Here is a 144,179-nt window from a genome sequence, read left to right as displayed (position 1 = left end):
ATGGAAAAAGGAATTGATGGAGCTAGGAAAGGTTCAGAAAATGATTACGGGAAACTAAATCAACTCACTTATAAAGGCAGGCAACATCACTGGGCCTTTTTAACTTAAAGTGCATGACATATGACTACAGAAGCATGTGTGCTGTTGAAAGACCATGTGGTTGAATTTTTGTCCCCCTTTTTCACAATTATATTACAACTCAGGGATAAACCATTTAACAATAAGTCAGAGAGATTTGGGATATCCTTCCATAACACAAAGTCAAATTAAGGAATTCATGACTATGAAATGGCCACTATGAAATGACCATGTGGTTTTAAAAGAAGATTAATCCAGATTAATTAAGTGCTAGTGTTGATGGTTTTTTTAATACCTCCAGAAACACAAATATGTTCCTTGAAATTGTCCAATATTCAACAGGTCACCTGTGGAGCTGCATAAAACACTGATCCTCTAAGCCTTTGAACTAGTCTAGCAAAGCTCTGTTTATTACAGTCATATTTTAAAAGTATAGAAATAATGCTATAGATGTGCTAATTTCAACAGCTCAGCAGTGGCACCTCTATGATTGGAATTATAAATAACTTGCTTAGCAGCAGGTGGCAATTTCATTGGGAAGGCTCAAAGGATTTTTAAATCCAGATTCATCATTTTTCCCACTGAATACATTTTGCACTGCTTCTGCCAGCTTTGTGATGTTGGCATTTTGTGCCAGTTCAAAGTTTACTTCTATAATATATATTATAAATTATGTTGATGATTGTTGTTTGGTGCAACATGGTTCCTACAGCTAGATCATTGTACATTGGGATGTCTTACCCTCCCTTGTTCTGAAAGAAGGACTTAAAGAGCCAAGGTAGCGCAGTGGTTAGAGTGCTGTACTGCAGCCACTTCAGCTGACTGTTATCTGCAGTTTGGCTGTTCAAATCTCACCGGCTCAGGGTTGACTCAGCCTTCCATCCTTCCGAGGTGGGTAAAATGAGGACCCGGATTGTTGTTGGGGGCAATATGCTGACTCTGTAAACCGCTTAGAGAGGGCTGAAAGCCCTATGAAGCGGTATATAAGTCTAACTGCTATTGCTATTGCTATTGCTATTAAAGATTCCAATGGGGCTTTCTGTGGTAACAAATGGCTTCCTTCTCATTTCAGTTCTGCTTTGCTTTAAAGAAGGCATATGTTCTCTAAAAAGAAGAAGCCAAGTAATCCATTACTTACCATTGATGGGTTCTTGAAAGCTTGCTGCTCCTCTTCAGCTCAGACCTCAGAGGGTATAGAATTCAATGACACAAATTCAACAATCCACCTCATGAAATGATACGCTTTATTTATAATATCCCACTATAGAATACCCTAGCTCCGGGATGGCGAACCTATGGCACACGTACCAACGCGAGGCGCTGCCTGTCAGCTGGCCAGCACACATGTGTGCACTAGCCAGCTTTTTAAAGCCATTTTTCGCCCTTCCCAGGCTCCAGAGGCTTTATAGGAACCTGGGGAGGGCGGAAACAGCCTCCCCCCTCCAGGAAACCCTATGGAGGCTTCAGGGAAGCCTCCAGAGTGCAAAAATATGGTCCTATGGGTAAACCAGAAGTTCTGCAATGGACTTCCGGTTTGCTTGTAGGGCCGATTTAAGCCCTCTGGAGCCTTCAGGGACTTTCTGGAGGCTTCCCTGAAGGCTCCAGAGGACTAAAAATGACCCTATGAGCAAACCAGAAGTCACTTCAGGGGCCTCCTTCAAGGGCCTCCAGAAGGCCCCTAAAGGCTCCGGAGGGCTTAAACCAGCCCTACAAGCAAACTGGAAGTCCATTCCTGAACTTCCGGTTTGCCCATAGGGCTGGTTTTCTGCACTCTGGAGGCTTCAGGGCAGCTCCTGAAACCTCTGGAGGGCCTCCGGGGGGCAGGGGAGGCTTTTTTCACCCTTCCCAGGCTCCTATAAAGTCTCTGGAGCCTAGGGAAGGTGAAATAAACATGCAAAAAATGGGGTCGAGCACCTGTCATGCACGCATGCACAATGGGGGATCACACATTGCATTATGGGTATGGCACGCCTGCGCCTGACCCCCCTGCGCTCCCACACTTATGGCACGCAAGCCAAAAAAGGTTCACCATCGTTGCCCTAGCTCTTCTATAGAAAATCAATATATTGGATTTAGAATTAAGGTCTTTTTTCTATAACAAAGCCATAAATGCATGCCGTTCACTCAAGGATGGAGTAGTTTGATGATGCTGTGGGAGAAGATAGTTTCATTCCAACTTTGGAATGACAATACAAGGATACACACTGCTTTCTGTGATTGATGGTACTTGTCCTATATAAGTATGACACACATAGACATAGACAGACATAGACACAGACTGAGTGGGACGGTGATAACACCACTTTCACCCCATTCAGAATGCTCTGTCTGTACTATACAAAAAGATCCTTACTGTATGTTTAATATATTATTTCATTGCTTCAAGTTCCATTGTACATTATGTGACTATAGAACCCACAAGTGGTTTTTTACTCCCATTGTAATTATTCTAGTCACTTCTAGACAAGATAGGAAGTACACAAATATAATATGTAAGTAAGGAAATAAATTCTATATTAATTATTCCCAACTTGGTATCCTCTAGATGTTTTGGTTTATTTCCAGAATTTTTCAATTAACTCTACCAATTCTGAATGGGAAATGTGGGAAAGGAGGCCATGAGGTTAGAAAAGGCTGTTTTAGATTGAAATGAGACAACTCGCCATAGCCTATTCCAGTGTTTCTCAACCTTGGCAACTTGAAGATGTCCGGACTTCAACTCCCAGAATTCCCCAGCCAGCATTCGCTGGCTGGGGAATTCTGGGAGTTGAAGTCCGGACATCTTCAAGTTGCCAAGGTTGAGAAACACTGGCCTATTCACTGTGGCCAACTAACTACAACCAACTCACCATGGGACAACTTGCTGTGGCCAACCTGCCATGGAACAACTTGCTACGGTATTCACTTAGTTCCTTTTATTATTGTTAAAATGAAAAATATTTTTATCTCTTGTATCAAAGGAAATTATCCTGATGACTATCAGCTTTTGTAATGCTTTGATGAATAATAAAAGGAACTAATTCTGCATTGAATTGTCCTATGGTGACTTGGCCATGGCAAGTTGGCCATGGCAAGTTGGCCATGGTGAGTTCACCATGTTGAGCTGGATGTGGCAAATTGTCCTACACCTGTTTTAAATATAAGACCACTGAAATCACAACTTCCTTACTTGTTGGCTACATGTTTTTCTAAAAACTCTTAACAATAAAATGCTGTTTCATTAGAGGGCATATTCAGCAGACTAGAAACCAGGAGACTATGAATTCTAGTCCCATCTTAGACATGAAAGCCATCAGTTTGCCCCCTTGCATTATTTATAAAAATAATAAAATAGAATTTATTGGCCAAGTGTGATTTGACACACAAGGAATTTGTGTTCAGTGAATAAATGTGGGATAAAAAATGAATACATAACTCAATAACATAACAAAAACTCATATCATAAAACTGCTTCATAGGAGGTAGGATAGAAACAACTTCTTGGTCATGTGCCATGTCATCTATCAGCTTGGTGCATAAGACTGAACTACCCACATTAGAAATATATGGCTACTGAGCTAAGGAAGCACAAAGATAGCATGCTTATTATTTTTATAATAATAATACTTAAAAATCTGCAAGTCCCTTTGTTCCAATTCATGCATCACAATATTCTGGGGAAGAAAAGTGGTGTTTAAGCTACATAAAACATACAGTATCTCAATATTTGGCACACTTGGCCCAATAAAAAAGACACAAATACATTGCTTTTGCTTGAGAAACTCAGAACTATAAGACGGGCCATAAATGGATGACAAGAATAAATGCTCTTTTACTAATGGGTGTCGATATGCCATAAATGTTGGGATGTTCAAAATCATATTATCTTTAAAATCTGCAATAATCTCTACCATTCTGTTTCTGGCACATATATCTGTACAAAAGCAGTCATACACCTCTCATCTATAAAAATTAATCTCTTCTTGTACTTTACTATCTTCGGTCTCAAATAATATTATCCATATAAAAGCAGAGTTAAATCTCTGTTGCATGCACAATTGGTTTAACAGTGCACTGAGTCCCCCATTCAAAGGCATAGACAATAGATTGTGTTAACTATTTTCTTTACTGCAGTATCCCCAGTTGTTTCTTGATACCAGTTTGCTCCATAAATCCTTGTTTCTTTCTCAGAACTGAAGTTCAGAAATCAGTTTCTTCTTTGGGAGTTGAGGTATCATGGATAGTCAGTTAGTGAAAGAATCACATTACCAAAGAAGTCACAGAAAATGCTTAAAAATCCAAGCCTACAAACTCTCACCTTTCCATCTTGTAATAGATGCCAGGTAGAAAGCTTTTAAACAGCTATACTAAGACCTCCATCTACATGATTGATATAGTCTTCCGTTAATGGAAAAGCTATCACTCCTTTTATGCAATCTAAAGATTGTTAGGTAATTGCATGGCAAAGGCAGCTATAAATGTGTTGCAAAAGATCCTATGGGAATCAAATTCTTAAAATATCTGAAAGAGAAATAATTGATATGATTTTCAACATTGCTTCATGTTTATAACTGAGGCAGAAATATAAAGCTTATGTTTCTGATCTGACAGAAGGGCCATAGTATTCCTTCTCTTCTCTCAAATAGGAAATTATATTCCATAACTGTGGACAGAAACATTGTCATCTTCCTGATTGGTACAGTCTCCTCCCACATTTTTTTTCTACTAGAACATTTGGACTGAATTGGTTGACAATAGAAATGTTTTAAACTCTTTTTACTACACAGGACTAAGGAGGGGAAGTAGCTAGAAAGAAAAAAGGTGTTTCTTAATATCTTTTTTTTTTTTTACTATATCTTCCACATGACCTTTGCTTCCTTATCTTTGTTTCCATTTCCTGTGCTTGGCAGTGTAACTGTCTTTCTGTTAAAGCATTCTTTTGTTAGAAGAGCTGCACATTTATGCTGCGTTGAATCTAGAGTGAGCTTTTGCACATTGCAGCTGACAGATGTAGTTACCCACTCTGAATCTATTTAAATTATATCTGAACCAAATGGCTCACGATGAGTAAATGCAGAACATGTGATTGGCCCTGCTGAGAAGTTAATAGGCCTCCTTCATGGAGGCCAAAGGAAGAAGGAAGGAAGGAAGGAAGGAAGGAAGGAAGGAAGGAAGGAAGGAAGGAAGGAAGGAAGGAAGGAAGGAAGGACCATTATGACCAGCATTATGACTATCATAATTACAAAAGTGAGATTAGTTGAATTGGCTTTCCTATGAGCAGGAGGGAGCCACCCATTTTTGGTGCTAAAATGTTACTAAACACCCTCTAAAATGATTGCGTATTCACACATGTTCTGCACTAGTGCATTGCAAGACTTTAAATTTCTTTTGTATGAGGGGTGTGTGGAAAACAAAGAACTAGCTATATAAATGATATAAAGGACAAGAAAACAGTAATGCAGCAAAAGCGACAAGAGCTGAGTTTTAACTTATCCATTTTAATCAAGTGTTTAAAATCTGCATGTCCCCAATGTCTTCCTCATAAATGAATTGCCAAGAATAAAACATAATCCTCAGATTGCACAGAGCACTATCTGATACCTTACCTTTTAGCTGAGACTGACAGCCAGAATAATCAATGTGAAACAGTCAAAAATAGAGGAAATTAGAAACAGAAATTGTAACATTTGCCTTAACCTTACATTGAGAGGGTCCAAGACCTATGGAGGGGTTGGACAACTTTATTTTCTTCCTTATTTCTTTTTTGTTAATCTCAAATGATTTCCATCCCATTTATAAAGCAATTTGAGAAATAGAGTAATATTTTCTTTTTTTAAAAAAAATATATTTTATTGGTTATGGGCAATTTTTTCTTCCATGACCTTTTTTTCCAGATAATTATGTCCCCTTGAAATAAAAGTTAACAGTACATTTACTCTAACATTAAAAATGGAAAGGAAGCTTCATTCTGTATTTAATGAAGTGTGCAGTTTTCACAAAGAATGACAAACTAAGTGTAGACTAAATGTGGCTTGAAAATACTGTGTGACATTAGGAATAAGTAATTGTATGTGGCATATAATTAAATAATGTGATATAGACCACTTAATTAATATGAAACATGTAACTCTATTCAATTTATAAAATTTATGATAATAACAATCCAAAAACCCAAAGACATCCAAATAAAAGTAGAATGATTACTACAACAAAAAAGATCAATAGTGATAGGTGCCTTGGGTATAATCCCAAACCATCTTGTGCACCATTTGAACACCATTGGCATTGACAAAATTACCACTAGTGAATTGCAAAAGCTTTACTTGTAACAGCTTATATCTTGTGATATCTTGTGATATCTTGTATCTTTAGTAACATCAAATGACAAATCAGCCCATTCCAGGTCCTTGAGAAGGACTCAATAACTGGATAAAAATATCTCATTAAATCTAGTTGACTATGTGATCGATGATGATGATGATGATGATGATGATGATGATGATGATGCAGCGAAAATGAAGCCTACAAATACTAAGGCATTCTGCAGGTGGATAACATCAAGCATGGAGAAGTAAAAACTATTGTCAGGGGAGAATACACCAACAGAGTTAGGAAAATTTTGAAATCTAAATTGAATGGTGGAAATACAATCAAGGCCATAAATACCTGGGCAATACCAGTTATAGATACACAGCTGGAATAGTTAACTGGACACAAGCTGATTTGGACCTTTTGGACTGAAAAACCAGGAAACTAATGACAATGCACTACAGTTTACATCCAGGTGGTGTTACTGATAGAATATACCTGCCCCGAAAATTAGGTGGCAGAGGATTATTACAAGTGAAGCAAATAGTTGAATAAGAAAAACATGCACTGGCTGATCATTTAAAAGAAAGTCAAGAACATCTATTAATTGAAGTAAAGAACAAAAATCTATTGAAGGTCCAACAGACTAAACAAGAATACAGAAAAGATGTGATAAAATCAAGAATGGAGAGTTGGCAGAACAAAGCATTGCATGGCAATTTCTCGAAAAAATAAAAGATAAAGTGGACAGTGAAAAAACTTGGTTATGGTTAAAAGCAGGTTCATTAAAGAAAGAAACAGAGTCACTAATCCTGGCTCCGCAAGAACAAGCTATCCGCACAAATGCCATTAAGGCCAAAATTGAAAAATCCTCTGATGATGCCAAATGCAGACTTTGCAAAGAAGCTGATGAAACTGTTGATCACATCCTCAGCTGCTGTAAAAAAAATCACGCAGACTGATTATAAATTGCGGCACAATTCAGTAGCACAAATGATCCATTGGAATTTGTGCAAAAATTATAATATTAAAACAGCAACAAACTGGTGGGAACATCAGCCTGAAAAAGTCACCGAAAATCAGATGGTCAAGATCTTGTGGGATTTTTGCATACAAACGGACAAAATACTGGCGCATAAGACACCAGACATCACACTGGTTGAGAAAAATAAGGTTACAATCATAGACATTGCAATACCAGGTGATAGCAGGGTTGCCGAGAAGGAACAAGAAAAAATCGCGAAATACCAGGACTTAAAAATCGAAATTCAACTATTATGGCATAAACCAGTAGTGGTAATTCCAGTCGTAATTGGCACACTGGGTGCTATTCCAAAAGCACCGGAATTACATTTAAAACAGTGAAAAATTGATAAAATCACCATCAGTCAAATGCAAAAAGCCGCACTGCTTGGATCTGCACGCATATTACGAAAATATGTTACGACGCCCTAGGCCCCAGGGTGGGGCCTGACTAGTAGCCAATGCCAAATCTGGAGAAACAACTTGCCGCTGTGATACAATTGTATAATAATAATAGATATGAATTTGTTCATTCATACTAAATATTTCATATGATTATATTATATGATATATTAATATATAGTCATTTTGGATTTTAATTAATTTTACATTCACTACCAATGGAAATTAAATTATGTTTAGCTTTTGTTTAAGTTTAACCCAGCAACTACATGCTATTCACATGTTCAGTTTACCCCTTGTCCTGGACAAAGGGATATGCCCTTTGATAAAATAATTCCATCTCCATACATCAAAAATTCTTTTTTCTGCACAAGAAGCAGACTAATTTGTTTCATTAAGATGCCTTTCCTTGTTGGCTTCACTATTATAGCTTAACTGTTGCATTTACAGGCAGATGTTTTTTATGAGTATATGTGAATACGGAGCAAAAGAGTATGTGGATGGATGGGTGTGAATAGAGGCACTGGTCCTTTTGGTCTTGTCCATGATCAGAGGCCCTTGTGCATTCATGATAAAGAGTGGCCGATTAAATGAAAACCGTTCACTGACTAAGAATGAAATAAATTCATAACAAAATACATTACAAAATAAAATGAGTAAGTACTGATTTTGTGTATCAATGAAATGCAAATATTTTAGCTTTCTCTGATAGAAAAAAAGAATTCTTGTACACATTAAAGATGTGTTTACAATGTTCAAACAAAGGAGAGTATTTTATGCTTTTCCACTTTCTTCTATTTTATATCAACACCTCTATTCCAAAAATGTATTTGCTTTTAAAAATAATAAATAACAGGTATATGTTGTTCTCATCATTTTTTAATTAAGGTTGATGTTGAAAATAGTTTTAATTAAAATACTACCAACTGTAAGAACAAAATAACAAAACAAAACTAAAACAGACCGGACCCCCCAAAAAATGTGCTTGAATTCTTGAAAAGTGAGCCTAATTTTATTTCTTTATTTTTAGTTATATTTATACAAATTTCTCCATTTTCTAGACTTACGTTATATGAAAAATATAATGTCATTTCAAAATTATTATAATAGAAAATTTGGGGGAAGGCTGGAAAATGATGATGTGAATAGAATGACTTTAAAATGACCATAATGCTCCAAATTTCATTCTTGCCACCTTGTTTAAAAAAATGAAACATTGAATAACAATATCAGCATCTATTACTGCAAATAGAGGTAGATTTCGCCTTCCTGTGTGTATCCTGATTTTTTAACCATCATCCATAACTGAAAATTCAATATAGTTCTTGATCTTGTGAGAAATTCTCAATGCTGAGAATATAGTCAAGAAGTTCATATGTATCTTCAACACACAGTAATCAGTCTAGAGTTCCATTAACAAGTATGCTGATTTCAGATTTTAAAGGTCACAATCCAAACCATACTGATGGGACTCAATTTTTTTATTACCAGTTCAGTGGGTGTGGCTTAGCTTGGTGGGCATGGCTTGGTAGGCATGGCAGGGGAAGGATACTCTTCACCGCCATGAGGTAAAAAGATGTAGAGACTCTAGAAAGAATGCAGAGAAGAGCAACAAAGATGATTAGGAGACTGGAGACTAAAACATATGAAGAACGGTTGCAGGAACTGGGTATGTCTAGTTTAATAAAAAGAAGGACTAGGGGAGACATGATAGCAGTGTTTCAATATCTCAGGGTTTGCACAAATAAGAGGGAGTCAAGCTATTCTCCAAGACACCTGAGAGTAGAACAAGAAGCAATGGGTGGAAACTAATCAAGGAGAGAAGCAACTTAGAACTGAGGAGAAATTTCCTGACAGTTAGAAAAATTAATCAGTGGAACAGCTTGCCTCCAGAAGTTGTGAATGCCCCAACACTGGAAGTCTTTAAGAAGATGTTGGATAGACATCTGTCTGTAATGGTACAGAGTTTCCTGCCTAGGCAGAGGGTTGGACTAGAAGACCTCCAAGGTCCTTCCAACTCTGCTATTGTATTGTATTGTATCTCCATTCCCACTCCACTTCAAGGAAAGGTTTCTGCAAAATTCCCATTTCCTTCTGATCAGCTGGTACTCAGGAGGCAAAGAATAAATGGGGTGGGGCCAGTCAGAGGTAGTATTTACCGGTTCTCCGAACTACTCAAAATTTCCATTATTAGTTCTCCAGAACTGTCAGAACATGCTGAATACCACCTCTGGTTAGAACACAATCTGAACCAGTGGTAGATTCCTATCGGTTTGGACCGGTTCAGCCAAACCGGCAGTGGTTGGCGGCCTGGACCGCTGGAACCGGAAGCGAGCCTGGTCTGCCATCTCCCCAAACCGGTTCTCCGCCATCTTGGTTTTTTGCTTCTGTGCATGCACAGAACAATTTTTATTGTACTGCGCATGCGTGTGTAGTGTGCATCAAGCATGCAGAGCACTTCAAGCATGTGCGCGAGCACAAAGTGTTCACAATCGAACAGGCAGTAGTGACTGCTGGAACCCACCACTGATTGGAACCTTACAAATCTCATAATGTTCAAGAGTAAGGTTATTGCAGCCAATTCTTATTTAATATCATCTGAGGTATCCAGTATTCATAGTTCTTTTTTTTGTTTGTAGTATTAACCTCATTTTAAAAACCCATGGAATTTTATGTTACTTAAGATGACCCTTCATTGGCATACAAAAACAGGACTTAAACTATTCCAGGTTTCATCTAAATAACTACTGCCAGTTTCATCAACATATTTCCTCTTCCTGTTGAAAGAGTAGTGGCTTACAAGTCAGAGTTAACTTCTCTTTATTTTCAATCATTTTATAATTTTAGAATGAACAGCAATAACATTTGAACCAAGAATATTAAATAATATTAAAATGCCCGAAAGTCACTGAGGTGAATCAAACCAATTTCTCAATTGTGAAACAAAACAAAAGCAAAGTCCTCAGGGCTGAGTTAATCCACTATAATAGCACTTTGTTTATTTAGGAAAACAGTCTAACCCTTTCTTTTTAAAGTAAGATTGTCCCATTTTATAAACTTTTCTTGAACAGAAATTATAACCACAACTGAATAGTTTCAAGTATAGAAATATAGAACTGATTTTAGAATAGAAAAGGAAGGAGCAAATGACGAAGGAAGGATTTTCAGAAACTCCCCTTAAGTTTAGATTGGTCCTCAACCTGCTGATTCTTCAGAGGTTTCTTAAGACACGGACTTTTCCTTAGCATGAGGATTAAAAATGAATCATAGGGCTGTTCCTTGGTTGGAACTGCCTCCTTGGATGTTGTTAATGTTGTATATATAAAGTCATGGTACTGCTTTGAAATATTGAAAGCTGCCTAGTGCCTTTACTGTGAGGTGGTTGGTTATATGCATACTAAATAAGTAATAATAATTAAGTAAACAATAAACCTCACCTTGATTCTGCTGGGTTTCAAGATCCTGTATTCTGTCCTATGACAATGGAGCACTTACCTGTCATGCCTTTTTCTTAACCTGACCTATCATGAAGAGCTGTTGTTTCCATGATCCACTGTATATACAGTATATATATCGTGGCACTGATTTATAGCAGATATTGAAAAATCATCCTGGTATTAAAAAGAAGCCTGAACAGAGATTTCATAATAAAGTTTAAAATGAAACAAAATTCTCAACTTTCTCATTCCAACAGTAACTGAAGCTGTGATAAATGCTTGGTGATAAAATCCAAAATGTAGAAAATTCAATCCACTTATCCCAACAAGTAATTTCATATATTCCAAAGGCATTCTGTTCAGTCTAATTTCTCCCTAAACCACTGGGGGGAAAAACATCTAATTTGGAACTGCATTGCTTTTACATGAATGCTAAAGCCATTTTCCTCCAGTTTACAAATTATTCTTCTCTTTTGCAGTGTTGTTATTATAAAAGGATAAAATGTCTGCTTCCTTGAGCTACTTAGATGGAAGTGGACTATTAGTATCATAAACAAATAAGTATTTATTAGATAGGCATCACCTCGTATGTACATATTGTTTGTCCTTGTATTACTTTTCCTTTTGACACAACTTTCAACATTCGTGTTATATTTTAGACAATTTTCCTGAATGTGTCATGATGCTTACTAACTTGGTGATTTTATTCACTAAGGATGACAGACAGCAAGAATAGAATAGGATAGGATAGGATAGGATAGGATAGGATAGAATAGAATAGAATAGAATAACAGAGTTGGGCAGGACCTTGGAGGTCTTCTAGTCCACCTCCCTGCCTAGGCAGGAAACACTGTACCATTTCAGACAAATGGTTATCCAACATCTTCTTAAAAACTTCCAGTGTTGAAGCATTCACAACTTCTGAAAGCAAGTTGTTCCACTGATTAATTGTTCCAACTGTCAGGAAATTTCTCCTTAGTTCTAAATTGCTTCTCTAAGAGGGCCCAATGATTATTTCCATTGAACCACAGCTGAGACTGGTTGGTAAATCATAGATTTTATGCGAAAGGAATCTGTAATAGGTCTATTGTTGTTTACAACCCTATTTGAATATATAGTAGTAACGTGGGAGGGGGATATTATTTCCACCTATCCTATCTTTACTTTCCTAGAAAAAAGGTAAAATATCTGTTTTACACATATCCTTTTTGCTATTTCACTTATCCATTTCATCCCTGAAATGGATATAGCTCCCAAGTGCTGAATTTTTTTTTTACATAGCAGCAAGCTTGGTCTTTTAGCATACTCTGTAAATGATATCCTGACTGTTTATTACATGAATGAAAACTAAGCCTCACTGAGCCCGCCTGACAAACTGTTCAGGTTTTCTAACAGCAGGGCACCATTTTCAAAATGTTTGCCCCTTTCCTCTTTGCTTCCCACCTCCCCCCTCCCATGTGTAATATGCATATGCAAGACAGCATCAGAGTCATAAACAGAACTGAAGCTGTTTATGCCAGTCAATAGACTCACAGCAGGATATAAATCCTCATATTGCGACTACTCTAGGGAGATACACAGAGAAAGGTCATCAGCTTCCATAGGCATCAGGTTTGCTTTTCAGCTGATTTCCTGAGTTGTTGTGAACACTTTCTTGCTAAGGCTTGCGTTCAGTTGGTTCCCTCAGGGAAAAGGAAAGGGGAAATACAACCAATCTTCCATGCTGCTCTCAAGGTCAGCCCGTTTTATTCAGTGGATTATTCAGGAACTTATTCTCAGATCAGCCTATTCAGCGTAGTTGTATGTCAGCAAATACACTGGGATTTCTGCTCCTGGTGTGAAAACAATGTTTCTGTCAGTATGGGAAATGTCTTAAAATAAAAGGAAAGTATATAATTAGCAACAATTCCTGTGGCTCCAGAAAATGGTGATGATGTTATTGATGGTGTTGGCAATGGTATCTATTTCAGCGAAGAAAAAAAAATCTGTTCATCTTTGAGGTTAGAATGTAACAGACCTACTAGTTTAGACCCACATTTTCTCTAGTCTTAACATTCCGTTCCCACAGTAGCCAATCAGAAGCCATTGTGGAACTCATATGGAAAAATATGAAATTCTTAAGAACTTCCTAAGAATTTGCAGACTGGCCTCTGATTCAGGAAATTAATTGTTTGCATTTACATTGATGGAAATCCACCACCCCCACCTCCAGGCCTGGAGTTAACATGTTTGTGGAGGGCCTATTGCATTTATTGTTATGCTTGCTTTTATTCTGGGCTTTTTGTTTTGTTTTATGTTTTCAAATTATTTAAATTGCTTATTTGGATTTTCTGAGCTATCTGGAGTTTGCTGGAATGGATGATTGTAACAAATTTTAATAATAATAAATGAATAGCATTAATAATAATCTTTTCAGAAAGTGAATAACATGATCTGACAACAACAATGCTTTTTGAAAGGGGTGCTAATACGAAGCAACAAGGTCAGAAAAGGCATATTATCATAAAGCTGGAGAAGCTTGTTTAAAAATGTGACTGGAAACATTTGATGGACAGAGAGTTGGATTTCAAATAACGTATAAAACACTAAGGCAACGCTAGTGTACAAACTTGTTAGTGCTGTCTGTTTCACCTAGTTCAGCAGCTGATAGCATCAGAGGACAATAAATTGCTTTCCCTAGTGATGCCAGACTAGTCTGAAGGATGTCGTTTCTGTCCTGTCTTGGTTTGGAGGATGGTTTCCCCCTCCCCTCTCTTTTAATACTAAGATAACAGGGACAAATAGTGCTTTGGGCAAGTATATCATGCTGGGTAGTTCAAGGATAACCTCAGAGTATATTGTAGTTCATCAAGTACACTGTTGTGTGCGCAGCTAGGTTCAACTGTTACTGAGTTCCAAAGCGTACCTACTCTATCATTTCTTCAGTGCAGAAATAAGCACTTACTGGTACATATAGCACTGACTGATTTTTTTAAAAAAGTGAATGGCTTGCTCCATTTTTCTTTGCTAACACTTCTATACCTAAAACAATGGAACAATCACAAGCAAAACTAGAATGGAACCCAAGGTTCTTCATTTTCTGGTTGTCAATATATTCTGAAAGCAATTACAGGAAGAGAGCTCAACTTACAACCATAATGCAGCCCAATATGATTTCTACTATAAATGATAATGGTTGTAACTCAAAGCACCCACCAACCTGATTTTACAACTTGGTTTTGCAGCAGTCACATGAATGTGGCACATTGAAATTGCCATAAAAGTGAGCAAGAACCCAAAATGTAATCATGTGACACATACATGTATGCCACTATCAGAATTCCAGAACCTTTTGTTGGGTCTGGCATAACTTTGAATGGTCACTAAATGACCAGTTGTTGAGCAAGGACTCCTGCATAGCGAAGTTGGGGTTGCACAAATGATCAGATTACCTGAAGCACTCCCATCTGTATATAAAATATCCTTTCAACACACGTTCCTGAGTGCTTCACACTATGCCAATGAATGGGGTGCATTTGTGTGTTCATCTACATAGTGTAGTAGATAAGCATTTATTTTTTTAAAAATAAGTGTAATCTGCATATCATGAGCATCATGTTCTCTACACACAAGAGGAACATTCTGCTGTTTCATGGTAAGAGAAAATAACACAACAGAATTAGTTAACAGTGACAATGTCCCATTTATTTTTTGTTCTCTTTGTGTAACATTTAATTCCAGTATATCCTTGGGTTTCAGAAAAGCTAAAGGTACAAAAACAAATTTTGATACTAGATTGAACTCACAAAAGGTAGCAACATCTACATATTGGATTGTGCTCAGAATGCAATGCAGGATGAAGCTGGTCAATACTTGTGTTAGAGATCATCAGGAGTTGTACACTAGATTAGGAAGTTATGAAAAAATATTGAATAACACAATGGCAAACCACTACTAAGAAAATTCTATGAAGATATCTATACAATTTCCAGGAACTAAACTTGATTTGAGTCCTTGTCTTTACTACACCCAGATGATGGTGTCATAGCCCAAAATTTATCAGATTAAATCTGGGATGAAATGGGATGTGATCTAAAGTTCTGACTCTCATTGGGTAATTCCTTAAACTTAGCTGTTAGCTTGATTTACTGCAAGAACTGTTCTGATGATAAAACCATGGCAAAGAGAAGACTGGATGATGACTTAAATTCCTTAGAGAAAAAAGACATATGATAATGTAGTAGCTAGTCTTCTTATTGTTATGGATAAATGTCTTGTTTAAACTGATTGATTTGCTGCACAATGAATACATAATAATATGTAAGGGATCTTTCTGAAATAAAATACAAACCTGACCATTGAAAGTAAAAAAAATCACTAACAGAACTAAACATTCAGTCTGCTATACTGCTATACAAATGCAACTATTCCCATTCCAGATTCCATGTTATCATAAAAGGGGAACATTATAAGTTGCATCAAAGAGACAGATGCATTTTGTATGTGTTATGAAATGATAGATCTGGTATTAAGTACAGTCAATGACTAATGACAGTATTGTTTTGCAACATAATTGAATTTCTCTGTATTTAATTGCAGTGTCTTTATGAATTTTAAAGAGGAAGGCAGTCACCCAAAAGTGATAAAAAAGAGAAATGCATGGGAAGAAATATAAGTAACTGCAATGAGTTACCATATAGAAGAGTTGTATGAGTCCTAAGGAGATGCTATCTATGAAGATCTTTGCTTTTCTGAAAAGTAATGCATCTAAATGCTATTACTATTAGGCCTATATAGGGCAGCTTGGATTCCCCTCAGCAAAATGTCACAGCATGGAAGCAAAGGGCCTTTCCTTTAAGCCAAAAAGTGATGTGATTTACCTCTTCTGGCTATTGCAAATACCAATCAAGGCATACCAGCCAAGTGATGTCGCTTCATCATACCGAAGCACCCTTTTAAAGATCTACACAGCTCGCTTCACTATACAAGCTCTTTGTGCTGATGTGAAGTGGAGATATCAATTGATTTATTTTTCAGCTTGAGCTTGCTGATAATTATCTACAAAGCCTAGGTGTTTTACTGAAACAACCGATGATTGGTTTGTTCAAGCTAGCAGAAGTCCTGTTTGCTAATATAAGAAATGAAATAGACCAGACTCTGAAAAAAGACTTTAGTCAATTGTGCTTGCATTGCGAAATTGATGTAGCATACAAATGAGCAATCATCCAACTGATATTTGAAGCCATTCTTTCAAATACATTACCCATAGATATAATTGTCTTATTTTACTAACATAATTTATTGGTCTTCTCTTCTTCTCTGATTATCCTTTTGTTTATACCCATATAAGATGGAGAACATAATGATAATATTTTCATCATCAATGAGTAAGAAAAGAAATTACCCATCAAATTATCCTGAAACTAATAAAAAAGAGAATTTCCAGTGCCTAAGATCCCTGTCCTGATCTGTGTTCAAGTTCTGTTGTCTTTAAATAATGCCTATCCACAGAGTTGTATGGATGTACAAACCAATCCAACTTGCTTCATTACACAATCTTCAGCTCAGAAAGTAGCCTAAGCCATTTTATACACAACTTGAGGGAGGTCAGAGTTAGGGTTAAATGTTTCTCTATACCTCTACTTAAAACATAGTTCAGATATTCAAAAGATTTCATGCACTAGTGTATTAATTTTATAGATCCCATAACGGAATGTCCCTACTATGATTCTCTTTCTTTGTTTTGCTTTCCACAGAGATAGGATCAAGACAACAGATTGCAAGTAACTTTCAACATATGTGTTTGCAAGCTTACAAGCTCCAAGTCAATAGAGAGAGGTGGAACAGGCTGATCTTTTGTGGAAAGGAGGAGGGAAGGATGTCATGCTTCGCCCAAAGGCCTATCTGGAAATTCCCACCATCCCTTTAGGTGACAACAACCACAGTGACAGTGACTGTCTTTCAAGGTGAGTGTTACAGGTCTTCCCAAGGGTGTTTCTAGGTCTAATATTATCATATTTCACTACATTCAGTTGTGTTAAGTTAAGCTGTTATCACAGAAACAGAATTGATCTCTCCAGATCACATGTGCTTATTCCTCAAGAATATCTTGAGTCGTCATCATCATCATCATCATCATCATACTGCAAATGATCTTATCATCTAGTTTTTGAACTGAATCCTATATTTGTAGTAACATTGCTCTATTGGTAATAAATATCCATGTCAAATTCCAGATTAGTTGAAGAGTTTTGTGCAAAATAAAAATATGCTTATTTTTTTAAAAAATGCCTCTTTAAAAACAAGTCAATGAAGCCATTTCAGCAAGTCTGCCTATATTCTTGAGAGTAAAGTTACCAAAAGACATAAAAATATTATTTAATTCTCAGGACACCCGCCCCCCCCCCCCCCCGGCAACAAACACTTCAAAACCATAGATAAGGTTTATTTGAGAGATCAATGTAAACAAATTTTATATGTGAAATGGGGAAAGCCATATTGTTGTTTTGTATATATAAACATTTATTTGGGTTTAACAGCCAAACCAAATAAAAAAAAAACTTACTATTTCTTCCTATTTGAAGCTGATTTTTTTAATATAAAAAAATAATAGGAATACAGGGTTTTGTTCCATTCTTATTTTTAATTTATGTTTTAGAAATACATTAAACTAAATGAATAAAAATTTATGTTAGGAAATATAAATATATTTTATGGTTGCATTCAGTCAACCCTGCCCAGAGCCACACTGATGAGTAAAGACATTAACTCCCAGACCTTTTAACATTCAGCTACAATGTTAACTTGTTTTGCCTCTTTGGAAAATGTCAACAAATGCCACTCAACTTCTATTTTGTTTTATTGTATTTTTGGCATTATTTAATGTACACAGAGGAGTGTCAACTCAATTAATGAGGAAAGCAGAACAACAAATAAAACAAGATAAACCTTTTGTCTAAGGAATGCAAAGCTCCAAATTTCAAGGCAGAATATCCATTTGCAGAGAGGGCAGCAGTACGTAGCTTGCTATATTCTAGCATATTCTGGTCTTCTTAAGGAAATATATAAGAAGCAGGCATTGTTTACCATAACAATCTTCTGGAAGCATCATTAGAAAGAGGCTTTGGAATACTGTAGCTCTTTTTGTGAAGACTTCACAAAGATATCTCCCAAGAGATGCTAAATCACACTTTGTGCTGTAATGCATGGTACAATAATACTGCTGCTTGCTTATTACTACAGAGGCCATTTCCAAATAAGAAATGGTTTAAAGTACCAAAGTAGAAACTGAGAGACTGGGAGTTCTAGTCCTGCCTTAGGCATGAAGCCAGCTGAATGAGTTTGAACCAGACATTCTCCATTAGCCCTAGGAAAAAAGCGATGACAAATCACTTCCCAAAAAAATGTTGCCATGAAAATTGCATAAACCAGTTCATGCAGTCATTCCATTTCCAAATTTCTGGACATGTCCAGAAACATCCTTAAGATCTTCATGTTAACGCTCCCTCCATAGAAGGTGAAACTACATAAAGCAGAGATTGCATCTATAATTGGACTACCCTTTACATGGACATTTAGAAGACCTGAATAAGCCAGTGGTGATTTTAAAGAAAAGAGAATCTTGGCCTGATTGGCATGAAAATCAGATTTCCAGATTTCCATGGACAGACATTTCAGAGGAATGTCAATAACAAGAGTAGGAATATGAATTACCATGCTCCTTCCTTCCATTTTTTCAGCCCCGTTTCTGAATAATAACATTGAAATGGTGTTTTAATGAAATATGAGCTGTAGAACTGATTTCCCAAGCAGGCTAGAATGACTAAGAAAATTCTCTGATTCCCATTTCAAAAAGAGAACCCTTGCTGGTGTATTTGGATGAATGCCTTAAAGGAAAGCAATTTTAAAATGTAAATGGTGTAAGGTGATATTTTTACTTTCTCTCTGACATATATTTAATTTTTTAAGAAGCCATGTTAAAAAACGATGTTTTAAGACAGTTTTCTGCTTACTTTTTTTTTAACCTTGAAGGTTAGGCTGAATTTTTCATAAGAGTTTAATTTTTTTTTAATATTTGAAAGGCTACATTTTTATGACCATATTTTTTAAAAAAATCTATTGGAAGGAAAATGCATTTCTACTTTGAAGGACATGTATTGTATATCTTCCACATCCTTCCTTTTGAAGTTTTTCAAGAAAAATATGCAACATTTTCAAACAAGTATTTATCTCAACAAAAACCAACATTGCAAGTTATAGATCTTATGTGTTTATATTTGTTTATTTCATCCATAATTGTTATAATTAGTATATTATTATGTTTCTAGACATTCAAAGTTGCAACTTATTTGTATTTATTATTGACTAATCTAAAATTTACAATTTAATATTTACTGTTCAAGTTTGCTAATCATCCTCTGGCATTCATGGATTATAAAAGTCTTCTGTAAATTTATCTCAAGTTTTAATATCCCAGATGAACAGATTTATTTCCAAATCAATGTGTTATGCTGGGTGGGCGGAGAAAAAACTATAGCATGATGGAAATCATAACATGAAGTGTCCTTGGTGGTCTCTCTGCTTGATTGTTTTCTTACAGACATTTCATTACTCAAACTAAGATATAGCATCAGTGTTAGTAGGGAGTGGCGTTTGCTCTCCCTTTGCTCACTCTCACTCTTTACTAGCACTAATGATGTTACCAAGTTTGGATAATAAAATGTCTGTAAGAAAATAACCAAGCTCAGAGGGCAACCCTTATTTGAACCCTGAGCTACAAACATTCTCCTTTAAAGTGTTACATGGTTTTCAAAATAAATACCTCGAAATGCAGAACAAATCAAAACAACAACAACAATATTAACTTGCAGAACTAACATGTCCCTATTCATTTTGCATCGTCTTTGTGTAACTCAACAAAATACAAAAATGAGCATTGATAAAGCATTGCCCAAGCAAACAAACCATAAAAGCAGCCTTTGTTGGGTGACTGAGCTCTTCTGCTTAGCCAAAGAAGAGAAATCTCAGCATCAAAAGGACAGTTACTTGTATAAATTATGAGTATCCTAATAGACATGTGAAAATGGATGCATCAGTAATAGCTATAATACATAGAAATATGCACATCTCATTCCAGAAGGAAATTCCAATTAGATAACTTGTACTTGCCTAGAAGATTTCCTTGATGCTAACAGATGATGATCAATGCCAAGGTTCCTACTCTCCTTTCTTACGGTTCTTTAAACTGACCTTGGATTGGATTTCTATCAGAGCATTACCTTTGTAAAGCAAGAAACATGGTCTTCCAGATAAATGAGACTGTGCACATTTTGTGTGTATAATATCCCATTAATGTGCAGAAGCCCATCAGTAAAATACTACAGAAGAAAAATGCTGATGCATCCTGCATACAAAGATGCCTTTCTTAAGGTTGCTGTGTTAACATTCATTTGTATACCATGAATTTAGAAGTACAGAGATGTACAGTAGGAACTGAAAACAGTGTGAACAAGTTACAATGGTAGATTTAATTTTGAAATGAACGTTTTGATGAGGCCCCACTCGTCATCTTCAGGCTGGTGTCTTCGGCCTTGTGCATGTGTGAGAAAAGCATGATCGTAGCTGCCATCCCTTTTGCTTGCACAGGCACAAGGCCAAAGACACCAGCCTGAAGATGATGAGTGGGACCTCCCCGAAACATCGCCAAGATACTCTCAATCTCACATGGGAAAAGACCCGAATACACCAAAGTGTGCAGCACTTCTGCGCATATGCAGAACATTCTGCACATGCGCAATGCATCTGTGATGCACTGGGTGGGTGGGCAGAGCCTCCCACCTTTGCCACTACTGGTTCACCCAAACTGGGTTGAACTGGCAGAATACCACCTCTGGAAGAAGGGCAGATTTTGATGATGCCCCAAGGAGTTTTGTTGCAAAAAGAAGGCGCAATCTATGGAAGAACAAAACTGCAAATCTTTGGATCAGTAAAAGTTGCAGAGAAGTCTATTTTTCATTCATTCATAAGCTGGTCTGATCCATGAGGGTGACCTTTGAGAAAGTTCCAAAATGCTAAAAGGAGGTACTGGATGTCAATGAGCATCATCATATCAATGAACAGCAATTTAAATAGATAATTTCCTAGGGGCTTGTTTGTACCATATGCATTAATTGATATTTTAATAAATGCATTAAACTGCTGTCTAGCACAAGTTTCACTTTTCTTTATGTGGATGTTTCTGAGCTTTACACCACAAAATTACAGCCTTGGGTTTTGTTTGGGAGAATGATCACCTGCCTGGAAAAAAGACTAAGGAAGCTGGAATTAGAGCAGGTTTCAGAGGATGGTAAACAATATTTGGAGCCTATTGATCTGGTCACACCATTTGTTAGTCATTTTGTGAATATATAAGGCCATTATGGCAGATATTTTGTGAATGTTCTTAAAAACCCTCTAAAACTTTTCAGTGTACCCACCAGGTTCCAAATGATTGTCTATGTCATAAAGGCTAGAAGACACAATGGAAGAAGACATGCATGCTTGTTTTGTCTTCATGTGCTTTATCACAAAGCATAAACGGGGAGTTGCATAACATTCTTTGCAGTAGAAGATCTGAAATGATGAAGATTGCAACTCATACATGCTTTGCTTTGAAGATCTTTTTAAAAAAAATCTAAAAGACTCCAGAGGAAATAGGTAATTTGGGGGAGACAGAATTGAAGTTGAATATTATTTATTTTTTCTGGGGTGGGCAAAACCTCCAAAATCTAGATTGGATTTTAAACAAAACAATTGAATAACTTTGTCATGGCCCATCCTTTTTCCCATACCCAATTCTAGCTGATTCTTTGTCTCCGTAGTTCCATTGCTCTGTTCCACTAAGGAAAGACTAAGGGGAGAAAGATCAGGAGCAGATTGTAAAGCAGCAGATTGGTTCTATTGAGGAGAATGGGGCAAAGATGTAACAGAGATCTTTTGTAGCTTCCTCTTGAACTTTGCCCTCCAATTCATCTCATGACAGAGAATAAATCCCACATACATTGGATGAAGGATCATGCTGGAAAAAAGATTGAACTATTGCCATTTTCATGCTTTGGAAGCAGTACTGGGCAACCATTTGGTACTGCACTGAAAAAAAAGGAATTCCTTCTTCTACTTCTTTTGATGTCAAGGAAAATGGGATAAACCCTTAACTTTTATGACATACATTGGTGATAATAATGAGGACAAGGATTTCCCAGTGAGCAGGCATCAGATATCAGGGCTCTGAAAAAAAGTATACCAGTGTAGCCTGTCACAGCCAGTGTATGTTGGGTAATGATAAAAACTGTTATTTTACCAGCAAATACAGCTGGCATCTTCAGAGGCAGACCATCATACCTCTGAAGATGCCAGTCACAGTTGCTTGAGAAAACATCAGAATTTTATTGCGGTGGTTAAAGCCATGTAGGTCAATTCACAATACAAAGTGAACCAAATGAACTTAACTTGATTATATACTGTACAGCCAGAAAAAGTGTATAAAATGAGGGCTCTGTGGGGTTGGGGGAATAAATAGCAATAGCACTTAGACTTATATACTGCTTCACAGTGCTTTCACATCCCTCTCTAAGGACTGACATTTACTGACATTGGAAGGATGGAAAGCTGAGTCAACCTTGAGCCCATTGAGATTCAATCTGCCAAATTGCAGGCAGTCGGCAGACAGCAGAAATATTCTGCAGTATTGCATTCTAACCGCTGCATGGCTCTTAGTCCATGAATTGTCACAGAAAAGAAAAATAAAACCCACACAGATTTTCTGACATTATTTTAAAAGCAATAAAAGAATTTATTTTAAAAAATGAGCATCCAAATGACCAAGGTTTGAATGGTGTCCTTTCTGACAAAAAGGAAAGCCTTCAAAACCTTTTGAAAGATGCATTTTTATTTCAGTTAATCTTGATGCATTATATTGAATATTTTCATTAGCCTTAACTTTGTATCATATATGTATATACATGAATAAGGATACATATGCATACAATATATATTCTGTTTATAGATAGATAGATAGATAGATAGATAGATAGATAGATAGATGGATGGATGGATGGATGGATGGATGGATGGATGGATGGATGGATGGATGGATGGATGGATGGATGGATGGATGGACGGACGGACAGATGGACGGACGGATGGACAGACAGACATATATTTATGAAAAAAAGTTGAATTTCCTATATTACATAAATTTGTGTACTTTTATGAAAAGTATAGCATTCTGTCCCTTCTCTCTTTGTGTGGGAGGTACTGAATCAAGACTATATTTACCAGTTTCTATAGGATGGCATAAAAATAATCCACTATCTTTTCCTGCCCCATATCATGTCTGGAATGCTTTAGGATTGGACTAGAAGACATCCAACATTCTTTCCAACTTTGTTATTCTATAACTCTTGAACTTTTAGAGAGCACACCTCAGCAGGAATAATTCAGAACGGGAGATGGGAACTGCTGTGTTTTAGAAATGTCTTATTTATTTTTCACAAATTCATCCTCCTCTAGTTTAATGAAAAACTTCTGTTCTGTTTTAAAACTGATTTAATTAATTAATCCCGATGGATGAGTATACAAAGAACAAATATATTAAAAAGAAAACAACAACAAAAGTTGTTCTTTCTCTACAGATGGTTTCTGCTTGTTTGCATGGGGTCCTAGAGAGAAATTACTTTTTCTTAGCCTGAAGAGGCCTCAACTCATAGTAATAATCACTTAATGTTGAAATGGAACAGTTTGTGTGTGCTACTATACCAGTCTTGCTGTGACAATGAATACTTAGAACAACATTTGTCCTGGTGTGAAGCATGTGGATAATGAACACATACTGTTTTTCTCCCATTGATGAAGTAACCTCATCTGAATTTGCCATGCTTCATTTTCCTGCTGCCAGAGCACAATTGCTTTTGTCTAAAAAAATGAAAGGTCAAAACCCTTGGTTTCATTACTCAGTTCTGGCGATTGCCTTCCTGAGGTTTTTCTGAAACAAAGAATACTCTTACAAATTTAAAGAGTAGAAATTATATCAACCATACATTATCTCATTTAAAAAGGAGCTCTTCATGGACATTTACTCCAATTATTTTTTCTATTTCTCTTTTGCATTGAAGCCAATACCTGTGGCAAATAAATATACCTTGAGAAGAAACAAAACATTTCCTTCATTTCCTTTCTTCCTTCAATTCCACCATTGAAGATGTTGGCAAGTTGACAATCAGAATAAATGCACAGAAGTTGGCTTCCTACATTCTTGATGTGCAATTATTTTCTGTTGGCTGCTCTTTTTAAGAACAGTGATTTAGAGGTGACCAATCTATCCTGTTTTTAAATATTTTTTTCAATCACCTTTATTAATGTTTACAAAAAACTCAAGGTAGCAAACATACTTAATACTCCTCCTATTTTGCCCCACAACACACTAACTCTATCAGGTGAAGTGGGTTGAAGAAGAGGGTCTGGCCCAAAGTCACCCAGCTGGTTTTTCATGCCTAAAATGGACTACAATTTACAGTTTCTTGGCTTGTACTCTGGGAGACTTCATCACAAAGTAACCTTTACAGAATCAGTGTGCCTCCCTTATTTTGAACTTGTTACATGTGGAAGAAGGATTTCCTTTCATTTGGTTAACCCTGAGAAAATTTTCACAAATGGGAAATTAAAAGCTGGATATTGGAAGGAGAAGGAGGTTAGAATGATAAATGAACATTATAGTATAGATTTAATGGTGGGCGTATGTGTGAGTGTGAGAGAGTCTGCTGCTTTCCTAGCGAGAGAGAGTTTTATTGAGGCAAAATTCCAAATGTCTTGCAGGTAAAGATGGGTGTTAGAAATCATTCTAAAGAATGATCTAAACAAATCAATTTTAAAAAGAGAGCAAAACTGACATTACAATTTTATAAGTGGGCACATCAGTTCCATACATGCAATGTCTGTTTGCTGCCAAGAGAAGCTTCCCTACTACTTACTCCTGATGAACCTGCCAAACATCAATTATATGCAAGAATATAAGCTACAGTTATGTAGAATCTTAGCCCAGAATAGAATTTAAAGTGAATTTAAAGTGTTACATGGAAAAGAATCACTGAGAGAATAAAACCATTTATTATATATTCTCTTAAACATCTGTATCTTTTAGCATATTTTGAAATGTTTTACGTAGGTCAGGGTCCCATTTCTACTTTTAATGAAAGGACAGTTTGTGTACCACCATCTGGTCCAGTGGCACCATTGCACTAAGGCTTAGTGCAATGGTAATTGACACAGTCATGAGGACATCTTGCTGCTTGGCAATGATTAGTGAACCTACTGGTAATTGGTCCCACTTTTGTCAATGCTAGCACAGTGTTTGTTTTTAATGTTTATGGTTTTAATAATTATGATATGGTGTTTAATGTTGTTTTATTATTGATATTGCTTTCATTCTTGATTGGGAGCAGGCCAGACTGGCATAAGATGGACAGCCATATAAATGTTTTAAATTAATAAATAGTAATAGGCTCTGCAAACCCATTGCAGAGACTGATTCTGAAAGTAAGATCATAAAAATCACAACTGGTGAAAGAAATAATTTAATGTGTGAGCTGGAATGGGCCTATAGGTCATCTAGAGCAACATTCTGCTGATGCAGGAATCATTTCAATCATCTTTGATAGATGGATAGCTACTCCCTGTTTTGATTGCCTGCACTTTTAAGGAAGAGAGATTTAGAGATAACCTATCCATTTTAAAAATATTTTAAATCATAAATGCCTTAAATGGCTTCTACTGTACTGCCACAAGTGGCTTCTATTGTACAGCGCAGTGGAGATGCCATGGTAATTGCTTCACAGTACTCCACAAGGGGGCTCCCTCTGGTAAGGGGGAAAATCCAATATTAGAAATTATGTTTGGTCTGGACATTTCCCCCCTATAAATAAATACCTGAGTTATCTGCTAGTTATTTTTTATAAATAAGGTGGAAAATATACATAGTACCTGAACCAGAAATATCTGGAAACTCTATCATTCCTCTAGGTAAAATTCTTAGTGTCTTATTTCATGCCACATCTTTCTTGCAGCTCCAAGACCTTCTGGTTGACATGTACCACACCCCTTTCCTATTACTACTTAAAGATCAAAGAGAGAGGCAAGCAGACACAAAGTAGAGGAGTTTAAAAAGTTAGTAGTAGATTGGGAGAAGGAATGTGACATAATAGAGAGGGATATAGTCCAGTTTAGATCAGTACTAGGTTTCAAATGACACAGGCTAGGGCTAGTTTAAAGGAAATAAATGACTTTTTCCAAGACTTATCAAAGAAGCTTTGATAACTGTTCCTTGCACTTACAACTGTAAAAATACTCCTGTGGTCATGTGATCAAAATTTAGGCATTTTGCCACCAACATGTATTTATGATGGTTGCAGCATCCTGGGGTCACATTATTGCCATTTGCGACCTCCACAGGGGGCGTCTGATGAGAAAAATCAGTGGGAGAATCTGGAGTCACTTAATGACCATGTCAAAAAGTTCCTAAAACTGGGTGCAACTCACTTAATGATCCCATTAATTAATGACAGACATTAATAGTCAAGGACCACTTACACTTCATGAAACTGCACTTTTACATGGTGAACAACGAAATCCTCTCAAGTTGACACATTCTTAGAAATATATTGGAAGTCAGCAATTTTGGGGTCTGGCCAAGATCAATGAAGAAAATTCTTGTAACCAATAAAGGTCTCATAAGTCATAATTTTGAGAAAAAATAATTAAACTGCACATCAGCTTGATGGACATGTACTTGAATGAAACAAGCAAGCAACAAGAGTACTGGATAGAGACAGTCCAACGGATGGGATATGGGAAAAAAGTAAAAATAAAGTCATAAGAGGAATATGTTGAAGCCGCTTGCTTAAAGGAAAATCAAAGAAGTTGGAAGGGAAAAACAACTGGAAAAATGGAGAAATGTGTTGGCCTAAGCTAGTAGAAATGCATTATGTGGGAATGGGGAAACAATAAAGCATGAAAAGCAACCATATTAGGAATGCGGTGAGCAACTTCTGAGGTAATGGAGCCTGTTGTTTGCAATATCAATTTAAATGTCATCTATAGCCATGAGCTCCTTTTAGCTGATATTGCCACCATTCTGGGAGTAGCTGGAAAGCAGGAACTGTAAAGTGAGATCCAATTTATTCTTTAAGATTATAAAATATGTTGTTACTCCTTATTCTCTGCCCTCTTTAAATATAAGAAACTCAGCTTATTACCTGCTATGCTCCTCCTTCTCTCTTTCTTTTCTTTGAACTTCCAAGGAATACTACTATTTGAAGAGTATTTAGAATTATGAGTGGATGATGGGATAACTACAAAGAAATCTTTTTGAGCCCAGCTTCCAATTCTTCTTCAGGTCAGATTAATAACCTATGTATTCTCTACCCCACCACTCCTAAGGATACATAACAATTTACTCTTTCTTCTGCCTTTTGAAAGAGAAATGTTTCCATCACATATCTTTGAACTGCCAGCATGTTCTTTTTAAAATCATGTTCATTGCCTTTGTTTCCTCTCCCTAATATGACTTGGGAAACACCTTGGCATTGTGTGGAGCTTTTGTGGAGTACTTTGATTCAGTGATCAAAGCAATGTTCCCCTTCAAAGCAACACATTGAAGTCTTCTCACGATTTGCTCTGGAATTAAGGTGGACAAGAATGTTTTGGATCTAACAGCTCTTTAAAGTAGTTATAGGTTTTCCTGGTCTTGCATAGCAACTATTTGGGCCCAATAAAATGTTTGCCTTAGGTCAGGAGATCTTACAAGATATAGCAACAATGCAACCATGATAAATATAATACCAGTAAAAAAAAACCATTGATGCTCCGTTACCATCTCCTTTATATCTCTTTTACCCCCAACACAGTTTTCTTGTGGCCATGCATCTAGAGAAAAGAAGGCCAAAGGTGACATGATAGCACTATTCCAGTATTTGAGGGACTGCCCCACAGAAGAGGGGGTCAACTTTTTCCAAAGCATTAAAAGGCAAGACAAGAATCAATGGATGAGAACTAATCAAGGAGAGAATTAACCTGGAATTAAGGAAAAACTTCCTAACAGTGAGAACAATTAACTAGTGGAACAGCTTGCCTTCAGAAGTTGTAGGTGCTTCATTGTTGGAGGTTTTTAAGAAAAGACTGGACAGTCACTTATATGAAATGGTATAAGGTCTCCTGCTTGAGCAGGGAATTGGACCAGAAGACCTCCAAACTCCCTTCCAGCTCTATTCTGATTTTGAAACTGTACAAGTACAGCCTCCTTCAAAGACTTACTGACAGATACAACAAAAGTGTCAACATCAAATCAAAAAGAACCTTGGTCTGCTTCAGATCTGAATAGTGTACACTTTACTCTTGATGCTTAAAGGAGCTTCTGCACACATGCTGCTAACCAAATCAAGTCAGACCACTTCAGTGTTTCATTCTGAGGTGCAGTACTGTAACTCACTTTCTCTAATTGAGGAGTCATCTCAAATCTCTTTGCTGAAACAGCACCAATCACACTTTGTACAGGCTTATTACTTCTGTTTTATTTTTTGCTGCATTTCTGTTCCCAATCAGAACTGTTAATTGGCTGACCCGTTGTGGACCACAGAAACAGCCAGATCTGTTCTCACTTTCTCCTAACTGAAGGCAACTGAAGCAGAAATCAGCATCTTTTCTTTTGCAAAAAAAACAAAACACTTAAAGAGAAAAAAGTCAACCAAAGTTGAGGAAGAGGATCAATACAGAGAGGAACATGTGCTTCCACTTCAGATTTACGGTAGTTCTATTTTAAGCCACCATGCTGAATTCTACTATTTCTTCTTTTAGTTCACTTAAACAAGTCATTTCACAACCCCAAGATAAAGCAGATGGCAGCAAATCCACTTTCTTCCACCACCACCTCTGCCCTGAATGGACTTACAAGTTCGGAGGGGGGAGGGGGGCAGCAATCACAAATCAAGCGAAACAAAAAAAATAAAGATCCAAGTTGATGTCTTTCTATGGCATAGTTAGGAAGCAGAAGGCCATACAATTTTTAGCTGTATTAAACTCATAATAACAGGCCACCCTGAGAGATGCTGCATTCTGAGCAGCAGGGAATCTGGACCAGAATTAGAAGCAGTGGCACCAAGCAGAGGAAAACAGAACTAACTCAATGAGCAGTCTCTTGTTGTTGCACAGTTGGAAAGAGTTCCATATGGGTTACAGATTGATCCCTTTGCTTCTCTTATTGTTGTAATAAGAGAAGGAAGATTGGAGCTGCAAATTTCAGAGGAGTTTGCTGAGGAAGCACAATTGTAGCCAACTCAAAAGAGCTGACTAATGCTCCATGCACATTTACAAACTTGTAAAATTGATTTATAGTCAGCATATAATGTGGGGATGGCTAAAATTAACTGACCTTAGAGTAGATGCTACAAAATCAGTTTCCCAATGCAAAGATTCAGGAGCTTCTAATGTTCTTACAGATTTCCTCTGAGGTTAGAACTTTCCCATTCAGTTTTCCAGAAGACAAACCTTCCCTGTCAATCCATGATATCCTGTTGTGCTTTCTCTTGAACCGAATAACAGCTCCTCTGGAAGGAAGATGAGTTTAGGTCTATGGAAATCTAATCATATTAGAATAAATTGATACACCGAGCATCCCAAACATTTATCAGGAATATAAAACACAAAGATCAAATAAATTTAGACAACAAGCCAAAATTTAATGTAGATATTTATTTTATTAACCAAATGTATATAGCTGCCCATCTTACAAAAAGCAGAACATAGATTTTTTTTCCTATTTATATTTTGGATTCTCCATTTCTGGAAATTTTTAAAGAAGACATTGGACACATAGCGCGTGTCAAAATTTTCAACTTTCAGTTTCCAAACTGGGTTGCTCAAACATTGTGATATGGCTTGGGAATTGTAAAGATATTTTGGTTACTTTAATATAATTTAGATGTGCTTGGTAAGTAACTACATACATATTATAACTTTTTAACATTTTGCTTCTTTCATCAGCCACCACCTCTCCAAAATGGGTTAATTTCCTGTGCATTCTGCTGATGAACCTTGTCTTTTCCAACTGCACAATTCTATGATTTTGTGATTTCATTTATGTACAGTTGTTTTCCAAATTACAATATGACTTCCCAAGAAGTTTATAATGTAGGTTAAAGAGCTTGGAAAGTTATAGAACAGAAAAGACAAACAGAGAGCACTTTTGTATATTTCTGTATATTGGATGGAACCCATATAATCCAAATGTCCCTACCAACCAGAAAATAGTAAAATATATGATGATTCAAAGATTCCTGGTAGCTGAACATGCAATCTCCAAAAGTAACTAGGAAAAGAAGTATGTGAATCCAGTGTTCTTAAATGTCCTACCCACGTATTGAACAAGGTAGCTATTCCCACATATACCAGATCTTTAAACTATTGGAGACCACTATCTTGAGGTCTCCTTGAAAGTTGCAATTGTCTGGAATACTTGTGGGCAATCCAAAATCCTCTCCTTGTCCAGAGAGGGATTACAAACAGCCAGTTTCTGTAGAGACTGTCAAATGTCCAGGTCATGGTTGTCCCAAAGGTGCTTTATTCCTTGAAAAATTTCTCATCAAAGAAGCTTCTTCTGTTCTGACTAATTTATATTCTTAGATAGAATATAAAGATTTATATTCTTTGCAGTCATTTTGCTGTTGCTATTATCTGGTTAAGCTAACAGCCAATCTTCAGAGTGGTAACAACCAGATGAATGTGAAGAGTATAAATCCTTCCATTCTCCACCATTCAGACAGAACTGAAGAAGCTTCTTTGATGAGAAATGAAAAGTTTTCAAGGAAACACCCTCTCCCCAAGAAAATCAGTTGTGTTTTGAAAAGCACCTTTGAGACAAACATTCATGTTTGTACTCATTCATTCCATTGCAGTTATCTGCTCCACTTTTAGTTGAGTCATCTTCAGTTTGTCATTCCCCCCCACCACCAAAAGTACAGGGATATCAGACATAATAGCAGAAAAGTTGTAGGTATGTTTCATTAATTTTGAGGATATTGCAAAACTATCACACTTTATACATATACACATATAGCACTTGTTTATGTCTTTTCAGTATTCTCATAATATAGTTATCTTTGTCACGGTGACAGAATGTTGAGAGTGCTTTCTTAATATAGCTTCCAGAAAGATGGCATTTAAAATATATACTTAAAGGAAAGGAAAAGTAGACAATGGAAGAGAACGAAGTGTATCAGAATGTTGGATCCTTTAAACTGAAACCTAAATACTTGAGTCAGATACATCTTCTACATTTTAAAGGGAGACCTTATTCTTTTCACTTCTAGAAAACTGGAAATCTATCAAAATAAGTCAGCATCAGAGGTGGTATTCAGCAGGTTCCGACTAGGTCTGGAGAACTGGTAGCAGAAATTTTGAGTAGTTCGGAGAACCGGTAAATACCACCTCTGACTGGCCCAACCCCATCTATTCTCTGCCTCCCAAGACCCAGCTGATCAGGAAGAAATGGAGATTTTGCAGTATCCTTCCCCTGCTATGCCCACAAAGCCATGCCATGCCCACCAAGCGACTTCCACAGAACCAGTATCCCACCACTGGTCAGTATCTAGCATTGGACTGAACTGTTTTATTATTAATAATAATAATCACCATCACAACATTGATAAAATCACCCTCAGTCAACTATAAAAGTCTGATCATTTTAAAACATATCCTGCAACTGTACTTTTTAACACCATCAGACAACAACACATGCCTAATAAATGATCTGGTGGGTGGATAAAAATGCCAAATCCAGTGTAAATATTGGGCTGGCTGCATGACCAACCATTAAAAAAAAAAACAAAGAGAGAGAGGGGGGGAAGGAGAGAGGGAGGGAGGGAGGCAGGCAGGCAGGCACACATTGCATATTGTCTCACATTGATGAATTTTGTTTGCCTTATTTTAAATTAGCAAACATGACCTAAATCTGCTAAAGACTCCAGAGTTTTAGCTAATTACTCCCAAGTTGTTTACATGGAGAAGTATTTGTCAATCATTTTAAAGCCAGTTGACTGGATCAAGAAGTAACCTTCTTTACCAAGAAGGTAAACTTATTTACCTTACTTTACTTTATAACTTATTGAATAATAATGTTAAATAAAAAGTTAACATCAGGCCCTTAACGATACAGTATATGTGGACATGATGAAATACGGAGCCTATAATTCAGATAGTTTCCAACACATTCTCTGATGTCTCATTTTATCTCTTGTGGGGAGAATTTAACTCAATGAAAAGAAGAAAATCTTATCATAGCTAAGGAAGGGTATATTGTTGTTTTGTAGGTATTCTGAAGGCAGCAACAGTGCTTGAAACAATATGTAAGATACTTTTAATGGTGTCTAGATGTCCCAGGCATTATTATTATTTTAACCTTCACTACTAATCACATATGCAACAGGGGGGAAGGGGAAATGTTTTTGGCCAGTGCTTGGAATATCTCAAGGAGGAGGAGGAGGAGGAGGAGGAGGAGGAGGAGGAGGAGGAGGAAGAGGAGGAGGAGGAGGAGGAGGAGGAGGAGGAGGAGGAGGAGGAGAAGGAGAAGAAGGAGAAGAAGGAGGAGGAGAAGGAGGAGAAGGAGAAGAAGAAGAAGAAGAAGAAGAAGAAGAAGAAGAAGAAGAAGAAAAAGAAGAAGAAGAAGAAGAAGAAGAAGAAGAAGAAGAAGAAGAAGAAGAAGCAACTCATTCTTCTGGCCTGAGAACTAATGGACGTATCTTTCAGGATCTATAAGGCTTGTAAAATCTCTTCTCTTCACTGAAAAACAATTTTTTGTAATGATTGATCATATTTTAGGCATTGGCTTGAAGTAACACAGCTGAGCACTGCTTCATTTTGCATCTTGCAGCTGGGTATATCTTTACAATATCTCAAGCCAAATTCATAATAGCATACTATAGTTACATGAGATTGTGCTTCTAAATTTAGTTGGCAATGCACATTTTCAAAGCATTAAATTGTTTTGATTATAGCAAGGACTATAAAAATTGTCTTGTGTTTTAAAGTACTACATAAACTAAAGGCTGATTCACAAGTAACTGTTTTACAATGCAAATATTTATGTTGCAAAGTCACTTTTAATTTGTGGTTAAACTTGGCACAAACTGAGAACTATTTTTTGCTAGACAGTGAAGTTTAAAAACCAAGAATTTGTTATGCAAAGGTATAAACATACAAAATAAAACTGAATCAGGCATAAAGTGTTACATTTGTACTTTTTACAGCAGAATTCACCACTGTAAGATTATAAGTACTAATTAACTTCCAGTTTAATTAGATATTTTGTATTTTTTTCTTGGAAACTCACATTGAATTAGCAATAAATTGATTATGTGTGATCAAATTGGTGACAAGTTCTAGCAATTAATATATAAGCTTTCTTCTGGATGATCTGTCTCCAAACTTGGGATGATCATGCTATCCAACACATTTCTGCTACTAATTGAGTCTATCCATCTTGTTATTTGTTGTCTTCTTCTTTCCTTCCACCTTGTCCTGCATTATAAACATCTCGGGAAAGCTAGATCTTTCTACAGTAGGTCCAAAATATGGTCCTCATCATTTGTGCCTCAAATAGGAATTCTGGACTGATTATTTCCAAGACCCATGTATTTGTTTTCTTGGCTACCCATGGTGTTCCTGGGAATCTGCAGTGCCACTAAAATCCAAAAGTGTCAATTCTGTTTCAATCCTGTTTTTTTGAAGTCCAAGTTTAGCTTTCATACACTATCGCAGAAAATACCATTTCCTACATGATTCTGTTCTAGTTCACATTATCTGAATAAGTTTTTGAAAGCCTTCATTGCTCTCCAGTAAATACTAGTCTGTGACATATTTCTTGACTACTGGTTACTGTTTTTGATAGTTGATTTTATAAGGCAGAAGCCATCCGTCCCTTCAATGTCATCACTGTCAATATGTTAGCAAAATACTGATAAAAGTGTGCCCTGTTCATTTGCAGATAAAGTAATGTTATGCCTCTCTGTGTTTTAAAATGTAGGAGGGCCTTTAGAAAATGGTTCAACAATATTTTCTGGCCATTGGCATCATCACACTATCTTTTGCAATAACTGGAATCTAGAGATAACTTGAGTTTCAACTACAGAAAGCTCTGGGTGCAATGGATTATCACAATCCTTTGCTGGCAAGTTTCAGGGCTAAGTATGGGATGGGGACTCCATTGGGGATAATCAATGATGGAACTTGTAAGTGGATGTATTCTTTCTTGTTTTGCACTGTTCAGTACCATCAACCATTAGTACCATGATATTATTTGAGACACCTGTAAGGTGATCTGACATATGTTCTGACTTGGTGTTTGGAGGCCATGAAGCAATATTTGGAGCAAACAGGGTACAGCTGAATCTTAGCAAGAAGGATTTTTTTCCTTTTCTTTTTCCAGAAACCTTTAAGTGATATAGATGTTCCTTATATATCTGGATAGGGAGAATTCCTTTCACTGAAGGAATTACTGCATATCTTAGGAGTTCTCCTGAACTCACAGCTCCTGTTAGACTAGGCGGTACTAAAACCAGTAACCCATGCCCTTCTCAATTTGTAGTGTGTTTTATGTTGGGCTGATCTCAAGGGGAATCTGCAATTATAGTTGGCACCAAATGCAGCAGCTCATTTGCCAAACACTATTATCTAGTTTAATAGGATAACACCTGCCTAAAAAAGCATCAAGTCAGTTTGGTGTAGTAGTTAAGGCATCAGACTAGAAACCAGGAGATTGAGAATTCTATTTTCTCCTTAGGCACAGAGCCATTGAGTGATACTGGGTCAGTCATTTTTCTCAGCCTTAGAATGCAGGCAATGTCAAAAAAATGAGCTTGCCAAGAAAAGATCTGTCTTTTCGGACAGTCTCCAAGAATTGAATACCATGGAATGGAAGAAGGAAAATAAACTTTGCTGGCTTCCTGTAAACTGCCAGTCTTCATTGAAGTTATTGTGATTATTTTTAAATTGTTTTATATTCAGCTCCATGTCGACTTCAAGATATCTTCTTTAGGTAGAACCTATTACCCTATACATTCTGGTAAGGAAATGATGCTCTATGTACCTACCTTGAAAATGATCAGGGGTTTGGATCTAAAGAACAAAGAACTTTATAATTAATAGCCCACTTGCTCCAGAACTGCTTGCCAATCCACAACATCTCCCCTGGGTTGTTTATGTCCCTATTCTAATAGTGTTTCACAACAATAGTGACAATAACTCTCTACAAGATAGCATTCATATCTGGCTGATGATAACAACTATTTTTATTAATAGGTTTTATTCATTGTACTTTAATTGGTCTGATTGTAAGAATATTTTATAGAATGTTACTGTGTTTATTGTAAACTGTCCAAAATTATAATTATAGTCAACATACAAATGTTTGCAACTGAATAAAAATATTGCAAAACATTGGGGATCTCCATCCCTCCCTCCCTCCCCCCCCTCTCTCTCAAATGTCATCTCATGAGGTCATGAATTCATGAGATGTGATGAGGCTTCAATATAAGAGATCTAACAAAACGTCAATGTTCTTCAGCTGTGATTGCTGTTTTGTGGTGCCTAGAGGCACTGTATTGCCAATACTGTAGAATTTCTTGTGCAGAGAATTATGCAGCAGCTTGGGTTTTTCTATAGCATAACTCAGTTACCCTTAATGTAAGATTAAAGAAACTAAGTAGTAAATATTAACAATAAAAATGATAAGAGCAAAGATAAATTAGAATGCAACAAAGCAGGGAGATAATAAATAAAGCATCTGCACAGTTGTTGGTTTATCTGTCTTTAAAGTCTCGGGTCACTTCTTTTTCCAGCTTTCCGATCTTCTAATTGTTACATTTTTCTTTTTAACTTTCATACAAATATTCTTTCTTCCTTTCTCTTTTATATAATGATTGCACGGGATAAATTTTTGTCCCTTTATCAATAACTTGGAAGCTTCATATAACACTTTCCTGCTATTTGAAGCTATTCAGTTTCCATGGAAATGAAACTGTCCATCTCATTGGTTAGGAACAGATGATGGCCACAAAGGCAAAAGGTGCCTGAATATAATGTCTTCCTGCTGATTATAGTGGCTGAGTCAAAATTATAGTTCATGTAATTAATGCTGTTAATTATCTCATGTTGTAATTAGACATGAGAGACCTAGCCAAGAACAGAGTTGAGTTCACATTGCGTTAATACCTTACAGATATGTATTAAAATGGTTGCTTTCCTGGAAGAATAGATCATATAAATGGCCAAAATATTCAGGATGCATATAGGAGGACAGAGAATGCAGAATTTCAAAGGCATGTTGGACAGCAGGATATAGATACTGTTGTCTTTAGTATCTCGGCATAATTGAAGATTGAACTATATTTGCTTATATTTGCTTATATATTCTTGTCTTTTCCATATAAATTTAGTATTAAAATGAAAAGTAGATGAGTTGGACTCTGCTTTGTAATAAATGAATGGTTGAATGTATGTTTCTCTTTTTCCTTAAATAAAATCTTGGGTTTATGACAATATACCAAATTAACTCAGTTTTTTTCCTAATTTACCAAATATTCACTTGTTTGCATCCAAACAACTTGAAAGAGTTACAGTATTTATAGTCTGTCTATATGTTATATTGCTTTTCACATAGCTGTTAAAGATGAGGAGCCCATCTGAAAACTCAAGATCACTAAATGAAAATAAAGTCAAGAAAAGCAGGCCTATCAGAAGGCCATTCTTTTTCATTCAGCTTATAATGAACGCATGGCTTTTGCTGCCAACAGTTGTGGTAATGATTACAGAGTTTTTATTTTTTTTAAAAAAAACTTGATAGATTCTTTGAAGATCAGAGTATTAATGCTTGCCAATATTGATGGCCCTTTGCCATATTGATGGCCCTTTGCCATATTGATGGCCCTTTGCCATATTGATGGCCCTTTGCCATATTGATGGCCTTTTGCCAGTTCATAGGCCACATTGCTTTAAATACCAACTGCTGTCAATGGAAGGAACTGCAATCCTTCAATCAGGATTATGAGTTTCCCAGCATGGCTTTGTGAAGCTGCATTAAGTGATCTCATATCTGCTAGAACAAGGCTTTTGTTTACTTATACAGTTTAGAGGCAATTCCATATTCAAGGTTTCATGGTTGCACAGATCATGGAATTGGAAAAAAAATTCTACACCAATATCTATGCTATTTTGCATGCTTCATCTTCATCTTCCCATAAGGGTCTTGCAAACACCCCATTCTGATCATAAGTAAAAAACAATATATGCACTGTGGTGTGTTTATATGGATTTTTTGCATACATAGATGTCAATGTTCCCTTGTCTCTGATTCATAGGAAGAATTCGGCGGGATGAGTCAGACTAGCATAATGAAGATAGGTACTTTTGGAGCTTAGGATGTATGTCCAAGCAAATCAGTGGTCCTTGATCACTAAAAAATAGAAACTAAGCCAAGTGATATTGACATATTTGTCTATCCCAAGGAAAAGCATGCTGAAATAAGTGGAATGTGAGTGGCATATAATTGGTTCTTGCTTGATACCATTCATAGGCACATAGATACATATACACACACAAACTGTTAATATGCAAATTACCTTATAATATTACCAATGTATGCAAAGTTCATTTGTAATTTATATGCAAAGCTCAGTGACTGAACACAGAATTTTTAAACAAAGTTCCTAGGAGACACCCCTAAAAATTAAACACCGCTTCTCAACACCTGTATCTTTATGAGAGAGAGATATTTAAATACAAAAAAGGCTCTTTGTGATTCTTATTATTATTCATATTAATTCATGCTGAACTATGTGGTATTATTATTCATATTAATTCATGTTGAACCATGTGGTAAGAGGTCCAAAGGGGCTATTTTTCACTTGGCACCCAGGAAACTACTTTGAGTTGATGAAAAAAATGCTACTTTTGCAGTCTGATGGAAGCCTATTAAATACAAATCAGCAAAGTAATAAGATATCACAGACCTTCTGTAAAACATTTGCTGCTGAGTAGAACAGCTGTGGGAGGAGATGCCAGGATAAGTGTTCACCATAAATGAAAGCATTGTGTAATGGAGCAGATGATTCTGCCAAAGGGAAAAATCTGTCTAGAGCAGGCAAATAAGGTAGATTCTGCAGAGAATTTGGTGCTAAATCACACTCTTTTCCAGGTATATCATCTCCAGAGGGACTATTGCAACCAGGTCCGTAAGGTAGAAAATAAATCTAGCAAAGGCAGTTTTAAAAAGGTGGAATCTTGTCTCTGGATCCCAGATGCCAAAGAATGGAAAGCCAGAGATGTAGTTGAATTCATGTCTTCTTTAAGGGCTTCCTATAAGAAATGGTTTAACCCGCCATGAAAAACTAGCTAGATATGCTTAGTTAGGCTTTTATACAATTCCTGATACAGCATTGATGACATTATTACTATGACAGCATGTCAGTTTCTCTACTTTATTACCCCTGATAGATGTCATCCATAGCATCCCAGTTTCTCTATTCCCCCTGGCAGATGTCATCCACAGCATGCCACTTTCTTCACTTTCTACCACTTGGGTAGCTACTGACAGCCATGGCAGCAGCTCCTCCATCTCCCAATATCTTCTTCAGCTTTTTATAACCTTCACCCATGTTAAAGGAAGGTGCACAGCTGGATTTTCAATTTGACTTGGAAGCCTTTATGTTGTCATTAGGCCCGTATTTTTCCTTCCATTCAAATGATTTGAAAGATGTACTTCATTTCAGTTCAAGGTCAATATGAATCTTGGGGATTCCCAAAGGTGCTTTTGCAAGAGGCATTTGTACTTTCTGGGGTTTTTTTTTTTGAAGATGTTTCACTTCCCGTCCAAGAAGCTTCTCGGATGACAAACAAAATGTCTTCAAAGAAAAACCAGAAAGTCCAGTTGCCTCTTGGAAAATTACTTTGGGACAACCATGACATGGATCACTGTGAATCTCCATAGACATCTTGGATTAGGAGTAAGGTTGCTCCAGGAAGGACTAGAAATGATCAGAGATGTTTCAGGTGGCAATGCTCATGTTTCTCTTTAGATCAGTCCATCCCACTTCAAGCAATGCTTTCTGTTCTTCGGACTGGATGCATTTGTTTTCAATGTATTTCATAGAACTGTAGAAAGGAGAAAGGGTTTTTTAACCCCTTCATAGATTACATATGTGGAAAGTGTGGCTTACACTTAGAAGCATAGAGTTGGAACTTTAGTACTTTAGAAGCCACATAATCCAATCTCTTATGAGCAAGCACTTGTTCCCTCAAAGTGGCAGTGTGGTATGACAGAGTTCTACATATATTTAACCACCCACTCAACAAAATCCACTTTTTTTCCCTCTGCGATAGAGTGAGCAGCATCATGAGCACAAAGAGAGAACAGAAGGCAGCACTCTTATTTGTGTAACTTTATAATGCACAGATTCTCTCTTTCTCTTTCATACATACACCTGGAAAACTTAATTCCTAGGTATTAGAAGTTATAAACATACCTTAAGCTGTCTTTTCTTTGATATTGTTACCTATCTCCCATAACTATGTTCAATTGCTTCTCAATTATGCTTCTTGATCTCAACTTGCTCTCAGGAGTGCAGTGAAACATTACAGCATCTCCCCAAATGGTAATTGGGGAAATGGAACACACTAAAAGGAGAAACTACCCAAAACCTTGAAAAAAATCAAATTTGGGCTAGGTAATAGGGGAAGTAGTAGGTAAAGAAATCTCTGCACATTGCTAATTAATTGTATCAAACTCTTTCTCAAATTGTTTCTAAAGCTTTTTTTCCTCTATTTGTTTATAGTTGCAGCTTCTAGGATAGCACACTAAATTAAAGCTGCAGAATATAATTATACTTAAGATTCCAAAAGCCCACTGTCTGTTACTAATGAATAAATACAATGCTCAAAGCTTTGCTAACTGTAACAGGGATTTGCATAAACAGCATGGTTACAAAGCCACAGGATTCTACTTTATAATAGAAGGTAAAGCTAAACATATGCTTGAATTGTCCTCTATTTATTTGCAGGATTGAACATAATGAGATTCTTCTCCTTCTCCTTCTCCTTCTCCTTCTCCTTCTCCTTCTCCTTCTCCTTCTCCTTCTCCTTTTCCTTCTCCTTCTCCTTCTCCTCCTCCTCCTTCATTGCACTGCATGAACTAAGATATAAACAATTGTAAACAGATTTTTTTTTCCGTACAAACATTTCTAGGTGATTACCTTTTCATAGGGCTCATCATGATATATAAAAAGAAGGAAAGTTGTGTTGCATTGTATTGCTTTGCTGTTGTGAATTGTAATTTTAAATGTTTTAAATGCTTTTACTGGTTGTGAGCCGCCCAGAGTCCCTAGGGAGTGGGCGGCATACAAATTCCATGAAAGTTTGAAGGTTTGAAGTCTTGTTCTGGAAATTGACATTAGTAGGAATTCTCCAAGTGCAGCAAATCTCAAGCACTGTTATAATCAAATTCTTAATACTAGGAACTTCGGATTCAAAAGCAAAAGGTTACTATTTCAATATTTTGCTAAGAGTTGACTTTTCAAAGAAAAATCATTTCTGAAAAAGTCTAGCTTGTTCTGGGATAGTCTATTTCTAGATTTATACTTGTGCTGAATCCTTCATCATAAAACTAATTATCTCAAACATGAAGAAGGCTATGCTTCTCTTCTTGTTATATGACCTTTTCTTGTTTTAACTTACTTCTGCAGAGTATTAGCATGTCAAAAGAGGAAAAGAAGTCCTTTTTTCCCTATCTATTGATTCATTATTTAATTACATGGCTATTATTACATAGTGTTACTATTATTTTTTATAATCTCAATTGTCTACATATACAGAATATACCTGTATAACAGATGTTTTTTAGCTTTAGACCACCCAGTATCCTTTGGAACTAGGGAAAACGATCAATTAAGAGTCATGATGGTGCAGTGGTTACAATGCAGTATCGCAGGCTAACTCTATTCACAACCAGGAGTTCGATCATGTCTGGCTCAAGTTTAACTCAGCCTTTCATTCTTCTGAGATCAATAACATGAGAATTAGTGGTGGAGTATGCTGACTCTGTACACCACTTAGAGAGGGCTGTAAAGAAATATGAAGTGATATGTAAATCTAAGTGGTGTTGCTGTTGCTAATATTATTAAATAAATGCATAGGGCTAAATGCATAGGAGCCATTCAACTACTGAAGCAAAGATGTATGTAATGGACAGTAAATCTGGCCAGTGTGTGATCTTATAGCGAATTCCTTAGTGCACTTAGTGACTGAAAGAACTAAATCTACATCCAAAAGTAACTTTCCTAATCTGGTACCCTTTTGGATATTAGCTCTTATAATCATTGGCCAGCATGTGCTTGAGGAAAGTTGTTTGAAAGTGAAAGTCAGGATCCACTAAATCCTCCTTTCCTCCTCCTCTCCTAATCCTTCCATATTGGCTCTTAAAGCTCATTCTTACCACAAGTGATGATATCTGATGACACAGATTCCATCATTTGAAGATTCAGAACACTCCAAAACTGTAACTTAAGTTCTACAATTGCCCTAAAAATTGTTATGAATCTTTCCCACCCAAATATGAAAAAGAACAACCTGGCCTCCATAACATATTTGGTGCAGCCCTGTCTTCTTTGCACCAATTTCCTACTCAGTGTGATCATCTAACAATCACAAAAGAACCTTCCCTGAGGGGGACTTGTGTGTGTGTGTGTGTGTGTGTGTGTGTGTGTGTGTGTGTCTTCCTATCTTGATCTTAAATTTGCTCCAGGTCTTCTTGGAGTTTGGAACAAACTGCAAGTGAATGGTCAAATAACTTCCAGGCTTTTTCCTAACCCAGAGATGTTTGCAAGGAGTTAAATAAGTGTAAGGTTCCCCCACACCCACACCCCACACACAAAAGAGTTTGCACTCTCCAGCTGAAATAGTATCATATGATTAGCTAAATAAGGAATACTTCTCAGAATAAAAGAGATGCCATTTGTGTCAATATACAGAAAAAAGGCAGCCGATTTAATCTTTCCAAAAAGTACCAACAACGGTATCTGGAAAAGAGCCATGAAACATACATTCTTTTTATACTTAGATTGTCATATCCTACTTGGTAAAATAACACTTCACGTGCCACTAGATTTTAAAATGTGCTGCTTTAGGATTTCTTTTATTTTCTTTTTTATATATCGGTATGAAAGCAATTCTCTAAAGTGTAACTGTTTCTCATTCTTGCAGGCCTCATCGTTGATTTACCATGGAAAAACTGTTCTGCAGCATTCTGGTGTTTGGAGTGGTTGTTGCAGTCCATGCCTGTCCAAAATACTGTGTTTGTCAAAATCTGTCTGAGTCACTGGGAACTCTCTGCCCTTCAAAGGGACTTCTTTTTGTACCACCAAACATAGACAGGAGGACTGTTGAACTCCGACTTGGGGGCAACTTTATTATTAACATCAGCAGACAGGATTTTGCCAACATGACTGGTCTTGTTGACCTCACATTGTCTAGGAATACCATCAGTTACATCCAGCCCTATTCCTTTGTTGATTTAGAAAGCCTACGATCTTTGCATTTAGACAGTAATAGGTTGCCTGAAATTGGGGAGGACATTTTGAGGGGCTTGATTAACCTTCAGCACCTGATTCTAAACAACAACCAACTAAATTATATTTCAGATGATGCTTTTGAAGAGTTTCTATTTACTTTAGAAGATCTGGATCTTTCTTATAATAACCTCAAAAGCATCCCTTGGGAATCCATCATGAAGATGATAAACTTGCACCAGATTAGTTTGGATCATAATTTGATCGATTATATCACAGAGGGGACCTTTGCAGATCTACAGAAACTAGCCAGATTGGATCTAACGTCCAACAGACTTCAGAAGCTTCCTCCTGATCCCATTTTTGCCAGGTCTCAAGTATCTCCATTAACTACAACTCCATTTTCCCCACCTTTATCTTTAAGCTTTGGCGGAAACCCTTTGCATTGTAACTGTGAGCTACTGTGGCTACGGCGCCTGGACAGGGATGATGATATGGAAACATGTGCTTCTCCTCTAGGTTTAAAGGGAAGATATTTTTGGTATGTCCGGGAAGAGGAATTTGTTTGTGAGCCCCCTCTGATTACACAGCATACTCACAAATTTGTAGTTTTAGAAGGACAAACTGCCACTTTGAAGTGCAAAGCAATTGGAGACCCATCTCCCATCATTCACTGGGTGGCACCCGATGATCGACTTATGGGCAATTCTTCAAGAACAATAGTTTATGACAATGGCACTTTGGAAATCCTTATCACAACCTCAAAGGATCTTGGAGTATTCACATGCATAGCAGCAAATGCTGCTGGAGAGTCTACTGCAACAATTGAGTTATCCATTGTCCAGCTTCCACATCTCAGCAATGGTACAGGCCGGACAGCCCCTCCTAAATCAAGACTTTCTGACATCACAAGTTCCAGCAAGTCTAATCGAGGAGAAAGCAAGGGGCCACCAGACAGGGCAGTCTTGGTTTCTGAGGTGACCACTACTTCAGCTTTAGTCAAATGGACAGTTAGCAAGTCAGCACCAAGAGTTAAAATGTACCAGCTACAATATAACTGCTCTGATGATGAAGTTCTGATTTATCGGTAAGTGTGAATCCTTTAGGAGACAAATTATGTAATTTTTTAGCAGAGAAATTATAATGTGGATTTGTAGCATAAGTCTCCCTGTTTCGGGTCTATCCGAGTGGTGACATATATTGTGAAATGGCAAAAATATCATATGCATATTGACAAGTATGCTTGGTATCTTTGTTGTGTCTGAAGTAGTATTTTAAAATATCTTGCCCCTGATGACAGTATTGAACTATAGGTTTACTAATATATAATAAGAAATCTATCCCTTTATGAGAAGCTGAAACTGCCTTGTATTTTGCTATAGATTCACATCACCTTTTAACCTTATACAATAAGCATGATGTCTTGAATATAAATGGTTGAATTGGCAATTGTGAGGTCATGTAAGGAAGCTGGTGACTTGCAGGCTAATAGTACTGTGCTATTATACATACAGCAATAGCATGTGCTTTTAATCAAAGGGAGGAAACATTTTGTGGGGATTGAAAACTAAGTCACAGATGTATGATTCAGTAGAGTTAGGTTAAAATCTGTCTTTATGTTGGTGGCTTTGGGCCAGCTACTGTCTCTCAGAACAACTTACCTGAGAAAATTATTATCTGGATAAAATAAAGAGAAATTCCTACAGAAAACAAAATTGAATCTATATCAAACAAATAAATAAATAAAATAAAATAAATAAATAAATAAAATCTTATGCCAGGAGAAATGGAACAGCTTGTTCTCTTCTTGGCACATAGAACAAATTATGTATAATTAATCCGGAACTTTTCCCCCTTTCTAAATTCTTTACAATATAAACCAGGAACTGCTGCCAGTGAATTTTATTGAAGAGTATTATTATTATTATTATTATTATTATTATTATTATTGTTGTTGTTGTTGTTGTTGTTGTTGTTGTTATTATTATTATTATTATTATTATTATTATTATACAATTGTATCACAGCGGCCAGTTGTTTCGCCGGATTTGGCATTGGTTACTAGTCGGGCCCCACCCAGGGGCCTAGGACGTCGTAACGTATTTTCTTAATATGCGTGCAGATCCAAGCAGTGCGGCTTTTTGCATTTGACTGATGGTGATTTTGTCAATTTTTAACTGTTTTAAATGTAATTCCAGTGCTTTTGGAATAGCACCCAGTGTGCCAATTACCACTGGAATTACCACTGCTGGTTTGTGCCATAGCCGTTGAATTTCGATTTTTAAGTCCTGGTATCTTGCGATTTTTTCATGTTCCTTCTCCGCGACCCTGCTATCACCTGGTATTGCGATGTCTATGATTGTGACCTTATTTTTCTCAACCAGTGTGATGTCTGGTGTATTATGCGCCAGTATTTTGTCGGTTTGTATACGGAAATCCCACAAGATCTTGACCATCTGATTTTCGGTGACTTTTTCAGGCTGATGTTCCCACCAGTTTGTTGCTGTTTTAATATTATAATTTTTGCACAAATTCCAATGGATCATTTGTGCTACTGAATTGTGCCGCAATTTATAATCAGTCTGCGCGATTTTTTTACAGCAGCTGAGTATGTGATCAACAGTTTCATCAGCTTCTTTGCAAAGTCTGCATTTGGCATCATCAGAGGATTTTTCGATTTTGGCCTTAATGGCATTTGTGCGGATAGCTTGTTCTTGCGCAGCCAGGATTAGTGACTCTGTTTCTTTCTTTAATGTACCTGTTGTTAACCATAACCAAGTTTGTTCACTGTCCACTTTATCTTTTATTTTTTCCAGAAATTGGCCATGCAGTGCTTTGTTCTGCCAACTCTCCATTCTTGATTTTATCACATCTTTTCTGTATTCTTGTTTCGTCTGTTGGGCCTTCAGTAGATTTTTGTTCTTTACTTCGATTAATAGATGTTCTGGACTTTCTTTTAAATAATCAGCCAGTGCATGTTTTTCTTCTTCAACTGTTTGCTTCACTTGTAATAATCCTCTGCCACCTGATTTTCGGGGCAGGTACAGTCTATCAGTATCACCACGTGGATGTAAACTGTAGTGCATTGTCATTAGTTTCCTGGTTTTTCGGTCCAAAAGGTCCAAATCAGCTTGTGTCCAGTTAACTATACCAGCTGTGTATCTTATAACTGGTATTGCCCAGGTATTTATGGCCTTGATTGTATTTCCACCATTCAATTTAGATTTCAAAATTTTCCTAACTCTGTTGGTGTACTCTCGCCTGACAATAGTTTTTACTTCTCCATGCTTGATGTTATCCAACTGCAGAATGCCTAAGTATTTGTAGGCTTCATTTTCTTTGCATTTAATTAATTGGCCATTGGGCATTTCAATTCCCTCACATGCAGTGATTTTGCCCCTTTTTATGGATACAGTGGCGCATTTTTCCATGCCAAACTGCATTGAAATATCGGTGCTGAATATTCGGACTGTGTTTGTCAGTGATTGGATTTCTATTTCTGACTTTCCATACAGTTTCAAATCATCCATATATAGTAAATGCAAAAAAATTTCAGCTTCTTTGGCTGTTTGGTAGCCTAATTTCATTTTTTTTTTAAATTACTGATAGTGGGATCATTGTGATGATGAAGAGAAGAGGTGAAAGTGAATCACCCTGGAAAATTCCTCGCTTGAGATTAACCATTCCGTAGATCTCATTCCCTACTGCCAACTCAGTTCTCCATTGTTTCATCGCCTTTTCAGTAAAGGATGTAATATTTTTGCTAATGCCAGTTGTTTCTAAGCATTTTATGATCCAACTATGTGGCAGTGAGTCAAATGCCTTTTTGTAATCAATCCATACCATATTCAAGTTCGTTTTTCTGTTCTTACAATTTTCTAATATCATTTTATCAATTAGAAGCTGATCTTTTGTGCCCCTGCTTCTTCTTTTGTTGCCTTTTTGCTCTACTGGCAAGATGTTGTTTGTTTCCAAATAATCCATCATGTTATCTGCAATAATGCCTGTGAGTAATTTGAAGGTTGTTGGCAAGCATGTTATTGGTCTGTAGTTTTCAGGTGTTGTTCCTTTAGTTGCATCTTTCTGAATCAAGTATGTTTTTCCAGTTGTCAACCATTCATCAATTTGGCCCTTTTGTAAAATTTCATTCAGTTGCCTGGCCAATATTGCATGTAAACTGGTCAGGTATTTGAGCCAGAAACCATGTAATTGGTCCTTTCCAGGTGATGTCCAATTCTTTACCTTTTTAACTCGATTTTTGACCATCTCAGTTGTTATTTCTAATACTTGCATTTGCTTGTTGCCAATGCTTTTCTCAAAGTCATGTATCCACTTTGCTTCCTTGTTGTAGTCCTTTGCATTTTCCCACAATTCTTTCCAGAATTCAACTGTGGCCTTCTTTTCTGGTTTTTCACTTTTAGTGTCACCATTCACATTAAGACTTTGATAAAAACGCCGTTGGTCTGATCGAAATTGCTGATTTTGTTTATATTGGATGATTCGTGCCTCATATCTTTCAATTTTTCTAGCTGTTGCTGTTATCTGCTCTTTTACAATCTCTATAGCTTCATTGATGTTTCTTGTATCCAATCTATATCTTCTGATTAGCCGATCTATGGTTATGTTGTTTTTAAGCTGTTGCTCATGCATGTTGTTGTTGTTGTTGTTGTTATTATAAAAATAACAATAAGTATGCTATTTTTCCCCAGATCATGGAAAATGAAAACCTATCAAATTGCAAGAATTTGTCATTCTAGAAATAATGGTTGTGCTGGATAATAGAATGTATATTTGTTTCTCTGGAATTACAATGTTTTTACTTAGACTCTCAGTGTATGCCTAGAACCTTAGTTACTCTATTTATCTTTATAGAAAAAGATTTTGCTCACAGGTGATTAAACTCAACTCCCAGAATTCTTGAGCTAATATGGTTCATAAACCATATGGTTGTAAAGAGGTCATAGTTGGCCACCCCTGCCCTAGAATGTAGTTCTTGATTAGAAATTCACACACAAGATCACAACTTTGGAATTGCTGGCAAGAATGTTTCCTTGTACCAGGCAGTAGGTCAATTTAATGCATCTGAATATTAACTTCATTGATAATTTTGATCCATGCTTACACAATTTGTTTTGCAAAAACCAAGACTAGAACAGATGTAATAAAGCAATTATGCTTCTGCTCTACAATGTACTTCTAAGAAGTGCTTCTCAGTGCTCCAGTTTATGGCACATTTAGGTCCATTTTATTTTTGTATATTTTGTATTAAGAATGATGAAAAGATTATAAATTATTTCAGTTTGTGCAATAGTAATATTTATATTACGAACATGTATATCAGATATTTTAGATTAGATTTTGTGAATATATGTATGTATGTATGTATGTATGTATGTATGTATGTATGTATGTATGTTATATTTGTGCTGATAAATAAATAAATAAAGGGAGACTAGTATAGATCTATTTCAAGCTATTTAGCTCTCATCAGCCAGCCATACCCTTACTGGGAATCGAACCTGTGCTGTATTGCCTCTTAGGCAGATGTGTTAACCACTGAGCTACAGAGCTCGACTCCTGATCAGCCAAGCCAGGGTGAAAGGTATATATTTAAAGTGGTTAACACATCTGCCTAAGAGGCAATACAGCACAGGTTCGATTCCCAGTAAGGGTATGGCTAGCTGATGAGAGCTAAATAGCTTGAAATAGATCTATACTAGTCTCCCTTTATTTATTTATCAGCACAAATATAACAAATGTAACAAAAAGGCAAAAGTAAAAAATATTGGGTTTCTGTCTGGATGGTCTCTTGTGATGAGCCGAAAGACAGAGAATGGAAGTAGTGATCTTCCTCCCATATTTGGGCATACCAGGGATTGTGACTTTAAATATATACATATATATATATACACACATACATACATACATACATACATACATACATACATACATACATACATATATATATATATATATATATATATACACACACACACACACACACACACACACACATACACACACACACACACATATTCACAACCCCTGGTATGCTCAAATATTCTACATAAATTTGGGATGTATATTTAAAATAATAACTAGATGTACCATTATTTGGCGTATGTAAACAATATTCAGTTGACTTCATTACTTTTTATCATCGTTCAGCCTGATACGCAAATCATTTCTACTAGGAATATATAGTATTGCAAGTAAAATTGTTTAGAATGATTGTTCATAGATTATTCCTGTTATAATTAGAACAACTAGAATGGAGTTCAATGTATTTTGTATAAATGTTGAACATTAACTGTTTCTTACATTGAATCAGATTCCATCTATTTCAGTACTGACTTGCAGACCTGATTTTCTAGCTAGCCATTTCAATTTCTTAAACCCATATTGAGTTTCATATGAAGAAACTGCAATTCAACTGCAATTTAGATGAAGGAATTGCAATTCAAATGTGAAATGGTACTGATATGCTATGAACTGGAAATACTAGATATACAGTAACTGCGAGTTAAACTAGATCGCCACAAAGTTGTATTAGCGAAGTTGTGTTGGTGAGGGTTGATGGAGATTATAATTCAACACATGAAGAGTTGTTGGTTGAGAAATTCATACAAGCATTTCCAGCATTTATTGAATGTAAAAAATAATTTTATGCTGCATATTTCAATCTTAGCTTCTCTAAGCAAACTTGGTTGAATGAATACTAAAGTTAACTTCTCAAATTCACATTTTGTCTGTTCTTTAATCATTTCAAGATAGAAACTGTTACAAAGCAACCCTGGTGCTCAGTCAGAATGTGTGGCATGTGGTGTGTGAACTGACCAATTTTAAAAGTTTTGCAGAATAGCAATAGCAACAGCACTGCCCCACAATGCTTTACTGCATTCTCTGGGAGATTTATAATGTAAAAGCATTGTTTGCATATTGCCCTCAACAATCTGGTTCTCATTTTACCAACCTCGGAAGGATGAGAGGCTAAAAACCTTGAACCCCATCAGGATCAAACACCAGGCTGTGGGCAGAGTTTGCCTACAATACTACTACCACTCCACCATCAGGATATATTGATATAGAAATAGAACAATAATATGCACGCTCTAGTATATGTACTGTATGTACTTGATATGTAGTATATGTAAATCGTGATGAGGGGGTGCGATGACTCAACAGTTAAAGATGCTGAGCTGGTCAGCTGTAAAGTTGGCAATCTTGGTTCAAGATCCAAGCACTGTGCAACAGGGTGAGCACCTGTTCCTGCCCCAGGTCCTGCTCACCTAGCAGTTTGAATGAATGCAAATACAAGTAGATTAATAGGTACCACTTTGGTGAGAAGTTAACAGCAATCCATGCATCTTTATGATGTAGCCATGCTGGCTACATTGCCACAAATAATGAGTTTGACAATGCTGGGTCCCTCTGCTAAGAAACAGAGATGAGCACTACCCGCTACAGTCAGACAAGGAAATCTTTAATTAAAATAGTTATGCAGGGACATATTTACATAATAAACAAACAGGGCTATAGGATTGTAGTGTCAATTTTGCAAAAGTCATTATAAGACATTATTGTATATCAAATACTGTGACTTGGTATTATGAATCATATATATATATATATATATATATATATATATATATATATATATATATATATATATATATATATATGTGTGTGTGTGTGTGTGTGTGTGTGTGTGTGTGTGTGTGTGTGTGTGTGTGTTTGTGTTTGTGTGTGTTTGTGTTTGTGTTTGTGTGTGTGTGTGTGTGTGTGTTTTCGTAGATTTTCCACAGGTGTAGGTATGCTGGTCTTGTTGTATTCGGGTCTTTTCCTGTTTAAGATTGAGATTGTCTTGGCAACGTTTCGGCGAGGTCCCACCACCATCTTCCCTGTGATTGTAAGCCTCCCTGAGTCCCCTCAGGGAGAAGGGCGGCCTATAAATCTTAATAAATGACAAAAAAAAAAATGACAAATCTTCAGGTTGGTGTTTTCGGCTTCATGCTTGTGTGCCCACACCAGCACGCTTATATGAATCAACTTCCTTTGCAAAATGCTGCAAATTCACAGATAGCATATTAACTGCTATTTCTCTCTCTCCCCTCTTTGCTTCTCTGTTAGATCTCTTCTATCTACCTGATTCAGTCAGTTTCCCTTTTCTCTGCTGCCTCCTCTGTGCAGGGAATCAAATTTGATGTTTGCATACCTTGATCCTTCCTTGAGTAATTTATTGCGCAATCCCCCATTGGTGAAATTTGCTAAAATCACCTACCACTTCTCTTATGTATATTTAGTGTTCTCTTTGTACAGATTGGATCCTACAACATTATCCTGGGCCATGTATATTATTCGTAACATCTAATATCATCAATTTACCATAATTAAAGCTACTTTCTTGTAGCATTCTTGTAGCTTTGATATGACCTTTCTTCATCTCAAACAGTACTAATGAAAAGCCAACTCTCACTGATGAACTTGAGAAGTGACTTGTAAGCTGGAAGTCTTCTGAAACTGAAATATAATTTAAATGCCTTGTTTCTTAGCAACAGTATATACCTGTTTTTAGGTCAGGGGTCCCCAAACCCTATTCCATGGACTAGCACTGATCCATGGCATGCCAGCAACTGGGCCATACAAACAAACAAAGCGTCATCCACGAGATGCAGGCAGAACACAAAACCGTGCCCCTCTAATTCAGGGAAAAAAACCTTTCTTCAAACAATTGGTCCCTGGCACCCAAAAAATTGGGGGCTGCTGTCCTGGGTGAATTAATTTTACCTTACTCCCGAAGAGTTCCATTAGTCTCAACCCCGTTAAGAATTCTTCTTAATTTAATTTCTTACAGGAAAAAGGTTACTGTATCAGGTAATACTATTCTGTTCAATAACCCTGTCAAGGTCAGTGAAGGAACTGAGTTTTTCTATTGTGTTAAGCCAATGTTCCTCGAAGTGTGATTCTAGATAATATGTCCTCCTGTTAGGAACCCCAAAAATAAAAATCATTTGTCACTTCTTCAAGATATTTGCAAAAATTAAAGCAATTTTCTAATTATTATTATTTGTTAAAAATAAGGGATTTTTTTCAGGAAAAACATTTTATTTCTAATAGGTTAATTAATATTGTTATTTTTCCATAATTCAGTAAATAAATCATCTAGGAATACATCAGCTTTGATTTTTAATTTGATAAAAAATGATAACTATAACCCATACAAACAAAAGGTTTTGGGAGATTCTTCCATAATTTGTAGGAAAATGTGCATTGCAACAACATTTATAAAATATTATATTGTAATGCACATTATTGCTTGCTTGCTTTCCTTGCCTCCTTCTGTGAGTGCCAATATCCAGAGAGATAAAATAGTCTTTTTTTAAAAGGAGTTGGTTCCTTGAAGGGCACAAAGACCTTCTTCCTTCCTGAGATTCAACCACAAAAGTTGAATCTCAGGGAAAAAAAAAACATTGATATACCATTTATATTCCATAACACCCCCCAATGGAATAGACAAAATAAGACACACATCCCACTCCAGGTAATAACAACACTAAAAGTATGGCCAGATATAGCTGTTTGTTAGTAAAAGAAATAAAAATCTGCTTTATATTTGCCATAATGTGTAACCTTGTTTAAATCAACTATGTACCACAGAATTACCTTGTCTTTTTTTTAACAAACAAGCAAGCAAACAAAAAATCACCAAGTTTAATATTCTCTTAAAAGAGTACTAAATCCATGTACTATAAGTTGTAAATGTGAAACCTGACAACTGTTTTGGAAAGCACCACTTAGCCATTACAAATGAAGATACAGCTCATATTTCAGTGTCCTACAGTTTAAACTAAAATAGCAAAGAGAGTGTTTTCCATGACAAGAAGGGAGCATATCTGAACCAGGAAAAAGAGACCAGCAGAAGATGGGCCAATTCCGGCCAGTGATTCTATCATCAACCATGTCAGTGGTGGGTTGTAGATGGTACGCCCCGGTAAGGGCATACCAGTGCCTGCCGGGAGCACTGGGTACCGTTCCAGTATGGTGCTCTGGAGGGCCTACCCACCCACCCAAGTTCCTTACCTGTATTTGAGCTCTTTAGCGATTATGCACATGTACATGGAGCATATGGTGCCTGTGCAATGCTCTTCTGAGCAGCTGGAGCATCACGATGTCACGGAGGTAAGGATACATGTGTGTGTGTGTGTGTGTGTGTGTGTGTGTGCGCGCGCGCACATGCATATGGGGGATGCCAGGCTGCATTGCACCTTACTGGTTGCAACGGGATCTGGAACCCACCACTGAATCATGTCCTTGATGAAGCATGCTAGATGGCCAAAATCACATTGAACACAGAGGGAAAATGCTATTTTAAAGCTGGATATTTAAGCCAAATATTCCATTAAAGTACCATAGTTAGGGGCTGAGGATGAGAATAGCAACATCATGAGAACATTGGTATTAAAAAAGGTGTTACTATAACACATTAGCAATGTCGTTGGGGAACCTGTGTGCTTACTTATTTAAAGTAAAGACTCCCTTCCCCCAAATTTCATATAATCCTAATCCTGCATTCTGTTAAAAGGGAATTGAAGACTTGACTCTTCTCTAAGCACTGGGTCAGAAAATAGCCAGATTTCTAATATTGTTTTATATAATATTGCTATTTAACTGTGGAACTGATACTGTGTATCAGTTTTTCCCCCTTCCCTGGTTTGACTAGTTCATTACTGTGGTTAGCTTTACTGATTTGCTTTTAATCCTTTGTAAATTGCCCAAGAATCATTGGTGAGTTGAGAAGTCTTAGAAATGGATCAAACAAGTGTAGGAATGGATGAATCTACAAATGTTAAAGATCAGGAAGAAAACGGATGTTGTAATGATTTTCTCATATAGTATCAAGTAAATTAGCCTTTCCCAGTTTGGTACTTGCTGGATATGGTGGGGATACAGCTGCTGGATTTACTGGCTTGCATAGGTGTTTGAGTTTCTGGGAGTTGCAAGTGCAGGAGTTATGAAGGTCACCATGATGGGCAAAGTGGACCTGGGCTTTATCTTCAAAGTGAATATACAATACTGAGTTATTTGGAGACAAGTTTGCCTTTGGTTTTTTCTTTCTTAAAAAAAAAAGCAAGCTTGGTGATTTTGCCTTTACGATCACTGCTCCAAACCCTGCCTTAAGAACTGCGCTTACAAAAGGCTGACTTTGTTTCATGTAACATTGGTGTTAATCAGCAATAAAGTCACAGGAGTTACACTTGTGGAAGTGAATATATCACAGGAAGTTTTCAATATGTCTTTGCGGTAACTATTTAAGCATGTTAATGTTGCTCTGTTTTAGTACTGCCTCCAATGGTTTATCTAGCTCATCAAAGGCTAAGCATTTGCTCTCGAGGCACATTCAGGATGAATCACGTCACGGTGCTTACCCACAACATCTGTCACATTTCCTCCCTTAGCTGGGTGGCATCTAAATGGCAAGGCTCACACTCATGCTTTCAACACTGAGGAGATGCTTTGCTTGAAACAGCATGTTTGCTAAACTTCAAGTGACTCATGGGTGAAATCGGATGCTTTAACATTTTCATACAAGCCATCAATATTAAATGCCAAAAAAGAAGACTGCTGGATCCCTCACCAACTAAAGTGTCAGGATTCCATTCTAACTCTCTTATGGCCTTTAGTCCTTGGCATTGTCTGCTGAATTTTAATTGAATTTTCAAGCTTCAAACAGGTATTATAAATGACAAGGAGAGAGAGAGAGAGCATGCTCCTGTTGTTAGATCGGGTAAGGAAGGCACAAAGACTCCGGTAATAACAGCTCTTTACTGCAAGTCAGGTAAATATCTGGCTGAAGAAGGGTCGGGCAGCATCCCCTTTTAAAGGGATCTGTCAGACCTCTTGACCAATGGGATTAAACCTTTGTTCCTGCCGGAACAGAGGACCTTGGTAGAAATCTCTGTCAGTGGGAGGGGGGATATCTAATACTCCTCCCCTCTAGGATAGAGCAATCCAACTGATGACGTAGTCACACAGGTAGGTGGGCTTTTGCGTAGCTCTGCCTGACCTGCAAAGTTCAGTGTGAGTGGTTCCTTTGGACAAGTCGGATGGACTTGTTTGCTCTGCAGTTCTGCCTGATGGAAATGCCTGGAACTTTTCACAAGCCATGGCTGGAGCTTCTGGAGTTAACTCACTCGGAGCTCGCTGAGGGCCCACATCAAAATCAGATAAGTCTTCCGATGTTCTTGGGCTTGAGTTGGACATGGAAGGATTGCTATTTTGTTTTGTGCAGCTTTGATTACTCGTGCAGGAGTTACTGTTGGTTGTCTAAGCTCTTTTTGTTTGCTCTTTTTGTTCACCTAGTTGCCTTCCAATCCCACCTTTGTCACCAGTGTTAGATCGGGTAAAGGAAGGCACACAAAGTCTCCAGTAACAACAGCTCTTTATTGCAAGTCAGTAAACATTCGGCTGAAGAAGGATTGGCAGCATCCCTTTTAAAGGATCTGTCAGATCTCTTGACCAATGGGATTAAACTTCTGTTCCTGAAGGAACAGAGGACCTTGGTGGAAACCTCTGTCAGTTGGGGGGGGGGGGGATATCTAACACTGTCATAGCTCTGAAAACCATCCTGCAGTAGCATTATTCCTTAAAAGGAGAAAGTGAAGAAACCCTGGGTTGAGCCTGGATTGAATAAATGGATATAGGTATTGTGTCCAAATGCAGTCCACCCATTTTCATCTTCAATCTGAAAAAAAACAAAGAATGCTTCAAAATCTGCCTTGGGGTTTCTTCAAGGTTGTCTTCCTTTGTAAACAAGACCTCTGGATTCCCCCCCTATTTTAATTCTTAGACTACTTGATAATTTTTAATGGTATTTGGAACTTCATTTTTTGTGGGAGGTAGACAGAAGTAGGTTGCTCCCAGTTTGGCCCGGTCAGGCAAATTGTAGTGGTGGCGGTGGGAGGTTCTGCCTACCCTCCCAGATGTTTCTGTGAAGCACAGAAGCATCGTGCATGAGCAGGAGAGAACCGGTAGTGCTGGGATTTGCAATCCACCTCTGGAGACTTTCTATCCACAAAGATCCCAAAAGCAATATTATCTCCTTCACACTGAATGAGAAGAACAGAAAATAACCCAAGAAAATTGTTTTGCTCAATATTATGTTATACATGCTAAAGTGCTTTGCTCATGTTCATTCTCTGTCTTTGCCTCTCCTTCCCCTTCTTATGGGTTCTGTGAGGTCTCCTTTACTGAAATTTAGATTGCAAATTCCTAGAGACAGTGATTGGTCTTTTCTTCTTAGCAATAGCATTTAGGCTTATCGTGATGCATAGTTCTTCTTGTTTGCTCATATCCTGTACTTAGACATTTTGGCTATGCTTAGTCCAGTCTGAATGTCCCAGTGACACAATGTTTTCACAAGTTTGGAATCCTTAGGAAGGAGGTGATTAGTATCTGACAAGAAGTGATGGAAAAATGATACAAGTAAGCATAGATAATTAATGGGATCTGAAATGACTATACTACCTATTCTACGAGTAAAAAATGTATGTGTTTGCATGTGCTTTCAAGTTGTTATTAACTTCTGGCAACTGCTGGTAAATCCATAAAGTTTTCCTGGCAAGATTTTTAGGACTGGGCTTTCTTCTTATAGCTGAAAAAAAAGTGACTAGCCCAAAGTTTCCCAGTCCAAGTCACCCAGCCAGCTTTGCTACCTAAAATATGGCTAGAACTTGTAGGCTTCCAATTTCCAGCTTAGTGCCTTAAACAATAACACCAAACAGGCTCTGTGAAGGATTATAAGGTAAAAAGGTAAGGTTCCACTTGCACATATGTGCTAGTCGTTCCTGACTCTAAGGAGTAGTGCTCATCTTTGTTTCAAAGCCGAAGAGACATCACTGTCTGAAGATGTCTCCGTGGTCATGTGGCCGGCATGACTAACAACAAAGGAGCACGGAATGCTATTACCTTCCCACCAAAGGTGGTTCCTATTTTTCTACTTGAATTATTCATGCTTTCAAACTGCTAGATTGGCAGAAGCTGGGACAAGTAATAGGAGCTCACCCCATTAGGTGGCACTAGGGATTCGAACCACCAAACTTTTCTCATCGACAAGCTGAGCATCTTAGCCATTGAGACACCGGGTCTTATTTTATTAAGAAGATTATTAGGGTTATACAGTGCCCTACAAGTAAATTAAGGAGATGGAGAAAACAACTTGAAAAATGTCATTATTTAATGTGATGCTTAAATAAATAGAAGCAAAGGCTAATCGGAAATTACATGTATTTCAAATCTGCTTCAATTAATAAAGAAGTCAGAGAATGACAGATTTTTGAGAGTTATATCCATCTGTTAACCTAAAGTAAAAATAGGAAACCAGCACAAATGTCAAATTAATAATTATTCATTTCAGTGTGTGTGTGTGTGTGTGTGTGGTGTGTGTGTGTGTATAGTATGTATGTATGTATGTATGTATATATATATATATATATATATATATATATATATATATATATATATATATATATATATATATATATATATATATATAGATATCAAATTAAGGTTTGTGAGTGTGAGAAGTCACAATGTACTCAGAAAGTACTTTAAAAAAACTGCTGAGATCTTCTAAATTACAGACAGGTTTAGAAAGCAGCGTTATCAGAAATAGTAGCAAAATAGTTATGGGAATGCTACATTAATTTTTCAAATATTGCAGAAATATCACATTTTGTACACAAGGACTAACAGATCTTTAGAATTACCTTCAAAAGTGCTGAAGACGGTAACCTAAAATAGATTCTTTCACTTTTGGCATTCTGACTTCACCTTTTAAAAAAATGTTATTACTTGTTTATAGTATATAATTGATATCCTTCTTCAGGGATTCCTAAACTAAAGAAGCAAATATAAATAAAGAGCAGTGCACTTAAAAAAAATGAAATATAACCAAGAATATCACCAATATTCACAGTCATAGTTTAAATTATGCATCTTTTAAAGTGTTCTTCTAACGCAATGATTCCCAACGTGGGGCCCACATCCCACAGGGGCGCAATTTGATTTTAATGGGGGCAATTTGAACCTTGTTTAAACCAAGTTAATAGCCTTTTAGGCTTCCTCCTGTGAGTAGAGTTCACTTTTGGAGTAAAGTAAGAATTACATGTCACAGGACGGGCATCAGGATTTAAAGATGCTTAGGTGGGGCATGGCCAAAAAAAGGGGAACCACTATTCTAAAGGCATGTAGCGCTGATTCCAAGAGCTTTTTATAAACTTGAAGTCCTAAAACAGAAAAAAATTTCCAGAAGTGCCCCTCTTACAAATTCATAATGTCCACTTTCACAATAGAAATGCAATTTTTCATTTTGATGAATCTCCTAATACTACCTAGCTTTTAGTTGTTTGTTTATCCCAAGACAATGCTGCTCCTACATTATTTTTGGCCACTTCATTATTTTCTTTGGGTTTTTTTCAAATACACCAGAATTTTGTTCAATTACTGTTGATCTTAAAGCTGCAGATTATGGTACAAAATGATCTAAATGTGCACACAACTAGTATCAGTTTCATTTATTGCTATAAATGGACAGGACTAGCCTAGTCTGAACAGGCTTTATGGAAAGGTGTGAATTCTTCTTGAAGCCCATCTGGCTAGATGCAAAGATCTACCAATAACAATGCAACTGGAACTGAACCAAAGACAGAAATCTCCTTTCCTCTTAGAAGAGTTTAAACCCTTTTCAGGTTTCGTTTCATTCTTGGAAGGAGGAAGCCTATACACTTTTCAGACTAATAGATAAATCCCACTTGCCTATTGTGGGAGATCTGCTACTGACAATTAATCTAAAAAGCAGGGAAATTTAAAATGCAGCCAAATAATGAATCAACTTATATTAGTTATGGGCAATTTATTTCTAGTGATTCATCTCTCTGGTCAAATCCAGTATGTACTCAATTGAGTTGTAATGTAAACCAAACAAAAAAAAAACCATTTAATTTTTCTAAACAGTGGGAATTTTGCATTAATTCCTCTTACATGTGTGGGACTCATTGGTTTGAAAACTGTAGTTTTCCTAGAGATATTGTAGAAGGTTTCTTTATTTCATGCCTTGCAGCACATTGTCAGATCCTGAAACTAATGTTGGTATGGATGTAAGCTATTTCCCAAGAGAAATCATAATATAATTTTGCAATAGAAAAAGTCTAAAACTGTTCAATCTACCCAATTGAAAAAAAATGAAACAAATCATTTTAATTTTTCTTCTTACATTAGATTTTCTTTACTTTTGATCTTCAATTTATTTAATGTAGTCATTCAAGTTAATTTCAGGTGGTGCAGACTGAATTGGATTGGAGAAAGCCCTGCCCAATCACAGGTCTGTAGTTGTGAGGATAAAATTGAAAGATTGTATAGCCTGGTTGAGCTTCCAGCACACAAGTGTGATATAAATCTAATATATCATCAACATCATCATCATAGAATAACTGAGTTGGAAGGGACCATGAAGGTCTTCTAGTCCAACCCCTACTTAGGCAGGAAACTTCAGATAAATGGATATCCAACATCTTCTTAAAAATATCCAGTATTGGAGCATTTACAACTTCTGGAGGGAATCATCACCATCCTATGTATAATTATTATATTTTAAATTGACATAATCAAAAATTAATGTACACTCCTGAAACTCTGTAACTCACTGTAGGCAGCTGCACTTATCCTATACAGCACTACATGATGTTTTCATGTTTAGGTGTCTTTCATAGCCAAATACCATCTCACTTACCTTGCAAGCCCATTGATACATTGTGTGCTTCCTTTGTGTCTATCCCACCTCCAGGGTGGTTCTGCCCTTCCTTTGATACATCAATATCCTTTATAGCAGCAGGTGGAAGCTACTACTGTCTCCATATTGTTTCATCCTTTTCCTAAACGTAAAGATTCTTAACTTTGAAAAGGGAGAAGACACAGGAGGATTTTGCAAAGTTTTCAGATAATCTGTCTGTGGTCAGAATAAACTTTTCTAAAGGGTCTACTCTTTCTGGTATTTTCATTGGGTTCTGCTCAAAATAAAACAGCTTTCAGATTTAAAATTTGCCTCTGTAACCTTTAGACAAATCTTGAATTGGTTCAAACCAAACCAAATCAGTTTTTATTGAATTTCTATCCAAACATACCTTTAAATACAAATCTGTAACTCAAATTGAATTAGAGCTGATTCACATAGGTCTTCAGTAGTTCAATGAAGGTAGTGAAAACTCATTTAGAAGATTCTTGATGCATCAGGCAATATTTATGTCTGGGCATCCCCTCAAGATAGCAGACATGTCCATTACACCCAAATACAAGCCATTGGACAAGGCACTTAAAATAGTTTTGAAAACATTAAATTTTCCTTATTCACAGCAATTTCTGAAATTTGCTTAATGATGTGATGCAAATGACAGCAATTTGCATAATTATATAATCACAAACATGACACAAATCAATATAAATTATTGGATTTATATCTAATGGACATTTGGAAAGATTGCATACTGCCTCCCACTAAATTGTCTGTTAAATTGAGCTTTCACTGACTTAAATAGTTTCCTAATAGAATATCACAAGGTATTCAGTCAGCAGAAAACAAGAAATTTATGTATGCAACATTCCCATAGTCCTGGAGCATCTGTGAAATTCCCAGCTGCTACTTGTCACTGTCCTTAAATAAAACCCTCTTGTTTATTGTTTGAAGAGAGAAAGTGAAGTTTGGAAGTAAAATAGAATATATAAAAAAAATCTGAGTCAGATTTCAAAAAGATGATCTTCTGCTTTGGATTGGATTCTATTCCTTGAGAGGAACAAATATATACACATATTCAATTATAATTAATCTGATCTACGGCACTTACCCGATTCTATTAAAATCATATACTCTCTCATCTGAAAATAATCTTTACAGATTTCAGGGCAGTTTGCCTCCAATTAAAAAATAATATGCAGATTAGAAATTCCCACAATTTAACTAGCCATTTCCAAATGGATAAAAATGAAATAAAAGGCTAACAATAATTTAGCAATAACAAGATCCAGAAAAGAAAAGATAAGATAAGAAAGAAAATGCTGCAAAGGTTTGTTTATTGTGAAGAAACTCAGTGAAATGAAGACACACACACACACACACACACACACACACACACACCACAGTATTTATAAGGGACTATATGTTCACTGCACTATAATAACAAGATAAACAATGATAATTTACATTGTGTATATATATACATACATATATATACATACATACATACATACTAAATATAATGATATAATATAATATAATATATATACTATAATATAATATAATAAATATAATATAATAATATAATATAATATAATATAATATAATATAATATATATATATAATATAATATAATATAATATATATAGATATAATATAATATAATATATAATATAATATAATATAATATAATATAATATAATAGAATAAATATAAGATATAATATAATATAATAGAATATAATATAATATAAATATAAGTAATATAATATAATATATTAATATAATATATATATATGTAGGTCTCTAGTTATTCGGGTTTCTTCCCGCATAAATTGAGATGTCTTGCGACGTTTCGACGAAGTCTCATTCGTCATCTTCAGGCTACTTCAGGCTGGGTGCTTCCAGGAGCAATGTGAATCTCGGCTGTTTCTTCCTTTTAACTGCCGTGGGGTTTGAACTGATTGGGTGGGAGCTTGGCTGTGTCCTGATTGGGTGGAGTGTGTCCTGATTGAGTGGAGGTGTGTTCTGATTGTTTGGGGATTTGTGTTTCATGTAAGGATAGGAGGGGTTTAAAGAGGCTAATTGTGCATTTGCAGTCTGGCTTCTGGTCCTCGGTCGTGCCTCCTCAAGACTTCTCCAATTTTACGCAGGAGAAAACCGAATAACTAGAGACCTACATACTAACACCCGCGAAAACCTCAGAAAACACACAAACACACAAACACACACACAAACACACACACACACACACACACACACACCATATAGGCCGCCCAATCCGGAGGAAAATATATATATATATATATAGATATAATATATTATATATATATATAGATATTATATATATATATATATATATATATATATATATATATATATATATATATATATTTATTCTGAGTTTGTCGCGGGTGTTAGTATGTAGTCTTTGGTTATTCGGGTTTTCTCCTGCGTAAAATTGGAAGTGTCTTGGCGACATTTCGACAAAGTCTCATTCGTTATCTTCAGGCTTGTTTGCTTGGCTGCGTGCTTCCAGGAGCAATGCGAGATCTTGGCTGTTTCTTCCTTTTAAACTGCCAGTGGGGGTTTGAGCTGATTGGGTGGGAGCTTGGCTGTGTTCTGATTGGGTGGAGGTGTGCTTGATTGGGTGGAGATGTGTTCTGATTGGTTGGGGGTTTGTGTTTCATGTAAGGATTGGAGGGGTTTAAAGTGGCTAATGGTGCAGTTGCGGTCTGGCTTCTGGTCCTTGGTCGTGCCTCATCAACAGTGTGGTTTTAGTCTGCTTTCTGTGTGGATGTTTGGTGTGGCTCTTGTGAGTGTGGGTCTGGTGTCATTCCTCATGTTAGGGACTTCGTTTTTCAATAAGGGCGGGTTTCCAAATGGCTGGTAGGCGGGAGGTAGAAAAACGCCCACACAGCATGAACAAACGAGATGATACTGTACACACAACACACACACACACACACCACACACACACACACACACACACACACACATACATAGCAGGGTTATTTATATATCCAGATTCAAAAAGCATTTGGAGTATGTGGAAATAGCACAGCTCCTTATTATTAAACCAAACACAATTTTTCTGGGGATTGCGTGATCATAACCACTCAGGGGCAGGAATCAGCAGTGTTTCCTTGAGAAGGCATTCATTTACGTTCTGAATCTCCCTTCCTCTTTTGAATCAAGACTGCTGCACAGCTCTGATATTTAGTGTTCTATCCATTATAATGGATATAATCAGGATTTCACTTTCTCCTAGCACATCATTCATCCTCACTTCCCATATAAGGGAGCATTCAAAACAAAAATACATACCTGAAAAACAACTACATTTTAAAGATGTGTTATGGAGTAAGATAAGCAAAAAAGCAAATGAAAAAGACACATTTCTTTCTCCAGGATTCAAAGTATAGATCGTGACACTGGCAGAGACATTAAAAGCAGACACTTTGCTCCATAGTACAACTTGCTGTGAGAATAAACAATTGTCATATATTTTATCAAACTATCCAAATTATTATTGTCTCCTTTTCCTTCTTTAAGAATTGTAAATATATGGGAAAATTCCAATTGGTATAGTAAATATGTGGGGGAATTCCAATTGTGGAAATTCACACATAGGATATAAAACAAAACCCCATAGATTTATATTGTAGCAGCTTTTCCTTGTCCATTAAAACAGAATATGTCTACAGCACTAAAAGAGCATCAAGTGATATTCATGGGTGAAACATCTGGGTGAAACTCTTCCTTTTTATTATGAAGAATCTGTATTTTGAAAGCTGCATACAAAAGAGTGGTTCAAGTAAACAACAGCCCAATCAAGGAAATGCCAAACAAGCTAACAGTAACAGTCCAACAAATAATTTCTAAGATCACCCACACCAACACTGATAGGACAAGCCATTCAAAATATAAACTAAGAACAAACCTCACTCCTTACTAGCACTGATGATGTGACCTAGTTTGTGTATTGAAACATCTGCAATAAATAATAAAACTCAGACAACAGCAAGACCTGTCAGTCCTTTAGTCAGAGTATGCATTGCACATTGTAAAGAAAGCTCGTGTGAAGTTTCCAGCATTGGAACTGCTGAAGTAGTTCTTAGAATGAAGCAACATGGCTTTTTTAGCTTATTGCTGGTGTGAGGGAGCTGCATTGCTTTGTTGGAATAGTGTTGTTTGGGATTTTTCTTGTAAAGAAAGGCAAGGTGTGTATAGTCAGTTGTAATTATCTGTTGAACCAACAACATTTTTGTATTGATTCATTTGATAATGTAGTTTTATTTATGGACGGTTCAGCCAAGTGAATGGTTTATTTCATGAGTGACAGAGTGAATTCATGAGAATAACAATATTTCATCTGCTAGAAGCAAATATGCAAGATTGTAGGCCAGCCAACTTTTTATTATTGTTGTCACAAGTCTTAAACCTTTTTTTAGGCATCCACATTTCTTATGTTCTTAGAATTCTTTTAACAAATACACAGAGGTTAACAAATAGTTTGCAATCTTTTCAAATACTGTGCATTAAAAAATTCTTTTCCCTTGAGTACCTTAAGTTACTCAAGATTTTAGCAGCTTTTTATCTGAGAGATCATGGAATTTACTATATGAATAGCACCAACAGTTATGCAAGAATACTGACATCTCCTAAGATCTGGTGATCTTGAAAAATAGAATTACAATACAGTATAACAACTTGGGGGTTTGCAGATGTGAGAGTCCTGATCCTTGAGGATAAGAGAATCAGAGTCACCATACCCAGGGGCCTAGGGCATTTGGACATACCCTTGTATTAGAGGCCCTCCAAATGATGTCATAAAATTAATGTTTAATGGGATGGGGGAAATGTATTAAGTACAGGGGGAGCAAGCATTTGAACATATTTGGTTGGTTGACTGATTATGTGTTATATATTTAATGTTTATCAAATCAAACTTAGCTTTTGTTCTAATTCCTTTCCCACGTTCATTCTCCAGCCATTTTTGAGAATACCTGTACACTCCTTGAAGTCCTATTCCATGCACACCCACCAAAAATTGTGCCCCTCTCACTCAGATCATCACATTCCACCTCACACTATAATTTGTTATTTCTAACCTATTGCCCATTACTCAGAGTATCTGACCATGAGCGGTGCACTTTTATTCACAAAGAGAATGTCTTTACAGAAACTGGAGTCCTCTTTTATAGTAGTATTAGATATTATGAATATGGAAGGTCAGAGAGAACACCGAAGCATTGTCTTGTTCATATATTTATTGGCATCATGTGTATAAATATGTGTAAACAACAATTTCACAATGATACCTTAATAGAGGTTATCTCTAGAGATCAGTATTTATATTTATAACTCCCTGTTACACGCACTAAATGTTATTATCTGTGACTTCTAGATATTGGAAAATTTGGAGGTTATCAGTGATCACTAAGTCTTGACTTACTAAATGAAACACTGTCACTTCCTCAACAAATCAAGTCAGCATATTGAGCCTTGTTTGTCCCTGGTCAGGGAGAAAGGAAGTCCCCATCCAAATATGCATGAAAACAACTTAATTATTTTACTTCATTAATTCAGCAGCATTTTTTACTTCGTGCATAGCTACTGTCTTCACTAAGCAGCCACTATAATGGCAGAGGAAAGGAAGGGAGGGAGGGAGGGAGGCAGTAGGGAAGGAAAGAAGAATTATCTACTCCTTGCCCCAAAGCTTAAAGCCAAATCTTGTCCCAAAGCCAAAACAGTTTACATAACACTCTCTCCTTCAATTTGATTCCCATAACCACCACACTGTAATGTACCTGGACCGCATGGTAGAAAGAATATAGATTTAAATCTGAATTGAATTGGTATTAGATTAATCATAGAAAATCACAGAGATAAGCTTGGAAAAGAAATGCAATGGTTAATAAAATGTGAATTAAACTCACAAGAGCGAAAATAACATTTATCTATAAAGCTAGATCTTTATATAAAATGTCAAGTTAGGATAGTGTGAGTCTGGTCATTTGTTCCTCCAATGAGTAAGTAATTTGTGTTCATTTATTCAATTACCCATTGGGTTTGGGTTGGTCTGGCTCTTAGCATTTGAGGTGGTATCTCTTCAAAACCATCAAATCCTGTCCGCCAATTTGAAGCTTGGTATTGTAGGACTCCTTGTAATATCTTATTTCTGGATTCTCTTGTAACAAAATATATTACCACGTCTCGGGGGAGTTGCTTTTGTTTTGCCGCCCAGGAGTTGACGCGAAAATTTTTATCAATCTGCCAATCAAAATTGGATCCCGGTCTTCCCACCAGACAGTCAAAGGCCTCAGAAAACATCTGCTTTAAGTTCTCCTGTCTCTCTTCGCGCAGCCCCTAACTCTTAATGCAAGTTCCATCTGGTTATACTGTATCATAATCATTTGTTTTTCAGCATTTTCAACTTTTCGTTCCACCTCTTCGTTTTAGATGTCAAATTAGTTTTAGCTTCATTGAGAGTTTCTAAGTTCTCTTCCATCCCAGAAATATATTCTGTCAGTACGTTTACAATTCCCAACATATCATCATTCATTTCGTAATCTTGGTATCAAATTTATCATATGAGGCTTTTATCTCATTGCTTATCTCTTTCCTTATTTCATCTCTGAACTCTCTGAGAGCTTCCAAATTCTGTTCCCTTGATTCTCTAAACATTTCCAACAAAAATTCTTTTGTTAATACATCTCCACTAGGGGGCATAGAAGGTGGGGGCTGTGACTTTGTGCCAGGTATGGGAGAAGCAGATTTAGGAGGTAATTTCGCAGGATTTGACTTGGAAGCCATAATATCTTTGCTTCAAGCACTTAACAAACCACTATGCCGAGAAGAGGAAAAAAAAAATTCTCCCTTTTTTTGCCAAGAATTTACGGAGGATTTCAAAGGGCTGGCATTACGCCAAAACAGTTTCAGCAAAACAAAACAAAAATCAGAGAAAGCCCTGTTCGGAATGTCTCTGTGTCAACAAAGGGCCTTTGAGAACTTTTAATTAGATAACGAAGAGTCTTCAAAAGGGAATAAGGCTGATTAGAAAGGGCTGCCGGAATGTACCATCATTGCAAATACAAAGGCTGGAGAATCGCCATCTTAAAAATTTTTTAACACTGAAGCTTCAGTTTTCCTAAAAAAACAGACGTAAAGTTCTCAATATGAGCTCTGCTTGTAGTAATTTCATAAGAAAAAAAAATAATTTCAATAATTTGTCCTAAGAGGGGGTTCTTGGCCTTGTGCCATTAATACAGCAGAGAAATCTGGCCGGAGATGACTCAGCTTAAAAAAACAACAACCCCCCCCCTCGTTTGCAGCAGAAAAAAAAAGCTACAAACTGCAAGGAAAAGTTCTTACCAGCTGAGACGCTCACTACAATCTTCTTATCTGAAGTTTGAGTTATCTAAAGGGTGTTAATTAGATAACGAACCAGAAATCTGGAGCGGCTCAATTAAGAAGCCGCTGCCGACGGCCAAGTTCCTCCCCGGAAGTCCTATTTATGGTGTTCTTTAGTAACAAAGTTCAAAAGCCTCAATAATCTTTGTATCCTGCATCTTCAAAGTTCAACTTTTACTTCCATAGAATGTCATGAGGGAATGCCATGCACTCTTCTGATCTTTGAAGATATAGACACAGATGACATCTGAATATATTTTGCAAGCCTTCATGCCTTTCTACCCTGTAGCATATTTCTTGACTGCTTGTTCCTTTACTGTTGATGGCAGATCCTAAACCAAAGAATCTATCTACCAATTGGATGTCTTTATTTCAGTTCTAAGTCTTGTTTCTGTTTGATATCGTAATTTGGTCTTCTTTGTATTTAGGTTTAGCCCTATTTTTGTCCACTAGAGCATTCAAATATTTTGCATTTTTACTTACCAGGGTAAGGTCATCAGCACAGAGGCAAGTTATTAACATTTCTTTCCCTCCACACTTAAAACCATGCTTACTTCTTCCAATCCAGCTTTCCTTAATATGTTTCAGCATATAGGCTGAACAAATAAGGGGAGAATATAGTCTTCCTCACTCTTTTGCCAACCTGGAACCAGTCTGTTTCAGCATGTTTTGTCTATACTGTGATTGCCTAAGCACCACGTTGGTTTCTCATAGGATAATAAGATGTTCTGGGATTACCATTTTAAAAACAGAACTCACAGCTTGAATTATGATCAATACAACTGAAGTCCTTTCTATAATCTATGAAACCTCTTTGTTGTATTCTTTGGTATAGTCAGTGTGTATCTGAAATAATCTCCAGTGTGTCATTATCCAGAATGCATCAGAAATAATGCTTCTGCTCATTGGCCTTTTCTAAAGCCAGTTTAAACTTCTGCAATGGATGACCCTAAATATTTTGCTATCAAATTAACTGAAGTGTATTTTATGATAGTTTGTATATTCTGTTACGCCTCACATTGGAAAGTAGATTGATCTTTTCCAATCTGTTGGCTACTGTATCCTTCTCCAGATTTTCTGATATAGCTTGGTTTGAACCTTTGTTGATTGTTCTTCTGTTGTTTGCCATATTTCTGTTGTTATTCATGAGTTCTAACTTAGTAATTATCAAAATACTCTATAAAGTTATAATAATAGTTTCAATGATACTTCTAGTACCTTCACATAGTTGACATTAATCTTGAAAGTTTGATAAAGGTGTTTTTTCTCTCTCTCTCTGCCCCCTTATATCCTTCCTCTCTTTCAGGGCTAACCTGAATGATTGTGTAACTGTTACTGCATTTGTTCTTCAAGGTTACATCCATGATTTTCTATAGGTAGCTTAAAATATGTACATAAGGTGGGGCATGAGAGGAAAAAATAGAATGATACAATTCGGCATGAGCCCTTTGCTTTTCTCCCATGCTTTCTTCTGCAAGCAGAGACAATCCACCTCTGTTTGCATTCAGGAATGAGGAAGAAAAACAAGAGGGCAAACAGAGACCGTGGCTTGAGAAACAAAGAAGAAGAAGAGTTGTGTTTGGCTAGATAGCTCATTCGAATAGCTTCAACCATCCAACTATGACAACTTAATTTTGTCCTGTCATGGTCTGTGTTGCAGATAGACTTAGTTCTTCTCCTATACACTGAGAAAATAGTTATCCTTACCACAGTTTATGGAGATGAGAGAACATCAAATGGAATATTTCCATGTATCAGGTCTCTTTCTGTAACCTCTTAACTCATTCACCCACTTACAAACACATATTCATGTAAAAGTAACTGTTCAGAGTGCTACCATTAGCACTTTTCATTTTTTTGAGTCAATATGCCAAAATATCCATAAATCAAGGGGATGGAAGTTATTTTCCAACCTTGTTGTAATTCCAGCCATTGGCATTTTTAACATTTTCCTATGAATCTGTACAGAATAACAAGGAAGAAACCTTGTAGGTCATCTAGCCCAACCTCCACCCAAGCAGGAGATCCTATACCATTTCTGACAGATGGCAGCCCAGTCTCTTCTTGAAAGCTTCCAGTGATGAAGCTTCTACCACTTCCGAAGCCAACCTATTCCATTGGTTGATTGTTCTCACTGTCAGAAAATTCCTCCTTATCTCTAGTTGAATCTCTCCTTGCTCAGTTTCCATCCATTGTTCCTTTTCTGGCCTTTGGGTGCTTTGAAAAATAGATTGAACCCCTGCTCTCTGTGACAGCCCCTCAAATATTGGACCACTGCTATCATGCCACTTCAGGTCCTTCTCTTCACTAGACTAGCCATGCCTCATTATTGCAAACCATCCTTCTTAATATGTATTTCTACATATTATAAATCAAAGCTGATATGTTTGTATTACTAACCCATCCTAACGCATTTGGTGTCTGAAATATTACTTCTGTGACATTCTGTAGAATTCAGTAGAAAATGCCATTGTTGAAGGGAGTAGGATAGGAGAAGCCCCTATTTTACTAATCTGCAATAAAATTGGAAAGCAATAGTCCCTTTATATTTAAAAAAAATCAAATTAAGATATGTGTGTATAAGCATGTATAATGGTGTCAGTCATTCAGTAATTTCTTAATTGTGGACATCAGTTCCCAGAACTGTCGATCACTCACTTGTGTCTTGATTCTTTGACTTCATGCTTCTCCTCTTTATTGATTGCTTTGATGTTTTCAAGCTTCAGGATTTCTCTCCAATGACTCTTGCTGTTGCACTGTGTCAACATATAAAATCTTTAGCTGTTTATTAGTTCTAGCTTGCAGCATGGTATGTTTGTTCTTTTTGAGTACAGAATGAGTTGTTCTTCTTGCTGTCCACAGTGTTCTCACCATCTTCTTCACTACTTCAGTTTTATTTGTTCACCTTTGTGATGCTCTAACATTCACAGTATATGTTGCTACTGGAAACCTTGAACAGTAGGTTCTTTTGCTGGCAATGTGATGTCCCTACGCTTAAACATGTGTTTAGATCTGTCATAACCTTTCTTCAAGTAGTAGATGTTTACTTCATAGCTAGAATCACTATCTTGGTACACTTTAAGTTAAGCCGATTACAATTCTCTTCTGTCACTTGAAACAGTGCCCTTGGACATGTTCTTTTATTTAAAAAAAAACTATTGAGTCAGCAGACGGGGGGTTTTCCTTTTGTTTTTCACTTCAACAAAAGTTTCCCTTAAATCTTTCTCATTTCTAGTTATCAAATACTATCTTCAGTATAGCTGAGTTGGTGAGCTCTCTCCCAGCAATTTTAATTTCAATTTCTATTCGTCTGTCTAGCATTTTCACAATATATTCTGCAGCAGTTAAGGATTTGTAACAGTATACGAATTGTAATGCATTCTTTGTCCTTGCAAACATTTAGATTTACCAATATTCCAGTTGATCTATTCCTTGGCATCAATACAGATTCTTCAGCACACATGGGCAAAATTGGAACATCAGTATTTTTATGGCTATCCACACTTTGTAGTGCTCAGACAGTCAAAAACCCTTATCAATTTTTTAGGGGGGAACTTCATTGCATTTTTGCAATATCCACTATGTGCTAGCAATATGATCTTTGGAGATCTTCTATATACGGCCTATGCAGCTGGTAATTCTTGTTCCACACATTGTTTGCATCTAGATCACAAAACCTCGAGCATTATTTAGTGAGTTATGTGTAACATGCAAATATGCATATAATCTGAGCATTCTCTAGTACTTCCCTTTTGGTATTGGTATTTTAATTAGAAAGAGTGAAGAGAAGAGCAATAAAGATGATTAGAGGACCAGAGGCTAAACATATAAGAACAGTTGCTGAAATTTGGTATGTCTAGTTTAAACAAAAGAAGGACTAGGGGTGACATGATAGCAGTGTTCCAATATCTCAGGGTTTCCATAAAGAAGAGAGAGGCAAACTATTCTCCAAAGTACCTGAAGGCCAGTCAAGAAACAATGGGTGGAAACTAATCAAGAAGAGAAGCAACCTAGAACTAAGGAGAAATTTCCTGACAGTTAAGGACAATTAATCAGTGAAACAACTTGCCTCCAGAAATTTTGAGTACTCCAACACTGGAAGTTTTTAAGAAGATTTGGATAACCATTTGTCTGAAATGGTATAGGAAGGCTTCCTGTCTAAGCAGGGTGTGGACTAGAAGACTTCCAAGTCCCTTCCACTCTGTAATTCTATTCTATTCTATTCTATTCTATCTATTCTATTCTCTCTCAAGTCCTTTGCCACCCTATGTTTTACATAAATCCATATTAAGTTGCCATATGGAAAAAATCAATGAGAAAATGCAGGAAAAACAATAAATAAGTATGCTTTTAGACAACCTTAGAAGAAGGAAGGAAGAAGGAAGGAAGGAAGGAAGGAAGGAAGGAAGGAAGGAAGGAAGGAAGGATCCTTACTAATATTAGATAAGAAACTATCAGAAAATCTTAATAAATCATCATCATGACCAACATAATTATTACCATCATAGAATGAGATTAGCCTCTCTATGATCTAAATCCCAAACAAACTGAGAATTAATTATCTATCTATCTCTGAGGTGTTCAGTGTTTAGCTCTTCTTCATTGGAAGCAATTGCAATTTTGGATAATTACTTTGCTTTAGATTTTGGGAAAGCTTTGCTAGTTGCTACTTGTGCCCTTGCAGAAATCTCCTTGCTTCAGTTCCCCACTTGCAAAGGTCATCAGTGGGTGGTTTTTTGTAATGGGAGAAAGCAAGAAAGGAATGTAAGGATACAGAGTGAAAAAAACTTATGAACAGGAAGCATAAAAAAGGAAGTCCTCACAGTTTCTCTTAATTGGCTTTCATTGCTTCCTGCACAAGAGCCTGGGTCTTCAAATTTCCTTGGGTCCACAGGGCTTTGTTGTCTTCTCTGCTTTAAAGAAGTCATACTTGAATGTTTAATCCTATGTTTTAATCCAAGATTGACTTCCATCAGAAATCTCATCTGCATTTTTATTACATGGACAATAATAACTCTCGTATTTCAGCCATGCTCTTTTCCACATTTTGATGAAGGTTTAAATTGTGTGGATCAAAATTTATATTCTTTGGACATATATTGAAAATAAAGTTTAGGTGTCCTAGGCATACACTTGACTAGTTTCACCCAAGTCTGATTTAGAACTAACACATATCTGGCGAAAAAAAACATACAACATGCTAGAATTGAGTGGATATCACAAGCATTATATCCTATTGTTTGATAAAAGTTTGTGTTAATCAGGTAAATATTGAAATAATTTCTCATTAATGTCTGCTTACTTTCTCATTTTTCCCATTAAGACGGTTCCATCACAAATCTACTTCGTTTGTGAGTTTTCATAATATTCCTGCTTACATTTTTCGAATATATGCATTATCCCTCCCTCCCCTCCTTCTCTCGTCTCTCTCTCTCTTCATCCTCCTCCCCCTGTGTGTGTGGTGTGTGTGTGTGTGTGTGTGTGTGTAGGTATGTATGTGTAGTGTATTTGGCATACCAGGTGCTTTGACATAACACTTAATAAATATAGATATAGATATAGATGATATAGATATAGATATAGATAGATCTAGATGATATAGATAGGATAGAAGTAGATATATGATATAGGTATAGGTATAGGTATAGGTATAGGTATAGGTATAGGTATAGGTATAGATATAGATATAGATATAGATATAGATATAGATATAGATATAGATATAGATATAGATATAGATATAGATATAGATATCGATATAGATAGACGATAAAGTATAGATATAGATATCGGATATAGAATATAGATATAGTAGTAGATATAGATATAGATATAGATATAGATATAGATATAAGACAGGTACAGGTACAGGTACCGGTACAGGTACAAGATACAGATACAGATACAGATACAGATAACAGGATACAGATATAGATATAGATATAGATATCGATATATAGTTCCCCAATAGATTATTTTGTTCTCTTTAGAAAACTGCATTCTAAGAATCAGAAATATGAGACAATCAAATATTAATTAATTTACATATTGATTTAGAAAGTATATTAAAGAGTGAATTGAACTAAACTTCTTTCACTTGTAACTGTTATGGATACTAACCATTGAAAAGAGATTGTTTTAGCGGTTCTTGAAATAACTGTCATTACCATGTAAGAATTATCATGTAAGGGGCATACATAAGTGCACCAATGTGCCTACTGTCCTAATGTTCCCTTTCATTCGCATCCATTTCATGTATTAAAATCATGCTTATACTTACATATGCTATCTAATACATGCTTGATGAAACAAACAAACAAACAAATAAATAAATAGCAAAATCCTTTCTTAAATAGTGCAGAGATTAATTTAAAGAAAAACAACAAGCCATCAACAATATTATTTTTCAAAAGCTGATTTTTTTCCATCTAGTTAAAAACTGAGGACACTTCTGTTAGATCTTTAAATGATCTGGCAGAAATATATTTTTCAGGCTTTTTATTAAAGAGCACGTTTCTAATTCACTATGATTGCTGCTTGATTTTTCCTCTTAAAAGTTTGGACACACAATTATAAAATGCTATTAGGGGAGAGAGAAAAAGAAACTATCCTGCTTCCCTGAAAATAAAACCTCCCGGATAATAAGCCCAATCATGCTTTTGAGCGCACGTAATAAAATAAATCCTCCCTGAAAATATTGCAACACAATAGCAGCCGCCTTCTGCACCTCAAAAATAATACAACGTCCCCAAAAATAAGGCCAAGGACTTATTTCAGAGGTCAAAAGAAAATAATACTCTGTATTACTCCCCCCAAAATAATACTCTGTATTATTTTGGGGAAAACACAGTATGGATTCAAGACAAGGAGACTGATTAGTAGCAGAATCAATAAAGTTTGATTGATGTCTTCTACTTCAACAAATACTGTCATTATTTGGCCAAACCAGGCTTTTTTCAAATCTAAAGGTGTCTAAAGGAATTTTGACCAGCAGGTTCAGGGTTGGAGTATTAGTGTTGGAAGAAACCTTGAAGTTAACCTTGGCTCAGTGCAAGATTCACTATCTTTTCTTGGGAAAAATAAAGGACAAATCTGAAAAACAGGCAAATCTCAAAGAGGTTATGAAAATGAACATGATCACTCAAGTAGCTAAACATTTTTCCATTGTGCATCATTTGTAGCAGCAACTTAGGGAGAACTCTAGGCTACCCTCCAAGTTCTCAGGGAGTGCTTGGTGCCATGGGACTGAATCCCTGTCTGATATCCTGGCAAACTAACATCAGGCAATGTAAAAAATGATGGGCAGTACTGAGAAATAGTCTGACTTGATATAAAGAATCTGTTGGGATTCTAAGATTCAATGAAGAACCAATAAACTTAACATTTATTTTGCATATGTTGATCAGTGAATAAACCCTAAGTGTTTAATCACTGATCATAATATCCTATACACAATAACAATGCTACATTGAACTATGGATTAGCTCATCACCTTGTTTTATATTGTACTATATGAATTCATCTCATGGGATTAATATACACTGCATTGGGACTTGCAGACTCGGAAAATGTGTTCAATTGAGAAAAAAAACACATAATTAGGTTTCTTGTGGATAAGTGCCAAAACCTTTGGCTTAGATGAATGAAAGTCAGGACAGTATTGATTATTTAGTTCCCTCCAACTCTAAGTGGTTTTAAACTTTGTGTCCACTTTATTGTGCTTTATGAATGAAACATACCAAACCTAGTGAACTGATCTCACATTATTGCATTATCATTAATATTTAGCGAGATGGTCTATTTGCAGAGCTTTCAAGCAAAGCACGCTAGGAGAAGGCTACCTAATATAGCCTAATATTCAATCTCTTCCCAATAACCACAAACCTCCCTTGAAGGCAGCCAAGTTAAACTGTACAAGTACAAGACACAATGCTGGCCAATGTTGCAGTTGCTTTATGAATATATTGTTCTGGTTGTCTTCCATACAATATTTGCAGATTTAATACAAAGAGATTTCAGCAGGCTACCAATGTGATATATATAATCTAATACTAAGAGAAATGGATACTACTATATGAGTACTATTTCTAACAATAGAATGAAAGACATCTGGAATAAAAACCTTTTTTCTCCCTTTCAGTACAGTAGGTGCTGATGCCTTCACAAAGCTTTAATTAAGGTGAAGCAGGAGATAAATCACTTCCACATTCAATTAGTAATGTTGAAAGGTTTTTTTTCTATTGGAGACCTCTGACCATCAGGTGCCTTCCAGCTTTGCCTTGCACTTGATGCTTCGATTGTAACCACTGCACATCCACTGCACATTTTAGAAAGAATTAGAGATGTTATCCTTTAAGACAGTATGAAAAAGTAAGGAGGAAAATAGTTCTTTCATACCATACATTTGAGACCCAGCTCTTAAGAGGTGATGAGATGAGGGAGTAAGAGGAGTGAACCAGAGAAAAAACAAATCCAGGAACAAACTCTGATGCATTTGCTTCTGATCTGAGTCTAAGAAAAGGATATTGCCTCATTTCTCCCTAGTCCATTTTAACTGCAGTCTTGGGTACTCAGATAAGTTCTGCTTGAGCCTCTAAATCCAAGGAATGTCTAGTAGAACCCATCAGGAAAAAAAAAAAACTTCTAAAGTTTGCTCCCTGACTCTGTTTCTGAACCATTTAGGCTCTGATTCTGATGTGCCTATAAACTCTTTGAGTTTAATAAAATAATAGCAGAATGTGAGAATAATACAATCTACAGCCTGCATGAACTAGGTTCTAAGAATAGTAATCACAAGAATTCCCAATGTCCATTCATTTCCCTGACTTATTTCACTCCTCCACAACCAATGCTAAACTGTCCTGTAGTACTACTAAGGCTTCTGGAGCAATTTTATGGGTAGAAATTTAAGGTCTAGAAAGAACTTGCGAAAATTGGGTGGCCCAACTTGCAGAAGTGACTTCCACTAAGCCAGATCTTTGGTATAATTTGAGAACAAATGGGTGCACACAGCCCCCCCCCCAAATCCAATAGCATCTCAAAAGGTTGCTCCCCAAATTTTAATTATTAATATGATTTGTAGAAAAAAATGAAAAATTCTCGGAAGTGATTGTATTGCATTTAATTGAATTGAATTGAATTGAATTTATTGCACTTATATGCTGCCCTTTTCCCCGAAGGGGACTCAGGGCAGCTCACAATCCAAGTCAGGGAAGGGGACACAGATAAGGGATAAAAAGACGAACAAAACAATACACAATTTAAAAGCACACAACAGCCATACCATTCGAGGAGGGGGGCAAAAGCTCTTTAGCCCCAGCCCTGTCAGAACAGCCAGGTTTTAATGGCTTTGCGGAAGGCCTGGAGGGTGGTGAGGGTTTGAATCTCCACGGGGAGCTCATTCCAGAGGGTCGGAGCAGCCACAGAGAAGGCTCTCCTCCAGGTAGTCGCCAGCCGGCATTGGCTGGCGGATGGAATTCGGAGGAGGCCTAATCTGTGGGATCTAATCGGTCTATTGGAGGTAATTGGCAGCAGGTGGTCTCTCAAGTACCCAGGTCCAATACCATGAAGGGCTTTAAATAAGCAATTAACCTTAATCAAGTATAGTTTTTGAGCTACTTCTTTGTCTTTATAAATGCACTTGTAATTTTACATTCTCTCTCTCTAAAGTTGATGTCATATTTTTTTCTTCCATAAGCTACCCTTTCTAATCATCAAACAAATAAATTACAAATTCATTGTTTTCTTTGTTGGCAAAAAGTCCATAAGAGGCTTCCAGTCATTGATCAATCTAATAGGATCTTTCTCTAAGCAAACAAATTAATTTTGGCATTTCTGCTAATTACATCATCTTCACCAATCATTCCTCAATTGTGTTAATATCAGAATGTTTCCATTTTTGTGCATATAATAGTCTCACAGCAGCGATTATATGTAAAAATATTCATCTATGATTTTTTTCTAATTTTCTGTCCATTAATCCCAGTAAAAGACGTTCTGGATTCAGTTGAATCTTGGTCTTTAAAATTCTTTGTATTACTACAGCTTTTTTGAACCCACATTTTTCTTGCTGTTTTTCAAGGCATGATAAAATGACCCTTTTTATTACCCACATTCCCAATATAAATCTGAAGTACCTATATACATTATAAAAAATATTTTCTGGAGCCATATACCAATTCAACCTTAAAAAGCTTTGATCAACCTCAGTTCATTTTATTTCAACCCAATGGAGATAATTGGGAATTTTATGGGGTTTTTTTTTGTCCCAGTTCCCTGATGTTTGGAGGAAGAGTGTGATGAAGCCAATGGCTAAAGAAGGAAGGGTTAAGCTTAGTGGGAATTGCTCCTTGCAACGGAAACAAAACTAAACTAAAATAATTTGTTAACATGTTGGATATTTTATTATTCATGTAATTTAAGCTTCATTTCAACATGATCCCATCTGGCTGCACCTGTCAACTTGTATTTTGCTGTTCTAAAATAATTTGACTCATTTTTAAAAAAACAAATTTAAAAAAGAGTTTATGGTTTATGTTTCCGGGTCATTTTCAAGGGCAATGCCATTGTCAGGATGATGTCACACTACCGGTGACCCGTGACTTGATTACATCTGTCAACACATAACTGATTCAAATCACACTGACTGCTAAAACTTCCTGGGCCTTGATTCACAAACCTCAATCCTTCATTGACTGATAAACCAGTTATCTCCAAAAGCTTCCATTCCACTTCAATTTATTGCTCCTATGCAATGTACCAATAGGTTATTAAGCTGTAGGTTATGAAGAGTGAATACAGCTTCCAAATAAATGTTCACATTGATCATCACATTTTGTATGTTTTAATAAAATGCCTTCCAGATGATTCCTACAGTTCCTATAAGGGAATGGGGAAATCAGCCTAGCATATTGGTTTATCTACACGATGGACTGGATGTACATAATAATGTCTGGGCATATTTCTTCTGAAGATGAATGGTCTAAAAGGTAGAGAGAAAGCTTTTTATCTGACAAAATATTGAATAAAAGAAGATTCCAGATACATGTAACTGGGAATCTGTACATAACCACTCATGGGAAAAATGTTACCTTAAAAGAATTCTGAGAGCATCCTATACCTTGAAGTCTTATAGCTCAGCAGAAGAATCATTGGTAAAGTGTTATGGTGTTTGACAGTGCTTACAGTTCCACGCACTTTGAAGAATTCACTTAACCAGGGGAAAAAAAGTCCTATTCAGAATAGCAAAAACTTAAGAGAAGTCTGAAGTTACTGAAATTAACAAAACCAGTGAAACTGTTTGCTGCAATCTATTGTAATTGCAGTTGAAACGAAGTAGTGTTCTTATTTTAAATGTCAAGAAAACAATCTCCAGTTAAATTTTATGTATGCTATCAATGGTGGCATTCAAATTTTTGCCTGACTCTAGAGATGGAGCAAAAGTTCAATTAATTCATATATCCATAAAATAGAGTTTGGACTATCACCTCCAACCCTTGCTAAATCTAAGAATTTAAATTAAACCATATCAAAAATGGTTCTCCAGCCTCTATACACTTGAGAAATGCCATCATCACCTCTCTAGCTTATTAGTTCCACAGTGGAGGTATGATGCTCACTATTAGGAATTTGCCTAGCATTCATAGGCAAAATCTAGTTAAGTTTTAATGAGAACATAGCTAATTTATTATTTAGTATCAGTACCGTACTTTCATTCAACACCCACATTTTGAATTATATGTAATTTTTCAATTTGAAAATATGAAAAAAATGCACATGAGAAATAATGCAATTAAAATGTGCATATAAATGGAAATAATATATAAAATGCATTTCACTAAAATTTACCTGCAAAACATGTGTATTGTTTTGCACACTGTACACATATACAAATAGAACAACACTTATGCACCAAATAAATACATATTACTTTAACAGAAATTTTTAATTATAAATTATATAATTTATATTTGAGTTTATATTTCACTCTTCCTTCCTTCCCTGAGTTGTCTCTTATTTTGATTTAAATATTTCTGCATAACTTTTCCAAGGTATGTCAATAGTTTTGGCAGTGTTCAGTGTTAAAGATTGTCCTACCTGCTTACATGCAAAAAATAATATGCCAATATTGTGGGTATTTTTGTATGGTGCAACTAATGTGATGCTTTGATCATTGCTGTGCCACTTTGTTGTGACACCAATGGCATTCATAAGGGCATCGGGAAATAGCACTAAAAGGGGAGAGAACTGTGTTGCTGTTGGGTTAACACTGCACATTATGTTGCAATGTTAACCCAAGTCTACAATTGGTAATGTCCACATTCTGTATGAAGTACAGTCCAATGTGCAGCATTATTTATGGTTCCATGGCCACTTTGCAATGGTACAAATGGACATTTGGAAATCAAGGCATGAGCTGCTACTGCTGCAGCTGCCATCTACTTTAAAACAGTGTTTCCCAACCTCAGCAACTTTAAAATGTTCTGTGTATTTCAATGCCCAGAATTCCCCAGCTAATATGCTGTCAAAGAAATTCTGGCAGCTGAAGTCCATACATCTTAAAATTATTGAGGATTAGAAATACTGCATTCCAATGGAAGACAATATCTGTAACTCAATATTGAACTGTTGAGTCCCTGATGCTCTATGAACTTGGTTGTTTGCTTATAGAAGTTTCATTGACATACTAGGTAACGTCATCAGCTGAATTGTGTTTTGAGTTTAGTAGGCAATTCCAAAGACATCAACAAAGTTCAAAAGACTTACCAACATTAAGGCTGATGCTCTCAATTCTGCATGGATCAAATACATATAACAATGTGATGAAAAAGAAAAGTATTTGTAGTATGACAATGGAGATCAGGCAAGCATCAATTCCTTACGTTAATTTCAGAAATGAAAATAGTGACCATCAATGGAAAGCATGGGAATGAGTAGCCAGACAACTTGGACATTTCACAACACAGCAACAATACTGGACCTTCAAGTCTGTTACCAATTATTTGTGCATCTGTTCCAGTGTCCATGAAATCAATGATCCTGTGCCTTTTTCTTGACTGCTATATAGACAATCAGCTTGCTCATTAAATTGCAATTGGATTTTATAAACCTAGCAGTGAAGTTCAACCATTACTGAATGAATCCTTCTTCACCAGAAAAAAGTGGTTAGAGCTAATACTAATTACTTATCCCCCTAATAAAGCAATTGCATTTAATCACAATGAGCTGGAATTATACCTTAATTAGCTGTGTAGCTAAGGGAAACTAAAGACCGATGTCTTTGGATACAGGCATATTAGTTTGCAATTTCATCATATTTAGTTTCTCAGGAAGAAATAATTCCATCTACATTTCCTTGATCATGGAAAACTACAAGTATGAACAAAGTCAATTTGTTACAAATGGAACTGCTACTCATCTAAACACAGGTATTGGCCCTGCTTCATAGAGGAATGGTGATTGGCAATAATTAACAAACTACTTAATAACACCTTTGGCTAACCCTGTGCTTTTTTCAGGGCCATAATAACCTGCCCATCCTCCCTTGCAAATAATTCAGGATTAGTTGCATGATGATTTTTAGGCCAAGTATCAACATCTTTGATGGCTACATTTCCACCCCAGCTTATTCAGTAATTTGGAAAGGGAAGAATTTTTCAATTCAGCTAATTATATTCTTAAACATCACTGTTTGTGTGAGAAGCAAGAGAGTTTATGGGTTTGATGAGACCCTTCAGTTATCTTACTGATGAGACTCTTCATCTATCTTACTTTTTTATCAATGTGCCCAATGAATATTTGGAGGAACGGAGCTGTTAAATTTCTATACTTTGAGTAATGAAGGGTTCCTTCAGTCTGATGGCCAGAACTAAAAACCCTTGACTGCCACTGCTGTAAGACAGAGGGACACGATATGAGCTGCACACCGTATTCAATGACTCTCTGAAGTGGCTGAAAGAGGCATCTCAATCTGTGTCACCAAGTTACCATTCTTGATGTGATAGAATGCGAAATTATTAGATATATGAGAGGAATCATTGCCTATTTAGTTATTGCTAAATATTAGATTAAAATGAAATGAAATCATATTTAATTATTGTCCTGTTCTCATCTACAATTTGTAGTGAGGCTGTTGCACACTGCTGAAAGCACACTCTGCGGCTTAGTACTAATTACATCCCTTTGAATCTTCTTGCTAGTATGAGCCCCTTTCCTTAATAACTTATTCCTCCTCCTCTTAGCCCCTCCTCTTTAATTTCTAGCCTTTCACTTATGGACACGTATGCTGAATGGGAAGATTCACAATGAAATTATGACATCTATTCAATACGAGAAAAAAACTCCATGAAGATATTTAATTGGGCATTGGTGGTGTGGTGGTGCAGTGGTTAGAATACAGTATTGCAGGCTAATTCTGCCAACTGCAAGAAGTTTGATCCTGACTGGCTCAAGGTTGACTCAGCCTTCCATTTTTTCTGAGGTGGCTAAAATGAGGACCCAGGTTGTTGGGGGCAATATGCTGACTCTGTAAAATTGCTTAGAGAGGGCTGTAAAACACTAAAGCAGTATATAAGTCTAAGTGCCATTGTCATTGCTATTCTTTTTGCATAAATATTCCAACCTGGTTTGATTTCTTATGGCTATGATGCCTTGCTTCGTCTGTGAGTCAATGATTATAGAGTTCTGAGACCAATGCCTCTGAAGGAACAATGAGAAGCATATTAACAGCTTTACTGTCAGCAAAATAGCTATTTTATAAAGAACCCCTGTCTCTCTCTTCTATACATTTGCAAGATATATTTGGTAGGACTACTCACCAAAAGGGGAAATAATTTTGCATTTATTGAAATAATTTCAGACAGCCTGGCATTAAAACTTAATTGTTTTCTTTCTTGTGATTTATTTGCTTGTTTGCTTTTAAAAATTGTGCTACTTTGCTAATTATAATGCCATGCTTCATATTTTAGAAAAGAGAAACACAGAAGAAAAGAGAGACAGAAAGAAGCTTTTCCAATTTGTAGATTCTGGAATGATAATTATACTAGGGGAAAAATACAGAATAACTGTCATCATCACTTCCAAAAATGTTATTTTGTTTCTTAAGGTTCAAAGACAGGGACTATAGTTGTTTGTCTTTTTCCCCCTGTAAGACAATTTTCCTCAAAAATAGATTTCCATATACTTGCATGTCAGAATAAGAGGATGACAATATTTGGGTGTATGTTAAGCCAGAAGTCTGCAAACTTCACTCCCCAATCAAGTGAAATTATTATCTAAAAGAAGAAGAACACACAGAAGAGTCTACATGGCAACTGTATTTTATAGAGAACTCTAGTCTAGGAACAACTTTGCAGAATCAGCCCAATAAGACAGCAATGAGAAGGAGCACCCACTCTTTGACATGAGAGACCTCTGTTTTCTTCACACTCCCTCCCAAGCACCCCTCCCCCCAAAACATGACTGCTTCTGCCGCAATGTGGGACAAATTATGACATTGCCTTGCAGCAATGTCACTCTGTAAACTCCTTTATATATTTGGCTCACGATACTGTTGTAGGTGGAGCTTGCATTTGCACATGTTCAGATGCTGCAAAAGCACAAGTGCTTTCTTGCTTACTAGCTAATTTTTAAAAGAACCTAAGCCCTACTGCTTTTTGCAGTAGTATTTGACTATTATAGCAATAGCACTATATAACGCTTCATAGTGCTTTTAAAGCCATCTCTAAGCGATTTACAGAGTCAGCCTATTGCCCCCAACAATCTGGATCCTCATTTTATCCACCTCGGAAGGATGTAAGGCTGAGTCAACCTTGAACAGGTGAGGTTTGAACTGCCAAACTGCAGCTAGCAGTCAGCTGAAGTATCCTGCAGTATTGTACTCTAAAAACTGCACCATCTCGGATCTTAACCTTAATTATGTTTCTGCTGGCCTATTGTTGGGTGGGGGAGAGGAAGAGGAAGGGAGGGTGGGAGGGCGATTAGGGGAGAGAGAGAGAGAGAGAGAGAGAGAGAGACCTTTGTGATTTATATTAAACTGCTTACAGTACAAATGACTTTTTCTGTTTACCTGTTGTTTGTTCCTTTTAGCAGAAGAGAATTAGTGCAGAAGCGTATTGTCATTCTTAGTAGAGACACAGCAGTGGTGTTGCCAGAAATCTTCTATGGCCTGTGTACATTTGCTGGTCTGCTGAATGTTTAGATCTGGAAAAAAGACAACATTGTGAGAAAAACTGCAGCCCTGCAGTTCTCCCTGCATCTGGCCCTCCCTGCATTTGAAATAAACAAAGCCTTCCAAGGCAAAAATAGCATATCCATCTAAGAACTAAGTACAGACCTAAATCCTCAATTTACGATCAGGATTGAGTTCAGAATTTCCACTTTACAGGTCATAAGTGAAGTCAAACCCAATTTTGCTGCAATTGTATAGCTATCATTAAGTGAATCACCATAGTTGTTAAGATAATTATGCAATCATTAAGTGATCCAGCTAGGGAATTTATTGCCAGGTCCATGGTGGTAATCTGCAAAAAAGGTCACAAATTGTGGTCATGTAACCATAAGATACCGTAACTAGTTGTAAATGAGAGCTGATTACAAGGTGCTCAATTGCCAGATTGCAATCATGTGATCACGAGGGTGGTGCACCAATCGTAAGTGCAAGTATAGGTGACAATTTGTTTCAGAGACTGTTGTAACTTTGAACTGTCATTAAATGAATGGCCATAAGTTGAAGATTATCTGTATCCAAAGGTCTGATGAAGTCACTTATTGCTTTTTAGAATTCACAGCAGCTGAAAGGATGGGATTTTATCTCTCTTGCTTGTTGTCTTCCTTTTTGTTAAGTTTTTTTTTACAAAAACCGCACCTTAGTACTTATATGATTAGTATTGTCAACAATAAATTGTATGTATTGTGCCTTGTCTTCCACATGATTGAAACCTGATCCTTTCTCATTACTTGTTGCACTTAGAATCCCTGGCAGGATTCAAGGAGGCAATATTGCTAAGAAAGAAGATAGGATCCAAGGGTTGGAAATGAGCAGGATTATGGGATGGCCAGCCACAGTAGTTCAAATCCCAGCTTCTCAGTTACTAAATTGAGAAGTAGCCCATCATTCCAACTGTACAGCAATGCAAAGTTGGGTCCATCCACCAATAACTACAGAATAGCATCAGACCAAGTTAGGAGGAAACCCAGGGGAGCAGCAGAAGTATTGTGAGAAATCAGATGGGTTTTCCTAAGTGAGTCCTCAATATAAGAAGGTGGCTTGAGAGCAAGAAGAAAGTAGATGCAAACTTTGTATGATGAAATGCAAATTAAGCAACAATTGAATGCTTTATGAAAAGATGAGCTAGGAAGCTTGTGAAGGAGACATAGGAGAAATGACAGAGACAAGAGAAAGAAATTTGTTCCATTTATTTTTCCATCCAGTGTCCTGACTAATCTCTTACTTCTGTAGATTGTACCAGGCAAGATAGCATACATATGTGAATGCCATTTGTGTGTATGTAGTGTTTGTGTGTGTGTGTGTGTGTGTGTGTGTGTGTGTGTGTGTGTGTGTGTAAATTTGTGGTACAAATTATTGTTTGTCCAATGTTTATTTTGTACAGGTCAATGCTGCATACATAATGCTCCTTCTACTTGGTTTCCTCATAATAATAATCCTAGGCATAAACTTATACTGAGATTGAAATTCCTCTTGTCACCTTCATTGTGGCAACCGGAAATGGAAGTCTTGAATGTGTAGAATGGCATGGTTTGCTAAAAACTGAATGTGAGAGAAGGGAGAGAAGAAGGTGGGAGAATGGTGGCTAACATTAAGGATAACACTGAGGCCTGAGGAATCTGAACAGTAGATTTGTTAAATACAGCTCTTGTAGAACAAGGGACAATTCATGAATGTGAACAAGGTTAATATAAGGAAGAAAAAAATGATGGGAATGAAAAACAGCATTCTTTTCCATTTAACCAGACTGGGCCACAGTAACGTGTGGCCGGGTACAGCTAGTATATATATAATATATAATGCATTAATACAATATAAAAATCTGTACAGTATTCTGACAAATTTAAGGGATGGAGAATAACAATTTAGAAATATTTCAGAAAATGATTGTCAAGACCAAATTAATTCATCCCTCCTAAACAGCATTCCCAGAAGAGCTGTACCCTCTATATATAGTTTGCAAATTTGTTTGCTTTTTAGGCATGAAGAAATGAAAGTTTTACTAGAAGAGTTGCAGCTTGCCTCTGTTCTTCCCTGAAACTGATTGAAAGAAAGCCTCTGAAAGATGGATGGCAACCTGAGAGTTGTGTATCAAAGAGGCCCGAGAAACTCTGAGTGTAATAATAGGGAAAGACAGGTGGTTTTTTCCTTAAACATCTCCATGGAGCACAGTCTGCAGGTTCACACCCTGAACAAAAGCCAGCTGTAGTTTGGAATTCTCAGCTAACGAAAGCATAACAGTTTTACCTCTCTCTGTCTTTTCCTTTGTCTGAAAAGAAAATGTTTGCAACACCTTAGTGTCATTGCTTTGTAGGTTTAGTTAGGTTAAGAGTAAAGTATAGCTGGTGTACCTTGCCTGCAGCAGTACACCGTAGAGAACACTATGATAAGATTATCCGTTCAGTAAGGAGACAATTTATATAGGCAGATTTGGAGAGTTACATTCTTAGGCACAATGAAATGACAACTTTCAATCATAAGTCAGTTGGGCAGCAAAATCTTGGCCCCAAATTACCATGCCTCCAGTGCCATCACCTGAAGCAGCAGCTTCATTCTGCTTAATGGCCAATCCTGCATTTGTAGTATTCCCACCTGATATTTGAATATTTAAGGTACTACTTTAATTGCACTGCTGTTATAATACGTGTCTGCATCAGTGTCACTCAGCCTTCAGATTCATTATTTTTAACTGACAGGGAAATGCCAAAATGCAAGCAGATCCGAAGAGAAAACTGTACTCTATTCTACAACACATATGACAACAGGGCTAATTAAGAATGGAGTTGTCTTCATTGAAGTAAAGCTCAGGGCAGGCTGATATAAAGTGATGGAGGCAATTCCCCAAAACAGGAGAAACAGTATAATCCTCAAAACTCATTGCTTTCTATTATTGGTGTCCTAGCAGGACAGAGGACAGCTCTTCCCTGTACTATACACAACAATTAAACAATTTTAAAGTCAACCCAAGTAGCGTATTAAAAAAAAAAACCCTCTCTGTCATAATTGTCATAATTAGATTTTATCGTTTTCCCCAAAGCCAGAGAAAATAAATATTTGTTCATTTTGTTCCACCAAGAATAGTGCTACGCTATTTTGTATGAGTCATATGCAAACATATTTGCATAGGGCAAGAAAATTTTACCATCTAATGTCACTTTTACCTTTTATCATCTCTAATGCTGTTTGACTATTCATACAAATCTGTAACGAAAGTGGAATCTGAATCTCAGTGGATACCAATCTTAGTTAATTTGAGTGCTAGAAATACGAGCTGTATTTTGCAATTCCCAACGTACATAGACAGTTGCAATTTGCTTAAATATATATTTTGCTATAAATAGATAGATTGGCTCTATCTATCTTTGCTTCAATTAGGTTTCCATTGTTTAAATATTTCAAAGACTATAAAGTAGTCTCTGCAAGTAGATATTAATAATTCTGTTATATTCAATTCCTACTTCAACTGTTAAATTCAGCACTTAGCCTTGATTGAGTCACTGTTTTAGGTTCGAAAGGATATGCAATGTTGAAGCAAGGTTAGAACATACTTTGAACAGAAAGATCATCTCACGTTATTGGATTGTTAACAATTGAAGGCCTTCCTACAAATATGTACCATAAGACTATATAAAACTACCTGTAGAGTTTATTATTCATAAGTGACAGAGAGTCTTCCATCGCAAACTGCCTAAACTTTATGGGATTAAAAATATATTCACCTACATAAAATAAGTAGATTGGCTCCAATCATAGTTAGAGTAGTTCTGCTGAAATAAGTAGACATGTGTTAGACAAGGCTTAGCAAAAGGGGAAGAATCTTGTTGATTGCTTTTTATGTATACCTCTTAAATTCAGTTTTACCTAGCAATATGTATACTGCAAGAGTGGGTTCCAGCAGTCACTAGGTGTGCATGCTCAGTACAATAAAAATTGTTCTGTGTATGCGCAGAAGCAAAAAACATGACGGACAACCTGTTCGTAATTTGGATTTGGATTTGGATTTATTCGACTTGTATGCCGCCCTATTCCCAAAGGGACTCAGGGCGGCTGAACAAAAGCCAAGGGGAGGGGAACAAATACAAAAAAGTAAGACAAAAACAAGACAACAATACAAACAATTTAAAAAACACAACAAGCACAACCAATTCAAGTAGGGGTGAAACTCAACAACCCCAGGCCTGCTGGAACAGCCAGGTCTTAACGGCTATACGGAAAGCCTGAAGGGTGGCAAGGGTCCAAATCTCCATGGGGAGATCGTTCCAGAGGGCCAGAGCAGCCACAGAGAAGGCCCTCCTCCGGGTGGTCGACAGCCGGCATTGGCCAGTAGATGGAATTCAGAGGAGGCCTAATCTGTGGGATCTAATGGGTCTATGGGAGGTAATTGGCAGAAGGCGGTCTCTCAGGGAACCCAGGTCCAATACCATGTAGGGCTTTATAAGTGACGACTAGCACCTTGAAGCGTATCCGGAGACCAATAGGCAGCCAGTGCAGCTCGCGGAGGATAGGTGTAATGTGGGTATACCGAGGCACACCCACAATGGCTCGCGCAGCTGCATTCTGGACAAGCTGAAGTCTCCGAGCACTCTTCAAGGGCTGCCCCATGTAGAGCGGGGGCATGCAGGCCTGGGTTGCTGCTGGTTCCAGTGACCCAGGCTGCCAAATCACTACCGGTTCAGACCAATTTGGGTAGAAACTCACCACTGAAATACTGACAGATAGTTGTCCTAATATATTTGATAGCTTTAGAATTTTTCAAAAGAATTTTTCAGTTAAAAAGTGAATACAATATTATGCTGTATATACTGTACAGCAAGGGTGTCAAACGATTTCATTGAGGGCTACATCAGGGTTGTGTTTGACCTTGGGTCAACTTGGTGGGCATGGCCAACTGGGTGGGTGTGATTAGTATGATGCTACTCCTCAAACTGCTGACATGTTCTCTCTTTGCACTGAGTAGACCAGGCCGAAGCTATGCTGAACTGATCTTTCTTCTTCACATTGTGTAGACCTGGATGGCCCCACTGGCCATATCCATCCACATCATGGGCTGTATCTGGCCCATGGGCCTTGAGTTTGACACCCCTGCTGTATAGCATGAAAATAGCATACAAAACAAACTAGATTCTAGGACAACACAAAAATGTCTAAACAAACTGGATTACAAATCCATGCAATGGCTACTTTATGTGGTTTTTAAAATCCATTGAGCTTAATTTATAGAACTTGTTATGACAGAATGTAGTGACCCTATACTTTGTTTTAACTACTTTACAGAGAAGCACAGTTCTTATCACTTAGCGAAAACAGATCATGATGTTAAGTGGAACTTTTGGGATCAGAAGTAGTTTTTTTAAAAAAAGTTGCTTGCTGGAAGAAAGCTTTGTGGACTGCTCAACGGCATCCAGAAGCCATTATTACAAATAGGATTCAAAGCAAAATGTATGCATGATTTAAACAGTTGTGATTTATGTAGGTTGTTACAATATGAACTGAAGCAAAGAAGGATAAATAATATGATTCTTGTTCATTTTAACCATGTGTATTGTGTTTTATGTTCCCTTTTCCCCCTCTGAGTTGTTCGCCGCCCTGAGTCCCTCCCGGAGAAGGGCGGCATACAAATAAACTAAATCTGAAATCTGAAATAAGCAAATTAAAAAGCTAATAGATACTATGGCACAGAAATGAAGAAAATGAAAGAAGTAAGAATATGGTAGAAATGATAAGAAACATGGTTCACAATGAACTGAAAAAGAGGGAAGGAAAGAGGAAACAGAAGGCAGTGTCAGAAGTTTCAGGGAATGTGGCATTGGTTGCAACATATCATAGAATCAAAGAATCATAGAAAGCCAAAAACAAGCATTCTCATATCTTATCATCAAATGGTTGTTCAATAGTTTCTTGAAAACCACCAGTGATAGAGCACTCACAACTTGGGAAGCATGGTTTTCCACTGCTGAACAGTTTTTACTGTCATGAAATTCATCCTTATTTCCATGTTGGATCTTCCTCTGATGTGCTTCCACCCATTACTTCTTGTCCTACCACTGGTGCTATGGAGAATAAATCAACACCCTTGTTCCTGTGGCAACCATTGAGATATTGGAAAATTGCTATCATGTCTCCCAACTCTTCCTTTAATTAAGCTAGCATCGAATTCCTTCAGCTGTTCTTCTTAGGATTTAACCTCCAGACTCCAAATCATTGTTGTTGTTCTTCTCTACACACTTCCTAGGGCCTTAGCTTTCTAACCTTAAGCATATTGTATTGTGGTGATTAGAACTAGATGCAATATGGCATTACCAGCATAGCATAGAGTGGTGCTATCATTTCCCTTGATCTTGTTACTGTCTCTCTATTGGTGCAACCCATGGCTACATTGGCTATTTTGGCAGAAGCAGCACACTGCACTGAGATCCCTTTCAAAGATACTACTGATGAACTAGGTACAGGATCTTACTGTTCTTGCCACTGAACAGCATCTTACTAGACACAGGCCCAAATACCTAAATCTGTCATAATCCATTTGAATTTTTAATCTATCTTCTGAAATATGAACAATTCACCCCAGCATTGTATCATCTGCAAATATGAGTACCCCTTCAATCCCCTTGTCTAGGTCATTGATGAGGATGCTAAAAAACAGTGTGTCCAAACTGGCTCTCAATCCTGACAAGACCAAGTGGCTTGTGTTTTTCCCTCCCAAAAATTGTCCATGTATTCCAACTCTCAGGCTGGGGGGTGAAATTATACGCCCCTCAGACAGGGTTCGCAATTTGGGAGTCTTCCTGGATCCACAGCTGACTTTAGATCACCATTTGTCGGCTGTGACCAGGGGGGCATTTGCCCAGGTCCGCCTAGTGCACCAATTGCGTCCCTACCTGAACCGGGAGGCTCTCACAACAGTCACTCATGGCCTTGTGACCTCAAGACTGGACTACTGCAATGCGCTCTACATGGGGCTGCCCTTGAAGAGTGTTCGGAGACTTCAGCTTGGTCAGAATGCAGCCGCGCGAGCGATTTTAGGTACGCCTCGGTACACCCACATTACACCTATCCTCCGCGAGCTGCACTGGCTGCCTATTGGTCTCCGGATACGCTTCAAGGTGCTAGTCGTCACTTATAAAGCCCTACATGGTATTGGACCTGGGTACTTGAGAGACCGCCTACTGCCAATCATCTCCCATAGACCCATTAGATCCCACAGATTGGGCCTCCTCCGAATTCCATCTGCCGGCCAATGCCGGCTGTCGACCACCCAGAGGAGGGCCTTCTCTGTGGCTGCTCCGGCCCTCTGGAACGATCTCCCCATGGAGATTCGGACCCTCGCCACCCTTCAGGCTTTCCGTAAAGCCGTTAAGACCTGGCTGTTCCAGCAGGCCTGGGGATGTTGAGTTCCACCCCTACTCGAATTTGTTGTACTTGTTGTGACTTTTTAAATTGTTTTGTATTGTTGTTTTGTTTCTGTTTTTACTCTTTTTGTATTTGTGCCCCTTCCCTCCTGGTTTGTCAGCTGCCCTGAGTCCCTTCGGGAATAGGGCGGCATACAAGCCGAATAAACCACTAAACCACTAAACTTTGAGGAACCCCGCTGCACACTTCCCTCCATGTAGATGTAGACCAATTAAAGGCCATATTCTGAGTGGAATGTGGTTGGTTAACCAACTGAGTATCTATATGAAAGTGGTAAGGTCTGTCCCACATTTTTCTATCTTACTAAGAAGTAGGTTGTGGTCTACTTTATTAAATGCCTTACTGAAATCTAAATATTCTATATTCCACACATTCCCTTGATCTACTAATTTAGTCACTTTATGAAAGAAGGCATTCAAATTTGTTTGGCATAATCTGTTTTTAACAAACACATGCTGGCTTCCAGTAATCCCCCTGTTCATTTCTAGATGCTTGCAAGCTCACTGTTTGATTTACCATTTCCAGGATTTCCCCAGGTACTGATATTGAGCTGATTGCTTTGTAGATTTCCTGCATCCAGTTTTTTCCCCTTTTAAATATTTTAAATGCATCAACTCTTTTCCGGTCATCTGGCATTTCTCCTGTGCTCCAGGAGCATATTCAAGTGAGGGTGCCAGTTAAAATAAGAAGCAAAGCAGAAACCAAAGTAAAAAAAAAAGAAGTACTGAGCCAGCAGTTAATAGGAAGAGAAGGAAGTATGGAAAAACCCCAAATTGACATTGATCAAAAAATTAGTGTCATCTAAAAATGGCTAGAGCTGAAATGCTACAATCTGTTCAAGCAGTAGATTTGAGATAAGCATGTGAGGATACTGCAGTGTAGATCATGATAGAATCAAATTTCTCATCTAATAGATCAGCAAATTATTCTATTCTAAAGCAAGCCTTCAACATCTAGATCAGGAAAATTGTGCCTTTAAATCTGTGTGTCCTTCTTTAGAACTAAAAGATAGAGAAATCTGAATTTAAATTAGCTATTATATAAAAGAGGATTTTAGCTCTCACTGAACAGGTTTTGGATCAAAATATTCTGACAAATACACAGCTGAATGTTTCACAGCTCTCTAAAAGGACACTGAGTTTTGCAGCTTTTTGAATGTCTCCCCAGTGGACACTTCTTCCATCAGTGGGTATCTTAACAGAGCATGTTGATATGATTCCATTACTGAAATGGATATGCTGACTCTCTCCATGCCTGGGGTTTGTAACATTAATTTTAATCATGTTTAACACTACCCTTTTATAAATTTATATGACTGTTTTTATGCATGTGTAGTTTCATTGAGGGACATGGTGGCTCAATGGCTAAGATGTGAGCTTGTCAATCAGAAAGTTGGCAGTTCACCGGTTCGAATCCCTAGAGCTGCGTAATGGAGTGAGCTCCCATTACCTGTCCCAGCTTCTTCCAACCTAGCAGTCCAAAAGCATGTAAAAAATGAAAGTAGAAAAATAGTGACCACTTTGGTGAGAAGATAACAGCACTCTGTGTGCCTTTGGCATTTAGGCATGCCAGCCATATGACCATGGCTCTTTGGCTTAGAAACTGAGATGAGCGCCACCCCTGCAGTCAGAAATGATTAGCAGGCATGTGCAGGGGAACTTTTACCTTTTTAGTTTTATTGGATTATTGCACACTACCCAGAATTACCCTTGGTTAGATGGGTAGCCATATAAATTTGATTAGTAAGTAAATAAATAAATAAGATTGAATATTTTCTGCTGGATTATTCTCTGAAGTTCAGGAATCCTCTGCTCTGATTGGTTAATGCCATCATTGTTGAGTCTTTCTTGAAGATTTCTGAAGGTGCTCAATGTCATATATAGCCTTGGGATGGAGAACATACTAGGTCTTTGAGTGGCATGCCAAGAACTGGAGGGAAAAATGGTGGGACAGCACATAAATCAGATCTGGCCTCATTGTACTGAAATTTAATTTAATTTACATAATTAAATAATTACTTTCCATGTTTGTGATGATTTCTCTCTACACTCTCATTTAAGTTCAGTAGTATTTTAGGACAGGGGACTTTGTTCAAAGCTTTCAGGGCCATATGGCAATCCATATGGACCACAGACCATATGTAAGACTCAACCTTACATACCAACCTTCCGTATTTTTCCGAGCTATCCTTCACATGGCACTTCATGACCTGTCACACCTATGAAGCAGATTTGGTCAACATCTTTGATTCCCAGCTCTATAAAATGCCAGCTGAAATGTTATACCTACGGGGTTTATAGTTATATGCATGGATGCTTGAATTCATAACTCTTTCTGAATTCAGTTATGGGCTAACTCAATTTTGGATTTCCCCAATTAAAATGCAAATTCAAACAGAGTGATGTGTTGACTTCTTGAACATTGCAGCACCACTTTTTTACATTTTCTTTTTAAAAAAATCAATTGTGCTTTAAAAATGCATTGTGATAACAAATGAGAATGGTGTATTTTGAGAGAAAATAGATTTCAAACTATTGATACAAAATTCATTTTATGCGCACATATAGAAATATACAGTAAATCCAATTTCATACAAAGTTGTTTTTTTCTAAATTGAAACAATGTGAAAACAGACCAAATTTATGCACATATGCATGTGGCATTGACCTAGACACAAAATAAATCAAATAATACATTTTCCCCATACATATCTATAATCATTGTTTCATTGGCCCAATGACTTTCACACTATTATTAATGGATATGTTGCTATTTGCAGTTTTGGAAGGTATATAAATAACTGAACTAATAAAAATACAGTTCTTAATTTCAGGCAACAGAATATCACAATAGCATTAACTCAGGAGCCATACAGATGCGTTTCTCATTCTAGAAACCAAATGCTTTTTTAGCTTTGATAATAAAACCATGATTTGTGGAAGAGCAATAAGACATAATGAGTTCTGATTGCAAAGGCTGGGTAAACCGAAGTGCAGAATTATTTTTAATGCCTTTCTTCCTTAATATTATTGCACACTGGCAGTGGAGAATTGATGACAGCTCACTCCTTTCGGCTATTCTAGTCATGGTAAACCAACTTAAATAAAGAAGATGAAGTATAAATACAGGATATTTTGTAAGAATATATGAGTCAATTGGATTGAAATGTGGAGTTATAGAAGTTGAATAAACCAAGTAAATTTTACAAATAGACTTTTTTTTCCAATAGGAATAAATGCCTGGAAAGAAAATATTTTTCATAATAATACATGGCTAGAATATCTTGATTCCATCATGACTGTCAATAAGGTTCCATTTCCTTGTTCAAGGCTTGTGAACAATCTGGGATCCTTTTGGACTTTCAGATCTTGCTTGTAGAGCAGTAGCCCCCAACCTTTTGGGCACCAGAGACTGGTTCTTTGGAGAGCATTTTTTTCCGTGGACCAGAAGGGGCGTGGTTTTGCATGCTTCCTGCCTCCCACGGATGGAACTTCACTTGTTTGTGCAGCCCTGTTTCTAGCATGCTGTGTACTAGTGCCAGTCCATGGACCATGGGTTGGGGACCCCTTTTGTAGAGCAGGAACAAACCATGGCCAAGAAGGTCTTTGCACAGGTACATCTTGTGCATCAGTTGCAATTTTTTTGGTCTAGGAAGCCCATTGATTCTCACACCAGCGTCAGTCATCTCACAATTGAATTATGAAATTGCACTATACATCGGGCTGCCCTTGAGAACCAATCAGAAACTGCAGCCAGTCTAGAATGTCTTGATGTGGGCAGTGATAGGAGAAACTTTGCATCACAAGTATCTGACCTTGATGTTTTGCAAGCTGCATAGACTGCTCCTTGGCTTCCTGATGTAATTCAAGGTGTGGGCATCATACTCACAGGCTTCCCAGAATCATTTGAAAATCTGTAAGTCCCCCTGCGATGAGATGGATGGTTTGAAAATGTGATAAAGTAAAATAAAATAATTCATCCAAAGAGATAGTAGATGAAATGGAAGATTTTGGACCAAAGTATGAGGAAGTATGTTCAACAGGAAGATTCTTGTGGTTAAAATGATTGAGGGCAGTATGACATGGAAAAGCTGCAGTTGTCTAACTTGTCAGTGGCTTGCCTCTCAAACTAATTCTAGCAATGGAAAAAAACAAAGTTTTTATCAGTTTTAAACAAGTGCTTTGTCAAATTAATGCTTTGTAATCTCATCAAACCAATAAATTTGAAGAGAGAATCTAGATAAGGAACTGTGAAATTCTGTGCCACATATACATTGCAGAATGTAATTGTCTCTTAGTGTTAACATTACATTATCATTGATATCTTTCTAGTGGGAAGAACAAGAACAAATTTAGAATCCTTTATTATGGTTTTTTTAAAGCACTTGATTTTCATCAGCTCATGAATAAATGATGCTTAAGATGCTATTGTGACTAATGCTAGATCTTTAGACCAAGCGACATTGTTTCCAGGGTTATTAATCCCTACAATTTTAGGAGAATTTAAGCAAAGATCATTTATTCCTTCATTGGCAGAATATATAGGTTGACCTATTTTTTAAAAAAAGTAAGACCAGCTTGCAACAACAAACAAGTTGGGCAGCTATGACAATTTGGCAACAAGAATACAGGTAGTGCTTGACTTACAACAGTTTGTTTAGCAACGTTTGAAGCTACCCTGAAAAAAGTGACATTTTAAATACTTATGCATATTGCAGCATTCACTTGGTCACATGATCAAAATTCAGACGCTTGGCAACTGATTCATATTTTTGATGGCTGCTGTGTCCCAGGGTCATGTGATCACTTTTTGCAACCTTTCAACAAGTAAAGTCAATGAAGGATCCAGACTCATTTAACAATTATGTTGCTAACTTAACAACTGCCGCAATTCACTTAACAACTGTGGCAAGAAGGTCATAAAAGGAGGCAAAAGTCACTTAATAAATGTCACACATAGCAACAGAAACTCAGTTGTGGGCTTAAGTCAAGGACAACCTCTAATATACATTGTAACCTCACAACAAATTGGAAAAAAAAATGAAGACAAAAAGGTGGACTGAAATGGCTTTAAAAGGCCAAATAAAATTATGAAAAGGTTTTCCCTTCCTGTTGAAATCAACAATTTTCTGGCCAAAGCATTTCATGTTATAGGAGAAGTGTCTCCTATAGATGTCCTCTGTGCTTTTATGTTGCTTCTGTGAATAGAATGGGAAGACATAACCCCTTAAATATCCTGGTCCCCAATTTATCTGGAAAGAAGTAAAGAGGATAAAGCAGTGACACAGAATGTTTCTGATCCCTGTTAGCAATTTATATATATACCCCATCTTGTAGAAATAGGAAGTTACTAGAAAATGGATGAGTGAACCATTGATATTTGTGTTCAGGCCGATCTGTTACTGACATACAAGTCTAAATTGTTTTGGGTTTTTTTAATGCAGAAACTATTTCTGATTTTAATCACCAAGATGAAGCTGTGAGCTTCCTAAATTAAAAATACTGTTCTTGAAGGCAAGTTCAATCCTTAAAGATATTAAAGGCTTTCCCGTTCATTCAAATAAAAATGGGTTGTGCATTTGTTTGTTTTGTGTGTTTTTGCATGTTTATTCAGGTACCACAGCAAATAGAGGGCAGTGTGTGTGTGCATATGCACATATAAATGTGTGTGTTGTGTATGTATGTTTGTATGTAGGATGGATGGATTGATAGAGAGACAGACAGACGGACAGATGCAGGGGTAAAATTCAGTAGGTTCTGACAGGTTCTGGAGAACTGGTAGTGAAAATTTTGAGTAGTTCAGAGAACCGACAAATACCACCTCTGATTGGCCCCAGAGTGGGGTGGTAGAATCCTTCCCCTGCCACACCCACCAAGCCATGCCCACAGAACTGGTAGTAAAAAAAAATGAGTTTCCACTGGATGGATACCATATGCAAACTATAAGGTCTGCAATAGAAATCTCCCTGCTAGTAAGATCATTTTGCACAGACCAAAACTAGGCTCTCCATATTTTGCACAATCACCTTAAAACATTTTTCTTATTCTTCCTTTGTAACTGAGTCCTGGAAAATTAATGTAAATTTCAACATTAATTAATTAATGTTCCCTCATGCACAGAATCTCACGTGGCTTTCTTTTCTCTTTGAAGCTCAGGGGGGAATGTTCATTATCTCGATCTGTCTTGCTTGCCATTTCATACTAAGCTTATCAATACGCCTTTGACTCTGTCTTTTCTTCCCTCTTTTTCAAATGAGTTGAAAAGAGCATAATCAAATTAGGAAATAATAATGAGGCAACAAGTACCGTGGGCTTCATCTGACAAGATAAATTCTCCAAAGGGCAGCTGGATGTATGAGTGATGAGAAGACAGGATTGAGCATCATGGGGAGCAAATCAACTCTAACGATAATTGTTCTATGAAAAGACAAAATTAGGATTCTGACTCTGCGTGTCAACAAAAGAAGAAAAGGATTAAAATGAGAAAATATGCAGCTCAGTTGGTTGCTCTGGTCCTGTGAGTTGTTTGGGGTATTTGTTTTAATATTGTGGTCCTTGCTTCTAAAAAGATGCTGACCACTGCCAAAGAGGCTTCTGGGAATGTTTCCTGGAAATAAGCAGTATGAGCAGAGGTAATACTAGGCTTAGCTTCAAGGCGCTAGTCGTCACTTATAAAGCCCTTCATGGCATTGGACCTGGGTACTTGAGAGACCGCCTGCTGCCAATTACCTCCAATAGACCGATTAGATCCCACAGATTAGGCCTCCTCCGAATTCCATCCGCCGGCCAATGCCGGCTGGTGACTACCCGGAGGAGAGCCTTCTCTGTGGCTGCTCCGACCCTCTGGAACGAGCTCCCCGTGGAGATTCGAACCCTCACCACCCTCCAGGCCTTCCGCAAAGCCCTTAAAACCTGGCTGTTCCGACAGGCCTGGGGCTAAAGAGCTTTTGCCCCCCCCCTCGAATGGTATGGTTGTTGTGTGCTTTTAAATTGTGTATTGTTTTGTTTGTCTTTTTATCCCTTATCTGTATCCCCTTCCCTGACTTGGATTGTGAGCCGCCCTGAGTCCCCTCCGGGGAAAAGGACGGCATATAAGTGCAATAAATTCAATTCAATTCAATTCAATTAGCTTCCACCTAACCCCTGGAGAACAAAATGGCAGAATCCAAAGCTCTGCAGCATTGGCTCTGTACAGGTAGTCTTTGACTTATAACAATTCATTTAATGACCGTTCAAAGTTACAATGACACTGAAAAAAGTGACTTATGACCTTTTTCACACTTACAATCATTGCCACATCCCCATGATCAGGTGATCAAAATTCAGAAAACTGACTCCTATTTATGATGGTTGCAGGGTTTCAGGGTCTTACAATCAACTTTTTTTACCTTTTGACAAGCAAAGTCAATAGGGAAGCCAGATTCACTTAACAACCATATTACTATCCTGTTTCCCTGAAAAATACGACCTTCCCAGATAATAAGCCTAATCGGGCTTTGAAGCGCATGCACTAAAATAGCCCTTCCACTGAAAAAAGCCCTCCCTGAAAATACTGCAACACAGCAACAGTCATGAGGTGACTATGCTCACTGCCTCCTGCATCTCAAAAATAATAAGATCTCCCTGAAAATAAGGCCAAGCACTTATTTTGGGAGTCAAAAGAAAATAAGACCCTGTCTTATTTGTGGGAAAACACAGTAATTTAACAACTGCATTGATTCACTTAACCACTATAGCAAGAAAGGTTGCAAAATGGGGTAAAACTCACTTAACAACTGCCTCACTTGGCAAGGGAAATTTTGAGCTCAATTGTGGTCATAAGTTGTGGACTATCTAAACATGAACTACAAATTCTTGTGATTTAAGAGCAAGGCTAACGAAGTGCATCAAAAGGCAATATACATTAAATAAAAGCAACAATGAGCATTAAATACTTTGGCTCATTACAATACTGGAAAATGGAGTAGGGTTAATCCTTTTTGAAGAACTTGTAGTCCAAAGCACTGGTATCCATGGAGGATTGGGTGACTTTCCATGAAGTTCCTTAATCTAACATTCTTTTTAAGAGACTCAGTAGAAGACTCCTTCTCCAAAATATACTGCAGGTTACCTGTGATTGATGACAACTCTTAAGAGTGTTCACACCTAAAATCAATACAGATGTATTTTCACTGTTGGATATTGACAACTCCTTGATTAGCTCCAACCCAAAGAGTGCAGAATGCCCACTTCAGCCTTTGCTTTCTTCCATAATATTGAGCCTTACTTCTCAACAGTTTTATAATAGTTAATATGGAGCATTATTTCTGTGGTCTTAGCATTAGGAAGGAAACTGAGTATATGCATGCATAGATTGTCCAGTCCAATTCAACGTCTGGACTTCTAGAAATGGACTGAACTACACTTTGTTACACTAGCTATATTTTAATATGATTCAATGCCTGAATTACAATGTGATTCAGAAAAATGAGTTCTGTCTTCCCAAAAATTTGGATCAGGAAAACTAACAATGGCTGTGACATTTTTTAAAAATTTTCAGCTCAGTTAAATGAAGTTGCAACATGAACCATGTATTTAATAAGGAGCTGAGGTGTGTCAAATTTCACAGAAATTGACACAGAGAGGTTTAGGTTATGGCCTTTTAAAACTGGTTTTTAAAAAGTCTTATTTTGACATAAAGTGGCATCTCACGTTTAGCAAGACTGTATTCTGTGGGGGAAATAGATGCCAAATGCTATTTAGATAGGAAGAAATACATTATAAAGAAAAATGTTATTTTAATAAGGAAATGGAGTTCTTTCCTAAATAAAAGAAATAACTTACTAAGTTAAGTCAGATAGTATGTAGATTCTTCCAATATCACTCAGGATGAGACTTAGCAATAGTGGAGTGGAATTAATTTGTAGGCAAAATCTTCAACTCAAAGTTTTCCCCTTATGCACAGGAATTTTCACAACTTCTGCTCTCTGTCCTTTAAGACAAGGGTCTCCAACCCCTGGACTGCAGCCCACTATTGGGCTGGAGTCTATTTGGAATGGGGTGGTGCAAGTTGTAGGCTGTAATGTTTGTGCATACACAGCTCCATTTGTGCTAGCATGCACACTGCTCCACCAAGCAAATGGAGCTTCGCATGTACATCATGTGCTGATGCAACCCAGGTCCCCTCTCCCTCCCCAGTCGGACTGCCAAGTTGCAAAGGTTGGGGTCCACTGCCTTTAGACATTGTGGCTGAGATAATCAATGGTGTCTTCATTGAACAATCATTTGATTTAGGGCAGGGCTATCACTCATTGATTATAATAATCTCTGTGTCTCCCGTGTTATTACATATACTGTAAACCAACAAAACTTTGTTTTGCCAATGTGAATTTGCTGTGATTTCTGCAGTAACTTGGAGCCTAGGAGAAACAGACTAGGCAATTTGCTGGAAGTGAAACAGAGTGGGTTTAATTTTGTCAATCCTCCCCTTTTCTTTTGAGAAGGAGGAAACCTATTAAAATAAGAAGCAAGTTATTATTCACACTGGCACTTAAACTAATTTAAGGACGTAATCTTCTACCATGCATTCAAATTTTGGAAATCAAAGCTATGAGTTCAACCAACCTACAAGACATTTCCAGCCGGCATGCATAATTGGTATAAGTACAAAGCAAATAGAAACTAGATGTGGTTAAAGTATCCTTCTCTACTACAGATTCTCAAAGCAATCAGTTGGCAATACATGATGAAACAATTTGATTCATGAAACACTGATCCACCAGTTTGTTATGAAACTATCTGCAGCTAACTTTTCTGAGGTTGCACATGGCTTTGCACTTTCTCCTCTTTTGACACCTCTTTCAATAGACATTTAACATCTGTTCATAACTATCCATTCCAAATCTATTGTTTATGATGGTGAATCACATCTCTCCTGTTCAAGGTGCAGTTAGATTATTGTTGCACATTTCTTTCCAAGTAAGTAGAGTTAAATTGTGGTATCTGCATTCAGCTGAACAAGGACAGTGAAGCTATAAATGTTAAACATGATTTCCCTTGCTATTTAATCTTAAAGCAAACAATGGTAAGTGTATATATGTTATATATTTTATTTCTGTTTATGACCTTGATGAAAATGGTTATATGCTGATTATTCCAGGGCAGAGATTACCAGCCAATCAATTCGAAAAAACCAGGATGGTTAGCAGTGGTCAGCCATTGAGTTGTGTATCTGTGGATCACAACCATGTTGCCATTCCAATCTAATGCTCAAAGTGGAAAAACTGATTTCATAATAGAAATGTTTTTTAAAAAGGAACTTTTTTCAGCTCAGAATTAAGAGAAATAGCAAGCATATTTCTATCACTTCTCCATACTTCATAATTCTCTAAATTCCCTTTCTTTTCTTAAAGACCTGGGTCACAGTACGATCACATAGTTTGTCTCATCTAGTTTATCTATTTCATTTAACCCATGTTTGGTCCTTAGTACTTTATTTTCTTGTTGAGCTTATTGTTTTCTTCCCTGGCTTTTAATAACTACTCGGGGGAGGTATCATGTCACATCTGTGCAACATCTAGTGTGCCATTGCTACCTCAATATTCTGTAATAACAGCAGTAGGTGCATTAGTCTTTGCTTAGTAAGATAATGTCTCCCTGAGAAGAAACATGGAAAATAGAATTGCTGCTTAATAGACTTACTTTACTTAGTTGTTTATGCTTGAATATGTAAAGTTTGCTTTGAGAAAATTAACCTGTCACTGAGAAAAGCAAATGTGGCATCTATCAAAAACAATAGATTAATGAAAGGTTGATCATGATAGCTTAATATGGAAAACTGGGAGCTTATAAAAGATAAGTAAGAGCCAGTAACATGGCCAATTTTGTATGCAGATGATTCCTTATACAAATAGTCCTTCTGTGTGAGATCAGGATACTTTCTTATTAGAGGAAAAATTCTTAGATGGTCTCATGATCTCCCTCCAGCTATTTACATCAGTTACAAGGAAAGGCAAAAAATACAAAGGGTGGGTGGACATTGATGTTATGTTGATGTGGATATGGGCATTATAGAAGCTTTATAAGTCAATTTCAGAAGGATTATAGAACTGTGGTCACAATCGGATTATTTATTTCATTGGGCATATAGAGGGATAGAGGAATTTGTTTTAGTCTGGTTTTTTTTTTTAACGGAAGCTATTTAATTTGAAACATCCCCAAATTGTACAGGCTTTGGTGTATAACTTTAATGCAAAAATGCTCAGAAACATTGCATACATAAATAAAGATGCTGAGAAAAGTTTCATAGAAGATGTGCATTTTATGAAAATATGCACATGCAAACTAACAAGGATATTAGGTGGAATAGAAATATGATTGAAGGAATGCAAAACCGATGCCGAATGAATCTAGATTTAGTCATCCATAGGTCTGTGCAAACTAGGTAAGAAATCATACTGTTTACTCTAGTAACAAAAAAAAAGGGGGGGGTTGCTCTATTTCCAAAGGAACCTTGCAGAAAATGATGGAAAGAAAACAGAGGTGATATTTAGGGGAAAGTGGTTCGTCTAGAATGCAGATATCAGAGACAGAATGAAAAATAAGCCCTACTTTTTCAAGAAATCTGTGCTGGCAGTTTGCACAGAATATAATAATAGATTATAAATTCAGAAAGGAGATGAAATAGCACCTCTAACAATCATGGAGTGTGTTTTTTTTTTTGTCATAAGCAACCAGCAAACTTTCTCACCAACTTCAGCAAGAATTATACAGGACAGTTAATTCATGTCTCAGATGAAGGTTGTATGAATTTTTTTAAAAAGGATTATCATAGTTAATCCAGAGCAGTTAGTTTCACACTTCAGTAGAGGTAAGGAGAGGAACCTGACACTTGTTTAAGAACTGGGGTGGAGGGAGGAACACTCATTAATTTTATTCTTAGGATGGAAATAAAAAAATCCTTAATGTTCAACTGACCCTTTATATGAACCATGAAACAACCAAGATATTAAGAAAGAGGAAAGTGTTGATGAAAAGAATGGAAGAGAAGACCCATGTAGTAAGGAACATAATTCAAGTAGTTAACTTTAATAAAGATAAAATACTACTGACCAAACTATTAGTCCTGAAAGCACTTTCTAGGATGAAATCAGGTCCATGTAATGATATGGGAAGGGCAGGTGTGGGTGTGAAGTGGTTGTTCTATGGTTCAATGCAGAATTTTGTAACATCCCCCCAGCGCAATGCAGAGGACTAGTGAGGCATTCCATCATCTGAACTTGGAGATGAGGCCAATCTTCAATCCTCAATGCCATTTTCCAAGAGCAAAATGGGTTGCTTCACTGCTTAGATAGAACCAAGTAACCACCTTGTTTTGGAGTTTACCTTCAAGTTCTTTGTTCAAAGTTTCAAAGTTTCAAAACTCTGCATGCTCATACTGTGTTGTTCACAGAACAAAGAATTTGTAGAGTGAGACAGTGAAAGAAATCAAAGATATTTGCGGAGAACCAAGTTTAGTTCTCCCTTTGGGTGTAAAAATTCAAGCCAGCCACACATTCTTGTCGCAGGCCATGGGTTGTTCTTCTGAGGGCAAAGTGAAAGCCATCTTTCTAGAATAAAGGGGCAATAAATCTAACAAACAAATAAACAAAACACTAATATGAGCAAGTCATATCTTGAATTGCCGCTACACTGCAGGAAATGCTAATGAATTATACACAGAGGTGATATTCTGCCAGTTCAGACCAGTTCGCCCAAACCAGTGGTGAAAATCTCAAGTGGTCCCGCCTACCCACCCCAGTTCTATGGCATCCCATTTAGGACCTTTTTTAGCCAAAAGCGCATCTGTGTGCTCACATTTGCAAACTGGTAGGGAAGGTAAGTGAATACCACTCCTGATTATACACATATACTGTAGGTACTTAAATGTCTGTCTGTATATGTATGCACATCAATAGTGTCTCCCATACAAAACGGGTCTCATTTTAGCTTATTAGCCACATCTCAGTCATTATATTAGGTTCTAGTAAGTCTGAATCTTATGGTGCCTGACAGCATCCCTAAGGTAGAGATCAGAGATCAGAATGTATGGGAAATCTGACATCAATTTAGCACGGACATTCACTTGTACTTAAGACTGAGAGTGGGAGGAGGGAGAAGATTCAAAGTGTGATAGAATGGGGAGAAGCCTTAGAGGCAGAAGAAATGTTGAGCTGTCTTTCACACCTATTCATTTTTTTTAGAAACCAGTTGGAGTGGGAGAGAGCAACACAGACATCTCTCTACCTCCACTACATCTGCTAGCCTGTCACAATCATACTTCTGGACTCCTTGGTGACTCTAACACTAGAGCCTCAAATGATGAGCTCAATTGCCTTGCTAAAATCTTGTATAATCTACAGGAACAGAACAATTAAAAATTTCCTTATGTGGGCAGCATTCTGTTGACTGTTGATTCCTCCACTGTGCGTTCTAAATAATGATTTTATTTTGGTTTTAATCCATCAAATATATTTTTAAAAAAATATCCCTTTAAGATTATTTTTATTAACTATGCAATCTAACTGTAGAGATCTAAAATGCCCAAATGAGCCTCAACACATAATCCATACTAAAATTTCCAGGAATGATATTTGATTTTGTGTGAGTGAGAATTGCCGAAAGTCACTACCTGTCAGATTGGTACAAAAGCATGGTTGGCTGACTATACCTACTTTAGGTCTCCAGTGCAAGTCTAAACTATTTCTGGCCCATACTGATAAATACTGAGAATTCAGAAAGGAAAACATGTCAGACATAGGGACATAATTAAGGTAGATAATTGGGAAGAAAATTAAAGCTGAATCTGTCAATCACATAAGTAAAAAAAAACACCTAAGTAAAAAAAAGTAGATTGGAAAAAGTGAAGCAAAGAAAATATGTTAGACCAGCACAGTGGTGGGATTCAAATAATTTAACAACCGGTTCTCTGCCCTAATGACCAGCTGGGTAGGGGTGGCTCAGTGGTCATGTGACTGGGTGGGCATGTCCAACTCAATGTCATTCAGGTCGATGGGCTCTTCGCCTTAGCTGTGACAATGTAATAAGGGTTAACCAGAGAGGCAGTTTCTGTAAGCAGGGCAATAAAGATCAGGCTAGAAACAACACCAGAATTTCCTTCCTGCCTTCCTTACGGGATTAGCCCTGTAAAGTGGAAGAAAACAAAAGATTTCTTCCAACAACTGGTTCTCCGGACTGCTTAGAAAGTTAGCAACCGGTTCTCCCGGATAGGTGCGAACTGGCTGAATCCCACTACTGGACCAGTAGTTCGTAACCTTATTGGCACCAGAGACCAGTTTCATGGGAAACAATATTTCCACAAATGGCAATGGGCACATGCACTGTTTACAGTAGGGCTTATGTTCCTATGAGAATCTAATGCCTTATGATCTGAGAGATGATGATGCTAGCATTGGGGAGCAGCTGCAAATACAGATGAAACTTCATTCCCTCACACAATGCTAACCTCCAGCTGTGCCCCCCTCTCACTTCCTAACAGGCCATGGACCAGTTGAATTGAAGACCCTTATGTTAGACAATGAAATGATGGACAATTTGCATCAGTGTCTGGAAAAAGAATTTATTTTGAGACGATCTCTGTAGTCCCATTCCATTCTCTCTTTTTGCATTGCCCTACGTTCAGTGTTCCTACAATGAATCTCCCATAGTTTTTACTATTAACATCCCCTTATGTTAGAGACACAAATTTACCCACTAATGAAACACTATAAGAGTAGTTGGCATGATTCTTCATATAACTGTATATAGATTCCATCCATGGAGTGCTTTTCAGCTGTGCAAATGTATATTAAAAAGCGATATTGATGCAGGCATGCCATATGTGTATTATGAATAAAGTCAGTTTACCAGTGTTTTGAAAGCCAGTTTGTTCTAATGGTGAAAGCATCAGACTACAAATGGGAAAACCATGACTTCTATTTTGCCTAGGCACAAAGCCAAGCTAATTATTCTTTCCCCAGCCCTAGGAAGGAGGCAAGTGGGGAAGCTACTTCTGAAATACTTTGGCAGGAAAACTGCAGGGACTTATGCAGGTATTCTCGGAGAATTGGAAAAGACTGAATGGAGGGGGGGCATTTTTTATCAGTGTGTAATGGATGTGTACATTGATAAAATACTCCATTAAAAATATAGTAAGATTATTGAGATTTTTTAAGAAAAAATGTGGATTCATTTCAATGAATTTGAAATTTGGAGAAATGGGTCTTTTTTATTACTAGCATGGTGTGGTTCACATTCTTGCACAGAATAATTATTGGACAAGATATAAGAAGTTAAGGGTCATCATTTTAGTCCTTTGAAATAACTTGTGGTGGTGCCATTATCATATCAAGGACAAAGAGGCTATGGTGGTCTGTCATGGGTATAAGCAATATTGGGGTGTATTGACTAGTAACATGGGAATGAGAAAGAGACTGTCTAGAAGGTCAGCTGTAGGTTTGGAGTTAATTAGTCTTTGATGGTGATTTGTTAATTAGCTATTTGTCAATCAGTGACATAGTGCAACACCAATGGATGAGAGGAATGTTAAAAAACAAATCAACTCCAAGGGCCAAATATTCTTGATTTACCACTGAGTGGTTTGATAGAAGGAAACACATTAATTGATTTAAAAGATGGATGTCTAGCTGCTACTATTCAAGACATGCTGTTAGGCATAGCATGAAAAATGTCTTTCTTATGAAAAATGTAACTTACAAATCTGTGTTCCACTCATATAATAACCTGAAGCTGACATTTACTTGTATTGGGCTTTGTGGAAAAAGAAGAATTTTCTTCTTTCTACTCAGTGTGTTTTCGCCTCAGTATTGAAAGGCAAACATCTGTGTCACATAACTAAGAAACTACTATGTTAACTCTTGGGTCTAAACTGAACCTTTTGTTAAATTTGTCATCAAAGAGCAAATTGTCTCCTTTTGGGGGTAAGAAGCAGAGGGTGATTATTTATCCCTGGCTCACATATTCTAACATTCCTAGATATGAGTAATGTCCACATGTTGTCATTGTTTCTTTTCCTATGCTTGGAAAAATTTTGTGCCTACTGATGATGTTGGCTACTTATGGAGATAATTTTCAGATGGTTTTCCTTTGGGTGCTTCATATACATAAAACACTAACACTAAAGATTATCTCAATTCCTACCTCTGGTTTATTTCCTATAGGAGCCTCTATCGGTTCCTTCAAAGCTCTTCAAATGTTACAAATGCTTTCTGGTATGGAACTAATAAAAGCTGTGCTCACTCATTTCTATGGAGGCTCAGGCAGTCTTCTTTGATTTGCAATTCAGGAAGAACTGCTCTTAGGATCCCCATGAAGGCCATTGCCTGTTATGCATCTAGCAGAACACAGATGCAATAAATGATTGAAAGCTGGCCAGAGGGAGGAAACTGCTTTGCCTGGTATATATAAACAAGTTTACTGAATCTGTGATTTTGAAGCCTGCATTGTCTCTTCCAACTGGCCGGTGTGATGCCAGAGTGGGGAGTGAGGGAAGGAGCTTGTCATCTTTAGACATTTCCATTTCTGGAAAGGAAAGTTCCCTCTGGTGTTCTCTGGCAGGAGGCTATGATTTCCCTGTATCTCATAAGAAGCAGCAAATCATCGGAAAATGTTTTGAAGGTAATGTTGACCCCAAGATTATATGAAGGGTATAGCAATTACAAACTTATATAGCAATCATAACCTTATTTATGCTGCCCAGAGTCATAGGAAATCAGGCATCATACAAATTAAACAAAAAAATACATTTATTTCTTTTGATTTATTGTAAGTGCCCACTCCAGCAGTTTTGACAGCTTACATCTAATACAATGCTGAAAATTAAAAATGCAGACAAAAGAAAACAGTCTCCACTAATAACCTATCTGCTATAAAAGCTTGTAATGTATATTTTGATAATCTTATTAGATTTTAAACTGAAGTAATATCCCTTCTTTGTATTCTGAATGCTTGTGCTTTGTCAATTTGGGACTTCAGGCATTATGGGTTGTAGTATGCAGACTGAATACAAACAAGGAAGTTGGAATATGTGATCTACCTAACCACTAATCTTTTAAGGACCCGTTCTTGTACCCTGGGGAGGAATCCCAAGATATGGTGGCAGAGTGAGTTGTTTAAAATCATGTATTCAGAAATAAACAAGATTGTTAAGTTTGTATTCTGAAGTGGGGGAAAAAAGAGAGAATTCAAACATTGTACCCGTTATTGTTATTACTTAGCTTTTCTGAAGTACACAGTTGCCTCTGCCTTGCCAGTCTATATTTCTCTTGCAAATTAATCTAATGCTATTCTTTTCTTTCTCTTCAAGGATGATTCCAGCTACAAATAAAGCATTTGTGGTGAACAACCTGGTTTCTGGAACAGGCTATGATCTTTGTGTTCTGGCCCTGTGGGATGACACTGCCACAACACTCACTGCTACCAACATTGTAGGCTGTGCCCAGTTCTACACCAAAGAGGACTATCCCCAGTGCCAGTCCATGCACAGCCAGTTTCTGGGTGGGACCATGATTTTAATCATTGGAGGCATCATTGTGGCTACTCTGCTGGTATTTATCATCATACTGATGGTGCGGTACAAGATTTGCAACAACAATCCTGGCAAGATGGCCAATGTTAGCAATGTCTATTCTCAAACCAATGGATCTCAACCTGTCCAGAACGGAGTCCTGCCACAAGTGAATCCAAAAGTTGTGGTAAAGAATGAACTCATGGAGTTTAACTGTGAGTCAGCACACAGCAGCATCTCTTCTTCCTCTAGTTCCATGAACAGCCGTGACTGTGATGGTTATAGCCTCCAAAGTGAGCAGGGCACATTGTCCAGTAAATGGAGGCCCCCGTCAAGATCAAAGCATCACAATATTGATCGGCTCATGGGAGCTTTTGCCTCTCTGGACCTGAAATGTCAGAAAAAGGAGGAAACAATAGACTCAAGAACTTCCATAGTGGTCCGTCACTCAGACAAGGAGCCACTTTTGGGTCAGCAGGAATCCAAATTTCGCAGCCTCCTCATGTTGCCACTGGAGGGTAAAACTAAACGTAGCCATTCTTTTGACATGGGGGACTTTTCCACTTCTCAGTGTTACAACTACCCCAAAAAGATCACAAACATTTGGACAAAACGTAGTTTGTCAGTGAATGGTATGCTTTTACAGTACAATGACAGTGACCTGACAGAATCAAAAGGAACTTATGGGAGCTCTGAGTGGGTCATGGAAAGCACAGTGTAAATAGAAATTGCCCTCCATTCCATTCTTAGTCCTACCAAACATAACTAAATCCATGAGTTCAAAAGGCCATAAATGTGATAGAAGGAAAACAAACCACACACAGACACACACATTCAGCCACATATTGGTCAATAAATATTAATATAAAGAATTCAAGTGGAGTAAAAGAAGTGATGAGCTTTATAGGATGTGTGCATGTGTGTAAGGAGATGGTGATATGCCCTCAACATATTATTTATATCTTTGTGAATGTCTCAAGGAATTCACTGGAAACATTCAGTGCTATCCCGATTTCCCAGTGAACTGTGTAACAAAATTGAAAGAGGATTAATGCTGGTTAAGAAGTGTCTATTAACTCTTAGGATAATTGTGTTTGTCTTCATTTTCTCATTGTCTGAGGTGAACATTTCAGTGGACACAAAACTAACAGGAGAATAACCTCAGCTGCCACTACATAACCAACATATCTGGGAAAAGAAACCCTGAACACACAAATTAACATTAAAATTAAAAGCAACATTTTGAAAAGATCTTGTCATTGTTTGCCTGAAGATTCTCTTCTCTCCAGAAAAAAAAATCCAACAATCCATATTCACAGCCTTTCTTTCCCTTGTTATAACTTTTTTAAAAATAAAATCTAATAATTAATTATTAATAATTGAGATGCTATCTTAGTTCTCAGTATTTTTTATTCACCAACAAATGGCCATCGGTTATTAAGAATATAAGGGAGTTTAGTGTCAGGGCAGAAGAGAGAAATTTAGTTTTTATAACCTGGGAGAGAAAGGAGAAAAATGTTCCTCATTCTGACCAAGATTCCAAAATCACTATTTAATCAACAAAAAAGAAAAATCCGACTCACAAATATTAGAAGAGGGAGGGAGATCCATGCCTTCATATCAAATACCACAAATTGGCATATCATCATGTCAGTCAAAAGAAGGGCATGAAATCTCTAGCATCACATGAAACTCCAAGTTTGATTATGAGAATATTCTTCATGAGCTCTGGAAAATGCAGTGTAGACTAGGAGGGGTCCAGATTCAACAGTGCTATATAGTCTCTCTTTGTCCCACATCATGTTCACATACTTGTCTTTCTTGTTGAAACCTTTATCCATTTGAGGCTACCCATTATGCCTTTTTAAGTGATAATCAAACACATTTATGGATCTGGAAGAGCTGTGAATGCACAAATTTTGTTCTCCCAAAGCACTACTCCATGGCAGAAGTGAAATGTTGGCCTTTAGAGCCACAGCCTATTCAGAATCGTTTAATGTATTTATTTGCTCCCAAAGATTTGTCCATTGGGGAGCTCTTTCTGAAATTGCACACTATTTTTTTTTTCAAAGGGTCTGTGCTGAAAAGAATTGTAAAACAGCAAAGCGAACACTCATATACAATCTCTGTTTTTGTTTTTAAGAAAAAGCTCAACTCAGAGATATATTGTGACATGGCTATGTATTTGATCCTGTTATCTGTCATGTTTCCTATTTGAAGTTTTAGAAAATGGCATCCCTGTGATCAAAATATTTTCTTTTCCCTTCCTCTTTTGCTACAAAATGTACAGTAAAAACAACTTATTGGGAAAAAATGAACCTTTCTTTTATTCATTATTTCAATGGTCTATTCTGAATGCTGGAATGAATTTTTGTTTTCTTAGAAAAAAAGAAATGATCATTCAACCTGTTCATTCTAGGTAGTAGAAGCAGATAATTTTTATCAATTAAACATTATGGCTGTAAATATCACCAGCAACACAAAAGTAAGGGGTTTTGTTTTCTAGTAAGAGGTGTACATGTGTATTACACTTTCCTTGAAATTCCCAATATCCACATATTCTATGTATCACATAACACACATTCTCTGTAAAATGTTTTCTCAGTATCTTCAGTCCTACTGTTCATCAGCTTCTAATTGAAATAACTGAGGTTAAGTTACAGAACTGTACAAATTGGGTGAATTATGAAAATCAACTAGAAAATAGGTTATGGTTCTTACTGAATAGGCAAAAATGATTACTAATCTTAGGAGCTGTGGTGGCACAGTGGTTAGAATACAGCATGGCAAGCTAGCTCGCTGATCACTGCCAAGGGTTCAATTCTCACTGGCTCAAGGTTTCCTCAGCCTTCCATACTTTTGAACTCAGTAAAATGAGGACCCAAATTGTTGGGGAAAATATGCTGACTCTGTAAACTGCTTAGAGGGAGCTGAAAAGCACTATGAAGCAGTATATAAGTCTAAGTGCTAAGTACTACAGCTATTTTGAAATGTTTTAAGATAAGTTGTGTAGGGTTTCCTGCCTAAGCAGAAGGTTGGACTAGAAGTCCTTCAAGGTCCCTTCCAACTCTGTTATTCTAAAAAAAAAAGTGGTGCAGCATTGAACATAAGAAAGTTTCAAATATTCAGAAAAGTCTCTCAGCAAGGCAAACTCATAATATTTTAAGTACAAACAGCTTTGATTGTCTGCTGCCCTTTCAAGGTGTTAATTTGCCAAGTTCCAGAAACTCCAACTACATGACTAAAGCTGGCTCGGGACACGGAAAACAATTATTTCAACACGGCAGCACCCAAGGTTGGAAATTCCAATCTAGATCATGTTAATTAACAATAATTATTACATGAAGTCAACATAAATGAGTCAATATGCCTCAAGGCATAGCTTGGTTGTAAAAATGTCACACCTGATTTCATGACCTTTTTTTGCCACAGTTGTTGAGTGAATCACTGCAGTTTTCACTGAGTCACATGCTTCTTAAGCAAATCTAGCTTTCCCCATTCACTTTGCTTGTTGGAAGCCAGCTGGGAAGGTCACAAATGGGAATCCACAACATCAGGATTACTAGATTACTGTAACTCATAAATACATACTAGTGGCCAAGTGCTCAAATATAAATGTGAGGACTGGTCATGTTCCGTTTTTCAGTGCTGTTGTAACTTTAAAGGCCAGTAATGAATGATTGTACTTTAATGAGTATGCTTCTTAAAGTAGTAATACTTTTTTTTCAATCAATCAGAATGGAGCTGGAAGGGACCTTGGATGTCTTCTAGTCCAACCACATGCTCAAGTAGTAAACACTATACCATTTTAGTTAAGTGACTGTCCAGTCTGTTCTTTAAAAACCTCCAGTGATGAAGTACCTACAGCTTTTGATAATAAGCTGTTCTACTGGTTAATTGTCTTCACAATTAAAAGAAGTTTCTCCTTAATTTCAGGTTGTTTCTCTCCCTGATTAGTTTTCATCCATTGTTTCTTGTCTTGCCCTCCCTCTGGTGCTTTGTAATAATTTGACCCCCTCTTCTTTGTGGCAATCTCTTTCAAAGGTCTTTCAACCAACCTTTTTCAAAGCTCTCTCAACCAACTTTCAAAGGTCTTCTGAAAAAAAAGTCTGTTTTAATTATCATAATAGGCAACAGATTCTGGACTTGCCCAAGGATTGAAGGACTTCTTCCACATCCTCTTTGAAACAGATGAAGCACTATTCATATAGTCCAGAATACTTGGACAGTGAACAATTAGTGCAAATATATAATGGCTCAGATGGTATAAAAGGAAAATTCCTTTACATAGAAGTTAATATAAAATTGTGACTTTCCCTTGAAAAGGCTGCATCAGAAACTCTTTCTGGGAAAGCTATATTATTTGAAAAATGATACGTAAAAATGTTCATGCATGAATCTATTTTCCTTTTATTCCACCACTGCATTTAATCAACTTATGCAGCCTTTCAACTGTGCAACCAGTCATAATGCCACACAACTAGAAATTGACCAAAAGAAAATGTGTTTTTTACCTTGGAAACCTAGCTAATGGTAATGCATATAATCAGATGCCCATGTTTGATTCAATAGCTTTCATTCTTGTTTTCCTGGATAAAATTTGGAAATCATCTGAAATAGAGAAAACAGATCAGCTAGAACAGGGGTGTCAAACGCATGTCATCCTGACATCGTCATGTGATGTATCGGGACTTCCCCCCCCCTTCACAAACCAGGCATGGGCGTGGCCAGCACGTGATACATCTGGCCCGTAGGCTGCAAGTTTGACAGCCCCGCTAGAACATTGTGAGGAAACATATAACCCTCAAGGTGACATGCCAGTTCCAGTGATTCTTCTTGCTACAGATAATAAAATTGGAATTCAGTAGAAATTGGGAAATATTCCAATTTAATGAATGCTCATCACATAACAAAAATATTATTCATGCCCAAGCATTGTTTCCTCTCTCTCCTCCCCTCCCCTCTCTCCTCCCTTCCCTTGCCTTCCCCTTCCCTTGAAGATCTATTTGTCCACACTACTGCACCATAATATGGACACTATAATTCTTGTTTCAAATTAAGCAACCCTAAAGATGGTGTTGTCTCTACAAAATATTTTATTTGTTCATTTGTCCATTCAATTTTAGGGTCAACCATTCACCAGACAATTGTGGGCAGCTACCAAGAGTTAAAAACATGAATACATGACATAATAAAACATACATTACATTGGAGTCTAGTTCCACAGCTTATAACTGACCCAATGCCTGGGGGAAGGTCCTGTCTTCCAGGTACTCATGCATCCCATAAGGTGCCTCTGATTAATTGATGAGCATGTCAACCCTGTTGAATTTTAAAGGATGGACCGAGATAAAGAGACAGATGGTCATGCAAATACCCAGGCCCTGTGCCATGAAGGACTTTACAGATGACACTTTCACCTTGAACGGCATTCAGAAGTCCAGTTCTAACCAGTGCTGTTCAACTAGTACTGGTGATATATAGGCATCCTGAGGTGCATCCATATATTCATATATTTTATTGGATAAATATTGCAGTTCATTCTTCTATCACCAGCAAATACAGCAAATTGCTGAAACTGAATAAGAGCACAGATAAACCTGCAGGGCATCATTTTTTTCCATTGCTGCAAAATGTTGCTACCTCACAGCATTGCATATACATGCCAGATTGTCCTACTTGCTTATCTCATCTATGCAGAACCTATATATAAATAAACTTCGGACATTTTTAAGCGTTTTTTTTTCTCTTGAAATAATTCTTTTCCCCAAACTTGACCAAAAAACAAAGTTGCAGATTCATTTATTTAAGGCTATTTCTCTATTTTAGAAATTAGGAGCTATGTTATCCCCATACTATGTATTTATAACAATCCCCAAATTACTATAAATATCATTTGTTTTTATCCATTTCTATTAATGTAAGTAATGAAGAGTTTACTTCTTATAATTCAGTACATATATTCTCATTTTATTCTATTTCTGATTATATACATGACAAAAACATGAGCAATTTGAAATTGCTTTTTTTGCCATATGAATGTTTCAGCCCAAATTAAATACCATGCATTTCCAAAACTCTTCCCGATCTCAGCTATCACAGAAGACCTTATAATATTAACTAGTATCAGATGCTCGCTCTGTTGTTGTTGTGGATCTTGTAATGGTTGGCAAATAGTATCTGCACATTTGATGTCAGTAAAAGCAGGTTCTCCTACGAATCTCTTCATGTTTGCATCTGTTAGTGAAATGAAGGAGAAGCCATTACTGCTGTTTGTGCCTCAAATAGATTTCCTTGCAGCTGTGAGTTCACACGATTACAAGCATCGAAAAGTCAAGTAATTGTATAAATGTTGGAATCAGCCCAAATTTACAGAAATAAGCATTTTAGACTTAGTATTTATTGAGAAAAAGGTTTTCCGCTTAATGGAAAAGGAGTGGAAATGTATTTCAAAATTATAGTGAAAATGTCAAAACAGATCCAACTTTGGAATCATGTGATTGCCTCTGCAGTTTAAGACATCAGTGTTTAGATTCTCACCAAGCTAATGGTTAATTGTTAGAATGGTTGAATTTAATCCATCTTAGAGTCATTTAACAATGTGTCAGTATTTGAATGTTTTCATTTTACTAGGCGTTCTTATTGCCTTTACTTATTCACACCAAAGAACCTGTTCACGCATTGTGTTTTAAACATTAAAACATTTTTACTCAGAACTGTGAATGTGACAAGATGTCTTGACAAACAGAACATCTACAATTTCATTTCTCAAGGCAGAATGCAACATCTTGTTGCTAAATCCAAATTTGTTCTAGTTTGTATTAGGGAACTTATCCATTGCTACAAATATGGAAAGTCATTTATGTCATATGCGCATTTACAGATGAATGTTTATACTTAAAGAAAGAAACATGGGAAGATGATTTAGACTGGATCACTGGTTCACCAAGCATGGCACTGTCTACATAAAGCTGTGGTTCTCCAATTTCTTCAGGGAGGTATTTGCTCCCAGGAAATGCCATACCAGTGGTTGAACTTGAGAGCTTAGGAACACATTGTCCAATGTGTTGCCATGAATCTTATTTTCTCTCTATATAGACCTAATTATATAAAACATTTCAGAAGCATTGCAAGCAAAGGAAATAGTCTATGAAATTCTAAACAAGCTTGTGCTCAATCCAGATAAGACCGAGTGGCTGTTGTGCTTCCCTCCCACTAATTTGCCTAGTGTTCCATCTCTCAGGCTGGGGGGTCAAATACTACGCCCCTTAGACAGGGTCCGCAACTTGGGAGTCCTCCTGGACCCACAGCTGACTTTTGAACACCATTTGTCAGCTGTGACCAGGGGGGCATTTGCCCAGGTTCGCCTGGTGCACCAGTTGCGCCCCTACCTGAACTGGGAGGCTCTCACAACAGTCACTCGTGCCCTTGTGACCTCTAGACTGGAGTACTGCAATGTGCTCTACATGGGGCTGCCCTTGAAGAGCATTCGGCGACTTCAGCTAGTCCAGAATGCGGCTGCGCGAGCGATCGTGGGTGCACCTCGTTTCACCCACATAACAGCTATCCTCCGCGAGCTTCACCGGCTACCTGTCGATCTCCGGGTGCGCTTCAAGGTGCTACTTGTCACCTACAAAGCCCTTCATGGTAGTGGATCTGGGTACTTGAGAGACCGCCTACTGCCAATTACCTCCACCCGACCAATTAGATCCCATAGATTAGGCCTCCTCCGAGTTCCATCAGCCGGTCAATGTCGACTGGCAACCACGTGGAGGAGAGCCTTCTCGGTGGCAGCTCCAACCCTATGGAACGATCTCCCCGTGGAGATTCGTACCCTCACCACCCTCCAGACCTTCTGCATAGCCCTTAAAACCTGGCTGTCCCGACAGGCCTGGGGTTAAAGACCTCAACCCACCCGAATTGTATGAATGTTGTGCTTTTAACGATGTACTGTCTTATGTGTTTAATTTGTCTGTCCTCCTTTCCTTCTGAACTGTGAGCCGCCCTGAGTCCCCCCAGGGAAAAGGGCGGCATATAAATAAACTATTTATACCTATACCTATACCTAATTTAGTAATGTTGCTCCTAGTTCTGATCATAATTTGCTGTAGAGTTGAATGAATCCAGTGTTGGTTGCTGGTCAACGTTATCATCTCAGTGCACATGTTCAAACATTTTTTTGTTGAAAGTGGTGTACAATTTTGACTCTCTGCAGCATAAGCCATTTAGGTGAGTCTACTTTGCTAGGCAAGATGGAAGAAAAGTAATCCTCATGCCATAGATCAAAGCTCACATGCTTCTAGGAGCAAATTCAAATAAGTTTGCCAAATCCATTTTCAAACCCTGCTTCCAGCAACCAGTTGACATAACCAATTAATTTGCATGCTATCTCTAGCATATCCCAATAAGTCTGCAAACAATGGGTAGCAACTCTTAATCTTTACAACATAGGAAATTATTCTCTTTCTTCTGCTGTTCTATGTGATACACATAAAGAAAAGTGGCATGTTGGTACAGTGATTAGAATGCAGTATTGCAACTAATTCACTGCAGCTAATTCATTGGTTCAAGGTTGACTCATCCTTCCATCTTCCAAGGTCAGTAAAATGAGGACCCAGATTGTTGGGGGGCAGTATGCTGACTCTGTAAACTGCTTAGAGGGGGTTATAGAACACTATGAAACAATATTTACAGTAAGTCTAAGTGCTATTGCTATCTGGTAAACAGATATTGCCAGTTTATAATAAATTATAATGCTACAGATTAATTTACCAATCTCATTAATTTAACTTAATCTCATTAACTGCCCTGAAAGAGTAGTCAAAAAGTGCCACTGATTCAGAGTTCAGTCATTCATGCAGTTTGGCACATCACAGTAAAGCCAAATAACACCTCTGCTTCGTGAGCAGCATTGCCCACTAGGATTCTCAATGCAATACTAGTTATCCTTTATCAGCTATAAATCCTACAGGATGTAAATCCAGACTATTTGCAGGACCACCTGTCTCTGCAGTGTGTGTGTGTGTGTGTGTGTGTGTTTGTGTGTGTGTGTGTTCATCATCATCATCATTCTAGCCATTATCTATCCACCACAGGATGGAGGCCTCTTGCAAACTTTGTTTTTCTCAACTTCCAAGGGGTCAGTTCCATGATATTGCTTCCCCCTATATTGTTTAAATTCATTTGCTTATCTATATTTATTAAAATTATTCATGTTCTGCTGCTTTTCTAAATCTTTTCTGTGCCTCAGTAAAGAAAACATTTCTCCCAAGCAATCTTTTTTACAGAAATAAACCACTCTTTTCTGCTGTCATTTATGTATCTTAAATGTTACAAGCTTATAATTTATTAATAGCCTGCATTTTTTTTAAAAAAAAAAGAGAAACAGCACTGGGATATTTTTACATTTGGCAGTTAATAGCTGACAATGAGTAGGAGGGGAAGGAGGAGGAGAAGAGGAGGAGGCTGAAAAATGTCCAAATGTAATGATTATTGCAGTAAACTATGCATTTCCTTATATCTACATAAATATTGGAATTGACAACTGAATGTATACCAAATGTATCTTTAAAATTCACCTTTCTATCTTCTAGACTTAATCTCAGAAAAATATATAATTATGGAGGAAATTTATTTTGTGATAAAAATTGAAGCTGTGTTCCACAATAATTTATAGTATAGTATAAAAGTGATTTATACTCTAGTAGTAATGTATGTGATACAATTTTTAGTTTGTCCATGCCTATAAGTATAAAGGAGAAACAAGTTCTGTAGTGGGGGCTTGTAAGGTTCACCTTTGGTAAGAGAAGAAAAGGTGTAACATTTTTTATTTAGATAGCAAACACACAGAAACTTCATTTCTACCACTATAACTGTAATGCATGTGATTAATATATACTTTTTCTTCTAACGTAACTAGCAATTGTGTGAAAGGCCATAAGTAACCAATAGAAAAATTGGTAGTCTTTATCCTTTCCTTTATGCAAGAAATTGCTATAAAAACTTCCCTGAAGCCACAAGCATTTTAAATATTTTGATAAAATAATTTCCCATCTAGCCTGGCCTTCACTTCACAAAATTAAGAATCCCAGATGTAATTTCAGATAATGTTCTGCTTTACAATTAGTCAAAAATATCAATGAGCAAAATATCACTTTACCATGCCAGATTACAGCTTCTCCCTCCTATGATGTCAGGAATATATTCAACTGCACAAGATCTCATCAGTTTAGCTGGAGGAAGCTGGAACCTGATGTGATGAAAACCACCCAGTAACACTGTTGACTAATTAATTGCAAGGGGCTCAGTTTGTTGTCTAGTGGGCTTCAGTAGGCAAGAAGCAGACCACCATAACTGCAACAGCATCTATTGATTCAAAATGGAACTGGGGAACTGCAGGGAAATGCCTGTGATTTATACTCTAGGCCCATAGGGCCTTAACCAATCATAGAACTAGAAAAAGCCCGCCCAAATATAAATGTTCTACATTTTCCTCCAAAACAGTTGGGGCCATCAACAGGTTAGTTTCCCTTTAGCACAGTTAACAGTTAGGGTCATTTAAAGGTTAGTTTCACTTTAGCACAATGAACACCATTATATACATTCAATACATAACACAGTTCATTTCCTGCATATATCTGAAACTATGCATTATGATAATCTAATAACGCTCCATCAAGAAAAATCACACAGTGGAGGCAAGCTCCATGCTTGCAGCCAGGAATGCCTCAAAAAGCCCCCCCAATCCGAGGTAAAAGGAAGACTAGCAGGAATGATATCACCTAGTTTGGGTAATGAAATATCTGCATGAAAACAACCAAGAGAGCACAAAGGACATAATAAAGATGATCCATGGTCTCCTCTATCACTCCATCATAGACTCCTTCCTGCATAATTCTCCATTCATCTCTTCCTTAATAGTACGGTGACACTTCTTTAGATACCTAACCTGGAAAGGTAGACCTCACAGCCAACTTACTAGGGGTGGGTTTCAATATTTTTACTATCTATTCTGTGGGTGTGGCCTATTTTGTGGGTATGGCTTGGTGGTCATGTGACCAAGTGAGCATGGCCAACTTGAAAAATGTGGTGAAGCTCACTTAATGACACTCTTGCTTAGCAACAAAAAAATTGGGCTCAATTGTAATGATAAGTCAAGGAATATCTCTGCCTTCCTCTGCATTACAGCTTTGTCCTAGTAAACTCCTTCTCCTTTTTAGCAATTTTCTTCTGTTAGAGGCATCAAAATAATCCCGACAATGTAAGGTTTCCTGCTGCAGTAGGGGGTTGGACTAGATGATCTCCAAGTAGACTTCTAGCCATAAATTGTTGTGCTGTTTTTCTTTCTTTCTTTCTTTCTTTCTTTCTTTCTTTCTTTCTTTCTTTCTTTCCTTCTTTCTCCCAGAAAAGGAAAAATCAAGCTGCTAACAAAGAAACCTGCCTGAAGCTCATTCCACATTCCTTCCAGATAGAAATAATGAGATAATGAGCCTATAGAAAGTTTGGCTCCATTCACACAAGCAGGGAATCATCCAAACACAAAGCCCATATTGCACAAACCCAAAACTTCAAAAACATAGAACTATATAAGAATCCTTCCTTTTATCCTGTTTGTTGTTCAGCTGACCCAGAAACAAACTGTTGAATGTCACTTTGCAAACCACCTTCCGAGCAGCTTTTCAATTTAAAGCAGGGGTCTCTAAAATTTGCAGCATTAAGACTTGTGGACTTCAACTCCCAGAATTCCACAGCCAGGCATGCTCAGTTTGGAGACTCAAATTGTTTTTCTCCTTTGCTCAATCTCCTGGCTGAAAAGTGAGTTTTGTTCTAACACCTCCCTCTTTCTTTCATTTTCTTTCTCTTTTTTTCTCCCTTCCCTCTGTCCCTCTCTCCCCCACCTTAATTTTTAAAGGCTTTTTTTCCCCTTGCCTGAACCGGCAGAGAAAAAAGACTTTTAAGAAAAGCTTCTGACAGGAGAACTACCATTACTACTGGTCTGGTCCGGTCCAGTCCCCCAAATTTTCACTGCCTCTTCTGGCGTACTGTAGCATACTGAGAGGAACCCACCTCTGCAACTTACACTGCTTTATTCTAGGACCTGCACAGAGAAATTCATACTACATCTAGTATGACAAGAAACAGCTTCATGTGTATCTTAACCATAAAGAAATAGCTACATCCCATAGCAAATAGATAACAACGAAAAATATCCTTTATCATTAAATCTCCTTAAATATGAGATGATTTATCTAACTATGTTTCTATAGTAATATCTGATGCAGCCTCCTCTAATATGATGCCTTCCAGATATAATGGAACTATGCTTCACAAAATTCCCAGCCATCATGGTATTAGCTCCAAAAACTGTTTGGGGGAGACTGATCTATAGTATTTTAAAACACATACCTAAACTTTTCAATTCCATACTAGAAAATAAAGATGACACACTCAAAATGGAAGACAAGTTGTTCAGGACTTACAAGTTAAACAATGGCCCCTGCTTTTTTGCATTAATACAATCAGTTAGCAACATGACTTCACATATTAGCTCTAGAAGGTTGTATCTTAGTTCTAGGGCATCCCAGCTGTTCAACCTTCAACCAACAACTTACTCAAAGATGTATGTAATGGGGAAAAGATAGCAAAATAAATAGGTACACACAACCTGCAACATTAATGGATTTAGCTGACTGCTAATTTCCCAGAAAACATAACACGTAAGATATTTCTGAGTTTTTTTCTTTTTCTTACTCCATCTCATAAAGACCCCATTATTACACTGGCGGCAACTGCTAGCTAAATTCAGACTACAGTGGACAACTGAGGAAAGATAATCAACACACTGATGAATAGTGACTTTTACAGCTGCAGCAAGGGAAAAAACACCAACAAAGTATTTAGGAAAACTGCTGATGGTAAGCCACCCTCCTTAAAACCTATTGGGGACATCACGATCCCACAGAGAAATTTGAACTAATTATTTCCCAGCTTTATCTGCTGACTAATCAGATATTTAATCATACCAGAGATACAACTGAATTGACTTTGGCTTTCAGCCTCCAGAGATCACTAGAGTGCTGATCATGTAATCTTTTTGAAGGCCTTGCCTCAGTTTCTACACAGGTAGTTTTTATCCAGCTTTCTGAAGATGCTGAACATTGCTAGTACATTATTTAGTCTGAATTGTATTTCCCATAATTATCATAGTTACCATACTAACTACTAACCTATCCAACCTGCACAAGTTGATTTATTAGCTGAGAGTCTATGCAAACCATTCTTATAATTAGTGTCTGCCAACTGCAGCTTGTGTACAATGTTTTTGATGAAGGAGGATTTACAATTTGCTTATTCCTAATTAGACTATCTAAAAAACTCAGTTGGGTAGTATATGATAAAAAAGAAGACGACAACTTTAAACCAGTGTGCTAAATGATTGCATAATAGGAAGGAAGGTAGGCAGCCAGGCAGGCAGACTTCAATCCTTGTCCCTAGATTAAAATATTTATGTTATAAAATGTGATAATTTGATATATCTGGTCCCTAAACAGTTTATCTCTTGTTAAAGGTTAAATAAAGCTGGCTGAATAAATACTCTGGATTTTACATTAGCCAGGTGCTATGGCAAATTCACTTGAAGCTTTATCCCTGCAGTTTCCTGGCCATAGACTGAATTCCCAAAAGCTTGCGGCTGGCATCACAAACTCAGAGACACATTATCACTAGCCAACTGGTAAACAGCCCAGCTGGTTGAGGGACCACCCTTTCCACAAAATTCTGGACTGGCTTCAATAGCTAGCAACCTGAACTGCCTAATTCATGGATCCAGAGGGAGAAATACGTTGGTTGACTGAAATAACAAATATGTTAAATGTTAATGTTAACATTATCATATCATAACTCTGACATAGTCTCTGAAAGTGACAGATATTAAAGCTGGACAACATCTGGGGATGTTTAACACAGTTAAACCACTAAAGAGCTTTCTTTTTATGGAGCACAACTTCCATAAGATGTCATGAATGGTTGAAGAATAAATATAATTAAGTCTGGTAACCAACTTAATATTTATCTTGTCTCTTTCATCCCAATAAATTCCCTTTTTGTGGGGTGGGGATCTATTCTATTGTTCCTTTATTAGACTTCAGGCTGACTCTTTTGTTCTTTGGTGCTTTTTGCTTCAAAGCCGCTGCAGTAAACCTGAATCCAACAGTGTGTTCTGAATGGGACTGTAGCAGTTTTTAGTTGCCCACTTCTCTATTACAGGATTTCTATTATTATCTCTCGCAGTTCAGAAGCAAAATACATTCATTTGAAATTCTGGAAACCATGAAGAAATTTGGCCAAAGTAATGTTCAGAAGAATTCAGTGGTGAGATTCAAATTATTTAACAACCGGTTCTCTGCCCTAATGACCAGCTGGGTAGGCATGGCTCGGTGATCATGTGACTGGGTGGGCGAACTCAATGTCACTCATGTCGATGGGCGCTTTGCCTTAGCTGCTATAATGCAATAAAGATTAACCAGAGAGGCAGTTTCTGTAAGCAGGGCAATAAAGGTGAGGCCAGAAACAACACCAGAATGTTTCCTTCCTGCCTTCCTTACAGGATTAGCCCTGGAAAGTGGGGAAAAGCAAAAGGAGATTTCTTCCAACAACCGGTTCTCTGAACTGCAGAAAGTTAACAACCGGTTCTCCCAAATAGATGCGAGCTGGCTGAATCCCACCACTGGAAGAATTCCTCTTTTTATCCTCAGAATATATTCCCAGTAGTATTTCTCCCAAACTGGGGTAAACCATATTTTAAGTTTTAAGCTTTAAGCTTGTTTAAAGGATAGACTGACTGTCCCAGACATACAGTACAAGATACCAATATGTATCGGCATTCTCCTTCCATTAATCTTTTTAATGCTCATATCCTCAAGACCAACTTGTAGCCATTTTAGGCCTGGAGAAAAGAATGAGATGGTGATGCAGCCTATATATTATGTCTTGTGGGAAGCCAACCCCCTCCCCAGAAAAATGAAATATTTTAGAGAATATTACAAAATGCAGAATATTATATTTCCTTAAAGGAGAAATGGGGAAAACATGGTTTTAGAGGCAGAAAGCACCCCCCCCCCCAGTCTTTCTTAATAGCCCACAACATATGCCAGCACTTAAGGAGATAAAGAGCTTATTGAAAGAAGAAGCCAACTATCTAAATGGCTCCATTCATAAGCAAAGCAATTACTGCCAGCAGAAACCCATTCAAGACAGAATATTTTTGAAACTCCCTGTGGTAAATTTTGACAGCTAACAAAAGCAGAAGGGTAGGGTTAGTACAGCAGCCCTCACCCAAGATCCAGCACAGGTCAAAGGCCATTAGTCACAATAGGAATTGCCCAACACCCTTTCAGAACGCAATCCCCTTCATTGCCCACACCCCACCCCCAGAATCATTTCATGATCTGTATAAAAATCCAGGCACTCGTCTAGCTAATTGTTCAGTTGACCCAGTGCTCTGTCTGTCTGTCTGTCTGTCTCTCTCTCTCCCTCTCTCTCTCTGTGTGTGTGTGTGTGTATGTGTGTGTGTGTGTGTTTCTGTTCATCAATAAATGGGCCTTCTTTCCAATCAGCCACCAGCCTCCATTTTATTTCCAGTGTCTTTCTCCCAGCTTGGAACTGAACCAGATGAATTTTCCTTCCAATAGTCTAAAAGTCAAAGTGTCCCAGAAATGAGATGGTAGCTTTCATAGAGTCCAAGGGCTTCAGATAGATTTATGGGGTGCAGCATACACAACACAGTGTGAACAGGTGAGACAACAGGTGGCCATTTTGATCCAATGTCAAATTTGGACTCACTCAAATAATCATGTAACAAGACGAGGTTTTAAGAATTAAAAAAAAAATGTATCCACACGACACCATGCCCTTGGAAGAAATGGGGTTCTCTCCACTGGAAATAAAATAATAATAATTTAATTTAAAAATTCACTGCTTCAAGAATTGAACTGAGTTAATTATAGTTTTAATTTACATAGCTACATGTTATTTGGTGTGAAAGAAGTGACACTATCAAGTAATAACATGTGATTTTTATGCTGGCAGAATAATAATTAGGGATTGTAAAGGCCATAGAAAGAACTGCTGAAGCTTAAACGGCTGCTCAGATCCCACTGACAAAAATGGGATTTTAGAAGAATCCTTAAAATATAAAATAATATTAGACAATTAGGATTTAAATATTTGTAGAAGAAAATCAGTAAGAAGTTATGAAGATATCCAATTAAATAGTAGTTCAGATTTGTAGCAGTCACTCCTTTCTACTTGCTTTGGAAAGTTAAAATTATCCTCTCTTTCTCTTATACACACTATACACAAACACACTCACTAACTCCATGGCCATCCAGCTATCATTAGCTTGAGTGATAAAATTGCTTTAGACATTTTGTTTGGGGCATTATTTCATGTTTTTGTAATTTGCTTTTTCACTCTTGTGTTTTACTACCAAGCTCAGAAAAATTCCATTTAAGATGCCAAAATAATTTGACTGAATATTATGCAGTGTGAGATGAATGCCATAGACAATTTCAAAATCCATTTTGAAGTTTTTAGGGGATTTAAGGAGTACAATTGTTTTCCTAACCAGGTGCAAAGTTTAAGTCATCCTTTTTGTCTATTTAAATCAGGCCTGTCAAACTGGCGGCCTGCAGGCCACATACGTCATGTACAGGCCACTCCCACTGCAGCTATGCAGTGCAAACATATCACACTGTGATACGTTACATGACATGATCAAGTTTGACACCCGTGGTTTAAATGCTTTGACCATAACTCTGAATTGCACTTTAGTGAATCTACCCATATAGGGATCTGTCTGGGATCTACAAAAGAGATAAACACGAATGGTTCCAAATTGCACTTTTCCAAGCCAGGTTTTATACTTGTCACTGATGTGAGGATATGGAGAGAGGAAAAGATGGCAGATTATTGGGATAAAACTTAGAAATGATCAACAAATGAAAAATGTATGGATCAAAAATGAGCCTTGTTCAGAGTAACTACGTTTGTTCCTTATACATTGGCAGCATTATTAGCTGCTATATCCTCTTATATATAGTATACCAATCCTGGTTTCTGTTAGTTTTTTAAAAAACCACGTTTCCCATCCCAGTTCCTGTAGTAACCTTTATGGCAATAAATTCTAAGCAATGCTCTCTGACCTTCACCATTGCAGATACATTTGCACTTGATTCTATTGCTACTACAAATCTAGCAGCACTAAAGCCATTTGTTCAGGATAGGTAGTGTCAGATACACAACTTAGAATGACAATGTAATATTTTGTGGCTTTCAGAAAAGCCAGATATATGTGTAATATCTATGGCTAATCTTGTCTCTCTGTGCTTTTGTATTGGGTTATTTAAAGTTTTACGCGGTTTTAATACAGCACTGTACACTTGATTTTTAAGATACATCATCCTGGTATTCTTGAAATAAAATAAATCAAATAAACCAAGTGTTCCTAATTTCTTTCAGGCCTGTGTCCACATTTGGCATTTTGATAGTAAACCATGGCCACAATCCAGAAAACTGTCTGAGACATGAAAAAAAATCAGTATAAACTGGATACCTTAAACTAGTCACTAATCTCATGGTCTAGCCTATCATTTTTCAGAACATGAGTTGATCATATATGGCAGCTGCTGAAGAAAATGTCTACCTTGAGAAGTTGAGATATGGCTGAGAGAGTCAAGGGAGCACTTATCAAATTTGTAGATGATACAAAGCTAAGAAAAGTGCTAATGCTTGGGAAGAGAGTGGAAAAATCAACAAGACTTCAGCTACAACAGTGGGCAGAAAAAATAGGATGAAATTTGAAATGAAAAAACATAAATTCATGCAGTTCATTAAGAAAAATAAAAGAAACATGTACAACAGGGGGCAAATCTGGGTCAAGAATGAATCATTGTGAGATGGATTTGGATATACTAGAGGATTACATGTTCAACATGTCATAGGGTGTGTCACATTTTTCAACTATCAATTTCCAAACATTAGGGGTACTCAAAAGTTCTGACATGCTTTGGGTATTGTAAAGATATTTTTATTATTTTAATATAATTTATATGTGCTTGGTAAGTAACTACATAAATATCATAACTTTTTAACATTTTGCTTCTTTCATTTGTCCCAACAGTGTACGGCAACTGCAAGGAAAGCCAAATGCATCTCAAGAAACATCTTGAGCGTAAAAAGTCTTGCTTGGAGTATTATCTTCAATTCTGCACAACCTAGTTTTAAAAAGACAGTGGAGCAACTCTACCAAAGGCTACCAAGTTGGACTACCAAATTGGTAAAAGGACCATCATATCATCCAAATCATATGTGGAATGGTTTAAAAACCTTTGATAGTAAGTTGTGGAAGAAAAGCTGGAGAGGGGGCATGACATGGTTTTTAAGTATCTGAAAGGCTGTCATATTAAAAAGGGTTTGGATTTATTTTCATTTGTTCAAGAGTTACGACTAGACCTAACAAGATGAAACTTCAAGGATCTAAATACAGATTAGACATTAGGAAGAACTTCAAAGTAAGAACAATCAATCAATGGATTACCCTCCTCCATGTTTTCTTCCTCTTCACTGGAGGTGTTCTGATAGAGACTGGATAATCATCTGTCAGGTTGGTGAAGTGAATTCTACGGTGTACAGCAAGTTAGACTTGATGACCTTGTATTCTATGAGTCTATGAAAAAGTAACATATGCATTCAATGAAAAGTCCATATACTTAGAAAACAGAATTTTACAACATACCCTGTTTCCCAAAAACTAACATCTCCCTGGATAATAAGCCCAATCGGGCTTTTGAGCACATGCACTAAAATAATCCCTCTCCTGAAAATAAGCCCTCCCTGAAAATATTTAACAGCATGCGCAGCAAGTCCCCACCATTTCTTCTGGTTGCTTGCCACAAAAATAACACAAGGTGAGGAGATGAGGCCAAGGGGAAGGGAGAGGGGATGCACCCCACACGCCCTTACCTAATGGCTTCTCCCGTAACCCTAGTTGCCGCACCCCTTCCGTCAGGCTAATGGCCGCCACAAACAGAGAAGCAGGCCCAGTGACACGCAACACAGCAGCAGGCATGAGGTGACCACGCTCACTGCCTTCTGCACCTCAAAAATAATAAGACCTCCCCCAAAAAAGTCCAAGTGCTTATTTTAGGGTCAAAAGAAAATAAGACCCTGTCTTATTTTTGGGAAAACACGACTATTATACATTGTACCTATACATAGTCTTTTCCTATTCTGTAAACTTGTACTTGTTCTACCCATTTATATTCATGTTTGATGAGGGCATCTAAGAGCCTTTTGAGATTAAATTCATAGAAATTCCAATGGGGAAACCACACTTGAAAAATGTATAATCTTCACACTAGATGATACAATGTTTGAAGGCAACTGGATCTTGCTTCTCATTCAACTCACCAAATAATTTAATTTTGTGTGGAAGTGACCAATAAAGAGAAATTTTGATATTATATTTCTTCCCCTTTTTATTGAGATAGTTGATGGCACAAAAAGGAAACTGCTAAGCTGCCTCTTATTAGGTAGTGCATTGTGTTATTTATTTTTCTTTGTTTTATGCTTGACTGGAGAAAAGATTTATATCCTAGATTTCTCTGCCTACTGATTTGAATATTGGTAGTACAATAAGATCACCTAAGGTTATCAGACACAATAATTTAATGTCATTTAGTTGACTCTAGTATGTGTGGCTATTACACAATTTTAGGATGTTTTGTTTAAAAGTTGATCCATCTTATTGGGGGGAAAAAAGAAAAAGGGACAATAGAAAAAGGGACAATATATTTTGAAAATATATTTGCATTACTATATGTACCAAATCACAGATAAAGTTACTAGGGATATATAATGCATCATATATCTACAAATGGGGCAAAAATTGTAATATATAATATAATGGTAATTATAGCTAAAAGAGAAATATGTATTTTTCATTACAAATCAATGTTTATCTGTATATACACGTGAAAGTAATTGTTCACATTAGTTTGGCTAGTTAATAAACTAATTCATTTAACACATTAGCAGTAACAAGGGAATAACTTCATTAGGGCTTCACTGAGCTTTCAGGAGGAAGTGCATAGCATACCAAATAAAAGAATTTGGTAATTTGCAAATTACCTCTGGTAAATGTGAGAAGATTATGGTTTGTGTGTCTGTGTAGTTATAAATGGAGGAGTCTATGTGTGTTTGAAGTAGGAATAAGTGCATTTACATTCTATTTTTTCCATTACTCAGTCTATATCATGAACACTGGGACGTACATATTAGGATAAATATATAGTGTCATTGCAGTCAAAAGATGTTTGTAAGTGCTTTTCAAATTCTCTGTCAGAAAGGACATTTTATTTATTTATTGGGAATCGGGTTTAATGGCAAATTCCATCAGAATGAAGACAACATTTCCATCTATCAATTGCATATGTAATCTGTTGGTGCATTATGACATTCTAGGTTATTGGGAATAACCCAATGCATATAAAGGCCAACATCAACTAAAAACTAGTCGCTGTGACTTAGAATAGACTAGAATAGAATAGAATAGAATAGAATAGAATAACAGTTGGAAGGGACCTTGGAGGTCTTCACGTCCATCCCCTGCTCAGGCAGGAAACCCTATACAATTTCAGATAAATGGTTATCTAATCTCTTCTTAAAAACTTCCAGTGTTGGATCATTCACAACTTCTGAAGGCGAGTCATACTACTGTTTCATATTGTTGTGAACAAAGAATAATACTGAATATGATATTCAATCCCTACATTTAAGTAGAGTCATTCTTCAGATAGAAATTCAAACAAAAATAGTTTATTCAAATGTTCTCTCCATCATTAAAAAAGTAAGGGAGCCCTAGTTCCTCAGACATATCCCTTCCCTCTTATTTGCAAACTTCCATGAGTTGAATGACAAATCTTGGAAGCCAAGAGTTGAGAATGTTTAGACATAAATGAACTTTGGGCAATTCAGAATCCTATAGTTATTAGGATGAACATTCCAAGTGGAATCTCCAAGAACAATTTAATTCTACTTGAGAAGGGACTAAATAATGGGATGAAGACATGCAAGAGTAGTTAGAACATTCTATTCTGCCTCACTTGATTTTTAATTATATGAGAGAACATTTGAACAGGGTTTTCATCTATCATCATGCTACACTAGAAGTTGATTGAAGTTGGAGTCTACATTGAAGAGACCAGATTGTATTGTCTGCAGAATACAGATAACATAGGCTTGCAAAAGCTTCTATTCTCTCCACAGGAGGTGAAATTACAAATTCAGAAACTAGGTCATTTCTTGGGAAACTACAGAACTTAGAAGCTACTCCTTCTAGGAGTAATTGGGATAGTTAGCAGTGAGGCTTCTTTTAAGGTTTAAAAATGGTTTAACTTAAAGATGTCCAGATATAATCTTGCTTTAGTTTTAGTCTTGCTCAGAATTAAAATGTGCTTAACAATGATGGGTTAAACAATAATAGGTATTTGCTAATCATGTTCTTTTATTGATTACTTGACTAATTCATTTATATAGGGGGTGGTGCTCATCTCCGTTTCGAAGCTGAAGAGCCAGCACTGTCCAAAGATGTCTCCGTGGTCATGTAGCCAGCATGACTAAGTGCCAAAGGCAAAGCAACACTGTTACCTTCCCACCAAAGATGGTCTCTATTTTTCCTACTTGCATTTTTACGTGCTTTCAAACTGCTAGGGGGTGGCAGAAGCTGGGACAAATAATGGGAGCTCATTCCATTACGCGGCACTAGGGATTCGAACCGCCGAACTGCCAACCTTTCTGATCGACAAGCTCAGCGTTTTGTGTGTCTGTGTGTGTGCGCGCACGCGCACGCATGCACAGACACACACACACACACACATATATATTCTTTCATAAAGCTAAAGCAATCAAGGATCAGAGGTTACAAATGCCATTTCATCATTTTTGCCAATACACATTATTGAACACTCCTACACAATTAAGTAATTAATCTCTCCACATAGCAAAGTGATGGGACAGCTTCAACTTCATGACATATTTGAATTTTATGTGCAGGAATGTTCTCTTATGGGGACATGTTGCAATCCTGTGAATCACATTTCATTTGCTGTTTGGTGAGATTCTCGTTAAAGAGATGTTATAATTGAACACCTTTTTTCCCTCTTAACAATGGTCATACTATAAAACAAATTGTGCCTTTTAAAAATAAGCTTTTTCCTGGTCTTTTCATAGCATAGATCTAAAAAGCACAAGGAGGTTTACAAGGAAAATCCTGTGTTAGCTCTATGGGGTAGTCAGACAAGAAGCACAACCAGAAGTACTAGCTCAACTTTATGATAAGGTAAAGGTAAATGTTTCTCCTGTCTATAATTATATCTGACACTAGGTGACAGCGGTTATCTCATTCCTTAGCCGAGGGAGTCAGCCTTGTCCAAAGACACTTCCGGGATCATGTGGCCAACATGACTATATATTGAAGTGCACAGAATGCTGTGTTATCTTATCACTAAATTGGTATTTATGTATTCACATTTTCATGCTTTTGAACTGCTAGATGGGCAGTAGGTGGAACAAATAATAGGAGCTCACCCTATTGTGTGGTGCTTGCGTCTCCAACCCAGGCTGTCAGTTTTCCAGCTGATATGCTCAGTGTCTTTAACCACTGATAAGATTACCTAAAGAGAATCTTTTAAAATTAAAAGCATTTGTCCCTTTCCTCTCCCATATTTTCTCCAGAAAATTAGGGAGGGTCCTTTTGAAATACTCCCCCTCCCTCCTTGAATGAGCTGATCTAAAAGATACATGCTAGTTGTTGAGTCTGTGGCTTTCCTTCCTGTCTCTCAAAGTAATTTGTGCATATCATTACATTCTGAACTAGCCTTGTAATCGATAATAACAATAGAGAACACTAGATTGGTAGACAATAATCTAGAAATCCGTATATGGAATGAAGCAAGGGGCTATCCACTTTCTATAGGGCACCCTTTCACAAGACCAAAAAATCTAGAGATGGCTACAGAGTTGGTGGGAGGAAAGACACTATAAACTAGACATTGGATTTTCACTGGATAATCAAATCTTTACTTGTTTAAAATTTCCTCTGGGTATTTGAATTTTGCCCATTATCTAGAAAAAAATGTAGGTGCTGATGGTGAAGGGTTTGAAAAGAAGGAATTCGGTGCAGCCCTCAGGTTTGTTTGTTATTTTTTTGTAGTCTCTGCAGCCTCCTATAACCGTGACTGCTGGAAATTAATGGCAGAGTTTGTCACCATTGCAGGGCAAGAGACATAGGAGAATTGTAGCATAAAATAGCCATAATATCACATAAAAGAATAAGATAGAATTCTGTTCCGGAAAGTAACTGTTCACTGAAAAGATATTCACCTCTACATAAAGCAAATAAAACATAATTAAAAATTGGGCAATGTATAGATCATTTTGCTGGATTTGGACAACTGTGTAAAATTAATCCATTTATCTCTCCCTCCCTCCTTTGTGTGTGTGTGAGGGGTGTGTGCTAGATGGGCTATTGCTATAGAGACAGACAGACAGACAGACAGACAGACAGACAGACAGACAGACAGGAATTGAAAGAAGGATTGAGAAGAAGAGAAGGAAAGAAAGAAAAATAATAATGTATCAACAAATTTATATAATATAACAACAAACTTCAATGTTTTTGTCATGTTTCCACACAGAAATGTCTTCTAGTCTATTTTCAGAATAATTGGAGCTTTTCACTATCATTCTGTTCTTTCAAATGTATCTGCATTTAGTACCAACTTTACCTAAAGCCATTCCCTTGCTTATTCTCTTCTGGTTTCTTTTGTTATTTTTCTGTGAATATTCACTCACTAGTATCCTGCTTTCCTTCCTATTGAAAAATGCCTCTGGTTTCATCTTTTTATACTAATAGTGATGGGTAAATAGCAAAACAACATTGTTATCACTATAAATTATACCTAGGAGGGAGTCTAGCCAAAGGCCGTCATTGATCTAATGAGGTGTGCTCAGACATGGTGACGAGATAGGAGTCCACTATTGACCCTGAAGTGACAACCACTCTGGAAGAATGTTCAGTTCCAGAAAGTATGAAGAGGAAGCCAAAGTAAACTGAATAATTATTTGAAATCTCTCCAACCAGTTTTTGAGAGGCTGGAATTAAACCCAGAGGTGGAGGATGCACAGGCCAAATCTCACATGCTGAGTATTTTCTGCCACAGGAAACTTTGACATTTACCTTGCCTTTGGACTTAGTAGTGCAGACCGATGCTTTTCCACTGCATGCTGATCTTTACCACTCTAAACCATTAGCTTTGGAGCAGAAAACTGGGCATTGCAAAGTCAAGTCACGTTTGCATCTGCTCAGTCCCTCTTGCAATTGCATTGCATTCTTCAGGCAAATATTGGGGGGGGGGGGGTTTGCTGGAATGTGCCAGAGCTTTAAAAGAAAAAAAAATCCTGATTTGTTCTTTTCATTTCTTTGTGTAGAGTTTGTATTTTTCCCAGTGTTTTGCTTCCAGCTGCTTCATTCATGGTTCTTCAAATGGAGAGCCATGTGCTCTTTTCATGCCTGAGCTTATGAGAGGAAAGCAAAACCTCATTCTTCAGACACAACTAGCAGCCAGTCTTTTTGCATTTTACTTTGAAATGCTGCCACTTTGCACATTCCATCGCAGTCGTTCTCTTCTATTAGAATTTACATCACTGTCATCAGACAGACAGAAAGCAGCCAAGATGCAGGGATTTCCCATGTGTGTGGACCTCACTGATTGCTGATAATATTTAAATTGAATCTATTGGCAAGGTTCTTGCTGATTAAAGTGATATAATGGCAGTGTATTTCAGGATGCACTGAATTCAATCCTCTTGCCTAAAAAGCTTTGTTGGGGGAAATCAACACAATACAATCAACAACAATAATGTTCTAAAAGGAGCATTATTTATAAAGTGAGCATGCCTCTGGGTTCTTGTGCTGAATAGCAATAGCAATAGCAGTTAGACTTATATACTGCTTCATAGGGCTTTCAGCCCTCTCTAAGCGGTTTACAGAGTCAGCATATTGCCCCCAACAACAATCCGGGTCCTCATTTTACCCACCTCGGAAGGATGGAAGGCTGAGTCAACCCTGAGCCGGTGAGATTTGAACAGCCGAACTGCAGAACTGAAGATACATAGATTTCTAAATACATAGATATTCAAACAAATAGATTAAAATATATTTTAAAGGGTAATTAAAAGCCAAGCTGTAACTCAATTAATGGGTCGATTGTGAATGGAGACTCCAGACAAACCACCTCTTCCTCCTACCACTGTAGATTTCAAGAATAACGAGGATGAATCCAGAATTACAGTACTGGTCTAATCTATACAACTCTATGGGTTTGTTCCCACCTTTGGAGTACCTTAAAGGTTTGCTTCCATCATATGTACATAGCAACAAATATTTCTATTTGTATTTATTAGTTTGTCAAACATGTACAAGATAGCAGGAATAAATATAAACATGGATATGAATGAAAGAAATGAATACAAATAAATGGGAACAGTAGGACAGAGACGGTAGGCATGCTGGTGCACTTATGCACACCCCCTTTACAGGCCTCTCAGGAATGGGGTAAGGTCCACAGTAGACATTTAAGGTTGGAACTGTGGGGGTTTGAGGATGTAACAGTGTAGTCAGGTCGAGCATTCCAGGCGTTGACCACTCTGTTGCTGAAGTCATATTTTCTGCAATTGAGTTTGGAGCAGTTTACCTTGAGTTTGTATCAATTGTTTCCCATGTATTATTGAGGTTGAACTGAAGAAGTCATTGACAGGTAAAACATTGTAGCAGACAATTATGTGTACTGTGCTTAGATCATAACGCAGGTGGCACATTTCCAGATTGTCCAAGCCCAAAATTTCAAGTCTGGTGGCATAGGGAATTCTATTGTGAGAAATATTAATTTAGGAGAAAGATTTAACTCAAAAGGAGATATTATACCAGAACCAGTGAATGGACCTGTGTGAAACAATTTGGAGTTACTTTGAAGAAGAGCTTCTTATCACAACGTCAACTCCATTCTCTTAATCAAAGTGAAGAAGTAACACAAATTGCCTTCCTCCTGCTCTGCAGCTTCCTCATACTTTTATCTCTTTTTAGCCACCTCCATGATTTATAAAAGCCAGAGGAAGTTCTAGACAGATAATGCATCTGCACCAACATCTGTTACAGATGCTGTCATTTTGCCAAAGGCTGGAGAGTTGGGTTTTTGAAGTGTTGAAGGAAGCAAGGAAGGGACTAAGTCATACAGTCATTTATATGCAACTGTTGCACTTTGTTCTCAGATGTAGGAATGTTACTTTGCAATGCAATGTCAAGGGAGTGTAAGCCTTGGATCTTGCATCTTTGGAAAAGCAAAACATCCTCTAAAACTTTGACCAGAGACTTGGACCTGCTCATAATAGGATTGAGTGTTTGAGACAAGGAACTTTTGTCTTCCTGAATAAGCCTATATGGCCATGATGGTGAACCTATGGCATGCATGCCCCAAGTAGCACGCAGAGCCATGTTGCCTGGCATGCATGGCAGTCCCGTTCCTCTTCTGGGTTTCTGATGCGCATGCACACACAATGATCAGCTGGCTGCTGTGCATATGGCAGTGCCATAAAACAGAATTGCTGGTCTTGCTTTTTCCAGCGTGAGCATGCATGCCAACTAGCTGATTGGTACTTGCGCATGTGTGGCAGTAACTAGAAGACTTGCTGGACATCACACATGCGTGTGCTGGAAACCAGAACTTCATCCACCCTGGGCAGCTCCTCTTTCTGGTCGTGGCCCAGACGACAGTGCACACACATGCACAAAGTGGTTCTTTTTCAGCACTCGGTGCCCCGTGCATGTGCACTCCCTTTTTCACACTCAGTGCTGAAAAGGTTCACCATCACTGCTATATAAATTGTGTTCAGTTGCTAATTTCTTAACATCTTATCCCAGAGATGGCAATCTTTTTTTTTTTGACTGTGTATGTGTGTAAAGAAGTTTAGCAGCTATAAAGACCATGGCAGTAACATGGAAATCAGGGACAAGGAACAGACTAAGAATTTTTGCACATATAACATTTTATTTTTTTTCCTAATGAAAGTTATGTTGCAGTAAATCATGTTTTGCAGGGGATTTGGGGTAGGGGGAGAAGTCAACATGTATGCTTCAGCCCTGCAATTGAAGCTCAACCTTTTAAAATGTGCATCTATGTCAGAAAAGGGTAGAGTTTGATCACACAGTTACTGCCACCACATAGACTTAATGGACTTCCCTTGAGCCTGGTGTTTTGTTTTGTTTTGAAAAGTACATGAGTGTAAAGCTATTTTTCAGCTTCCGTGTCAATAACTGTAATGAAAGGGACTTTTACTTACTTAACCATGTCTTCTTTTCTGCTGAAAGAAACATCAGAATAGAAAATGCAAACAGAGGTGACTTTAGCTGAGAACATGAAAGATCTATTCCAAACTCCTGTTTTAGTTTTAAGCACCATCTATTATTAATCTTTCTGCTTTGTTTCCTAACATGCAGCCTTGCCTCTTCCTTTGTACCATCAATCTCATTCTCAAAACCATTTTCTCTCCAAAAACTATACAAGATGGAGGAGGGGTAGGGGGTTACATATTTCAAGGCAAACCTATTAACCTACCCTGCCACAAAAGGTTTGCCAAATTTCAAACCACTGAAACATATACACTCTGACTAATTTGTTTTTCTCATTCACAAGGGCTGAAGCTTAGACTCAGGGCAGCAAAACTGGACTAATATACAGCATATCTTCTGTCTGTAGGTTTACTCATCCTTAAACTAAACCATTTTGTACATGCAGTATTCAGTTTGCATTCTAACAATTCCAGGCATCTTCTTTTCATCCTTTTTTTCTCTTCTTCTTCCTCTTTATTTTATTTGTCTTCTTCTCCTTCAATATTTGTGTAGCAATTAATGTGATTCAGAAACCCTATTTGGGCATTTAGAAACAATAGGTCATTGGCCTTACTTCCAACATATCCATGAAACCCAATCTTACTATTATCCCTGACCCTGGCCTTCTTTCAAAAACCAGCATCTGAATGGACATCTACTTACATTCATGTGAATGCTCCAAACAATCAGAGGACCTAGTTCCCTTTTAAAATGAATTCAGTGCCAAGAATTAAAGTTCAGAACCTTGTGAATTGAGAAACAAACCCTCCTTTATTAAAGCATGATTTCTTTGAATCTATTGGATTTCTATTTCACAGACTGTCTCCATCATGCCTAAGAATCCATTTAACTGATAAATTGCCTCTTCCATCTGCTGATTATGTCTCTCTCAAGATACTCCTCCTTCTCTATCATCCTCAAAATAATTTTTCACAGTCCCCAGCTACAGATAGTTCAGCCCACTTATGAATATTTTCCCTGGTTGTTAGAGATAACATCTGAAGACTATTAAGTCATATATTTTTTTCTACTGTCTTTAGTTTCATTAGCCTAGATGGAATTGTAGATTTCATAGAATTCTAATCTCATATAGGTAGTAGAACATTGAAGCTGTCAGAAAAAACAAGCAGTATTATTACTAGTGTTGTGCCAAACTTTTCACTTCCTGGGTTTTGACATATTCATATGCAATAGGGTGAAATGGAGCAAGGCAAGGAGGAAAGGTTCATGCAAACTTTTCAGAAAATCCTTCCATTCTTTTTCAGAAAGACATTGAAGAATTTATTGCTTCTTTTTCCAAGGGATGAAGATGCCAAAGTAGGAAGCCTGGCCATGTCCTGCTACTGATTACTTCCCAGTGTCATCTTTGATTTATCTGCAATGAAGTGATGCATATCCTAAAGCAGTGGCCAGGATAAGTCTGGACTAACAATCAGCCAGGACAGGTTTAGTAAATGCTATGAAGCCAGAGAAGGAGGAGAGAATTACCTTAAATTTGGCTTATTCTGGTTCGGCTGGGAGTTCACAGCGGTACAGATGGTGATGGTTTGTTTCTCTCTATCAAGCCAGTGAAGCACACTGAAAAGTCAGGAAAATATGTGATTTATCCTTAGGTTATCATATGGATGCCAAGCTTCTGCATATCTGCTTGTTACCTATGGAAAAGGTGGGACAGCAGGATAAGGAAAATTGCTTGGGAGGAAACTTTGAAATAGGACAAATAGGATGAAGGATTGTTACTGGGGCCAAGTAGTGGTGTAACTCTTCTCCTTTTGTTTTGCAACATAAAAGTTAAGGTAAGAGTGGTGAAAACTTTACTCTTTCATTTTAAGTTGCTTGATACCATCCTAGATGGAAGTGTTAGAGCTTGTATCCTGGAGATCTAACTGACAGAAAGGTGGAATTCATCACTCTCATTTTCTCTGCCATCAAGCTGGGAACAGATGTGGGAGGTAGAACATTCCTGATCTTTATAAATACCATCTTGTTGATGAAATCCTCCATCTAGTGGCATGCCCATTTTCAGTTGATTCTGTGTTTGGGTAACCAGGGTCTCACAATGATACTCATGGTGTAAGTAATAATTTTTTTACTGAAGAAAGCCTAGCATCTGGACATTATCCACAGTCCAGTCCAATGATTTGACACGTCAGCATCTATTAACCACAAGGGGGCAGTAGGGTATAGTTAAAGAATTAAGGATTTACTCTATGACTCTTCTGTCTGCCACTTTGACTCCTTCTGCCTATAAGATTTGTAAATTAAGATTAGCTCCTTCTGCCTTTTTCTTCCCAACCAGACACAAAATATATACTCTTAATTCAGTGTTTCTCAACCTTAGCAACTTTAAGATGGGTGGACTTCAACTTCCAGAATTCCCTAGGCAGCATGAAAAAGTTGCTAACTTTTCTTTTAGTAGGGTGTTCTGACCCCCTCCTCCACCCAGTAACAAATGCCGAGACAAGCTTAATTGCAATGTACTTTAATAGCAAGACACCAAAACCTTGGTGTCTGAAAGCCAAGCAGAACAAACAGATAAGGACCTTGGCAGCAACTCAGACAAACTCAGGCAGCAATAAACACAGATAAGGCTTGGGAGCAATCCAGCCACAGTAACGTCCTCCGACATTCAATCCTGTGTTGACTTCTGCAAAGAGGAGTGTGTGCAGCAATAGCTTTTTATAGTCTATAGAGGAGCCTAATGACCACCAGCTGAGTACAATCACCTCCTGTAATTGCGTAATTGTTCCTGATGCTTAGTAGCTCTTCGATGGCATGCATCCAAGAATAACTTACTACTAGCCTCTGGCTCACTCTCCCTTGTCTCCTCCCCACTGGTCCAAGACTCAGGTGCCTCCTGGTGGCCAACCAGCCTCTCTGTGCCCTGCTCGGAGTCGGAACCCTGTCCAGAGTCCTCCACATCCTCCAGAACCGACTCAAAGGGCCCCTTGCTGTTGGAGTCTGGTAGCCGCTCCAACGGCATCTGCTGGGCCACAACAGCTAGTTTTGCCTATCACTTTCATATATTTACAGTAAATATATCTTTTTTGTGATATACCAGTTATAAAACCTGCTTCATTGCTCAGATTACATTCTTATGCTCAGGAACATTCACATACATCCAAAATGCACTTTTGTATGATCATAGAGAAACGTGACTAGGAAGATGATAATCTTAGTGTTCTAGATATACCTAAATGGAATCAAATGTATATCATTTCAATCAGGCTTTCAGCTGGAATTGTTGATTGAAAATCTTTGGTTGTGTTGTTGCTATGTTGGAAACTGGATGGAAGAGAATGATTCTGCTACTTTCACTAGATCTCTTGGTGGCTTTAAGTAAGGCTTTCCAGAACATCTGATGGGATTGGATTTTGGAAGCATCCAACAAAGAACTTTGTGGCATCCAACTCAATGCCTCTCTCCAGTCATAGATGCCCAGTTATTAAAGTTGACATGCCATCTATATTACATTTCACTAGGCTGTTTATCAGAATCCTACAGGGAACTTTGTCAAATGTTTTGCTGAAATCAAGATATATTATGCTTACAATAAATTTCCTCAATTCGTTAAGGTAGTTGTCTAATGAAAAAATGAAATGAGATTAATCTGTTCTTAGGCTCTAGTAAGTAAACAGTTTTTGAGATGCTTAAAGAGAGTGGTATGTCTATAGTTTCTTCTAAAATTTTCTTAGAAATTGATGTTAGACTATTCCAGCTCATCCAATTTGTAAGCTGGGTCTCATACAGCATTGTTTATTTATTTACAGGGTTTTTTATTTCAGAGGAGGATTTTTTTATATTTATTCAGCTTAAGCCATTGGTGAAACTAATTTTGGTTATTTATGTGACTTCTGAAAGAATGAGCTAAAATTATATGTTCTGGTATATTAAAGGAAAGTCACTTAAAACAATATGAAATTACATTACTAAAAGTAAATTATTTCCTTAAAATAAAGTTAATACAAACAGAAAATGTTTCATTTACATTGGGTATTTGACACGATGTTTAATAAATGTCATTATAGCCACCTTGCTGCTGGCAATATAATTCAGGAGTACTTCATATGGTTTGGTTTTGGTCCTAAATTTTTGGGTTGATTTTAATGGAATTGTTACAAATGCAGCTTGTTAAAGAAGTTTGTGTTGGCTAAAAAGAATTATGCAACACTACAAGGATAAACCTGTACCAGATTTGCACCAATTAAGAATTCTTCAAGAGAATTATGTTCTGGAATGCCCATTCTCCTAAGGATATTGCACAGCTTCACATGTCAACCAAATTAAAGGCCTTTCTATAATCCACAAAACACATATTGATTTATTTTTTGATATCCTTTGGCTATCTTAATTATTCAGTGTTTATTACCATCAATGTTTCTTGGTCTTCTGAATTTTCCTAAACCCACTTGAACATCTGGTATCTCCCAAATGCAAGACTCTAATCCACATTGGAAAATGCTATGCATTACTTCGGATAATATCCGAAACTGAGGATTTCACATTCTGTGAGATGGGCAGCCATGTATGATTTATGAATAAATAAAAAAAATAAAATACTGCATGATAATATGCACATTTTATTAAAATTCCTTTCTTTGGTATGGATGTGCAGGCAAACCTCTTCTTCTCTATTGACTATTAAGTTGTTCTCCAGATGTACTAGCATAGTTTGGTTTTTTCTGATTTTTCTTCTGTTGCATGCCATATTTCTATAGCTATTTGGTCAGCACAATACCTCTGTAAGTCAGTGGATTCTGCTTTTATGAAAATGGGGACATGTATTCTAATCAATCTGAAGATAATATATAGGTAGCTAGATGAAACAATGTCACATGTATCATGTGGTGGATACGATGCAAAGATCTGGATATGGTGGAAATATTATTTTATTATTATTATTTATTAAATCTGTATGTGTTCTGACTCCCAATGATTCTGGGTAGACCAGAATAATTTGCAAGAGCAGGAAAGTTTAATAAATGTTACTGGTGTAAACTTTAGCTTCTTTATTTCTTATTTCGTACTCATTATTTCATATTTTCCCTTGCACCTTGTATAAAAACTGCTTACCTGAAAGTGTGACAGGTACACATGTAATATATAGAAATTTGGACAGGCTACAATATAGTTCTTTCAGTACTCTAGAATGCAGTTAAGCTGGCCTCCATTTATTTAAATATTATGATTGCACATTTTTCTCATGATACTTCTTGCTTGTTATAATGAATTGGCATTGTCATTCATATATAATTTTAATACAAGTTAAAACTCTGCACCGTATTAGCAACTTAATTCTGATAAATTCTTGTATGCTTCCCTTCCCTGACATTCAGTTACATATACCATTTTTTCCTCTTTTTATTGGGAATACTTTCTGTTATTATACCTTTTATGCACTGAAAAGATTTCTTCTTTATTATTATTATTATTTGAATTTTAAAATATTTTTCAAAATGTGCAGAATCACCAGTTTGGTTCTCTCATCCTCTCTTGCCTACTAGACTACCTGAAAACTTCATTTTTATTCTGTGTCCTTCAGTTTGGGTAATCAGCACTGGTTGACACTTTGTAATCTTCTCAGGTGTGTCATTCCATCAATGACCCTCTAATCAGGAAGCTGCTGGGATTCACTTCACTGCATGATTTAGCTCTAATAGCTTCAAGAAAGCTCACAAACATAAGGCAGCCTGGACTCTTCTTAAGACAGTTCATAACAACCAAATGTTTTTGGCTTCAATTCAACTTTCCCTGCTGTTGTGCTCTCAAAGATATCCTCGCAGAACTCCAAGAGAGTTACCATAGGAATAAACAAGGAGAGATTCAGGAAAAGAAAGATAGCACAATTGCTGGTGTCTACTAGAAGCAAATGGGTGAGATTTTTTTTAAAAAAATGCTTAGAATTGGGTTCATGTTTTGCTTTTTCTGCCAGTTTTTAAATTTGTTGGCTTGGTAGCACAGACTTTACAGAAAAACACCTTGCTTGGAACTTCCTATATACCACAATGGTCTTGATTAGAACCTAAATAATTGGAAAATTTATTAAATGTATAGACCATAATAATACCACACTGCTTACATTAGGAATACAATTGTAATTTATTGACATAATATAATTCTGACCCGCTGATATAATCATCAGCAAAATAAACTTGCTTGCTTCCATTTATCAGTAATATCAATACATTTTTGTGTGTTTCCTCCTCCTAAATTTTAAGCTGAGCATTTTGTTTGTTATATATTGTTTAATATATATTTTCTTCTTCACAGTGAGAAATCACATTATTAGCAATAGCAATAGCAGTTAGACTTATATACCGCTTCATAGGGCTTTCAGCCCTCTCGAAGCGGTTTACAGAGTCAGCATATCGCCCCCACAGTCTGGGTCCTCATTTCACCCACCTTGGAAGGATGGAAGGCTGAGTCAACCCTGAGCCAGTGAGATTTGAACCGCTGAACTGCTGAACTAGCAGTCAGCTGACGTGGCCTGCAGTACTGCAGTACCACACTCTACCCACTGTGCCACCTCGGCTCTATTGATTAGCACTATTGATTAGCAATAGTGTTATTGATTAACAATAATCTCTGTAGCAAATTCCAAAGGAAGAGCATCAGAAAAAGAAATGGCTGGGATCCCATTTGCACTACCCACCCACTCAGACTAGATGGTCAAATAATCTGATCTGGGATAAAAAGCGGAGGTTAAATCCCTGTGCTTGATAGATTAATGGTTGCTCTCAACAGCATCCCATTTCTCTTTTTTTCCAGCCTGTGTTCGATCCTCTTCACCCTTAGAAAGGAGAAGGTGAAGAAAGCAAAGTTGTGCAAACAATCCCACTACTTTACAACTAATCTCCCCCTCAGCAACACCTACATCAATCATGAAGACAAGTGGAATTGTGTTGCTGACACTTCTCAAATCAGGGCCTTTTCAGTGCTAATAGATTTTAGCCATTTTTTTTTCCTCAGCTAGAGAAGCCTTTACACAACCACATGCATTCATGGATCTCAAGAGATAAGACTGTCCTAAAATGCATCTTTAGTGTTTTAGATTGAATTTCAGCCTAAGTGCCCATTTTAAACTGAGAAGGCTCAACCCATATCTAGACTGCCTTTATTCTCCAAGGATTTCTAAAAAATTTATAGAGCTGTTTAAAATATCATGCTTGGTCATGCATTAATAAAATATTTCATGGCAGGGAGGGTAGACATTGAAAAGAGAGATTCTCTTTATTATTTGAGATCCTGAATGTTGAAATATCATTCAACATAAATACAGAATAAACTTTATTCAACACAAATTGGCTTAGTTACAAAAAGCAGAAATCTTTGGCTCCAACCATTTAAAATAATACTGATAAAAATCCCTTGTTGATAAAACAGAAAATCAGAGAATGCAAAGAGAAGAGATTTTGAAAATAACTTATCCAACCTCTTGCCCAGGCAGAAATTCAAGTCAATAATAACCAGGACAAATGGTCATCCAATTTTTGTTTAACTACCTCAAGCAAAGGAGAGGTCTCACAGCATTCTATGTATTACAAAATAGCTCTTAATGTTAGGACATTCCTCCTGGTGGACACTCAGAATCCCTTTCCTTGTAACTTAAATGCAGTGGTTCTTGTCCTAAGAGTAATTCTGGAAGAACTCTGAAGAGTTTCCATGATATTCCTTTCCTATTTATAGACAATTGTTGTATCTTCCTGCCTCTCTTCTTCAAATGCCTCCAAGTACTCTTCAGGCACTTTTTCCCCCTTCCACTACCTTATAATCTTGGTTACTATCCTCTTGACATGCTCCATCTTGCCAATTTCTTTCAAAAACATGTTGCCCAGAATTGGATGAAATATTCTACGAGTGAGACTGGAAACAAAAATAAATAAATAAATAAATAAATAAATAAATAAATAAATAAATAAATAAATAAATAATGCTTAAGAGATTAGGTGATATTGCTTCTCTCTGTACACTAAAGCTTTAGGTAACTGTACTTAGAATTGCAAAAGAGACAGAGAGTTCTAACAAAACCTTGCAAGCTTCTCTCTCAAGCACCTAAAGCATATGTATAGAGGAAGGGGGGGGGGGAACAGGCAGAGAAAAATCAAGCCATTATTTATTTATTTATTTATTTATTTATTTATTTATTTATTTATTTATTTATTTATTTATTTATTTATTTATTTATTATTTCCCTTAACTCATTCAGATGAATTGTTAAGAGAGCAGACCTAACCTGAAGTTCAGGTCATCCAATTTGCCAGATATAGTTGCAAAAATATTCATTATATGGGATGAGTTTTCTATTTGCTGTCAATTAGCGTTTATATAGATCTTTGCATCCCTAATTGGCTAGATTGGAAAAATTTGATGTGTTTACAATTTATAAACTCCCTTCCACAAGTCTACTTCATCATACTTTGATACTTTATACTGTCTCATCTTTATACACATTCCATCTCATC

The 144,179-nt window shown here is 37.2% G+C and overlaps 1 protein-coding gene across 1 annotated transcript; it reads left to right on the top strand.

Moving 5' to 3' along the window:
• Positions 1 to 42,555: 42,555 nt before the first annotated feature.
• LRFN2 (leucine rich repeat and fibronectin type III domain containing 2) lies at positions 42,556 to 108,936 on the top strand. Its single transcript, XM_032216853.1, has 2 exons — positions 42,556 to 43,928; positions 108,015 to 108,936. The coding sequence occupies exons 1-2, from the start codon at positions 42,556 to 42,558 to the stop codon at positions 108,934 to 108,936; spliced, it is 2,295 nt and encodes a 764-aa protein (XP_032072744.1).
• The last annotated feature ends 35,243 nt before the right edge of the window (positions 108,937 to 144,179 follow it).

This window comes from Thamnophis elegans, chromosome 4 (genome assembly GCF_009769535.1).
Source record: "Thamnophis elegans isolate rThaEle1 chromosome 4, rThaEle1.pri, whole genome shotgun sequence".
Taxonomy (NCBI): domain Eukaryota; kingdom Metazoa; phylum Chordata; class Lepidosauria; order Squamata; family Colubridae; genus Thamnophis; species Thamnophis elegans.
Note: the sequence above shows the minus strand (reverse complement) of the source record. Positions and strands in the feature narration are given on the sequence as shown.

Bases quoted from the DNA above. Each gene is read 5' to 3' on its own strand.
- LRFN2 (XM_032216853.1), top strand. From the start codon at position 42,556: ATGGAAAAACTGTTCTGCAGCATTCTGGTGTTTGGAGTGGTTGTTGCA. The intron at 43,929-108,014 runs GTAAGTGTGAAT...TTTCTCTTCAAG, and splicing joins GATGAAGTTCTGATTTATCG to GATGATTCCAGCTACAAATA.